General features: G+C 37.1%; 2 protein-coding genes across 2 annotated transcripts; both read left to right on the forward strand.

Annotated features, from left to right (window-relative positions):
• The first annotated feature begins 5,686 nt into the window (after positions 1 to 5,686).
• On the forward strand, positions 5,687 to 69,464 carry LOC144371256 (uncharacterized). Its single transcript, XM_078033664.1, has 4 exons — positions 5,687 to 5,691; positions 17,104 to 18,560; positions 19,594 to 19,601; positions 69,114 to 69,464. The coding sequence occupies exons 1-4, from the start codon at positions 5,687 to 5,689 to the stop codon at positions 69,462 to 69,464; spliced, it is 1,821 nt and encodes a 606-aa protein (XP_077889790.1).
• Positions 69,465 to 78,064: 8,600 nt separating this feature from the next.
• LOC144371257 (uncharacterized) lies at positions 78,065 to 113,483 on the forward strand. Its single transcript, XM_078033665.1, has 2 exons — positions 78,065 to 78,124; positions 112,002 to 113,483. The coding sequence occupies exons 1-2, from the start codon at positions 78,065 to 78,067 to the stop codon at positions 113,481 to 113,483; spliced, it is 1,542 nt and encodes a 513-aa protein (XP_077889791.1).
• Positions 113,484 to 133,040: the final 19,557 nt, after the last annotated feature.

Genomic DNA, 133,040 nt, shown 5'->3' on the forward strand with positions numbered 1-133,040 from the left:
TCTTTATAACGAGGAGTCCTATCATCTATACCCAGGATGTGTAATTCAGTCTGTTATGTGCTGATCTGTATTTGTATTTTTTCAAATTCTGCAGATGTACTATTTAAGTATGATTATATGTGAAATGTGACATTTATGTGACAGCTATATAAAACTGACATGGTGTTCTAGTATTTGTCAAACTGTATGCAATATGGCAAACAAAATGTGGCTGATTGCCAGAAATGGTTATTTTCCATAGTTTATTATTTATCTATTACCAAATGCACATCCTATGTCACCAGGCCCTGGGTCTTGGCTCTGGAGGAGCATGCTGTGTCCCCCTATGGACAGGTGCTGTAGTGTCTACATCTGTTTCTGTGGACCTTCATGATAACCCACATGTTCTTCAACACTGTCTCAATTTGTGTGTACAGTGTGACTTTATGGTGCAGTCCCTCCTTTCTTAAGACGTTGATTGCTTTGTGATGAAGGGACATTTAGATACCTGCTATTTGAAGGGGCTGTTCATGGCTCTTGCCTGTGTTTCTCTCACAATCTCTGTTCTCCTTTCTTAGAAGAGTTTGGTTAAAGGTGAGGCTATTGGTTTCTTTCATCTGTCACTACTCCTTGTTCTTTTTAATGGAGTCATTTGAGAAATAGAATTTTTGTTTTCATATATACAATGTATAAATTTAAAAATATTTTTTCTGTAACTTTGAAAAGGACTTTTTTTCATTCTTTTTTTCCTTTTGTGAAACTGGGGATTGGAAGCAGGGTGCCCTGTTACTGAACACTATCCTCAGTCCTTTTAAAATTTTTTATTTAAAAAATTTAATTTTTTCTTAATTTTTAAAAATTACTACTGCCTATTTATTTTTAAATTTAGGCAGGGTTTCACTCAGTTGCTAGGGTAAGCTTCACAATTGTGATCCCCCTGCCTCAGCCTCCAGACCACTGGGTATATCAGGTGTGTAGCAACAAATGCATCCTGTCTCAGTCAGTTTCTTTCTTTCTTTCTTTCTTTCTTTCTTTCTTTCTTTCTTTCTTTCTTTCTTTCTTTCTTTCTTTCTTTCTTTCTTTCCTCTTTCTTTCTTTTTTTAGATGTTTTTTAGATCATGATTTTTTATGGTTTTTATTATTTTTTAAATACATGACAACAGTGGAATGCATTACAATTCTTATTTCACATAGTGCACAATTTTTCATATTTGAAATTTTCATGAACTTTGTATAAAGATGTCCATCACATTCCATCATCCTTGCTAATCCCCTGTGCCTTCCCTTTCCCTTCCACCCCTCTGCTCTATTTAGAATTCATCTAATCCTCCCATGCTCCCCCTCCCTAACCCACTATGATTCAGCCTCCTTATATCAGAGAAAATGTTCGGCATTTTTTTGGGGGGAGACTGGCTGACTTCACTTAGCATTATCTTCTCCAACTCCATCCATTTACATGCAAGTGCCATGATTTTGTTCTTTTTTAATGATGAGTAATATTCCATTGTGTATATAAGCCACATTTTATTTTATCCATTCATCCACTGAAGGGCATCTAGGTTGACTCCATAGTTTAGCTATTGTGAATTGTGGTGCTATAAACATTGACCTGGCTGTGTCCCTGTAGTGTGCTCTTTTTGTTTCTTGGTATAGTCTGAGAAGAGAAATAGTTGGGTCAAATGGTGGTTCCATTCCCAGATTTCCAAGGAATCTCCATACTGATTTCCAAATTGGCTGCACCAATTTGCAGTCCCACCAGCAGTGTATGAGTGTGCCTTTCCCCCACATCCTCACCAACACTTGTTGTTGTTTGTCTTCATAATATCTGCCCTTCTGACTGGAGTGAGATGGTATCTTAGAGTGGTTTTAATTTGAATTTCTCTGATTGCTAGAGATGATGAACATTTTTTTATATGATTGTTGATTGATTGTATATCCTCTTCTCAGAAGTGTGTTTTCAGGTTCTTGGCCCATTTATTGACTGGATTATTTTTTTGGTGTTAAGACGTTTGAGTTCTTTATATACCCTAGATATTAGTGCTCTATCTGATGTATGAGGGGTAAAAAATTGCTCCCAGAAAGTAGGCTCTCTATTCTATTGGGGTTTTTTTGATAAAAATCTTTAGTTTCAATCCATCCCATGTGTCGATTCTTGGTTTTAATTCCTGTGCTATAGGAGTGCTCTTAAGGAAGTTGTAGCCTAATCCCACATGATGGAGATAAGGCCTATTTTATCTTCTATTTGGAGAGTCTCTGGTTTAATTCCTAGATCCTTGATCCATGTTGAGATAACTTTCACGCATGGTGAGAGAGAGAAATTCAATTTTATTTTGCTGCATATGGATTTCCAGTTTTCCCAGCACTATTTGTTGAAGATGCTCTCTTTTTTTTCCAGTGCATATTTGTAGCACCTTTGTCTAATATAAGATAATTGTGGTTTAGTGGGTTGGTCTGTGTGTCCTGTACTCTGGGATATTGGTCTGCCAGCCTGTTTTGATGCCAGAACCATGCTGTTTTTGTTACTGTGGCTCTGTAGTATAGTTTAAGGTCTGGTATAGCAATGCCACCTGCCTCCCTTTTCCTGCTAAGGATTGCTTTAGCTCTTCTGGGTCTCTTGTTTTTCCAGATAAATTTCATGATTGCTTTTCTATTTCTATGAGGAATGCCATTGGGATTTTGATGAGAATTTCACTAAATCTGTAGAGTGCTTTTGGTAGTAGGGCCATTTTGATAATATTAATTCTGCCTATTCAAGATCAAGTTAAATCTTTCCATCTTCTAAGGTCTTTGATTTCTGTTTAGGGTTTCATAGTTTTCATTGTATAGATCCTTCACCTCTTGTTGATTTCCAAGTATCTTTTTTTATTGAGGATATTGTGAATGGGGTAGTTTTCCTCATTTCTCTCTCAGAGGATTTGTCACTGATATACAGAAATGCGTTTGATTTACGGGTGTTGATTTTCTATCCTGCTACTTTGCTGAATTCCAGTTCTAGAAGTTTTCTAGTCGAGTTTTTGAGTCGTCTAGGTACAGAATCATCATCAGCAAATACTGCTAGGTTAGGTTCATCTTTGCCTATACTTATTCTTTAATTTCTTTCATCTGTCTAATTGCTCTGGCCAGTTTTTCAAGAACTATATTGAATAGAAGGGGTGAGAGAGGGCATCCCTGTCTTGTTTAAATTTTAGAGAAAATGTCTTCAGTTTTTCTCCATTTAGAATGATGTTGGCCTGAGGCGTGGCATAGATAGCCTTTTAAATGTTGAGGGAAGTTCCTGTTATCCTTTGTTTTCTAGTGTTTTGAACATGAAGGGGTGCTGTATTTTTTCAAATACTTTTTCTTCATTTGTTGAGATGGTCATAAGTTTCTTATCTTTAAATCTACTGATGTGATGAATTACATTTATTGATATCTCTACGTTGAACCAACCTTGCATCCCTGGGATGAATAGCACTTCATCATGATGAACCATCCTTTTGATATGTTTTTGTATTTGATTTGCCAGAATTTTATTCAGAATTCTTGCTTCTGCTTTTTATAGATACTGATCTGAAGTACACTTTCTTTTCAGTGTTTGTCTGATTTTAGCATCAAGGAGATATTGGCCTTATAAAGTGAGTTTGGAAGTGCTTCCTCTTTTTATATTTTATGGAATAATTTGAGGAGTGTTGGTGTTGGTTCTTTTTTGAAGTCTTGTATCCATTGAGTCCTGGGCTTTATTTATTTATTTATTTTTTGGTGGGTAGGCTTGTAATGGTATCTTCAGTTTCATTGCTTGAAAATGATCTGTTTAACTTACTCAGTTTGGGTAAGTCACATGATTCTAGACATTTGTTGATGACTTCTATATATTCTGTTTTATTGCACTACAAATTTTCAAAATAATTTCTAATTATCTTCTGTATTTCTCTAGTGATCATGGTGATATTTCCTTTTTCATCATGGATTTTAGTAATTGGAGTATTTCTCTCCTTCTCTACAGTAGCATGGATAAGGCTTTATCAAATGTATTTGTTTCTCAAAGAGCCAACTTTTCATTTTGAAAATTTTAAAATATATGTCAGCAGAATATGTTACAATTCTTATTACACATATACAGTACAATTTTTAGTATCTCTGTATATAAAGTATGTTGACATCAATTCGTGTGTTCATATGTGTATTTTGGATAATGATCTCTATTATATTCCACCATCATTGCTAATCCCTTTCCCCTCCCTATTCCTCCCACCACACTGCCCAAAATAGAATTCATCTATTCCTCCCATGCTCCCCCTCTCTACCCCACTATGAGTCAGCCTCGTTATATCAGAGAAAACATTCAGCATTTGTTATTTCAGGGTTGGCTAACTTCACTTAGCATTGTCTTCTCCAATGCCATCCATTTACCTGCAAATGCCATTATTTTATTTTCTTTTATTGCTGAGTAATATTCCATTGTGTACAAATGCCATGTTTTCTTTATCCATTCATCCACTGAAGGGCATCTATGTTGGCTCCACAGTTTAACTCTTGTGAATTGTGCTGCTAAAAACATTATGGCTGTGTCCCTGTAGTATGCTGTTTTTAAGTCCTTTAGGTATAGACCAGGGAGTGGGATAGCTGGATCAAATGTTGGTACCATTCCCAGTCACTTTGTCAATTTTTATTTGCTTCTTTTGTTCCAATTTCATTGATCTCAGCTCTGATTTTAATTCTTTTCTGTCCTTTACTGCTTTTGGTATTGATTAATTGTTTTTCCTTGGGCTTTGAGATGTAATTTTAGGTCATTTATTTGACTTTTTCTTTGTTTAAGGAATAAACTACATGCAATGAACTTTCCTCTTAGTAATGCCTTCATAGTGTCCCAGATATTTGGATATGTTGTATCTGTGTCCTCATTCACCTCTAAGAAGTTTTAAATCTCCTCTTTGATGTTTTTTGCAACCCATTGTTCATTCACTAGCATATTATTTAGTCTCCAGGTATAGGAGTAGCTTCTATTTTTATCATTGATTTCTAATTTCATTCCATTATGATCTGATAGAATGCAGGGTAGTATCCTTACTTTTCTGTATTGCTTAGAGTTGCTTTTTGGCATGACATATGGTCTATTTTAGAGAAAGATCCATTTGCTGCTGATAAGAAAGTGTCTTCGCCTGTTGAAGGATGAAATAGTCTATGTATGTCAGTTAAATCTAAGTTATTGATTGTATTATTGAGTTCTATAGTTTCTGTCTGGATATTGTTTGGAAGATCAATCCAGTGGTAAAAGAGGTGTGTTAAAGTCACCCAGAATTATTGTCTTGTGGTCTACTTGGCCCTTAAACTTGACAAGAGTCTGTTTGAACATAGATGCTCCATTGTTTGGGGGGGGTGTATATTTACAATTGTTCTGTCTTGTTGGTGTATGGTTCCTTTAAGCAGTATGTAGTGTCCTTCTTTATCCCTTTTGATTAACTTTCAGTCGATGTCCACATTATTTGATATAAGAATGAAAACCCCTGCTTGCCTCCACAGTCCATGTGAGTGGTATGAGTTTTAATATTTATTTTTTGTATATGATCACAATACCTTTATTATTTAGTTTTATGTGGTGGTGAGGATCGAATACAGGGCCTCACATGTGCTAGGAGAGTGCTCTACCAATGAGCCCCTGTCCTAGCCCCAGCCTGAGTGATATACTTTTCTCCAACCTGTCACCTTCAGTGTGTGGGTGTCTTTTCCGATGAGGTGAGTCTCTTGTAGACAGCATATTTTTGGTCTTTTTAAAATCCAATCTGCCTGTCTTTTGATTGCTAAGTTGGAACTAAACTTTCAGGGTTATTATTGAGACAACATTTGTATTCCCAGTTATTTTTGTTTATTTTTGGTATTTAACTAAGTCAGTTTCTCTTTGATAGGTTTTTACCTTTAGAGTGATACTACCCTTTTCTGATTTTTTTATTGTTGTTCATTTCCTCTTGATGGAATATTTTGCCAAGGATGTTCTGTAGTGCAGGTTTTTCGTAAATTCTTTTAATTTTGTGTATGATGGAAGGTTTTTATTTTGTCATAAAATAACATCTGAATAGAAATCTAATTGCTAATCAAAATTTAATTTTGCTGGGTATGCTTCTTGATTGGCATCCACTTCTTTCAGAGCTTGGTTTATACTGTTGGAGGATCTTGTAGATTTCAGCGTCTCAGTTCAGAAATCAGAGATCCTGATTGGTTTTCCCCATATGTAATTTGATTCCTTTCTCTTGTGGCTTTTGAAATGCTCTGCTTCTCCTGTATCCTAGGTGTTTTCATTATGATGTGCGTTGGTGTAGACCTGTAGTTGTCTTGTTCATTTGGTGTCCTATACGATCCTTGTATTTGATTTCCCAAATCACTCTACGTGTTTGGAAATTTTTCCGGTATTATTTCATTGAATAGATTGTCCATTACTGTAGTTTAGACCTCTAAGCCTTCATCTATCCCAATAGTTGTTAAATTTGGTCTTTTCATATTATCTCACAATTCTTGAATCTTCTGCTCATGGTTTCTTACCATCTTCACTGGGGTCAACTTTATTTTTTCAAGATTATATATTTTGCCTTCATGTCAGACGTTCTGTCTTCCAAGTGATCTATTCTGTTAGAGATGCTTCCTATTGAGTTTTTAATTTGGTTTACTGTTTCCTTCATTTCAAGGATCTCTGGTTTTTTTTTTCAAAATCTCTATCTCCTTATTGAAGGAATCTTTTGCTTTCTGTTTTTGCTTATGTAAGTATTTATCAAAATGATCCTTTGCTGCCTGTATTTGCTCTCATATAATCCTTTAATTCACAGAAAATTATGTACCTTCTCCCATTTATCCTGCTATTCTGATCATGGATTCTAATAATGTAGCATCTTTGTTTGGGGTACATTCTTTCTTGGTTTCTCATGTTGTTCATGCATCTTCCCTTCCAGCTCTGTGTTTTTAAGTTATATAGCCATGTAGGCTTATTTTTTACCCAATGGGTTTCAATACCATTCTTTTTTAAAAATTTATTTTTTTAAATACACGACAACAGTGGAATGCATTACAATTCTTATCACACACATAGAGCTCAATTTTTCATATCTCTGTACAGAAAGTATATTCATGCTAATTTATGCCATTATATATGTACTCATTTCATTCTGCAATACAACTCTTAATACCCATGTATATCTCAATTTTTCATATCTCTGGTTCTATATAAGTTATGTTGGCACCAACTTGGGTCTTCATACATGTACTTTGGATAATGGTGTCATCACATTCCACAATCACCGCTAATCCCCTGCCTCTTCCCCTCCCCTCCAACCCCCCTGCCCTTTGTAAAATTAATCTATAACTCCTATGCTCCCCCTACCTACCTCACTATAGTCAGCCTCCTTATATCAGAGAAACCATTCAACATTTATTTTTTGGGTTTGCCTAACTTCACTTCTCCAATACCATCCATTTACTTGCAATTAACATGATTTTATTATTGCTGAGTAAAATTGTATTGTGTATATATGCCCCATATTTTTATCCATTCATCCACTGAAGGGCATCTGGGTTGGCTCCACAGTTTTCTATTCTTCATTGTGGTGCTATAAACATTGACATGGCTATGACCCTATAGTATGCTGTTTTTAAGTCCTTTGAGAATAGTGCGAGAAGAGGAATAGCTGGGTAAAATTGTTTTTTCAATCCCAGATTTCTTTTTTTTTTTAAAGAGAGAGTGAGAGAGGAGAGAGAGAGAGAGAATTTTTAATATTTATTTTTTAGTTCTCGGCAGACACAACATCTTTATTGGTATGTGGTGCTGAGGATCGAACCCGGGCCGCACGCATGCCAGGCGAGCACGCTACCGCTTGAGCCACATCCCCAGCCCCTCATTCCCAGATTTCTAAGGAATCTCTATACAGTTTTCCATGTTGTTTTCACCAATTTGTAGTCCCATCAGCAGTGTATGAGTGTGCCTTTTCCCCCACATCCTTGCCAACACTTGTTGTTTGTCTTTATGATAGCTGCCATTCTGACTGGAGTGAGATGATATCTTAGAGTGGTTTTGATTTGCATTTCTCTAATTGCAAGAGATGATGAACACTTTTTTAAATATTTGTTGATTGATTTTACATCCTTTCTGAGAAGTGTCTGTTCAGGTCCTTGGCCAATTTGTTGATTGGATTATTGGGTGTTTTGGTGCTTAGCATTTTGAGTTCTTTATATACTAGATATTAGTTCTCTATCTGGTGTGTGAGGGGTAAAAATCCACTCCCAGGATGTAGGCTCTCTGTTCACCTCAGATTTTTTCTGAGAAGAAACTTTTAATTTGAATCCATTCAATTTGTTGATTCTTGGTTTTAATTCTTGTACTATAGGCATTTTATTAAGGAAGTTGGGGTGGCCTAGCCCCATGTGATGAAGATTATGGCCTACTTTTTCATCTATTAGATGCAGAGTCTCTGTTTTAAATTGTAGGTCCTTGATCCCCTTTGAGTTGAGTTTTGTGCATTGTGAGAGATATTGTTTCAGTTTCATTTTTTTGAAAATGGATTTCCAGTTTTCGCAGTACTGTTTGTTGAAGAGGCTATCTTTTCTCCAATGCATGTTCTTGGCACCTTTGTCTAATACAAGATAATTGTTATTTTGTGAGTTAGTCTATGTGTCCTCTGTTCTGTACCATTGGTCTACCAGCCTGTTTTAGTGCCAATACCATGCTGTTTTTGTTACTATTGCTCTGTAGTATAGTTTAAGGTCTGGTATAGTCATACCACCTGCTTTGCTCTTCCTGCTTATAATTGCTTTAGCTATTCTGGGCTTCTTATTTTTCCAGATGAATTTCATGATTGCTTTTTCTATTTCTATGAGAAATGTCATTGGTATTTTGTTCATAATTGCATTCAATCAGTATAGTGCTTTTGGTTGTATGGTCGTTTTGATAATATTTATTCTGCCTATGCAAGAGTAAGGTAGATCTTTCCATCTTCTAAGGTCTTCTTTGATTTCTTTCTTTAGGGTTCTGTAGGTTTCCTTGTATAGATCTTTCACCTCTTTCTTAAGTTGATTCCTGAGTATCTAATGTTTTCTAATGTTTTCTTTTTTTGAAGTTACTGTAAATGGGGTAGGTTTTCTTATTTCTTTCTTGAGGCTTTGTCACTGATATACAGAAATGCCTTTTTTAATGTGTGTTAATTTTATATCCTGCTGCTTTGCTGAATTCATTTTTAGTTCTAGAAGTTTCTGGTGGTGCTTTTGGGGTCTTCTAGGTATAGAATTGTATTGTCCGCAAATAGTGCTAATTTGAGTTCTTTTCCTGTAGTTATTCCTTTAATTTCTTTCATCTGTCTAATTGCTCTGGCCAGTGTTTCAAGAAATATGATGAATAGAAATGGTGAGGGAGAGCACTCCTGTCTTGTTCCAGTTTTTAGAGGGAATGCCTTTAGTTTTTCTCCCTTTAGAATGATGTTGTCCTGAGGCTTAGTGTAGAGAGCCAGTATGATGTTGAGGTATGTTCCTGTTATCTCAAGTTTTTCTAATTTTTTGAACATGAAAGGGTGCTGTATTTTGCCAAATGGCTTTTCTGTGTCTCTTGAGATGATCATATGATTCTTATTTTTAAGTCTATTGATGTCATGAATTACCATTATTGATTTCTATATATTGAACCAACTCTATATTCCTGGACAAACCCCACTTGATCTTCGTGCACGACCTTTTTAATATGTTTTTGTGTTTAATTTGGCAGAATTTTATTCAGACTTTTTGCATCTATGTTCATTCGAGATATTGGCCTGAAGTTTTCTTTCTTTCATTTGTCCCTGCCTGGTTTGAGGATCAGGGTGATATTGGCCTCATTGAATGAGTTTGGAAGTGCTGCTTCTTTCTGTATTTTCTGAAATAAATTGAAGAATATTGGTATTTTGAATTTCTTCTTTAAAGGTCTTGTTTAACTCGGCAGTGTATCCATCTGGGCCTGGGCTTTTCTTTGTTGATAAGCTTCTGATGGCTCTTGTATTTCATCATTTAATATTTGTCTGTTTAAATTGTGTATGTCTTCCTGGTTCAATCTGGGCACGTCAAATGACTTAAGAAATTTGTTGATGCCTTCAATGTCTTCTATTTTATTGGGGTATACATTTTCAAGATAATTTCTAAATATCCTCTTTATTTCTCTAGTGTCTGTTGGGATATTGCCATGTTCATCATGTATGCTGGTACTTTGAATTTTCTCTCTCCTTCTCTTCATTAGCATAGCTAGGGGTCTGTCAGAGAACCAACTTTTTGTCAAGGTTTAATTGTTTTTTTTTTAATTCAACTTCAGTTCTAATTTTAATTATTTATTGCCTTCTACTGCTTGTGCTGTTGATTTCTTCTTCTAGGGCTTTGAGATGAAGTATGAGATCATTATTGACTTTTTCTTCTTTTAAGGAATGAACTCCATGCAACGAAGTTTCCTCCTAGTACTGCTTTCATGGTGTCCAAGAGATTTTGATATGTTGTGTCTATGTTCTTGTTTACCTCTAAGAATTTTTTAATCTCCACCTTGAAGTCTTCTGTGACCCATTGTTCATTCTATTGTACCAAATTGATTCATTCGTTGAACTGCTTATAGAACTTGAAATATTTCAAGTTTGTCTTTTCACGAGGTAGAAGTGTCACTTTACCTGTCTCCAAACATTAATATTTTATGAATATTTTACACATTGGGAATGTTTCATGGATGATACTTGAAACTAATTGTATTGGGGAGCTCAATCTATCTTATGGATAGAAAGCAGAGAGAATAGGAACCAGACTGTTTTCAAAAGCTTTTTTACCATTCTTTTTGTCTCCCTTGTACACAATCACCTTATGAGAATATGTTTGAGAAGTCTGATTTGCATCTGAAATGTCCGCCAAATTTCACATTCACTGATGACAGAAAAGTTAGGAGTTGGGCTTTTATTCAGTGCTTGGGTTATGGTATATATCCTTCACATCACTCTGATCTGGTATATATATACTGTATTTGGACTCATGTATTTTCTTCTGAATTAGGTAATGGAAAGTATCTTATTACATAATTAAAGTCACTCTCCTACATGACAGTCAGTTCTACAAACTCTTAATTCAAATTAAAAACTGAATAGTGGTTTGGTCCATGTTCTATTGATCTAACAATTTTTATTTCAGGAGCCATTGACATTCGGGGATGTCGCTATTGATTTCTCTAAGGAGAAATGGGAATGCCTGGATCCTGCCCAGCAGAATTTATATAGAGAAGTGATGTTGGAGAACTACAGCAACCTAGTCTTTGTGGGTGAGCATAACTTTCCTTCAAAATTCCTAATTATCATTATTTAATTTTCTTCCCTCGAAGTAGATCTTTTGGGAACTTCTCCACAAGAATGTGTTGCAGATTTATGCTTTCAATAAAGAAGATGGGGTAGTTCTTGGTGCTGACAAGAAAATGTTAATGATGTTTATTTTCACCATTAATGTTTTCTTTTGGTGGCAAGATATATATATATCTTTCACTTGACATATGGTTGACTTAGAGGAATGCAGTGATGTCAAATCCTGTGGCCCACATATAGCAGAGGACATAGTTGAGGTAGGGGAGGAAGCCTACAATCAAAAATGTTCATTGAGACATTATCCAGCAGAAAATATTTTTGAGAAGCTTTGAATTCTTTCTCTTGTTATCAGAAAAACCTGTCCTGTGTTTTGTGCTTTAAAATTATGTAGTATCCTGCTTTTCCTCCATACATTCAAATTAACAACAAAACACTCCCTTTACCTTGTGAGTGTCAATATTATCTGACAGCTCTTCCATAATTTAAAAAATATTTTTAGTTGTTAATGAATTTCCTATTTATCCATATATGGTGCTGAGAATTGAACCCAGGGCCTCACACATGCTAGGCAAGCTCTCTAACATGACTCTACAACTCCAGCCCTTCTTCCATTATTTGCAGGAAAGTTTTGCACATTTCTGGAGACCTCTAGGTTCACCCATTGTAATACATTACTATCATCAGTCAGTTTCTCTAATCTTATTTGTACATTTTTTCACTAAAATTTCCTTATCAGTGTTTTTTCTGATGTGTGTAATGGATTTTCTGTGAAATTATCTGCCATGGAATGAATGTCAAGTTGGACAAAGACTGCTGTTTGGAGAGATGGTGTAAGTTTTATTTGAGTTAGAGGATTTGTAAAATAATACATTGGTAGATATTTAAAAATTGCTTGTTTTTTTTCTTTTTTTAATTGTATACAGTAGGTTCCCTGTTAAGGATTGTGTTTTCTCATATTAGTTAAATGCTTCACAAACTAAGATATGTATGATTCATGTTTTTATTGCCAATAATATTATATGTGCTTTTGCTTGTATAAATATTAAGCCTCTTTTGTCCATGACTTTTGTATTTTATCTTCATTGGCTTTTGATTCTGCCCATGTACGTAGAAATTGAAGTTTTCTATGCATAAATGTAATGGGGATTGATGGCAGTGATACTCTCATGCTGAACTACACCCCAAGCTCCTTTTCACTCATATTTGGAGAGAGGTTCTCACTAAGTTATTGAGGATGTCTTGAATTTGCAATTCACTTGCCTCAGACTTCCTAGTAGCTGAGATTACATGCATGCTCATCATTTGTATATGGATGAGCTTGTTCTTATTTATAGGATAAAGACCACATTATTTGAAATGTAGCTTTGAGAAATGTTGCAATTCTCTTTATCTTTTAATTTTCATTGTAACGAAAACCACAAAATAAAACTGTCTCCAACATTTTAAATATACATTTCAGTAAAATTAATTTAAATTTTTATTAATAGATCTCTACAAAGTTAACATCTCAAAAAAAAAAAAAAAAGAAAGAATGCCTAGAAAGCAAGGGCTCATTTCTGTCATCTCATCACAAAACTATTCTCTTTTGTTCAGAAAGCTGCTTCTTTAGTTTACAGATGTTTTCACGTTCTAGAATTCTGCAGTATTCTCTCTGTGACATATCAGTTAACCTAGTATACATACATTTTGTAAAATTTATAATTAGAATAAATTCTTTGACTTCAAAGTTCTATAGTTTCTATATTCCAATATTGCTCATCATTCTTCTCAAGGGATATTTGGTTTGTGTCCCCCATGATGGCTCTGTTGAATAACAATGTAACAACACTAGTGTGCAATGTTTTTAATTTGCTATTGATATGAGGGCTTATTGCCACACTCACTAAGAACTCCGTTTACCTGACTCTGTGTTTGCATTTACAATTGAATGCTGTAACTTTTAGTATATTTTTTAGCAGGGAAATAGTCTTATTTATACAATTTAAAGAATAGATTTCTCTGCAAAAAATTTTTTTAACAATAGGAGGTTGACGAATACTACATGGAGCCTCTAGTTAACTTTAAGTCATATAAACATCTTTAAATTTAATTTTTCAATTTTGAACAACAGCATGCCCAAGAGTGTTCAATCAACTGACACATATTTAGGGATTTTTGAAAATCCCTACCACTTTTGATTCCAAATATTTATTCCATGTTGGTTACAAAATAACTATCACGTAAATATTTATTAACCTTTGTTTTAATATATAAAATTGATCTAACCAGCATAATATCCCACTTGTGATTATGAACACAGATTCTATAAGTCTATAGTAGTTTCAAAATATTTTCAAAGTCTTATGCTTTGTGATTACCATTTTGCTTCACTGTATTTCCCTTTTCAGTAAGTGGGGATTGATGTCTCTTAGTATGTCATTTAATATTATTCATTTTCCTTCTCTTTTGAAAGGTAGTAGCTGTGAATATAATTTGTTTTCACTCAACCCTCTCGGTGTTTTCTTTGTGTGTTTGGGAAGTATGAAGTACGTAGCAAATGTATTTACTCTTAATTCAGAACCTAGGGAAAGGGTCGTTTTCTCTCTTTTGCCTCTTTTCAAAATTATTTTTAATTTAAAATGTCTTCTATGTCCTATAACTGTCTTAAACTATGTTTTGTGTACTATAATTTAGACAGCCCAGGTTCTGTTTGATCACTTTTGTATGTGTTATTATTATATCCCTTTGTTTTCATTATGTGTGTGTTCTTAGATTTAGAGTATCCTGTAGACTATGTACAGTTGCAATATTTAGAGTTAATTCAGATATCCAAGTTTTGTTTTAATCAGAATTTTGTAATCTTGCATTTGCCAACAAAAAACTCTAAAAATGAAGAATTTCGTACTCATACTTTGTATGAGTAACAACTTGACTTCACTTTATTAAAAAACTGAACATATTTATGTCCTTTTAAAATCATATTTTTGTTACAGGTATATATGCCTATTAACAGTATTGTTGGTATGCTTTTTTCTTTCAAATTCTATTGCAAAATTACATGTTTGGAGGCCTGTCATTACAATAAAATAGAATTATTTTTGCCAAGAAATATTTAAAATTTTATATGACTTATGATGGTGTGCACTTACATTTTATTATGAAGGACTACTTTTTGGAGAACAGATCCAGTGTTGATGAATAGTGTGTATATTTTTATATGTTTAAAGTCTTCATTTTCCTTCTCTTTTGAAAGGTAGTAGCTGTGAATATAATGTCTTGGTTGATAATTTTATTCTTTCATCCCTTGAATATTGATAGACTTGAATTCCTTCCTGTGTTGTGAAGATTCGACTAAGGATTTCACAATTATATGATTACACATTTCTAGGTGACCCATCTTTTTCTCTTGGATGCTCTCAGTATCCTGAGTTTTTAAACTTGGATTAAAACCTACTTTGAGTCTTTACAACTTGGAGAAAACTGAGCTGCTTGGATGTTTCATATTTTCTATTTTCTGAGATGTGTTTATTAGTACTGGAAAGAGAAATAAAGGGCGATTTAGCACTTTGCATTTTTTACTTTGGCCTTCAAATTTTGATGCTCTAGCTCAACCTCCTATGTTGCTATGTACAACCACCCCTGACTCTTTCAGACGTTTTCTAAAGAAAGTCTTTCAACCTACATTTTCTGATTATTACTATTAACAATTCTTGACTAATTTTATTCTGTTTTTTTGTGTGTTGGTTTAGTTCAGTAAACTTATTTTAAATGATAATTGACTATTCCCTTTGAGTGATTCATAACTTTGCTTACAGTTGATTTAGCCATGTTATTTTTTTTCTGTTGGTAAGCAGGAACCCCTTTTTGAACAGTCCCCAAATATTCACATATTTTATGTTTTTATATTTAAATGAAATGGAAGAAAGTTGATAGATTTTTAAAATATATTCTAAAGGAGGAAAATCTTTGTGTAACACAATGTATTTTTCTCTACTATATTACTCTCCATAATAATGTACTCATCTTGGATACTGTGAACACAAAGATGATTAGGAAAATCTTCAAAATAATTTTCTGTTTGTATTTTTATTTGATTTGTATATTTCTACAATAATGATGGAGTTGGATTTAATAATCGACTCCCCTGCTGATGGTATTTTTTGCTGTAATTTCTTAGGTTTTCAAAATATACTCAGCCCAGTACAGTAAGTAAACATGTTTTTTATTTTTATTTATTACAGCCATGACTTCTCATCATCCTCGACAAATTTTACCAGAGCAGGGAATAAAAGAGAGAGAGGGAAGATATGGAAAGTGTGACTTTGACAATATACAACCAAGAAAACAATGGGAAAATATAGGTGAGAGTAAAGTTCAAAAATTGTATTATAATAGACAAAATCAATCAGTAGTCCCTATTTATGATAAAAATTTTATGGTCAAAAGGTACCAGAGACAATTAATATCTGAAACAAAAATTCAATGTATTCCAATTATTTTGAGGAGATTTATATATCTTTAAGAATAAATCCACAGCCATTTTGAACTAAAAGGGAAAGTGGAAAATTTGAAATCTAGTCCATGCATTAATTTTCAACTTGGGCAATTATAAAAGTAGCACTGATTTAAAATTCCACTCAAACATTTGCACAGAAAAGTTGTTTCTAAAAGTGATCCTTTTGGTAGTTTCTTTATAGAATGTCCATTTTTCTGAAACAAAAGTTGAATTTCTCCTTGTGCCCAAATGGATAATATTAAGAATTGTAGAAAAGTTTCTACTTCCCCACTACTGCTCAATGACAATTCTGATACAGATTTGTGGAAAGTGCACTATATAGATAATGCTATAAGTAACACAAAAAGCCATGTCTCTACCCTTAGTAATGACCAGTATATTTATATTGGTGATAAAAATTATGAATGTAGAGAAATCCTAGTCCTTGTCGAAAGGAAATTTACCAAGATGAAAAATGTAGGAAAGTCTTGCTTTAGTGATCAAAAACTATTATTCATGAAAATATTCATAGCCAAGTCAAAACTGCAAGTGTAAGATATGTGAAAGGGCTCTTAACCACAGTGCAGAGCTTGCTTAATACAAGAAAATTTATAGAGAAAGAGAGCCCTATAAGTATAGAAGATATTGAGCAAGCAAATTCTTTGATATATTTTTTAAACACAGCAGATAGTATGACAGTGATAAATTCTACAAATTTAAAGAATGTGAAAAAACTTTTAGTGATAAGTTACAACTTGTTAAGTATCAGAGGATTTAGACTGAAGGAGAGACCTGTAAATGTAAAAAGTGTGGGAAAGCCTTAAAAAGTTTTTCAACCCTTACTCAACACCAAAAAATTTATTCTGCAGAGAAAACCTACCAATGTGAAGAATGCAATGCACTCAAGAACTTTACTCAACATCACAGTGTTCATAGAGAAGATATGCCATGCAAATCCAAAGAATGTGACAAAACTTCTAATAAAAGCTCAAATCTTATTTGTCACCAGTGGACAAACCCTGGAATGATGCCCCACATATGTAAACTATTTTGCCAAGGTTTCAGTCAACACCCAAGCCTTAAAAATTACCAGAGAATTCATACCGGAGAGAAGCCCTACAAATGTAAAGTGTGTGGCATGAGCTTTAATAGAAACTCAAATCTTGATCGCCACAACAGGATTCATACTGGAGAGAAACCCTACAAATCTAATGTGTGTGGCAAGAGTTTTAGTGAAAAATCATCATTTACTCAGCACCAGCGAATCCACACTGGAGAGAAGCCCTACAAATGTAAAGAGTGTACCAAAGCTTTCAATACCATCTCACAGTGTAATTGTCACAAAAGGATTCATACTGGAGAGAAGCCCTACAAATGTAAAGTGTGTGGCAAGAGTTTTAGTGAAAAATCATCACTTACTAAGCACCAGCGAATCCACACTGGAGAGAAGCCCTACAAATGTAAAGAATGTGGCAAAAGTTTTAATCAAAAAATAGATCTTATTCGGCACCTGAGAATGCACACTGGAGAGAAGCCCTACATGTGTACAGTGTGTGGCAAAATTTTCCGTCACAAATCATCACTTATTCGGCACCAGCGAATCCACACTGGAGAGAAGCCCTACAAATGTAAAGAATGTGGCAAAGCTTTTAATACCATCTCACAGCTTAATTGTCACAGAAGGATTCATATTGGAGAGAAGCCCTACAAATGTAAAGTGTGTGGCATGAGCTTTAATAGAAACTCAAAACTTGATCGCCACAACAGGATTCATACTGGAGAGAAGCCCTACAAATGTAATGTGTGTGGCAAGAGTTTTAGTGAAAAATCATCACTTACTAAGCACCAGCGAATCCACACTGGAGAGAAGCCCTACAAATGTAAAGAGTGTGGCAAAGCTTTTAATAGCATCTCACAGCATAATTGTCACAAAAGGATTCATACTGGAGAGAAGCCCTACAAATGTAAAGAGTGTGGCAAGAGTTTTAATACAAACTCAAAGCTTGATTGCCACAACAGGATTCATACTGGAGAGAAACCCTACAAATGTAAAGTGTGTGGCAAGAGTTTTAGTGAAAAATCATCACTTACTAAGCACCAGCGAATCCACACTGGAGAGAAGCCCTACAAATGTAAAGAATGTGGCAAAAGTTTTAATCAAAAAATAGATCTTATTCGGCACCTGAGAATGCACACTGGAGAGAAGCCCTACATGTGTACAGTGTGTGGCAAAATTTTCCGTCACAAATCATCACTTATTCGGCACCAGCGAATCCACACTGGAGAGAAGCCCTACAAATGTAAAGAATGTGGCAAAGCTTTTAATACCATCTCACAGCTTAATTGTCACAAAAGGATTCATATTGGAGAGAAGCCCTACAAATGTAAAGTGTGTGGCATGAGCTTTAATAGAAACTCAAATCTTGATCGCCACAACAGGATTCATACTGGAGAGAAGCCCTACAAATGTAATGTGTGTGGCAAGAGTTTTAGTGAAAAATCATCACTTACTAAGCACCAGCGAATCCACACTGGAGAGAAGCCCTACAAATGTAAAGAGTGTGGCAAAGCTTTTAATAGCATCTCACAGCATAATTGTCACAAAAGGATTCATACTGGAGAGAAGCCCTACAAATATAAAGAGTGTGGCAAGAGTTTTAATACAAACTCAAAGCTTGATTGCCACAACAGGATTCATACTGGAGAGAAACCCTACAAATGTAATGTATGTGGCAAGAGTTTTAGTGAAAAATCATCACTTACTAAGCACCAGCGAATCCACACTGGAGAGAAGCCCTACAAATGTAAAGAATGTGGCAAAAGTTTTAATCAAAAAATAGATCTTATTCGGCACCTGAGAATGCACACAGGAGAGAAGCCCTACATGTGTACAGTGTGTGGCAAAATTTTCCGTCACAAATCATCACTTACTCGGCACCAGCGAAACCACACTGGAGAGAAGCCCTAGAAATGTAAAGAATGTGGCAAAGCTTTTAATATCATCTCACAGCTTAATTGTCACAAAAGGATTCATACTGGAGAGAAGCCCTACAAATGTAAATTGTGTGGCAAGAGTTTCAATCAAAAATCATCATTTACTCAGCAACAGCAAATCCACACTGGAGAGAAGCCCTACAAATGTAAAGAATGTGGCAAAAGTTTTAATCAAAAAATAGATCTTATTCGGCACCTGAGAATGCACACAGGAGAGAAGCCCTACATGTGTACAGTGTGTGGCAAAATTTTCCGTCACAAATCATCACTTACTCAGCACCAGCGAAACCACACTGGAGAGAAGCCCTAGAAATGTAAAGAATGTGGCAAAGCTTTTAATATCATCTCACAGCTTAATTGTCACAAAAGGATTCATACTGGAGAGAAGCCCTACAAATGTAAATTGTGTGGCAAGAGTTTCAATCAAAAATCATCATTTACTCAGCAACAGCAAATCCACACTGGAGAGAAGCCCTACAAATGTAAAGAATGTGGCAATAGTTTTAATCAAAAAATAGTACTTACTCGGCACCTGAGAATTCACACTGGAGAGATGCCCTACAAATGTAGAGAATGTGGCAAAGATTTTAATCAACAATCATCACTTACTCGACACCAGAGAACCCATATTAGAGAGAAGTCCTATAAATGTGAAGAATGGCAAAGCTTTTAATATTGAAGATCACATCTTACTAAACATTATAGATTTTATACTGGAGAGAAGTTTTACAATGAAAACATTGCATCAGTGTCTTAAGGATGAATCAACCCTATTTCACAGTAGTTCAACCCTATTTCACACCAGAGATATGATAGGACAGAAATCATATAAATATAAAATAGGTGACACAGTCTCCAATAGTTGTTCACATCCTACTCAGCACCTCAGAATTCATATGAGTGAGAAGATGTACGGAAAAATTTTTGCAAAGCTTTTGGCCATTGATCCATCATTTTTAAAACACTGGAGGATTTATAGCATATGGAAACCCAAAGAATGTGTCCAAGACTGTATTCAAATTTCCGACATTTTTAAATTACTGACCTCATATCTGTAGCAAATGTGGAGTAGCATCTGTTCAAAGTGTGTACCTTAGATAACAGCAAAATATTTACAAAAACACCTTGACAAATATAAAGATGGTAGTAAGTTTCATATCTATAGCCCATCCCTTGTAGTATTTGGGACCTAGGAGAGAAAAAATCATTTAAATATAGAAAATGGGTAATCACTTTGGACATTTGCTGAAATTTTTCTTAACATCTTTAGGTGATATGATAGAAATAAGAAAATACAAGTATAGAATTGTGCATCCCTAAAAGGATATAATTTTAGTATAAATCAACAATTACTAAAGAGTCTCATTTTTCACAACTGGAGTTGATTATTTCAGAGTCTCTTAAGATTTATATGAAATTTAAAATTTAAAATTTTCAGAGCTCCTTAAAGTTAGGGGCACTTAATCAGTAAACTACATCCTCAGATTTTTTTTCTTTTTTATTTAGAGATAGGGTTTGCTAAGTTGCATGCGTCCTCACTAAGTTATGGAGCCTGACTTTGAACTTGCAAAGCTTCTCACATCCCTAGGGTCAAAGCATGGTCCACCATGCAAGTTTTACAGAGCGTTTTTACTTATATTTCATAACAGATGTATATTGTTGCTAAATAAAGTGTAAATTTCTTAATGTTAACCTTGTCATACATTTAATGATGTTATTAGGTCACACATCTCCCACTGTTCACTTTGCTAATGGATCGATGCAATAGTAAACCATTCTGTTGGGTAAATAATACTATAACATCTCCATTAATTATTTCATATGTTTAATCAAGTATTATTTGGAGAATATTATTTATGTAAATTATATACTCTCTTGTTTGTAATTATGGGAAAATGAAGAGAGTTATAGGAAGGACCTAGGGATACTAAAATAATGCCCAGATATCCCTAGTTTGAATCATGAGTTCAACATTTCACCTTATAGATTAGCAGTACACCCTAAGGGATCTAGAACTCCGGAGAGTTATACAAGCTCCCAATCAGGGAGAGGAGAAAGACCCAAGAGACTAGGAGCCAAGGTGCGTATTCAGGCAATAAAGGAGGGTTGCTGAAGGGGGAAATAGTCTTAATGTCCTGGGGAATCCACATGGTCCATAAGCCCATGCTGACTCTTGGACTGAAGAAACCATGCAGTTCCTCATGAATTCTATGACCTTCATCACTGAGGTGACTATACACGCCTCTAGTGTAGGAAAAACATCACAATTTGGTACCACCTCTTTAGTTTTGCATACCCAGTAAAAAAGTGTAGCTAGAAACATGTAAAATGATGACTGTAAAAAGAAAAAGACATACTGTAGGAGCATTTATGTCCCCACATTTTTTATTTCATTATATATTTTGATTTTGTAGACCCTTTGGTTCTACTTAATAATTCAGAATATAATGTTTGTTATACTTATTGAATTATATGGTAGATAGCATGTGTCATGGTCTCTCAGAACCCTCTGCAACCCAGTAATTATAAGATACTATAAACTAACCATGTCCCTCCTCAGATCTTATAGCTCCAAGAGCCCATGACACCACAGAGAGAGAAACACAATTTTGATTGAAATAAACCTTAGACTCTCATCTACAAGTCCTGTTCAAAAAGTAAAAACACAATATTCTCTGCATATGTGAGCCTTTTGGGTCAACAAAACACCACCCACCAACATTTCATTTAACTTTATTTGGGAAAATAACTCTTGAAATATAATGATAAGTTTTAGGTGAATAATATTCACACCATTCTTTATTCCAAAGGGTAAATATCTAGGTTTCATGCTTATGTTTACATTATTTTATGCAGAAAACTGGCTTCATTTTACATATGAGAGTTTAAACTCTTTATAAGGCCAGGAGGGAAGATTCAGTCCTAGAGGTCTAAGGAAAATACTAAAGATCTTCCCTTTTCTTGTTTGAATAATGTCTGAAGTCCTTGATGAAACAGATAAAGAATGCTGGTTTTTCAATGCACCTGGCTGGGTGGCTCACTCATTGGAATCCCAATTTATTTAGTCATCTCAAGGCTATCACTCGCTCCTCTAGGGTCTGACCTGCTCTTGGGAGGACTTGGTGTTCTTCAGGGGATCACCAGGTCATGCAAGATGATGGAATGAAATTTTCTTTGTTCTAACTTGTGTTTATTTGACCTCACTTTCAATACAAGTTAGAACAAGACTTCAGACTCTCACCTGTGGAGAGGAAGCTCTGCCCAGCACTTCCCAGTCAGAACCCTGAAAAGCTCTTTGGGACTCCCCAGTACATAGGTTCAGTGTCGGGGTTTTCCTAGTCTGGCAATAGAGTTGCCTTTGTCTTTTACTTTTGCTTTCTCTCTTGCTTTCATAGTATTACTCAAGGAAACACTGTCTTGTGTGATGACTGTGTCTTCCTTATCTATTGAATCTGACTTGCCAAGTTGAGCAGCTGCCCACATACTGAATGTCACAAACACATGTATGTGTCATCTAATCCGTAACTAGTGTGTCTTTCAACTGCATGACTTTTTATTGCACGGGGGAGGAAGTTGAGAATGCTTTCTTTGAGTGCACACAACACTATAGTATTCATAACACTGCTATGTAATGCTTCCTCTCTGCTCAACTTGTAAGTATTGTTCTTGTGCTGCTTTATAAAACAAATAGAAAGGAGTTGCAAACCAAAAAATTTGTGATAAATGATAGTTGTACAGAATGACTTGGGCAACTCTATTTACCATTGTTGTTTTGTAGGGGCTCAAGGTACTCTTTTATACGTTTATTTCACCTTAATGACATTAGCATTCATTGAAGAGTTTTTTACGCACAAACCTTCTCAGTATACAAATTATCCCTTATCATTTCTAAAATTTCTTACTCTTTTTAGGTATACATGATAGTAGAGCAAATTTTGACATATTATACATGGTGTAAAACTCATTTTAGTTAGCATTCCATTATTGAGGTGTACGTGGTGTGGACCTTCCCTGGTGGTGTATTTATATATAACCATTGAAAAGTTGTGTCTGATTCATTCTACTGTCATTTGTACGCCTATTTCCCTTTTCTTTTCTTCAATCCAACTTTGTCTAATCCACTGAATTTCTATTCTCTCCCCCTCCCTTGTTGAGTGCTTTAGCATCTCTATATATTATGTACTATATGTAATGTCTGTTTCATTCTACTATCATTTCTATCCCCATATTCCCTCGCCTCCCTGCAATTCTCTACTTAATCTAAATATCTATTCTTTCCCACCCCCATTGTGAATTAGCATACACTTATTGGAGGGAATATTTGGCCTTTGTGTTTGAGTGTGTGTGGGAGGGCGGCTTATTTCACTTAGCATGCTATTCTTCAACTCTATCCTTTTACCACCAAATGGCATTGTTTCATTCATTTTTAAAGCTAAGTAATATTCCATTGGTGGGGGAAATTATATATATAATCTCACATTTTATTTATCCATTCATCTGTTGAAGGAAACATAGGTTGGTTCTATTGTTTATCTATTGTGAATTGTGCTGCTATAAACATTGGTGCAGCTGTTTCCCTGTAGTATGCTGTTTTTAAGTCCTTTAGGTATAGTCTGAAGAGAGGGATAGCTGGGTCAAATGATCTTTCCATTCTGGTTTTTCAAGGCGTCTCCATACTGCTTTCCATGGTGGTTGCACCAATTTGGAGTCGATCTCATGAGCAATGTGTGAGTGTTCCTTTTTCCCCCCAACCTCACCAACATTTATTGTTGCCTGTATTATTAATGATTGCCATTCTGACTGAAGTGAGATAAAATCTTAAAGTAATTTTGATTTACATTTTCCTAATTGCTAGATAGGTGGAATATTTTTTCATATATTTGTTGATGGCTTATATTTCTTCTGTGAAGTTGTCTGTTCAGTTAGTGAGTCAATTTGTTAATTGGTTTTTGTTGTTGTTGTTTGTGTTAATTTTGAGTTCTTTTTTTATTGGTTGTAAATTTTGAGTTCTTTATATTCCCTAGACCTTAGTGCTTTTTCTGAATTATGTGTAGTAAATATTTGTATAAAATCTGTAGATTCTTTCTTCATTATTGTTTCTTTTCCTGAGAAGCAGCTTTTTAGTTTGAATCTATCCCCTTTATTCTTGATTTTTAATATTTGTGCTGTAGGGGTCTTGTTATGGAAGTCAGATTGTGAACCAACATTCACCTCAGATTTTTAAATGGTATCTCAAGTTCATTAATGTTTCAGTTTTATTGTTTCTCTCACTATCTTGCCTTATAGATCTACATGTTCTAAAGAATCATGAAATGAGCTAGCTTCACATACATGATTTTCTGATGACTATTATTTTTCAATATGTAGCTGTAGATGGTTTAAAATATATGTCTACTATTTCAGACTTTAACTAACGCAAATACATGCCTTCTGTAGAAAATATTCCATCAGTAGATCAACATCAAATCTATAATATATATAAATATACATAAAATCCTGGATTCAAATGCATGCACATCCACCCCAGAGCTTGGCCCATAACACTTATTCTATACTAGTTCTACATTTTAGATCTCCATGAAAGTTGTTATAAATCAAAAGCCTGAGACTCACTCCCCAGACATTCTCTTTTAGGGGGGTATGATGACGAAGATTGAATTCAGGGGCACTCAACCCCTGGGCCACTACCCTATCCCTATTTTATGTACAGACAGGATCTCACTGATCTGCTTAGTAAATTTTTTTTCACTGAGGCTGGCTCTGAACTCATGATCCTCCTTCCTCAGCCTTCCAAGCTGCTGAGATTAGAGTTAAATACCACCATGCCCAGCTCCACAGAGAGCCTTCTTTAACTGGTAGGAACCCACTTATTCAGTATGTTTTGGCCTAATCCTCACAATTAGCGATGAAATTATTTTCCTCTCTATGAAAAATCAGGGCTACAAAGAGATTGGACTCAACCACATCTAATTACACAGCATGTCCACATTACAACAAAGGTGTGGTCTGCAATTCTCCACCTCTCCAATGAGCTCTTCTTGGCTCCACAAAGTTGGGAGTACTGGCCAACTCTCTGCCATGGCTCATTCAGAAGCCTCCCAGGAGGTGAGTGTGTATGAGGGACAGAATTCCAGGTGGCACCTTGGTGATTAATGGGCTATGCCAGGGAGTAAGGCAGAGTTCAATTCACCAAAGGCACAAAACTTTCATGTGGCTGGTCCAGCATGGGGGCTGCATGAGGGGATACTTTTCCTCCACCCCTGATGTGTCTTTCCTAACTGTTCATATGCTGAAATACTTGTTCAATGACTTGCACCATTTTCCTGTTTTATGTTTCCCTCTCATGTGGCTTTGGAGGTCTCATGCTTTGGCAATTGTTGTGACTTTATTCTTCAGTTTTCCAACCTCCCTCATCCCATCCATGTGAAATTTCTGTCTGTAGATATAAGTTTTCATTTTATATATTTCCATTTAGTCCAAGTTTACAATTTCCTCTAGAAAAAATGAATGTTTCATTCATTATCATGCCTGTACTAACCGTTCACATGTTGATAATGGCAGTGTTCAAGAACTATCTTCTGATTTCTACAACTGGAACATAAGTGGGTCTGCTTGAAATGACTGTTCTTTCTTTTGACTCCAGATAATGGGGATCCTTTTTTAATATAGCATGTTAATGCTTCTATGTATATTTTTATACAGTACCCAGGAGACGGAGCCTGCTTTTTACATGGTTTTCTCTCAGAGAAGGTGGAGTTGATCCTGTAGTTTTATTAGAGTGGACTCCAGCTTGGACTCTGCCTCGGCTCTCACTAGATTCCATCTGCCTGTGATTTCTACAACATGTGACCTATAGCTCTTTCTCTTCTTTTCTTAATTTTATTATTTCACTTAGAGCTTGAGCCACGGGACTGTCACTTTTTAAAGATGACTTACCAAACCATCACTACCCCCAAGAAGGTGTGCTCCATGTACAAACTAGGAAAGAGGAGCCCATCACACACTTCAGGGCTTCAGGGAAATTATGGGGGTTCCAGGAGTCCCTCACATCAAAGTAGAGGCATTATAAGTTGTGGGACAGGGTTGGACTAATTTGATTTTAGGACCAGAATTAGAGTAATTTAAGTTTCCTTATCAACATGAGAAAATGATCTCAATCAAGATCCTTTTCCAGATGTGTCCAGGAAACTTGAAGAGTTTAAGCCCAGATCTCTTGGATTGCTGTTATCCATCAGAGAAGACAATAAAATTGAGAGAGATGACATGTCCCACTGGGGAAGCCACAGTTCTGTGTTCTCCAGTGGGAACTTCTTGCTTTTCTACAGACATTAAAATTACAAATCTGCAGAGACAGAACTTAAACACATCCTTTCCATAAAACTTACAAGTGTTTGTGCTCTGCTCAGCTTATTCAGGTGACAAAGTACCTCTGTGTCGTCAGATGCAGAGTTAGTGTGGATTCTAAAAAGGGCATTGGAGGAGGAAATTCAATCTACTAGTGAGCTTTCCCAGTAGCTTCTTTGCTTTTCAAAGAAGCAAACATCTTTAGAAGACAATATCCTCATTGGAGGATACTAAACATGGTCCTTTGGGCTAATTAGAACTGTTGGAGCCCAGAGGACCATGTTCTGTATGGTGTAATGAGGATGTTGTCTTCTAAAGATGTTTGCTTCTTTGAGATCCTGCTAAAATGAGTCAATTTTTCTTATAGGGAATGTCAGTTTTACTTCTTCATTTTTCAATTTAATAACTTCATGGGACATAACTTACATATGGTATGTCATGTAGAGATTTTAACACTAATTTGTACAGTTATTACAAGGGAATTAATAAGTTTTAATATTTTGATTAATAATCTTGCTTTGGTCATCTTCATAACTCATACAACAATTATGGTTTGAGTAATTGTACATTTTGAAATCTTTTGATGGAAATGAGGTTCTATGTTAAAATCCTCATTTTATAGAATGGAATCTCACATGGTTAAGAACTTTCAGTTGGTAAATGTGAAACAAGGGACCATGATCAGAAGGAAGTACATTAAATATTTTAGAAAATTAAATAAATGTGCTGGTAAGTTCCAATTCATGGTGCCAAATTATAGGCTTGTGAATATAATTCACAAGAATTTGGAAGAATATTTTTATGTATTAGTCCATTCTGTTTTAATCACTAAAAACCTTTTGTAATATCTAATAATGGAAATGTGTAAATTCAATTTTGCTTAGAAAAACAATCAGGACACTTGAAATCCATCCTGTCCCGGTCACTTTCAGATTTTTTTCCAAAATTCAATTTTTCATGTCATTACCATGCACAGATAAATGTTACCCTAAGACCCACAGAACAAGATAAAGCAGGAAAGCTGAAAGCTGAAATTGACTCTTCCATCGCAACATCAGTCAGGGGAAAAAGATCCTCCTGCAGGATCGTGTAGGTTTCCCAGAATGAGAGCTTGGGGTCTGCAGAGAAGTGCTTGGGCTCTCTCATCCCTGAGGAGGTCCACAGAACAGAGTAGAGGAGAGTGTGGCTGTAGGGTCTCTAATCAAGATCTTCAGAGACCAATCAGGAAGCAGGCCTGATTTTATTGTGCAGTGACCATGTATATGTACTCAGGCAGTGCCTAAGCAAAATATAGACAGCCACCAATGCAATGTCTGCTAACTGTCCTTGAAGTGAAAAATCAAAGAGTGGGTGTGCAACACATGGCCTCGTGCCCAGAGTTGTGCTGATGGGGTAAGCAGTTTGCCACTCACACGCCTAGCATGGGGAGTGGCCTGCCACCCAGACGCCCTTAACCTGTGCCCTATATGCAATACTCCATGCACTTGTCCCCACAGAGAAGCACCTCTGAGGCTTCTTCTTTCTTGACTTTAAAGAACAATTTCTCTTTTAGTGGCTTTTCTGAGGAGAAATTTAAAATAATAGTAATATAAATATCATAGCTGTAAGTGTGAACCCTGAGCTGTATTTTCAAACCCTGACAATTTACAAAAGCAACCCATGGTTCTCATATCTACTTCTCACAAAGAGCTGCCATTCATTCAGTCAAGTCTTGCCCAGGGTTTGCTCGTCGTGTTACTGGAGGGTGTGTTTTGCAGCAGAGGGGCTGGGTGATGGTGTCGCCCTCTCTGAGATGTCAGTCATTTCTCCCTAGTACTATTTATGAATTCCCAGTACACAAAGAGCCACAAGTAAGAGGTTTCTGCAGAGGCTGACATCAGTCCCAAGCCCACTTGCTTGAAGCAAGACCAGTCTCAATTCTCCATCTCCCTTTTGTCTGTTAGTTTATACAAAGAGGACATGGGGAGGGTTGGCAGTCGTGGTGAAGCTGAGCTGGGTGATGAGGACAACACCAAGCTGTAAGTCTGCACATGTGTTGTTAGGGGTGACAGATCCTATGTCCTCTCCGGTATGAACAGGATGGTGCTCACACTGCATATGGGAGAAGAGATGTTTCTTTCTCTCACTTTCACCCTGGAATGTGCCCACCCAGAGGGCCCAATTAACCCTGACTTGCAGCGGGGTGTCCTTCTCCTGTAATTCTCTCTACTTCTGTCCTGACCACCAGCTCGTGTCCACTGCCTGAGCAGTCCTCACTAGATGGTGGCAACACAGATGATGCTGCATGTATCACACAGCCTCCCCTGACATTAGTGACAGCACCATATCTAACATGACTCTTTCCTGGATCCAGGTACTAGAGGGAGTCTTTACTATCAGCTCTAACAAACAAAACTTGTGATGTTTTTTGAAAATTTCTTTTTCATGTGTGATCTGTTTTTTCTCATCTCCTCACTTGGCCTTTCCTTCTTCTTACCATATGTGAATTCTTCAAATGTAACCTATTTCAGAAATCTGTGCTAGATTCCCTGTGATTTACATATCCTTCCACACAGAATGCCCACTCTATGGGGCAGCTTGATTTCTCCAGTGCATAAAGGACATGAGTGCCCAGTACAATAGGGCATCCATGGACCAAGCTGGAAGTATCACTCTGTAGACCCTTGTTTGAGGGGTGTTTCTCAGATTACCTCCTTGATGTCAGAGAGCTTGTGTTATGTCTCATGATCTCCAGGACTATAATGTGCACAGCTGGGAAGGTACATGGCTCAGGATTTCAGTCCTCTATGAATTATTCCCATTTTCCAGGATGCTTCCTAACAACAATGGAGCCTCAAAAGGGACATTACTATAGATATTTCTTCACAACACTACCATGGTACATTTACACAATTTTAATCATACTTGATGCACATCATTTAGTGATGATTATGGTTCAAAACTGGAGCTAGCAGAATGACCAGACTGCTTTCTCCTAGCCACTACCTGTATGAAGATTAGTTTTCCTCATTATTGCATGAAATTGTGTCCCTTTCTTTGAAGCATACTATCAGGAAAGGGTCTACGTTTTTCCCAATATTAGTATAGAAGTTGATCATCAGAAAAACAATTTTCCAACAGTTTCAAGGCAATAAACACCCCGTCCATGAGTTCTTGACTATTACTGCAAATTCACGGCACCTGCACACTCCAGTTTGTATGACTGCAGATTCCTCAGCTACACTGATCTTAAATTCATCCAATGGCCTGGAGACACACGTGACTAAAACATGTCATTTATTGAGTGTTAGAAAACTTAGATTGTGTAAGATTCAAATGTTTAAAATGAATTGAAGCAGATTCTGTGTGTCACAGAAAAGTGATGGAATGCAGTTTTTGGTTTTAAATTTCACATGTCTTTTTGTTGTTGAGACAAGGCAATTTTAAAACCCTCCTCCTTTCCTTTGTACCCCAGATTGAACCCAGGGCATTTAGTCATTAAACTATCTCACAAGCCATTTTTTATATTGGGAGAAAATCTTGCCTAGTTACTGAGCTTTGGCCTTGTAATCCTCTGACTCCTGAGCCGATGGGATTGCAGGCATTCAGCCTCACCTAAAAGCATTTTTAAGTTATTTTTTACATGCTAATATAGATCAATTTAAGATTATAGTATAAAAATATTTATATTATATTTGACTTACATAAAATAAATTCATAAGTATTGGCATATGCCATTTATATATAGATCTCACCAAAAAATAACTAAGGCCTAGTGATTAAACGTGAACCCTAATATATTTGGGGGGTACCACGGATTAAACTCATGGGAACTCAACCAGTGAGCCACATCTCCACTATTATTTTGTATTTTATTTAGAGACAGCATCTCACCAAGTTGCTCAGGGTCTTGCTGTTGCTGGATTTGAACTCACCATCCTCCTGTCTTAGCCTTACAAAGCACTGGGATTATAGTTTACAGTTTTTAAATTTATATTCTTTTTTCTATATTTACCATGGGAGACTGTCTTTTTCTAGTGATTTTTCTTATTTCACAAATCCTGTATGTTTGCACTCATATATTGAAGCTGAAAAAGTTGATCACAAAGAACCACAAATGAGAAAAGCTTTTTTATCTGTTTTAAGAGACAGATGGCAAGGAGTGCCAAAAAGCCGTTAAGAGGGAAAAGTAACTCTTAGGTTTTATAGCCCATAGTTGGAATTGGACAAGTAATTATTAGACTGTAGACATTCTAAAAAGAGTTCACAGGTTTCAAACACCAAAATGATATGTTAGAAGGTAGAAATTGCACATATTTGATCACTACACATATTCAATTAAAATGCTGGGTCCTATATGTAGATACCAATTAAAAATTAAACAATAATTAACATTCAAGTCAAGTAGCAAAAATAAATAAGGATGGCTGGAAATACAAACCATGTCTCAATAGTAACCTTAAATGCTAGTGGATTAACACACCAATCAAAAGACATAGGCTAGAAGCCTGGATTTTAAAAAATCCAACAATATTCTGCCTCCAGGAGACTCAGGAAAAGACAGACTTAAGGTGAAAGATTGGGAAAAAACATACCCCTCACATGAACCTTGAAAGCAAGCAGAGGTCTCCATACTTATATTAAATAAAGTAGACTTCAAGCCAAAGTTAATCAAAATAGATAAATAAGAACATCTCATACTGCTCAAGGGAACCATACACCAACAAGACATAACAATCATAAATATATATGCCCCAAACAATGGCGCACCTATGTTCAAACAAACTCTTCTCAAGTTCAAGAATCAAATTGACCAAAACGTGATCTGGGGTGACTTTAACAACACACCTCTCTCACCATTGGATAGATCTTCTAACCAAAAGTCGAATAAAGAAACTATAGAGCTCAATAACACAATTAATAATATATATATATATAATACATATCAGATTGGAGGAGGAAGCCTGGCCCCATGCCACGCGCTAATCTGGAGGAAGCCTATCAACCCTTAAAACCCAAACTGAAACTTTCAATTATTGAATATTAACAGTTATCCCATTTTTTCCATGATCTTTTTTGCATTTTAATTTCACCTTAATTTTTTACTTTGCAGTGAAAAATTCTTTTGTTAATACTTTCATTTATATTGTTTTCCCTATATTTGTGAATGGATTGTGCCTCAATTTTAACACTGCTCATTGCTACTGTATATAATTTAAGTGATTTAATGTTGAGCATTCAACCCATGACATTATTCAAGTAATTCTTATGTTTCATTAGTTCATGGAAATTGCTTGGAAACTTTATAGAAATAATAGTATCATCTGCATATGCTATTTGATTTTTGATGTATAAAATATCATTTAATATTCTGAAACAATATTTATAAGTTAGAAAAGCATACATTTTTTTTCTTTTCCTAAAAATAAATTGATAAATACTTTAGTTCACACCATTAAGTATGAAAACAGTTCATAGCTGCCGTTAAGTGGATTGAAAAAGAATTTTCCTCTGGTCATAATTGGCCATAGGTTTTACAATAATTTAATAAGTGATTTGCCAGAGTTTTGCTCTATCAAAATGATTTTTGGAAACTTCCCATATGACAATGTCCCTCTTGATCATGAAGTCCAATCATTCTTTTTGTTGTTGTTCTCAGTTTGGTAATGGTTTTTAATATCTGCGTCAACATCTATAAAAAGATGGTCTGCAATTTCCATTCTTATGCTGAGTTAGCTGGTATTTCTGGCCTTACAGAAAGAATTAGTCAATTTTCTTCTTCTACATTTAGACATGATCATGAATTATTGTTACTGATCCTAATTACATGTTTCATAGAAATCACCCGTGAAGGCTCCTTTTTAAAAATGTGATTACTGTTTGGTTTTTATGTGAGTCAATTTTTAGAGCTAGGTTTTTGCCACTTTGGCCTCAAATTCCTTAGCCTAAATCCTCATCCTTCTGTGGCCTCAAGGTAGTCAAGACTAGTGGCATGTGCTCCCATATCAGCATAATGGCATGTATTTTTGAGCAGCTATAAAGTTAAATGTTGATTTGTAGGTCTATTTCACATTTCTTCAAATCTGGGTCTACTAATGTATTCTATTGATTTCTGTAGTAATTTTCAAAGTTGATGATTATCTAGCAATTTATCTATATTTTGTTGTTTTCCAGGCTCGAGATTTTCTTGGCAATTAAGATGGAATAATGAGGAAGCATAATGTGGGAAACTGAGAACCTGGCATTTTGCTAATTGATCTCAAGATGCCCCGTGAAGGATGGAGAGTGTGTACCATAATCCTGTGAGACAAATAAAGCAGGAAAAGCTAAATTATCATTTTATGTAGCCTAATATGTGATCTTGAGTAACTTTCATAAGTCTTTACACACTTGTTTAATTTTTAGGGCAGAATCTAAGTATTTTACCATATTTAAATTAGGTTATGAGGGATTTATATTAAATTTTGGTGAGTTGTGTAAGTTTCTTATATTTTGGATGTCAAGCTTTTTCAGACATGGGGCTAGAACCGGTTTTCTTTAACCCAGTCTACTTTACATTTCATTGATTGATTCCTTTGCTGTATAGAAGCATTTTTAGTTTTATATAGTGTCAGCTGTTTTTCCTTGCACAGTCTCTGCATATTCTATCTAAAACCATTACCAACACCAATGGCAAAAAAATTCTCATTTTCTTCTGGAATTTTTATTCTTTCAGGTTATATCACAATGAGATATAACCACACGCTTGTGGCTCAATCCTCAAAATGTTGGTAGGTAACACATACTGCAGAGGATATGCTGAAAAGGAACCATTTGGACATCCTTGCCAGGAATAAAAATTTGAATAGGCATTAAAAATACTATAAGGGTTTTTTTCCAAAAATTAGAACTAGAGATGCCATATGACCCAGACATTGAGAATATGGCTGTATTTTTAAGATTCTTCAGAAAAGTAGAATACACGAAAAATATACATGTGTATACAGAAGGGAGCTTATTATATTCACTCACATAATCATGGGAGTAATAGTCACCAAATTTTTGCCTGCAGGATGGCAACACTGGGAAACTGGTAACAGCTCAGTCCAAGAAGCTGGAAGCTTCACAATATGAGGAAGCAAATGAAGCAGCTGTGGTCCAAAACAGAGGACTTAAATAATCCTGGTAGATAAAAAAACAAATAACCTGATCAAAGTGTGCTAAAGACCTGAACAGATACTTGTCAGGATAGGATATACAATCAATAAATATATGAAAAAATTCTCATCATCTCTAGGAATCAGAGAAATGCAAATCAAAACTACTCTAAGATATCATCTCACTCCAGTCAGAATGGCAGCTATTATAAAGACAAACAAAAATAAGTCTTGGTGAGGATGTGGGGAAAAGGTACACTTATACACTACTGGTGGGACTGCAAATTGATGCATCCCATTTGGAAAGTAGTATGGAGATTCCTTGGAATTATGGGACTTGAACCTCCATTTGACCAACCTGTCCCTCTTCTCAGTCTAAGCATAAAGGTTTAAAAACATCATACTACAGGGACACAGCCAGATCAATGTTTATGGCACCATAACTCACAATAGCTAAACTATGGAGCCAACATAGATGCCCTTCAGTGGATGAATAGATAAAATGTGGCATATATACACAATGGAATTTTACTCAGCAATAAAAGAATAAAATCGTGCCATTTGCATGTCAATATATGGACTTGGAGAAGATAATGATAAGTGAAGTTAGCCAATGCCACTCCCCCTCCAAAAACTTAAAACAAATGTCGAATATTTCCCTGACATAAGGGGGCTGACTCATAGAGGAGTATGCAGGGAGAGCGTAGGAGGAATAGATGAATTCTAGATAGGGCGGAGGGGTGGGAGAAAAAGGGAGGGAAACGGGGATTAGCAAGGATAGTAGAATGTAGTGGACAACATCATCCAAAGTACATGTATGAAGACTTGAATTGGGTGTCAACATAACGTTACATTAAAAAGATAAAAAAACTGTGGTATATATGTGTATTAAGAATTGTAATGCAAAAGAAAAAGATTATCATTAACTTACATTAAGTAGAGGAAAATGAAAGGTTGGGAAGGCAGGGGATGTGGGAATAAGAAAGAGAATGATACAGACATGATTGCTTTATGTATGTATGTATGTGACTGTATGACCCATGTGATTCTACAATATAGATACTCAGAAAAATGAGAAATTATATCCCATCTATGTATGATATATCAAAGTATATAAATGCATTCTACTGTCATGGATAACTAATTTAAACAAATAAAAATTTTTAAAAAGGCCCAGGTAGAGCCAATGGTGCAAGTCCCCAAAGGGGACTTCAAGAAGCTTGGAGCATAAGTCAGTGACTGCTTCTCTTGCTTTTTTCCAAATCAAACCTATTGAACACCAATACATATGTTCATTACAGGCATTCCCCATGCTTTCTGACTCAGCCTTCTGGAAGCACACTCACAGACCCTTCAGAGATCTTCCACACCAATTCTCTGGGTATCTCAATCCACTCAAATGCACAGCTGACATTAACCACTTCAACAATTGAAGGAAATAAAATCCATCTTTAGGAATATCTACCCTCCCAAGGTAACTGCAGTAATATCCACAACCTAAATTTCCAAAGAGTAACTCAGGAAGAAGAACCTATGGTATATAAGAGATAATAGAGAAAGAGAGATTTATCATTGTGTTTACACACAAATGTATCAACATACATATATAATCTTTTCAGTTTTTAAAAAATTATTTTGAGACAAGGACTTTTAAGGTGCAGTGGGTGTCACCAAGATGCGAGGCTGGCTCCAAGATAGTGATTCTCCTCCCTCAGCCTATCGAGTCCCTAGCATGACAAAAGAAATGTGCCTCCACACCTCACTTATTACTCAAATTTAAAATAAGGATGATGTATATGGCAGTGTTGCCAAAATTTGAAGGCCAGCCTTAGTAGTTTGGTAACTTTCTGTCTTAAAACTGAAAAAGAAAATGATGGTGGATCTCTGTCACTGGTAAGGCAACCCTGGGTCCAGACCCCAGAAACAAAAGAATATTCTCCAATAACACAGACAAGCTGGAGGACTTTAGGCTAAGTGAGATGATCCAGATGCAGAAATACATTGTATACTCTATGTTCAGAGCCTGGAATAAAATAGAATGAATGTGTAGGGAGAGCCTGGTGGTTATCACGGAGCTTCATCAATAATATTGCATCATATAATGGAAATTCCAAAAGACAGCATGATTGTGTTCTTAGTGCAGAATTGGATAATTATGAGAGATGATGTGTTTTATCATCACATAGCAATTGCAAATACTTATGGGATTCAGTGTGATGTTTATATATATATGCATATACATGTATTCATAATATCCTAACATCCTCTTCTGCCCTTGATGCCCCCACACACTCCTCAGCCATACTAATCACTATTGTACTTGCACATGATATTAGTTAACATATGAGATGTGACACTATTGTGTATTTCTTCACTTAGCATGACATCATCCAATTTCATCTACTTTGCGGACCGTTAGAGGAGTTTGTATTGATGGCTGAGTAATACACTATGGTGAATATATAATCTACTTTCTGGTGGATATGTTCAATTGCTTACCTACATCACTGGCTTTTCTCTATGTCTGTATTGTTAAACATACTGTTATTCACCTTGAATTTATGTAACAAAAGAAAGCAACGACTACAAAAGAATGGAGAAACTGGGAGTGGGGGCAAATCCCTGCAATCCCAATGGCTTGGGAGGCTGAGGCAGGAAATTCACGAGTTTAAAGACAGACTCAGCAAATTAATAGGGACCTAAACAACTCAGTGACACCCTGTTTCTAAAAAAAAAAAAATTAAAATGACTGGGGCAGTGGCTTTGTGGTTGAGTGATACTGAAACCGATCCCTAGTATACATCCCCCTTCCAAAAAAAAAAGAATAAAGAAACTAGAAAACTATGTCCTAGCCTGATTATATCATGAAAAAAAGAAAAAGCATAAGAAAAATCATATTCTTTAAGTTTGTTAATATAAAGTTAATAAGCTCTCTCTTTGAATCTTTCACAAAGTGCCATATTTTGAGAGCATTCAGTAGGTTATATTACACGAAAAACTGCTCTTGTGCAAAAAATGAAATAAAACCTTAGCCAGGTGTGGTGGTGCATGACTGTAATCCCAGTGTCGCTGGAGACTGATACAAACCCAGCCTCAACAACTTAGGAAAGGACTAAGCAAGTCAGTGAAACCCTGTCTCTAACTAAGTTACGAAAAAAGATCAGGAATGTTGCTGAGAGGTTGAGTGCCCCTGGGCTCAATCCACAGCATTAAAAAACAAAAACAAAGTTAAAAAAAGAAATAAGACATTAGTCTGCTGAACATTTATATTTTCAGTGTTCCAAATATTTGGCCCAATACTCCCAATTTCACTTCATCCATCAATTTATAATTGAAATCTCTAGTTATTTGTTTGTGACAGAAAAGAGACAGAGATGTTCCTGAACTCTGCCATTCCTTTGCTAGTTTCTGCCATAAGCTAGGCAAAGAAGTGCCCATTGAGATCCCCAGGGTACTGTGGCTCAGTCCTTTCTCTTCATGCAAGGATGCAACTTGAGGAGTGGATGTTGACTTGACTGCTAAAGTGGGGAAGAGGTAAAAGGGAAGTAATGTGTGTGGGCGTGTGGGTGGGGTGTGATAATGATGACTTCTGACCAAGTCCTACCCATGATCATCTTCTTAAAATGTACCCAGTAAATGGTTTATTTTCTTCTATATCTTCTGGGATCCTACAGTTAAATGTGAGGGACCCTATTCTCCATACCCAGCTACCTTAGCATTGTATTTCTCAGTCTGATGCCTCAGAATTTGAAATACTTATCCCCCCTTCCTCAGAGCCTTGACCTCATGTCTCTTTTGCTTATATTTTTAATATCTGGAAAATTCTCAAATACTAAGTTGCAGGTGAACCCACAGTTGATGTTCCTCTTCCAAGGATAAGGATAGACATTTTCTCTCATTGTGGCCTCTACCTTTTACTCACAAAATGGGGACATTATTCACGTTTGCAAACCTAGATATTATCCTGAGCCAAACTGTAATATGAAAGTCAAGAATTTAATCCCTGGGGTTGGGGCTCAGGGTGAGAGCACCTGCCTAGCACATGTGAGGCACTGGGTTCAATCCTCAGCACCACATAAAAATAAATATATAAAATAAGTTACTGAGTCCACTACAACTAAAGAAAACAAAAAAGGCTAATCCCTCCCAGGGTTGTGATGGCACATGCATGTAACCCCAGCTGCCCTGGAAGTCGAGCCTTGAGTGTCACAACTTTGAGTCTAGACTCACTAACTTTGCAAGACCATATCTCAAAGAAAAATAAGAATGGGATGATGATAGAGCTCACTGGTAGACCATACCTAAGTCCTGTCCTCAGGATCACAGGGGAAACTTTTAATTCCCATCTTTTTTCTGAGTTAAGATCACCACAAAAAAGAAGGTGGCTTAGGGATAATGGTATATTTTCTAAAAACAAGCCATGTTAAATGTACAAGTGTTCACATTTCTTGAAAAAATTCCCAAGTATTTTGCTTTTGATATTATGGTCATTAGAACTGTCTTTAATTTTATGTCTGCTACTTACTTTCTTATGCACATAAATAACTGATGATACTAAATTTTATTACTGTTCTGAGCTCATCTGTTGCTTCTAATAGTAATTAGTGAACCCCTACATTAAAATTATCCACTTAAAATCCACTTCTACCTCATACCTCATATTGGAAAACCACAAAAGTTAGATAGCAAGAAACACAAGTAAGTTGCGATAACCATTTGACAAAGACAAAGATACTGGTGAGAATCTCAGAAAAACTCTATTCCCTAAAAGTCAGAAACCAAAAGTCAGAAACCAAGAGAACAAGAATATAATCTCCCACACACACATGATTTTATTCTTTTATTGCTGAATAAAATTCCATTGTGTATAAATAATGCATAATTTTTTTATCCATTCATCCACTGAAGGGCCTCTAGGTTGGCTCCACAGGACAGCTGTGTAAAATGGTGGTTCCATTCTCAGATTTCCAAGGAATCTCCATAGTGCTTTCCATATTGGCTGCACCAATTTGTAGTCCCACCAGCAGTGTATGAGTGTACCATTTTCCCCACATCCTCGCCAACACTTGTTGTTGATTGTCTTCATAATAGCTGCCATAATAAAATTTTATTATAGTAAAATTCACCAAGACACACACACACACACACACACACACACACACACACACACACTCGGGTTTTGCTGTGGTGTCTCTGGACAAGACCATGTGGAGTAGGAACCTACAAATACGATGTCATCCTACTGCCAGTTCAGAGTAGGAATCGGTCCATGGGCAGAATTCTGGAATCACCCACAACATCTCCCATAAACTTCAGGATCAAAGGGGTGTGAGTCCTAGAGATATCAGAGAAGACTCACTGTTTTCCTCCCTGCTTCTTGATATTGATTTCTAGGTCAATGAGCTTTGCTCTACTTTGATTACATTTTATGTATTATCTAAAATCCTGTCTTGCAAGAACACAAGAGCCAAGAAACACAACACAACCTTTGTATCTCTGAGATCCCAACCAGCTACAGTGTCAGATCTATTATTGCTTTACTTATTTACTCACTTCATTTGATCTATTTATTAATACAGGTGGACACCAGCAACTGCTCTAGGTCCTGTTGGAAGGTAACAGTCACACACCTACACACAGCATCCTAAGGAAAGACTTTTGAAACAGGAACTCTGACCCTTCATTGTTCATGAAGACTCACCCAGTGTCAGAACTTTGAATATTTTATTTTGAGGCAGGGTCTTGCTAAGAGGCCAACTGTGCCCTCTGACTTGAGATCCTCCTGAAGCAGCCTCCCAAATGCCTGGCCTTACAGACATGTGCTACGAAACCTTGTCCTTTGCTTATTAAACAAATGCATGGCTGCTGGTTACCTCCCTCCAGTGATATATGTGACATCACACCCCAAATAATAAAAAAAAAACCACAAAATTCCAAAGCTCAAGTCTGACTCTGGCTGTGAGAGGTTGTGTAATGGGAAGGGATTTCAGGGAGAGAGAGGGGCATCAGCTCAGAAAAAGTAGGTTCCTTGGTTTTCAAAGCAGAAAACAACTTCATCATTGTCAGGTGCCTGAACAGACCTATTTAGAAAACAGATGCACATTCAGGGAAGAACGTGAGGGGCCAGGGATACAGTGAGGTCAGTAGTGTGCTTGCCCTGCATGCACAAGGTCCTAGGTTCAATCCCCAGCACCACAAGAAGAAAGAAAGGAAAAATGTGAGAAAACCCTAAAGAGAGAGACAGCAAATACGTGGTCTGAGGTGTTGCTATTTGGAGAGGGACATTTATGTGGGGCTGGACTTGAGATGGGGCCAGAGCAGAGTTCTGCAATTTCTCACCCATTTTTCTAAGCTTGCTCACATCATGCTAGTATTTGGGGGTCCAGGAAGCTGGTCTAGGAGAAATGCTGCATTGCAGGGAGTTGCTTTTTCATAAATCTCATCTTTATTTTGAAAAATAGTTTTTAGTTGGACAGGATACCTTTATTTTACATATTTCTCTTTAATGTGGTGCTGAGGATTGAACCCAGTGCCTCACAGGTGCTAGGCAGGTGCTCTGTCACTGAGCCCCAACCCCAGTACCTTGTTTTTAATTTCAAATATTTTGTAGGCATTCCTGCATTCTGGTGATGTATGAATCTTTTCCTTTGAGGTTCAGAGTAACTTTCTTTTTGGTGTCTCAACATTTCTGCCCCAACCAGACGTGTTCCACAGTTCTTTATGGACCTCAAGTGTTGCTAGAGGAATGATTAAATGGTGATTTAGTTATCAAAGCACATAGGGCAGTGTTTTCAGGAGAGAAGTTTTAAGAAAATGCTCATTATTAGGTTTCTATTTTTACTTATGTATTTAGCCATGGACTCATATGGATTTGCAGTGATCCACAAACCAGCAGATTTCAGAAACTTTTCATGTTGACAACTCTTTTCAAATGGTTTCATTCGGATTGAGGCACATTTGACTGAGGGTAAACATTAAGATGCGTTTAAAGTGCTCATGAATTTTCCTGGCTAGAACATTGCAGAGTGTTTTGCCAGTGTTCTCGCCACTCTGCTTATCTCATTGGTGTTGAAAAACCTCCCAGATGCAAGGAATGTACCCAGAGGCAAGCCCCTGCAGCTGGCCACCCACAGACCCCCACACCCACTGATCCATTCTCCGTCCCCCATTAATTGGGTGTCAGGTGCTGTTGGATTGTTAAGTATTGGGTAAAACCTAGTGTTTTGTCTCCAAGGAGCCCAAGGTCTAGCTTGTTGGTTATTGGAACCACCAGTGGTTATTCCCTTTTCCTTGCCTCTCAAGACAAATCTGAGCTCCATCCAGGACCCTAAATTTAGTGGAACCGGTAGTTTAGGAAAATTTCACATTTTGGTGAAGAAAAGTAACAGCAATGATAATGAATCATTTCTCTCATGGGGGAAGAAGGGGTTCTTCTCAGCCACATAATCTTCTTTTCATCCTGGGCAAGACAACTGTGTACTGCTCATCCCTGGAATCCTGGGCATGTGGCTTGACCTTCTCAGTCTTCCTTCAAGAGAAATGTTCCCATTTCATAAATGCAGCAAAACTGGTCCCCCAAATACCTGGGCTGCTGTTACTGAGAAGCAAATGTAAGAAATACTGAAAATGAGGGCTGGGGCTGAGGCTTGGCTGTAGAGTGCTTGCCTAGCACGTGCGAGTCCCTGGGTTTCATCTTCAACACCACAGAAAAAGAAATGGATAGAATAAAGAAATTGGGTCCGACTTGAATAGAAAATAAATATTTTAAAAAATAAATACTGAAAAGGCAACATATCTAGCAATCAGGGAAATGCAAATTAAAACTGCACTGAGCTTCTCTTTCTCTCCAGTTACAATAGCAATTATCAAGAATACAGTAAGAATAAATTGGTGAGGATGTTGGGGACAGGAAATGCTCACACCTTGTTGGAGGCACTGCACATTGGTGCAACCCCTCTGGAAAGCAGGATGGAGATTCCTCAAGAAACTAGGACTGGAAACACCATTTGACTCAGTTATCACACTCCTCAGCATAAATTAGAGGATTTAAAATCTTCATACTACAGGGACACAGCCACATCCATGTTCATGATAGCACAACTCACAATAGCTAAGCTACAGAACCAGCCTAAATGCCCATTTACAGATGAATACATAAAGAAATTGTGGTGTGTATACATGGTGGAATATTACTCAGCTTTAAAAAAGGATGACTTCATAACACTGGCCAGTAAATGAATGGAACTGGAGATTATCATGCTAAAGTCAAATAAGGCAATCCCCCCAAACGAAAAGTCACATGTTTTCCCTGACATGCGTTATCTACATCACAAGGAAGGTGGGGGGCAAGAAGAGAAGTTCAGTAAATTAGACAAAGGGGCACAACAGGAAGGAAGAGGAGATAAGAACAGGAAAGACAGTAGCATGAGTCCACCATAATCTTCCTATTTAAATCCATGAAAATACCTAAGTGAATCCACCTATTATGCCACCCACACGAATGGGGTCCTAAGGAGAATAAGGTATATTTTATGTTTGGATAATTTTACCAAAATAAACTCTATGGTCATGTATAACTAAAAAGAATGAATCAAACAGAAAAAGATAAAAAGTACTTAAAAGGATCATGGGTCCAACTTGATAGAATCATAGCCAGATAAGGAAATGTCTTTAGGTACATTCCAGAATTTTCTAAACCACTCCCCCATTGGATGCTGCCAAAGGTGTTGGAGCCTGTGGGAAGGTGGAGGTTCAGGGCACTTCATGGAGAAGATAGGACCCCCCCTTATTCATCTGCAGGTGTAGGGGTTCCAGGGGGCAGGTAACCTCGAGGCCTCTACAGTTAACAAAGGCAGAGAGGAGCAGGGTGCTTTGGAGTCTATGGAGTTATTTACCAAATTAGGAAAACCTGGAGTTGTCTTTCCTGGACTCCCAATCAAATGCAAATTGTTATTTCTTAAAGAGAGAGACCCTTGAGCCCCTCTTAATGAGAAGTCTTTTCTGTATTATGTGACTTTTTGCACCACTGAATTGGGGGGACAAGACCAGAGCTCTCTTTGGAAACACATTGACTTTGTTTGCATCAAGACAAGCAGGTAGGGTCTGCCTTTTTTTGTTGTTTCTTTTTTCTTGTCAAGTGCAGAGTATTCAGCTGATACTAAGGATGCACACCTGGGCAGGGGGTCGTTGGTTTTAGGAGGAGGCAGGATCCCATTGCCTGGGATCCAGGGGACTGTCAGGAACCAGGGTGGCCTTGATCTGTGCAAGGCTGTTATCCTGTGGCCACCGCAGCCTCAGCAAAAGCAAGGTGTTAAGCAACTCAGTGAGACCCTGTCTCTAAATAAAATTCAAACTAGGGCTGGGGACGGGGCTCAGAGGTCGAGGCCTCTGAATTCAACCCCCAGTGGCCAGAGAGCGAGGGAGCCCTGGTGCAGCTGCGGTTTACCCAGGTCTGCACTCTTGGTTCTCTTCTGTGCTGATTTCCTTACTCTGCCTCCAGCCTCAATGTGGGCTCCAATAGATTCAACTCAGCTGGAGGAACATCAGCTTGATGTTCAGGCTGCCAACTGGGTGGTAGACTCCTCCAGGGTGCCTGTCAGGTCTCCGTGAGCCTCCACTATGGGGCGAAAGGCCAGTTCTGCTTGGAGAATTTTGCACAGATGAACAGAGGACAAGTCAGCCTTTCGAAGACGCTCTGGGTGGTCTTATTATAGGAGGAGGTCCAGGTGATGAAACTTTCAAGAATTGACTTCAATTTCCTAACATCAAAACCCAACAGAACTTAGAATTCTGGTCATCCTAACCCTGACCCAATGCCCAGACCTCAAAAGGAAAAGAAAAAAGTTGCACCCAAACCCTGCCAATCTTGTTTCCTCCTTTCCTGGAGCAGATATCACCCCCTGTCACTCAAAAAAAAAAAAGCTCCCTGGGCTCAGACTTGGGACAGCGGGGACTGACTGATTACCTGTCCAATCAGAAGCCCCCGTGCTGAGCGCTGTCCAATCCTGAGCGTAGCCAACAGCAGGGGGCGGGCCTCCGCGCTCGGAATGTGATTTATTTCTCCGCTGTCTGCGGTTCCACTCAGATTTCTGCAGTTGGACTCCGGCTTCACTAGTGCCCAGGATCCCGGGTGGCCCTTCCATGCAGGGGTCGAAGCTCCCCAGGGCAGGATTGGCTGCTGGGCACCAGGAGATGGTGAGTGTGCAGTGGCACCTGGTGCCTGGACAGGGAGGCTAAGGAGGGAGGCGGGGCAGGGAGTCCATCTGGCTGGACCGGCTGTGTGGGGAACCCGAGTTGGCTGACCCTGACTCCGGGGGCTCTCTGCAACCACAGGCCTGAGCCCATTGGGGACAGTGCCACTCTGTCCCCCTGGCCAGCCGGGTGGAGAGCGTGACAGTGGCGGAGACTCCTGGCAGCCTCCCATCCCCTGGGGCAGCCTCAGCCCCTGCTCAAGTCCTATCTCTCTGGCAGGTAAGGGAGGCAGCCTGGCGACTTCCCGGGCTGTGGTGATTGACAGTTGGCAGCACTAGAAGAATCCAATTCCAAGCCAGACAATGGGGCACACCTGTCATTCCCAGCGGCTGAGGGTGGGGGCTGATGCAGGAGGATTGAGAGGTCAAGGCCAGCCTCCACAAGTGGGTGAGGCACTTAGAGACTCAGGGAGACCCTGCCTCGAAAAAAATAGGGCTGGGGATAGGGCTCAGTGGTGGAGTGCCCCTGAGTTCAATGCCCAGCACCCCCCTCCCCCCCAAAAAATCAATTTTTCAAACACCATTTTCCTGCAGGAGGGAAGCTGCGGTGAACAGGGACCTTGCCTATTCCTAAACTAGTTTTGTGTAGTTTATTTATTTATTATTATTATTATTTCTTTTGGTGGTTGTTGTGTTTTGGTAGTTAACAGAAGGGTGCTTTACCACTGAGCTCTCTCCCTGGTAGTTTTTAGTGTTCATTCTGCCTGCTGGTCTAGCTAAGTTGCTAAGATTGGCCTGGTTAGGGTTGCATTGATAATGACTTTTCTGTTGCAATTAAGTGCATGATTTTTACAACCACGTGGCTTCGTGGGTGGACTCTGTTGACGTCGTGATTCCTTGATGACAATTGTAACAGAACAGCTTCACAATGCACGCGTTAGGTAATAACTTCTTATTATTTTTTTCTCTTATAATTTTTTGCTCTTATACTTCAAAAGTTTCTTGGTTAAGTTTACATATATTTAACTTTGTGGATGAATTTTAGGACTTGGTGCTTCCATTAAGAGTAAAGCATGCTGGATTGTTTATTAGTGCATCAGAGTTACACATAATACCACTTGCATATGGCACCCGTGTAAAACTGACCCATGGTATTTAACACTATTTTTAAGCTGAATATCCCATGTCTATTAATGTATTATCCTGGTCCTATGAAGTGATTGCAGCAAGTCCCTGTGGACTGCATTTCCTAGGGGTCTCGTGCCCTCTGTGATATTTTTCTGGTCTTGCTTTGGCTCTGCCTGACACAGGGATCCCACACCTGGCTCATCTGAGGTCTCCTGAGCGTCTGGTACATATCAGCCACATGTGGACCTATGAGCAGGTGCATTTAGGGAAAGAAGTTTCTCAGGGGAGCAGGTGACTGCCCTGCGGCTGGGAGAAGTCTCCTTATCCAGAAGCCACTTCAGATGTTCCCTCGTCCTGGCTCCTGTGGATCCTGGAACAGCGATGGGCATGCAGCCATTTATGAACACACTAGTTCAAGTTCCTTTGGAAATGCATCCAGAGTGGTTGTTAGCTTTTAAAGAACTCCATTCTATTTTTTAAAATGGCTGCACTAAACTGATATTCTAGCCCCATGTGAGGGGGTGTCTTTCTCCTTACCCACGTCGTTGGAGGACTAGTTCCTTTACCTATTTGATAGGAGCCTTTCCCACAGCTGGAGTCAAGCTGCAGAAGGTCTCCCACTTGGCTGGTGACTGAATTCCTGATGCAATTTGTTAGAAGCCAGGCTTCCTGTGCTCACTGCAGGAAGGTGTTGTGAGCCTGTTCTAGAAAGAAACAGGGTTTTGACCCCTTTTGCTGCACTCCTGGTGTGGATTGTAGCACAGGGAAATACTCAGACACCAATGTGAAGCCCCTTCTTTGTGATCCAGGGAGATATGCACATGTGCAGTTGCCACTGCTCCCAGAGCTTGGTGGGTGAGGATGGAGTCCATGAGATGGGGAAAATGTTGGGATCCTGAGTCCCTGGACATATTCCTTCCAGAAAGAACTGGTCAGGCCTGGAGTTATTACTGAGGTAGGGGGGAGAGGGCTCAGGCTGGCTGCTGGGTGGACTGCATTTGTCCTGTCTACCCTCAGGGACTGGCTAGAGAGAAGCTCAACTGTTAGCAACCACAGTTTGCAGATCGTGCTGCAAATCCCTTCTAGGGATAAACTGGGACCCTTGATCTCAGTCCCCCTCTGCCCTGGTCCCATGGATAAAGCTCATGACCCTCCACAGCCATAGAAAAGCACTCCATTTTCTCTCGTCCTGGTACTTGTGTATATCCAGCTCTTTCTTCTATGAGCACCAGACAAATTGCTTTTCCAGCTACAAGTCATTTCATGTCCCATGTGCTCCATTTCTTACCCCAATTCAGTTTTCCTCTACTCTGGGTGCCACTGGATGGGGGTATTCTGTCTGAATTATGTGGCGCATTGCTCAAGGCAGGACTAATGCCCACGTGTCCCCCAACTTTGCCTGCCCTTTGGATGGTAGAGATTTTCTGAGTGGTCCAATGCATAGGTCTCTCCGTCCATTATAACTTTATTTAAGAGGGACTCAAAACAGAAATAGGTGTTTATTTGCTCTATCCATGTGTGAATGGAATCCAGGAGCCTCCTATTCTGGTATAATGTTGAAACATAATCCTACTCAATATGTGCTTCCTTGGGGTGCTGGAGTGTAATCCAGTACCACGCACGTCCTGCCCCCAAGCCCTACCAGTGCTCTGCGCCTCCAGTTCCCACACCTCCCTTCACGTTGGGTTGTCTGTTCATTCACATGAAACCCTCTGCCAGAGATGGTTGCATTTATCTAGGCCTTTTCAATGCACTTCATAATAAAAATGACATTTACATACATATGGAGTCATCTATGAAATTTCTGCATTGTGATTTTTTTTGGTCCTCAAATTACTGCAATATGATAATTTTATAACATGCATTAGTGCCTGGTAATGATAGCTCCTGCTTTTGCTCTTAGAGTTCAGAATTCTTGGCTCATTTCATATCAATTCAACCTTCCAGGAGAATTTTCACACTGTTTTCTTTGGTCCCTTCTTCAATGGAAAGGAAACCATGGTGAAATTCTGATGGGGTGTTGTCATAGATGAAGCTGAGGGAAGCCGTCCTCTTTATAATGAGGAGTCCTATCATCTATACCCAGGGTGTGTGATTCAGTCTTTTATGTGCTGATCTGAATTTGTATTTTTTTTTCAAATTCTGCAGATGCACTATTTAAGTATGCTTATATGTGAAATGTGACATTTATGTGACAGCTATATAAAACTGACATGGTGTTCTAGTATTTGTCAAACTGTATGCAATATGGCAAACAAAATGTGGCTAACTTCCATAAATGGTTATTTTCAATGGTTTATTATTTGTCTATTACCAAATGGACATCCTCTGTCACCAGGCTCTGGAGGAGCGTGCTGTGTCCCCATATGGACAGGTGTCCACATCTGTTTCTGTGGACCTTCGTGATAACCCACATGTTCTTCAACACTGTCTCAATTTTTGTTCAATGTGACTTTATGGTGCAGTCCCTCCTTTCTAAAGACGTTGATTGCTTTGTGATGAAGGGACATTTAGATACCTGCTCTTTGAAGGGGCTGTTCATGGCTCTTGCCTGCGTTTCTCTTGTAGTCTCTGTTCTCCTTTCTTAGAAGAGTTTGGTTAAAGGTGAGGCAATTTGTTCCTTTCATCTGTCACTTCTCCTTGTTCTCTTTAATGGAGTCATTTGAGGAATAGAATTTTTGTTTTCATATATACAATGTATAAATTTAAAAATTTTTTTTTCTTTAACTTTGAAAAGGACTATTTTTCATTCATTTTTTCCTTTTGTGAAACTGGGGATTGGAACCAGGGTGCCCTGTTACTGAACACTATCCTCAGTCCTTTAAAAATTTTTATTGAAAAAAATTTAATTTTTTTCTTAATTTTTTAAAATTGCTACTGCCTATTTATTTTTAAATTTAGGCAGGGTTTCACTCAGTTGCTAGGGTAAGCTTCACAATTGTGATCCCCCTGCCTCAGCCTCCAGACCACTGGGTACATCAGGTGTGTAGCACCAAATGCATCCTATCTCAGTCAGTTTCTTTCTTTCTTTCTTTTTCCATTCTTTTTTTCTCTTTCTTTCTTTTTTCTAGATGTTTTTAGATCATGATTTTTTAGGATTTTTATTATTTTTTTAAATACATGACAACAGTGGAATGCATTACAATCCTTACTTCACATAGAGCACAATTTTTCATGTTTCAAATTTTCATGAACTTTGTATAAAGATGTCCATCACATTCCATCATCCTTGCTAATCCCCTGTGCCCTTCCTTTCCCCTCTGCCCTATTTAGAATTCATCTCTTCCTCCCATGCTCCCCCTCCCTACCCCACTATGATTCAGCCTCCTTATATCAGAGAAAGCGTTCGGCATTTTTTTTTGGGGGGGATTGGCTGACTTCACTTAGCATTATCTTCTCCAACTTTATCCATTTACATGCAAGTGCCATGATTTTGTTCTTTTTTAATGATGAGTAATATTCCATTCTGTATATAAGCTACATTTTATTTTATCCAGTCATCCACTGAAGGGCATCTAGGTTGACTCATAGTTTAGCTATTGTGAATTGTGCTGCTATAAACATTGACCTGGCTGTGTCCCTGTAGTGTGTCTTTTTGTTTCTTGGTATAGTCCGAGAAGAGAAATAGATGGGTCAAATGGTGGTTCCATTCCCAGATTTCCAAGGAATCTCCATACTGATTTCCAAATTGGCTGCACCAGTTTGCAGTCCCACCAGCAGTGTATGAGTGTACCTTTCCCTCACATCCTCACCAACACCTATTGTTGTTTGTCTTCATAATAGCTGCCCTTCTGACTGGAGTGAGATGGTACCTTAGGGTGGTTTTAATTTGAATTTCTCTGATTGCTACAGATGATGAACTTTTTTTATATAATTGTTGATTGATTGTATATCCTCTTCTCAGAAGTGTGTTTTCAGGTTCTTGGCCCATTTATTGATTGGATTATTTTTGGTGTTAAGACGTTTGAGTTCTTCATATACCCTAGAGATTAGTGCTCTATCTGATGTATGAGGGGTAAAAAATTGCTCCCAGAAAGTAGGCTCTCTATTCTATTGGTTTTTTTTTTTGATAAACATCTTTAGTTTCAATCCATCCCATGTGTCAATTCTTGGTTTTAATTCCTGTGCTATAGGAGTGCTCTTAAGGAAGTTGTAGCCTAATCCCACATGATGGAGATTAGGGCCTACTTTATCTTCTATTTGGAGAGTCTCTGGTTTAATTCCTAGATCATTGATCCATTTTGAGTTAACTTTTATGCATGGTGAGAGAGAGGGATTCAATTTTATTTTGCTGCATATGGATTTCCAGTTTTCCCAGCACCATTTGTTGAAGATGCTCTTTTTTCCAGTGCATATTTTTAGTACCTTTGTCTAATATAAGATAATTGTGGTTTTGTGGTTTGGTCTGTGTGTCCTCTACTCTGGGCTATTGGTCTACCAGCCTGTTTTGATGCCAGAACCGTGCTGTTTTTGTTACTGTGGCTCTGTAGTATAGTTTAAGGTCTGGTATAGCAATGCCACCTGCCTCCCTTTTCCTTCTAAGGATTGCTTTAGCTCTTCTGGGTCTCTTATTTTTCCAGATGTATTTCATGATTGCTTTTCTATTTCTACGAGGAATGCCATTGGGATTTTGATCAGAATTGCATTAAATCTGTAGAGTGATTTTGGTAGTAGGGCCATTTTGATAATATTAATTCTGCCTATTCAAGATCAAGTTAAATCTTTCCATCTTCTAAGGTCTTTGATTTCTCTTTAGTGTTTCATAGTTTTCATTGTATAGATCCTTCACCTCTTGTTGATTCCCAAGTTTCTTTTTTTTTATTGAGGATATTGTGAATGGGGTAGTTTTCCTCATTTGTCTCTCAGAGGATTTGTCACTGATATACAGAAATGTCTTTCATTTACGGGTGTTGATTTTATATCCCTCTACTTTGCTGAATTCTAGTTCTAGAAGATTTCTAGTGGCCTTTTATGAGTCTTCTAGGTACAGAATCATATCATCAGCAAATACTGCTCGGTTCGGTTCATCTTTTCCTATACTTATTCTTTAATTTCTTTCATCTGTCTAATTGCTCTGGCCAGTGTTTCAAGAACTATATTGAATAGAAGGGGTGAGAGAGGGCATCTCTGTCTTGTTTCCAATTTTAGAGGGAATGCCTTAAGTTTTTCTCCATTTAGAATGATGTTGGCCTGAGGCGTGGCATAGATAGTCTTTAAAATGTTGAGATAAGTTCCTGTTATCCCTAGTTTTTCTAGTGTTTTGAACATGAAAGGGTGCTGTATTTTGTCAAATGCTTTTTCTGCATTTGTTGAGATGATCATAAGGTTCTTATCTTTAAATCTACTGATGTGATGAATTACATTTATTGATATCTGTATGTTGAACCAACCTTGCATCCCTGGGATGAATCCCACTTCATCATGATGAACCATCTTTTTGATATGTTTTTGTATTTGATTTGCCAGAATTTTACTCAGAATTTTTGCTTCTGCTTTTTAGAGGTATTGGTCTGAAGTACACTTTCTTTTCAGTGTTTGTCTGATTTATAGAATGAAGGAGATATTGGCCTTATAGAGTGAGTTTGGAAGTGCTCCCTCTTTTTATATTTCATGGAATAATTTGAGGAGTATAGGCGTTAGTTCTTCTTTGAAAGTCTTGTATCCATTGAGTCCTGGGCTTTATTTATTTATTTTTTTGGTTGATAGGCTTTTGATGGTGTCTTCTATTTCATTGCTTGAAAATGATCTGTTTAACTTACTCAGTTTGTGTAAGTCACATGATTCTAGACATTTGTTGATGACTTCAATATTTTCTGTTTTATTGCACTACAAATTTTCAAAATAATTTCTAGTTATCTTCTGTATTTCTCTAGTGATCATGGTGATATTTCCTTTTTCGTCATGGATTTTAGTAATTGGAGTATTTCTCTCCTTCTCTACAGTAGCGTGGATAAGGCTTTATCAAATGTATTTGTTTTTCAAAGAGCCAACTTTTCATTTCGAAAATTTTTTAAAAAATTAAAAATATATGGCCACAGAATATATTACAATTCTTATTACACAAATACAGCACAATTTTTTGTATCTCTCTATATAAAGTAGATTGACATCAATTTGTGTGTTCATACATGTACTTTGGAAAATGATGTCTATTGTATTCCACCATCCTTGCTAATCCCTTTCCCCTCCCTATTCCTCCCAGCACTCTGCCCAAAATAGAATTCATCTATTCCTCCCATGCTCCCCCTCCCTTCCCCACTATGAGTCAGCCTCCTTATATTAGAGAAAACATTCAGCATTTATTACTTTGGGTTTGGCTAACTTCACTTAGCATTGTCTTCTCCAATGTCATCCATTTACCTGCAAATGCCATGATTTTATTTTCTTTTATTGCTGAGTAATAATCCATTGTGTACAAATGCCACGTTTTCTTTATCCATTCATTCATCCACTGAAGGGCATCTATGTTGGATCCACAGTTTAACTCTTGGAATTGTGCTGCTAAAAACATTGTGACTGTGTCCCTGTAGAATGCTGTTTTTAAGTCCTTTAGGTATAGACCAGGGAGTGGGATAGCTGGATCAAATGTTGGTACCATTCCCAGTCAATTTATCAATTTTTATTTGCTTCTTTTGTTCCAATTTCATTGATCTCAGCTCTGATTTTAATTATTTTCTGTCCTTTACTGCTTTTGGTGTTTATTAATTGTTTTTCCTTGGGCTTTGAGATGTAATTTTAGGTCATTTATTTGACTTTTTCTTTTTTTAAGGAATGAACTCCATGCAATGAACTTTCCTCTTAGTAATGCCTTCATAGTGTCCCAGAGATATTGATATGTTGTATCTGTGTCCTCATTCACCTCTAAGAATTTTTAAATCTCCTCTTTGATGTTTTCTGCAATCCATTGTTCATTCACTAGCATATTATTTAGTCTCCAGGTGTTGGAGTAGCTTATATTTTTATCATTGATTTCTAATTTCATTCCATTAGTATCTGGTAGAATGCAGGGTAGTATTTTTACTTTTCTGAATTGCTTAGAGTTCCTTTTTTGGCATGACATATGGTCTATTTTAGAGAAGAATCCATTTGCTGCTGAGAAGAAAGTGTCTTCGCCTGTTGAAGGATGAAATAGTCTATGTATGTCAGTTAAATCTAAGTTGTTGATTGTATTATGAGTTCTATAGTTTCTGTCTGGATATTGTTCGGAATATGTATCCAGTGGTAAAAGAGGTGTGTTAATGTCACCCAGAATTATTGTTTGTGGTCTGCTTGGCCCTTAAACTTGATAAGCGTCTGTTTGAACATAGATGCTCCATTGTGTTGGGGGTGTGTATATTTATAATTGTTCTGTCTTGTTGGTGTATGGTTCCTTTAAGCAGAATGTAGTGTCCTTCTTTATTCCTTTTGATTAACTTTCAGTTGAAGTCCACATTATTTGATATAAGAATGAAAACCCCTGCTTGCCTCCACAGTCCATGTGAGTGGTATGCGTTTTAATATTTATTTTTGTATATGATCACAATACGTTTATTATTTAGTTTTATGTGGTGGTGAGGATCGAATACAGGGCCTCACATGTGCTAGGTGAGTGCTCTACCACTGAGCCCCGTCCCAGCACCAGCCTGAGTGATATACTTTTCTCCAACCTGTCACCTTCAGTCTGTAGGTGTCTTTTCCTATGAGGTGAGTCTCTTGGAGGCAGCATATTGTTGGTGTTTTTTTTAATCCAATCTGCCTGTCTTTTGATTGCTGAGTTGGAACTAAAATTTCAGGGTTATTATTGAGACAACATTTGTATTCCCAGTTATTTTTGTTTATTTTTGGTATTTAACTAAGTCAGTTTCTCTTTGATAGGTTTTTACCTTTAGAGTGATACTACCCTTTTCTGTTTTTTTTATTGTTGTCCATTTCCTCCTGATGGAATATTTTGCCAAGGATATTCTGTAGTGCAGGTTTTTCGTAAATTCTTTTAATTTTGTGTATGATGGAAGGTTTTTATTTTGTCATAAAATAACATCTGAATAGAAATCTAATTGTTAATCAAAATTTAATTTTGCTGGGCATGCTTCTTGATTGGCATCCATTTCTTTCAGAGCTTGGTTTATACTGTTGCAGGATCTTGTAGATTTCAGGGTCTCAGTTCAGAAACCAGAGATCATGATTGGTTTTTCTCCACATGTAATTTGATTTCTTTCTCTTTGGCTTTTGAAATGCTCTGCTCCTCCTCTATGCTAGGTGTTCTCTTTATGATGTGCGTTGGTGTAGACCTGTAGTGATCTTGTTCATTTGGTGTCCTATATGGTCCTTGTATTTGATTTCCCAATTCACTCTACATGTTTGGAAATTTTTCTGGTATTATTTCATTGAATAAATTGTCCATTACTGTAGTTTAGACCTCTAAGCCTTCATCTATCCCAATAGTTGGTAAATTTGGTCTTTTCATATTATCTCACAATTCTTGAATCTTCTGCTCATGGTTTCTTACCATCTTTACTGGGGTCAACTTTATTTTTTTAAGATTATATATTTTTCCTTCAGTGTCAGAGGTTCTGTCTTCCAAGTGATCTATTCTGTTGGAGATGCTTCCTATTGAGTTCTTAATTTGGTTTACTGTTTCCTTCATTTCAAGGATCTCTGTTTTGTGGTGTTTTTTTTTCAAAATCTCTATCTCCTTATTGAAGGAATCTTTTGCTTTCTGTATTTGCTTATGTAGCTCTTTATCAAAATGATCCTTTGCTGCCTGTATTTGCTCTCATATCATCCTTTAATTCACAGAAAATTATGTACCTTCTCCCATTTATCCTGCTATTCTGACCATGGATTCTAAGAATGTAGCATCTTTGTTTGCTGTACATTCTTTTTTGGTTTCTCCTGTTGTTCATGCATTTTCCCTTCCAGCTCTGTGTTTTTAAGATATATAGCCAAGTAGGCTCATCGTTTCCCCAATGGGTTTCAATACCTTTCTTTTTAAAAAATTTATTTTTTTAAATACATGACAAGAGTTGAATGCATTACAACTCTTATCACACACATAGAGCTCAATTTTTCGTATCTCTGTACAGAAAGTATATTCATGCTAATTTATGCCATTATATATGTACTCATTTCTTTCTGAAATACAACTCTTAATACCCATATATATGACAGTTTTTCATATCTCTGGTTCTATATAAGGTATGTTGGCACCAATTTGGGTCTTCATACATGTACTTTGGATAATGGTGTCATCACATTCCACAATCACTGTTAATCCCCTGCCTCTTCCCCTCCCCTCCAATCCCTCTGCCCTATGTAGAATTCATCTATTCCTCCTATGCTCCTCCTCCCTACCCCAGTATAGTCCGCCTTCTTATATCAGAGAAACCATTCAACATTTATTTTTTGGGTTTGCCTCACTTCACTTCTCCAATACCATGCATTTACTTGCAAATGCCATGAATTTATTATTGCTGAGTAAAATTGCATTGTGTATATATGCCCCATATTTTTATCCATTCATCCACTGAAGGGCATCTGGGTTGGCTCCACAGTTTGCTATTCTTCATTGTGGTGCTATAAACATTGACATGGCTATGACCCTATAGTATGCTGTTTTCAAGTCCTTTGAGAATAGTGCAGGAAGAGGAATAGCTGGGTGAAATGGTGTTTTCATTCCCAGATTTCGAAGGAATCTCTATACAGTTTTCCATGTTGTTTGCACCAATTTGTAGTCCCATCAGCAGTGTATGAGTGTGCGTTTTCCCCCACATTCTTGCCAACACTTGTTGTTTGTCTTTATGATACCTGCCATTCTGACTGGAGTGAGATGATATCTTAGAGTGTTTTGATTTGCATTTCTCTACTTGCAAGAGATGATGAACATTTTTTTAAATATTTGTTGATTGATTCTACATCCTTTCTGAGAAGTGTCTGTTCCGGTCCTTGGCCAATTTGTTGATTGGATTATTGGGTTTTTGGTGCTTAGCATTTTGAGTTCTTTATATACTAGATATTAGTTCTCTATCTGGTGTGTGAGGGGTAAAAATCCACTCCTAGGATGTAGGCTCTCTGTTCACCTCAGATTTTTTTCTGAGAAGAAACTTTTAATTTGAATCCATTCCATTTGTTGATTCTTGGTTTTAATTCTTGTGCTATAGGCATTTTATTAAGGAATTTAGGGTGGCCTAGCCCCATGTGATGAAGATTATGGCCTACTTTTTCATCTATTAGATGCAGAGTCTGTGGTTTAAATTGTAGGTCCTTGATCCCCTTTGAGTTGTGTTTTGTGCATTGTGAGAGATATTGTTTTAATTTCATTTTTTTGAAAATGGATTTCCAGTTTTTGCAGTACCGTTTGTTGAAGAGGCTATCTTTTCTCCAATGCATGTTCTTGGCACCTATGTCTAATATAAGATAATTGTTATTTTGTGAGTTAGTCTATGTGTCCTCTGTTCTGTACAATTGGTCTACTGGCCTGTTTTAGTGCCAATACCATGCTGTTTTTGTTACTATTGCTCTGTAGTATAAGGTCTGGTATAGCGATACCACCTGCTTTGCTCTTGCTGCTTATAATTGCTTTAGCTATTCTGGGCTTCTTATTTTTCCAGATGAATTTCATGATTGCTTTTTCTATTTCTATGAGAAATGTCATTGGGATTTCGTTCATAATTGCATTCAATCATTATAGTGCTTTTGGTTGTATGGTTGTTTTGATAGTATTTATTCTGCCTATGCAAGGGTAAGGTAGATCTTTCCATCTTCTAAGGTCTTCTTTGATTTCTTTCTTTAGGGTTCTGTAGGTTTCCCTGTATAGATCTTTTACCTCTTTCATTAAGTTGATTCCCAAGTATCTTATGTTTTCTTTTCTTGAAGTTACTGTAAATGGGGTAGGTTTTCTTATTTCCTTCTTGAGGCGTTGTCACTGAAATACAGAAATGCCTTTTTTAATGTGTGTTAATTTTATATCCTGCTGCTTTGCTGAATTCATTTTTAGTTCTAGAAGTTTTCTGGTGGTGCTTTTGGGGTCTTCTAGGTATCGAATCATATTTTCAGCAAATAGTGCTAATTTAAGTTCTTTTTCTGTAGTTATTTCTTTAATTTCTTTCATCTGTCTAATTGCTCTGGCCAGAGTTTCAAGAAATATGTTGAATAGAAGTGGTGAGAGAGAGCACCCCTGTCTTGTTCCAGTTTTTAGAGGGAATGCCTTTAGTTTTTCTTTCTTTAGAATGATATTGGCCTTAGGCTTAATGTAGAGAGCCAGTATGATGTTGAGGTATGTTCCTGTTATCTCAAGTTTTTCTAATTTTTTGAACATGAAAGGGTGCTGTATTTTTCGAAAGGTTTTTATGTGTCTCTTGAGGTGATCATATGATTCTTATTTTTAAGTCTATTGATGTGATGAATTAACTTTATTGATTTCTATATGTTGAACCAACCTTATATTCCTGGACAAACCCCACTAGATCTTGGTGCACGACCTTTTAAAAATGTTTTTGTCTTTTGTTTATTGTGGAAGGTTTTAATTTCATCTTCCATCCTGAAGCTTAATTTCGCCGGATACACGATTCTTGGTTGGATCCCATTTTTGTTTAGTGTTTGAAATATGTTATTCCAGGATCTTCTAGCTTTCAGAGTCTGTGTTGAGAGATCAGCTGTTATCCTGATTGGTTTACCCCTAAATGTAATCTGCTTCCTTTCTTTTTTAACTTTTAAAATTCTCTCCTTATTCTGTATGTTGGACATCTTCATTGTAATGTGTCTAGGTGTGGATCTCTTATGATTTTGCACATTCGGCATCCTGTAGGCTTCTAGGATTTGGGATTCTGTCTCATTCTTCAAGTCTGGGAAGTTTTCTCGTATTATTTTACTGAATAGATTGTTTATTCCTTTGGTTTGGAGCTCTGTGCCTTCCTGTATCCCAATGACTCTTAAATTTGGTCTTTTGATATTATCCCATAATTCTTGGATGTTCTGCTCATGGTTTCTTAGCAGACTTGTTAAGCTGTCTATGTTCTTTTCAAGTTGAAATACTTTGTCTTCATTGTCTGATGTTCTATCTTCTAAGTGATCTACTCTGCTGTTAGTATTCTCAATTGAGTTTTTAATTTGGTTTATTGCTTCCTGCATTTCTAGGATTTCTATTTGTTTGTTTTTTATTACCTCTATCTCCCTGTGAAATTGATCTTTTACTTCCTGGATTTGTTTATGTAGTTCCTTGTCAATGTGATCTTTCATTGTCTGATTTTGCTGTCTCATATCTTCCTTGAGACTCCATATCATCTGAAGCATGTATATCCTGAACTCTTTATCTGACATTCCATCTGTGGCTGGCTATTACCTCGTCTAAAGTTGAATTGACCTGCATTGCTTGTGGTCCTTTCTTACCTTGTCTTTTCATACTGCTCGCATTTTTTTCTGCCTGGTGAAACTGTTGTGTTTTTGAAATTTACCCCTTATTTATTTATATTGCTCTTGTATAGTTGGGAAGTCTCCCTTGCAGGGTGGGTAGTGGCTGTGCTCCTCCTCTAATTAGGGTGGTCTGTCTACCACGCTGTTCGGTCGCAGATCTGCCCCCCCTGCGGGCGCGGGTGGTGGCTCTGCTCTGCCCACACTCCAATTGTGGTGATGTAACTACCACGCCCTCGGGTCGTTGGTCCTGATCCGGATGTGGGCGGTGGCTCTGCTCGGTCCCCACTCCAATTGGTGTGAATTCGCAGCTAGAAAACCTAGAAAACCATCTCTTCAAAAAATCCTTGGCAAAACTTTACAGGAAGTGGAAATGGAAAATAACATTGAAAACCAACAGTCGGAGGTAGGACAGTAAAGGGGGGAAAGTAATCAAAGAGGAAAACAAATCAGGTTTAGTAACATTAATATACAAATATGGCTGGAAGAACAAACCATATCTCAATAATAACCCTAAATGTTAATGGCTTAAACTCACCAATTAAGAGACACAGGCTAGTTGAATGGATCACAAAACAAGACCCAACAATATGCTGCCTACAGGAGATGCATCTGATAGGTAAAGATATACATAGACTGAAGGTGAAAGGTTGGGAAAAATCATACCACTCATATGGACTGCGGAAACAAGCAGGAGTGTCCATACTCATATCTAATAAAATAGATTTCAAGCCAAAGTTAATCAAAAGGGATAAAGAAGGACACTTCATACTGCTCAAGGGAACCATACACCAACAAGACATAACAATCATAAATATATATGCCCCAAATAATGGTGCAGCTGTGTTCGTCAAGCAAGCTCTTCTCAAGTTCAAGAGTCTAATAGACCACCATACAATAATCATGGGAGACTTCAACACACCTCTCTCACCACTGGACAGATCTTCCAAACAAAAGTTAAATAAGGAAACTATAGAACTCAATAACACAATTAACAACCTAGACTTAATTGACATATATACACTATACCACCCAACATCAAGTAGTTACACTTTTTTCTCAGCAGCACATGGAACCTTCTCAAAAATAGACCATATATTATGTCACAGGGCAACTCTTAGACAATATAAAGGAGTAGAGATAATACCATGCATCTTATCTGATCATAATGGAATGAAACTGAAAATCAATGATAAAAGAAGGAAGGAAAAATGATGCATCACTTGGAGAATGAACAAAAGGTTCCTGAATGATCAATGGGTTTTAGAAGACATCAAGGAAGAAATTAAAAACTTCTTAGAGTTTAATGAAAACACAGACACAACATATCGGAATCTATGGGACACATTGAAAGCAGTTCTAAGAGGAAAATTCATTGCTTGGAGTTCATTCCTTAAAAAAAGAAAAAACGAACAAATAAATTATCTCATTTCATCTCAAAATCCTAGAAAAAGAAGAGCAAAACAACAGCAAAAGAAGTAGAAGGCAAGAAATAATTAAAATCAGAGCTGAAATTAATGAAATCGAAACAAAAGGAACAATTGAAAAAATTGACAAAATTAATATTTGGTTCTTTGAAAAAATAAATAAAATCGACAGACCCTTAGCCATGCTAACGAAGAGAAGAGAGAACCCAAATTACTAGCATACGGTGTGAAAAAGGCAATATCACAACGGACACTTCAGAAATACAGAAGATAATCAGAAATTATTTTGAATCCTTATACTCCAATAAAATAGAAGATAGTGAAGGCATATATAAATTTCTTAAGTCTTATGATCTGCCCAGATTGAGTCAGGAGGATATAGACAACTTAAACAGACCAATAACAATAGAGGAAATAGAAGAAACCATCAAAAGATTACCATCTAAGTAAAGCCCAGGACCAGATGAGTATACAGCAGAGTTTTACAAAACCTTTAAAGAGGAACTAATACCAATACTTTTCAAGCTATTTCAGGAAATAGAAAAAGAGGGAGAACTTCAAAATATATTCTATGAGGCCAACGTCACCGTGATGCCTAAACCGGACAAAGACACTTCAAAGAAAGAAAACTACAGACCAATATCTCTAATGAACCTAGATGCAAAAATCTTCAATAAAATTCTGGCAAATCGGATTCAAAAACATATCAAAAAAATTATACACCATGATCAAGTAGGATTCATCCCTGTGATGCAAGGCTGGTTCAATATACAGAAATCAATAAATGTTATTCACCACATCAATAGACTTAAAATAAGAACCATATGATCATCTCGATGCAGAAAAAGCATTCCACAAAGTACAGCATCCCTTTATGTTCAAAACTCTAGAAAAATTAGGGATAACAGGATCATACCTCAACATTGTAAAAGCAATCTATGATAAGCCACAGGCCAGCATCATTCTGAATGGAGAAAAATTGAAGGCATTCTCTCTAAGATCTGGTACAAGACAGGGATGCCCTCTCTCACCACTTCTGTTCAACATAGTCCTCAAAACACTGGCCAGAGCAATTAGATGAAAGAAATTAAAGGCATGAAAATAGGAAAAGAAGAACTTAAATTATCACTATTTGCAGTTGACCTAGCAGACCAAAAAGGGTCTACAAAGAAACTATTAGAGCTAATAAATGAATTCAGCAAAGTGGCAGGATATAAGATCAACACGCATAAATCAAATGCATTCCTGTATATCAGCGACAAATCCTCTGAAACGGAAATGAGGACAACTACTCCATTCACAATATCCCCCCCAAAAATAAAATATTTGGGAATCAACCTAACAAAAGAGGTGAAAGATTTATACAATGAAAACTACAGAACCCTAAAGAGAGATATAGAAGAAGACCTTAGAAGATGGAAAAATATACCCTGTTCATGGATAGGCAGAACTAACATCATCAAAATGGCGATATTACCAAAAATTCTCTATAAGTAAAATGCAATGCCAATCAAAATCCCAACATCATTTCTTGTAGAAATAGATAAAACAATCATGAAATTCATATGGAATAATAAAAGACCCAGAATAGCAAAAACAATGCTAAGCAGGAAGTGTGAATCAGGCGGTATAGCGATACCAGACTTCAAACTATACTACAGAGCAATAGTAACAAAAACAGCATGGTACTGGTACCAAAACAGGCAGGTGGCCCAATGGTACAGAATAGAGGATACAGTAACCAATCCACAAAACTACAACTATCTTATATTGGATAAAGGGGCTATAAGCATGCAATGGAGGAAGGATAGCATCTTCAACAAATGGTGCTGGGAAAACTGGAAATCCATTTGCATCGAAATGAATCTGAATCCCTTTCTCTCGCCATGCACAAAAGTTAACTCAAAATGGATCAAGGTGCTTGATATTAAATCAGAGACATGGCATCTGATAGAAGAAAAAGTTGGCTATGATCTACATACTGTGGGATCGGGCTCCAAATTCCTCAATAGGACACCCATAGCGCAAGAGTTAACAACTAGAATCAACAAATGGGACTTACTCAAACTAAAGTTTTTTCTCAGCAAAAGAATCAATAAGAGAGATAAACAGGGAGCCTACATCCTGGGAACAAATCTTTACTCCTCACACTTCAGATAGAGCCCTAATATCCAGAGTATATAAAGAACTCAAAAAATTAGACAATAAGATAACAAATAACCCAATAAACAAATGGGCCAAGGACCTGAACAGACACTTCTCAGAGGAGGACATACAATCAATCAATAAGTACATGAAAAAATGCTCACCATCGCTAGCAGTCAGAGAAATGCAAATCAAAACCACCCTAAGATACCATCTCACTCCAGTAAGATTGGCAGCCATCATGAAGTCCAACAACAACAAGTGCTGGAGAGGATGTGGGGAAAAGGGTACACTTGTTCATTGTTGGTGGGACTGCAAATTGGTGCAGCCAACTTGGAAAGCAGTATGGAGATTTCTTGGAAAGCTGGGAATGGAACCACCATTTGACCCAGCTATTCCCCTTCTCGGTCTATTCCCTAAGGACCTAATAAGAGCATGCTATAGGGACACTGCTACATCAATGTTCATAGCAGCACAATTCACGATAGCAAGATTGTGGAACCAACCTAGATGCCCTTCAATAGATGAATGGATAAAAAAATGTGGCATTTATACACAATGGAGTATTACTCTGCATTAAAAAAATGACAAAATCATAGAAATGGATGGCATTAGAGCTGATTATGCTAAATGAAGCTAGCCAATCTAAAAAACAAATGCCAAATGACTCCTTTGATATAAGGGGAGTAACCAAGGACAGGGTAGAGACGAAGAACTTGAGAAGAAGATTAACATTAAACAGGGATGAGAGGTGGGAGGGAAAGGGAGTGAGAAGGGAAATCGCATGGAAATGGAAGATGATCCTTAGGGTTATAAAAAATTACATATAAGAGGAAAGGAGGGGTAAGACAAGATAATACAAGTGGAAGAAATGACTTACAGTAGAAGGGGTAGAGAGAGAAAAGGGGAGGGGAGGGGAGGGGAGGGGGGGATAGTAGAGACTAGGATAGACAGCAGAATACATCAGACACTAGAAAGGCAATATGTAAATCAATGGAAGGGTAACTGATGTGATACAGCAATCTGTATACGAGGTAAAATTGGGAGTTCATAACCCACTTGAATCAAACTGTGAAATATGATATATTAAGAACTATGTAATGTTTTGAACCACCAACAATAAAAAAATGTTTTTGTATTTAATTTGGCAGAATTTTATTCAGAATTTTTGCATCTATGTTCATTCGAGATATTGGCCTGAAGTTTTCTTTCTTTCATTTGTCCCTGCCTGGTTTGGGGATCACGGTGATATTGGCCTCATTGAATGAGTTTCGAAGTGCTGCTTCTTTCTGTATTTTCTGAAATAAATTGAAGAATATTGGTATTTTGAATTTCTTCTTTAAAGGTCTTGTTTAACTCGGCAGTGTATCCATCTGGGCCTGGGCTTTTCTTGGTTGATAAGCTTCTGATGGCATCTTGTATTTCATCATTTAATATTGGTCTGTTTAAATTGTGTATGTCTTCCTGATTCAATCTGGGCATATCATATGACTTAAGAAATTTGTTGATGCCTTCAGTGTCTTCTGTTTTATTGGGGTATACATTTTCCAGATAATTTCTAAATATCCTGTCTATTTTGTAGTGTCTGTTGGGATATTGCCTTTTTCATCATGTAAGCTGGTAATTTGAATTTTCTCTCTCTTTGTCTTCATTAGCATAGGGTCTGTCAGAGAACCAACTTTTTGTCAAGGTTTAATTGTTTCTTTTAATTCAATTTAAGTTCTAATTTCAAGTATTTCTTGCCTTCTACTGCGTTTGCTGTTGATTTGTTCTTCTAGGGCTTTGAAATGAAGTATGAGATCAATTATTGACTTTTTATTCTTTTAAAGAATGAACTCCATGCAATGAAGTTTCCTACTAGTACTGCTTTCATAGTGTCCAAGAGATTTTGATATGTTGTGTCTGTGTTCTTGTTTACCCCTTAGAATTTTTTAATCTCTTTCTTGAAGTCTTCTGTAACCCATTGTTTATTCTATTGTACCAAATTGATTCATTCGTTGAACTGCTTATAGAACTTGAAATATTTCAAGTTTGTCTTTTCATGAGGTGGAAGTGTCACTTTACCTGTCTCCAAACATTAATATTTTATGAATAATTTGCACATTGGGAATTTTTCATGGATGATACTTGAAACTAATTGTATTGGGGATCTCAATATATCTGATGGATAGAAAGCAGAGAGAATAGGAACAAGACTGTTTTCCAAAGCTATTTAACCAGTGTTTTTTCTCCCTTGTACACAATCACCTTATGAGAATATATTTGAGAAGTCTGATTTGCATCTGGAATGTCTGCCAAATTTCACATTCACTGATGACACAAAAGTTAGGAGTTGGGCTTTTATTCAGTGCTTGGGTTATGGTATAGATCCTTCACATCACTCTGATATGGTATATATATACTGTATTTGGACTCATGTATTTTCCTCTGAATTAGATAATGGAAAGTATCTTATTACATAATTAAAGTCACTCTCCTACATGACAGTCAGTTCTACAAACTCTTAATTCAAATTAAAAACTGAATAGTGGTTTGGTCCATGTTCTATTGATCTAACAATTTTTATTTCAGGAGCCATTGACATTCGGGGATGTCGCTATTGATTTCTCTAAGGAGGAATGGGAATGCCTGGATCCTGCCCAGCAGAATTTATATAGAGAAGTGATGTTGGAGAACTACAGCAACCTAGTCTTTGTGGGTGAGCATAACTTTCCTTCAAAATTCCTAATTATCATTACTTAATTTTCTTCCCTTGAAGTATATCTTTTGGGAACTTCTTCACAAGAATGTGTTGCAGATTTATGCTTTCAATAAAAAAGATGGGGTAGTTCTTGGTGCTGACAAGAAAATGTTAATGATGTTTATTTTCACCATTAATGTTTTCTTTTGGTGGCAAGATATATATCTTTCACTTGAAATATTGTTGACTTAGAGGAATGCAGTGATGTCAAATCCTGTGGCTCGCATATAGCAGAGGACATAGTTGAGGTAGGGGAGGAAGCCTACAATAAATGTTCATTGAGACATTATCCAGCAGAAAATATTTTTGAGAAGCTTTTAATACTTTCTCTTGTTATCAGAAAAACTTGTCCTGTGTTTTGTGCTTTAAAATTATGTAGTATCCTGCTTTTCCTCCATACATTCAAATTAACAACAAAACACTCCCCTTGCCTTGTGAGTGTCAATATTATCTGACAGCTCTTCCATAATTTTAAAAATATTTTTAGTTGTTAATGAATTTCCTATTTATCCATATATGGTGCTGAGAATTGAACCCAGGGTCTCACACATGCTAGGCAAGCTCTCTAACACGACTCTACACCTCCAGCCCTTCTTCCATTATTTGCAGGAAAGTTTTGCACATTTCTGGAGACCTCTAGGTTCACCCATTGTAATACATTACTATCATAAGTCAGTTTCTCTAATCTTAATTATACATTTTTTCACTAAAATTTCCTTATCAGCGTTTTTTCTGATGTGTGTAATGGATTTTCTGTGAAATTATCTGCCATGGAATGAATGTCAAGTTGGACAAAGACTGCTGTTTGGAGAGATGGTGTAAGTTTTATTTGAGTTAGAGGATTTGTAAAATAATACATTGGTAGATATTTACAAATTGCTTGTTTTTTTTTCTTTTTTTAATTGTATACTGTAGGTTCCCTGTTAAGGACTGGGTTTCCTCATATCAGTTAATTGCTTTACAAACTAAGATATGTATGATTCATGTTTGTATTGCCAATAATATTATATGTGCTTTTGCTTGTATAAATATTAAGCCTCTTTTGTCCATGACTTTTGTATTTTATCTTGATTGGCTTTTCATTCTGCTCATGTACGTAGAAATTGAAGTTTTCTATGCATAAGTGTAATGGGGATTGATGGCAGTGATACTCTCATGCTGAACTACACCCCAAGCTCCTTTTCACTCATATTTGGAGAGAGGTTCTCACTAAGTTATTGAGGATGTCTTGAATTTGCAATTCACTTGCCTCAGACTTCCTAGTAGCTGAGATTACATGCATGCTCATCATTTGTATATGGATGAGCTTGTTCTTATTTATAGGATAAAGACCACATTATTTGAAATGTAGCTTTGAGAAATGTTGCAATTCTCTTTATCTTTTAATTTTCATTGTAACAAAAACCGGAAAATAGAACATACTGTCTCCAAAATTTTAAATATACATTTCAGTAAAATTAATTTAAATTTTTATTAATAGATCTCTACAAAGTTTACATCTCAAAAAAAAATAAAGAATGCCTAGAAAGCAAGGGCTCATTTCTGTCATCTCATCACAAAACTATTCTCTTTTGTTCAGAAAGCTGCTTCTTTAGTTGACAGATGTTTTCACGTTCTAGAATTCTGCAGTATTCTCTCTGTGACATATCAGTTAACCTAGTATGCATACATTTTGTAAAATATATAATTAGAATAAATTCTTTGACTTCAAAGTTCTATAGTTTCTATATTCCAATATGGCTCATCATTCTTCTCAAGGGATATTTGGTTTGTGTCCCCCATGATGGCTCTGTTGAATAACAATATAACAACACTGGTGTGCGATGTTTTTAATTTGCTATTGATGTGAGGGCTTATTGCCATACTCACTAACAACACCATCTACCTGACTCCATGTTTGCATTTACAATTGAATGCTGTAAATTTTAGTATAATTTTAGCAGGGAAATAATCTTATTTGTATTTTGGGAGATATTCATACAATTTAAAGGATATATTTCTCTGCAAAAAAATTGTTTAACAATGGGAGGTTGATGAATACTACATGGAGCCTCTAGTTAAATTTAAGTAGTATAAACATCTTTAAATTTAATCTTTCAATTTTGAACAACAGCATGCCCAAGAGTGTTCAATCAACTGACACATATTTAGGGATTTTTGAAAATCCCTACCACTTTTGATTCCAAATATTTATTCCATGTTGGTTACAAAATAACTATCACTTAAATATTTATTAACCTTTGTTTTAATATATAAAATTGATCTAACCAGCATAATATCCCACTTGTGATTATGAACACAGATTCTATAATTCTATAGTACTTTCAAAATATTTTCAAAGTCTTATGCTTTGCAATTACCACTTTGCTTCTCTGTATTTCTTTTTTCAGTAAGTGGGGATTGATGTCTCTTAGTATGACAGTGATTCTTTGTTTTCATTCAACCCTCTCAGTGTTGTTTTTTGTGTGTTTTGGAAGTATGAAGTACGTAGCGAATGTATTTATTCCTAATTCAGAAGCTAAGGGAAAGGGTATTTTCACTCTTTTGCCTTTTTTAAAGTTTTTTTTTTAATTTAAAATGCTTTCTATGTCCTATAACTGTCTTAAACTATGTTTTGTGTACTATAATTTAGACAGTCCTGGTTTTGTTCGATCACTTTTGTATGTGTCATTATTATATCCTTTTGTTTTCAGTGTGTGTGTGTGCTTAGATTTAGAGTATCCTGTAGACAACCAACAGTTGCAATATTTAGAGTTAATTGAGATATCCAAGTTTTGTTTAGATCAGAATTTTGTAATCTTGCATTTGCCAACAAAAAGTCTAAAACTGAAGAGTCTCCTATTCATACTTTGTATGAGTATCAACTTGACTTCACTTTATTAAAAAATTGAATATATTTATGTGTCCTTTTAAAATTATATTATTGTTACAGGTATATATGCCTATAAACAGTATTGTTGTTATGCTTTTTTTCTTTCAAATTCTATTGCAAAATTACATGTTTTATGACCCATCATTACAATAAAATAGAATTGTTTTTGCCAAGAAATGTTTAAAATTTCATATAACTTATGATGCTGTGCACTTACATTTTATTATGAAAGATTACATTTAGTACTTTTTGGAGAACAGATCCAGTGTTGATGAATAGTGTGTGTATTTTTATATGTTTAAAGTCTTCATTTTCCTTCTCTTTTGAAAGGTAGTAGCTGTGAATATAATGTCTTGGTTGATAATTTTATTCTTTCATCCCTTAAATATAGATAGACTCGAATTTCTTCCTGTGTTGTGAAGATTGGATTTCACAATGATATAGTTACACATTTCTAGGTGACCCATCTTTTTCTCTTGGATGCTCTCAGTATTCTGAGTTTTAAAACATGGATTAAAACCTACTTTAAGTCTTTACAACATGGAGAAAACTGAGCTGTTTGGATGTTCATTTTTTCTATTTTTCGAGATGTGTTTATTAGTACTGGAAAGAGAACTAAAGGGTAATTTAGCACTTTGCATTTTTTACTTTGTCTGGCCTTCAAATTTTGATGCTCTAGCTCAACCTCCTATGTTGCTATGTACAACCACTCCTGACTCTTTCCGACATTTTCTACAGAAAGTCTTTCAACATACATTTTCTGCTTATTACTATTAACAATTTTTGACTAATTTTATTCTGTTTTTTGTGTGTTGGTTTAGTTCAGTAAACTTCTTTTAAATAATAATTGACTATTCCCTTTGAGTGATTCATAACTTTGCTTACAGTTGATTTAGCCATGTTTTTTTCTGTTGGTAAGCAGGAACCCCTTTTTGAACAGTCCCCAAATATTCATATGTTTCATATTTTTATCTTTAATGAAACAGAAGAAAGTTGGTAGATTTTGAAAATATATTCTGAAGGAGGAAAATCTTTGTGTAACACAATGTATTTTTCTCTACTATATTACTCTCCATAGTAATGTACTCATCTTGGATACTGTGAACACAAAGATGATTAGGACAATCTTCAAAGTAATTTTCTGTGTGTATTTTTATTTGATTTATATATTTCTACAGTACTGATGGACTTGTATTTAATAATCCACTCCCCTGCTGATGTTATTATTTGCTGTAATTTCTTAGGTTTCCAAAATATACTCAGCCCAGTACAGTAAATAAACATGTTTGTTATTTTTATTTATTTCAGCCATGACTTCTCATCATCCTCGACAAATTTTACCAGAGCAGGGAATAAATGAGAGAGATGGAAGATATGGAAAGTGTGACTTTGACTATCTACAACCAAGAAAGCAATGGGAAAATATAGGTGAGAGTAAAGTTCAAATATTTGAAAATCAATCAATAGTCACTATTTATGATAAAAATTTTTTGGTTAAAAGACACCAGAGACAATTAATATCTGAAACAAAAATTCAATGTATTCAAATTATTTTGAGGAGTTTTATATGTCTTTAAGAATAAATCCACAGCCATTTTTGAACTGAAAGGCAATGTGGAAAATTTGAAATCTAGTCCATGCATCAGTTTTTAACTTGGCCAATTATAAAAGTAGCACTGAGCTAAAATTGAAGTCAAACATTTGTACAGATAAGATATTTCTAAAAGTGATCCTTTGGGAGTTTATTTTATAAAATGTCCATTTTTCTGAAACAAAAGATTAATTTCTCCTTGTGCCCAAATGGACAATATTAAGAATTGTAAAAAAGTTTCTACTTCCCAATATTGCTCAATGACAATTCTAATACAGATTTCTGGAAAGTGCACTATATAGATAATGCTCTAAGTAACACAAAAAGCCATGTCTCTACCCTGAGTAATGACCAGTATATTTATATTGGTGATAAAATTTATGAATGTAGAGAAATCCTAGTCCTTGTCTGAAGGAAATTTACCAAGATGAAAAATGTAGGAAAGTCTTGCTTCAGTGATCAAAAACTATTATTCATGAAAATATTCATAGCCAAGTCAAAACCTGCAAGTGTAAGATATGTGAAAGGGCTCTTAACCACAGTGCAGAGCTTGCTTAATACAAGAAAATTTATAGAGAAAGAGAGCCCTATAAGTATAGAAGATATTGAGAGAGCAAATTCTTTGCTATATTTTTTAAACACAGCAGATAGTATGACAGTGATAAATTCTACAAATTTAAAGAATGTGAAAAAACTTTTAGTGAAAAGTTACAACTTGTTAAGTATCAGAGGATTTAGACTGAAGGAGAGACCTGAAAATGTAAAAAGTGTGGGAAAGCCTTAAAAAGTTTTTCAACCCTTACTCAACACCAAAAAATTTATTCTGCAGAGAAGACCTACCAATGTGAAGAATGCAATGCACTCAAGAACTTTACTCAACATCACAGTGTTCATACAGGAGATATGCCATGCAAATGCAAAGAATGTGACAAAACTACTAATAAAAGCTGCAATCTTATTTGTCACCAGTGGACACACCCTGGAGAGATGCCCCACATGTGTAAACAATTTGGCAAAGGTTTCAGTCAAAAACCAAGCCTTAAAAATTACCAGAGAATTCATACGGGAGAGAAGGCCTACAAATGTACAGTGTGTGGCAAGAGTTTCAGTAAAAATCATCAGTTACTCAGCACCAGCGAACCCACACTGGAGAGAAGCCCTACAAATGTAAAGTGTGTGGCATGAGTTTTAATAGAAACTCAAATCTTGATCGCCACAACAGGATTCATACTGGAGAGAAGCCCTACAAATGTAAAGCGTGTGGCAAGAGTTTTAGTGAAAAATCATCACTTACTCAGCACCAGCGAATCCACACAGGAGAGAAGCCCTACAGATGTAAAGAGTGTGGCAAAGCTTTTAGTAGAATCTCACAGCGTAATTGTCAGAAAAGGAGTCATACTGGAGAGAAGCCCTACAAATGTAAAGAGTGTGGCAAGAGTTTTAGTGAAAAATCATCACTTACTCACCACCAGCGAATTCACACTGGAGAGAAGCCCTACAGCTGTGAAGAATGTGGCAAAGCTTTTAATGGCATCTCACAGCGTAATTGGCACAAAAGTATTCATACTGGAGAGAAGCCCTACAAATGTACAGTGTGTGGCAAAAGTTTCAGTCAAAAATCATCATTTACTTATCACCTGCGAATCCACAGTGGAGAGAAGCCCTACAAATGTAGAGAATGTGGCAAAGCTTTTAATCAACAATCATCACTTACTCGACACCAGAGAACCCATACTAGAGAGAGGTCCTGTAAATGTGAAGAATGGCAAAGCTTTTAATATTGAAGATCACATCTTACTAAACATTATAGATTTTATACTGGAGAGAAGTTTTACATTGAAAACATTGCATCAATGTCTTTAAGGATGAATCAACCCTATTTCACAGTAATTCAACACTATTTCACACCAGAGATATGATAGCACAGAAATCATATAAATATAAAATAGGTGACAGAGTCTCCAATAATTGTTCACATCCTACTCAGCACCTCAGAATTCATACTAGAGAGAGGATGTACGGAAAAATTTTTGCAAAGCTTTTGGCCATTGATCCATCATTTTTAAAACACTGGAGGATTTATAGCATATGGAAACCCAAAGAATGTATCCAAGACTGTATTCAAATTTCCGACATTTTTAAATTACTGACCTCATATCTGTAGCAAATGTGGAGTAGCATCTGTTCAAAGTGTGTACCTTAGATAACAGCAAAATATTTACAAAAACACCTTGACAAATATAAAGATGGTAGTAAGTTTCATATCTATAGCCCATCCCTTGAAGTATTTGGGACCTAGGAGAGAAAAAATCATTTAAATATAGAAAATGGGTAATCACTTTGGACATTTGCTGAAATTTTTCTTAACATCTTTAGGTGATATGATAGAAATAAGAAAATACAAGTATAGAATTGTGCATCCCTAAAAGGATATAATTTTAGTATAAATCAACAATTACTAAAGAGTCTCATTTTTCACAACTGGAGTTGATTATTTCAGAGTCTCTTAAGATTTATATGAAATTTAAAATTTAAAATTTTCAGAGCTCTTTAAAGTTAGGGGCACTTAATCAGTAAACTACATCCTCAGATTTTTTTCTTTTTTATTTAGAGATAGGGTTTGCTAAGTTGCATAGGTCCTCACTAAGTTATGGAGCCTGACTTTGAACTTGCAAAGCTTCTCACATCCCTAGGGTCAAAGCATGGTCCACCATGCCAGTTTTACAGAGCGTTTTTACTTATATTTCATAACAGATGTAATTTGTTGCTAAATAAAGTGTGAATTTCTTAATGTTAACCTTGTCATGCATTTAATGATGTTATTAGGTCACACATCTCCCACTATTCACTTTGCTAATGGATCGATGCAATAGTAAAACATTCTATTGGGTAAATAATGGTATAACGTCTCCATTAATTATTTCATATGTTTAATCAAGTTTTATTTGGAGAATATTATTTATGTAAATTATATACTCTCTTGTTTGTAATTATGGGAAAATTAAGAGAGTTATAGGAAGGACCTAGGGATACTAAAATAATGCCCAGATATCCCTAGTGTGAATTATGAGTTTAACATTTCACCTTATAGAGTAGCAGTACTCTCTAAGGGATCTACAACTCTGGAGAGTTATACAAGCTCCCAATCAGGGAGAGGAGAAAGACCCAAGAGACTAGGAGCCAACGTGCGTATTCAGGCAATAAAGTAGTGTTGCTGAAGGGGGAAATAGTCTTAATGTTTCCTGGGGAATCCACATGGTCCATAGGCCCATCCTGACTCTTGGACTGAAGAAACCATGCAGTTCCTCATGAATTCTATGACCTTCATCACTGAGGTGACTATACTAGCCTCTAGTGTAGGAAAAACATCACAATTTGGGACCACCTCTTTAGTTTTGCATACCCAGTAAAAAAGTGTAACTAGAAACATGTAACATGATGACTGTAAAAAGAAAAAGACATACTATAGGAGCAGTTATGTCCCCACATTTTTTATCATTATATATTTTGATTTTGTAGACCCTTTGGTTCTACTTAATAATTTACAATATAATGTTTGTTATACTTATTGGATTATATGAGAGATAGCATATGTCATGGTCTCCCAGAACCCTCTGCAACCCAGTAATTATAAGTTACTATAAACTAACCCTGTCCCTCCTCAGATCTTATAGCTCCAAGACCCCATGACACCACAGAGAGAGAGAGAGAACACATTTTTGATTGAAATAAACCCCTAGACTCTCATCTACAAGTCCTGTTCAAAAAGTAAAAACACAATATTCTCTTCATGTGTGAGCCCTTTGGGTCAACAAAACACCACCCACCAACATTTCATTTAACTTTATTTGGGAAAATAAATATTAAAATATAATGATAAGTTCTAGGAGAATAATATTCACACCATTCGTTATTCCAAAGGGTAAATCTCTAGGGTTCATGCTTATCTCCACATTATTTTATGCAGAAAACTGGCTTCATTTTACATATGAGAGTTTAAACTGTTTATAAGCCCAGGAGGGAAGATTTAGTCCTAGAGGTCTAAGGAAAATACTAAAGATCTTCCCTTTTCTTGGTTGAATGATGTCTGCAATCTTGGATGAAACAGATAAAGAATGCTGATTTCTGAATGCATCTGGCTCGGTGGCTCACTCATTGGAATCCCAATTTATTTAGTCATCTCAAGGCTGACTCGCTCCTCTAGGATCTAACCTGTTCTTGGGAGGACGTGGTGTCCTTCAGGGGATCACCAGGTCATGCAAGATGTTAGAATGAAGTTTTCTTTGTTCTAACTTGTATTTATTTGGCCTCACTTTAAATACAAGTTAGAACAAGACTTCAGACTCTCACCTGTGGAGAGGATGCTCTGCCCAGCACTTCTCAGTCAGGACCCTGAAAAGCTGTTTGGGACTCCCCAGTACACAGGTTCAGTGTTGGGGTTTTCCTAGTCTTGCAATACAGTTGCCTGTGTCTTTCCCTTTTTCTTTCTCTCTTGCTTTCATAGTATTACTCAAGGAAACACTGTCTTGGGTGAAGAGAGTGTCTTCCTTATCTATTGGACCTGACCTGCAAAGTTGAGTAGCTGCCCACATACTGAATGTCACAAACACATGTATGTGTTATCTAATCAGTAACTAGTGTGTCTTCAACTGCATGGTTTTTTTATTGCATGGGGGAGGAAATTGAGGATGCTTTGAGTGCACACAGCACTATTCATAGTATTTATACACTGCTCTGTAATGTTTCCTCTCTACTCAACTTGTAAGTATTGTTCTTGTGCTGGTTTGTAAAACAAATAGAAAAGAGTTGTAAACCAAAAATTTTGTGATTATAGCTAGTTGTGCAGACTGGCTTGGGCAACTCTATTTACTATTGTTGTTTTCTATGGGCTCAAGGTACTCTTTTATACTTCTATTTAACCTTAATGACATTACGATTCATTGAAGTGTTTTTAACTGACAAACCTTCTCGGTATACAAATTTTCCCTTGTCATTTTTAAAATTTCTTACTCTTTTTAGGTATACATGATAGTAGAGCAAATTTTGACATATTATACATGGAGTAAAACTCATTTTAGTTAGCATTCCATTCTTGAGGTGTACATGGTGTGGACCTTCCCTGGTGGTGTATTTATATATAAACATTGAAAAGTTGTGTCTGATTCATTCTACTGTCATTTGTACTCCTATTCCCTTTTCTTCCTTTCAATCCAAGTTTGTCTAATCCACTGAATTTCTATTCTTCCCCCCCCACTTGTTCAGTGTTTTAGCATCTATATATATTAAGTATTATATGTAATGTCTGTTTCATTCTACTATCATTTCTATCCCCATATGCCCTCCCCTCCCTGCAATCATCTCTACTTAATCTAAATAACTATTTTTCCCAACCCCCATTGTGATTTAGCATACACTTATTGGAGGGAACATTTGGCCTTTGTGTTTCTGTGTGTGTGGGGGGGTTGGGGCTTGTTTCACTTAGCATGATATTCTTCAACTCTATCCTTTTACCACCAAATGGCATAGTTTCATTCATTTTTACAGCTAAGTAATATTCCATTGGTGGGGAAAGTTATATATATAATCACATTTTACTTATCCATTCATCTGTTGAAGGAAACATAGGTTGGTTCTATGGTTTATCTATTGTGAATTGTGCTGCTGTAAACATTGGTGCAGCTGTTTCCCCTCTAGTATGCTGCTTTTAAGTCCTTTGGGTATAGTCCAAAGAGAGGGATAGCTAAGTCAAATGATGTTTCCATTCTGATTTTTCAAGGCATCTCCATACTGCTTTCCATGGTGGTTGCACCAATTTGGCGTCAATCTCATGAGCAATGTGTGAGTGTTCCTTTTTCCCCACAACCTCACCAACATTTATTGTTGCCTGTATTATTAATGATTGCCATTCTGACTGAAGTGAGATAAAATCTTAATTTTGATTTTCATTTTCCTAATTGCTAGATAGGTGGGATGTTTTTTCATATATTTGCTAATGGCTTATATTTCTTCTGTCAAGTTGTCTGTTCAGTTACAGAGTCCATTTGTTAATTGGTTTTTGTTGTTATTGTTTGTTTTAATTTTGAGCTCTTTATATACTCTAGACATTAGTGCTTTTTCTGAATTACATGTGGTAAAGATTTGTATAAAATCCGTAGTTTCTTTCTTCACATTGTTTCTTTTGCTGAGAAGCAGCTTTTTTAGTTTGAATCTATCCCCTTTATTTATTCTTGATTTTTAATATTTGTGCTGTAGGGGTCTTGTTATGGAAGTCAGATTGTGGACCAACATTCACCTCAGATTTTTAAATGGTATCCCAAGTTCATGAATGTTTCAGTTTTATTGTTTCTCTCACTATCTTGCTTTATAGATCTACATGTTCTAAAGGGTCATGTAATAATCTAGCTTCACATGCATGATTTTCTGATGACTGTTATTTTTCAATATGTAGTTGCAGATTATTTAAAATATATGTATCTACTATTTCATACTTTAACTAAAGCAAATAATTGCCTTAAGTAGGAAATATTACATCAGTAGATCAACATCAAATCTATTATATATAACATATATAAATGCCTGGATTCAAATGTATGCACATCCACCCCAGAGCTTGGCCCATAACACTTATTCTATACTAGATCTACACTTTAGAACCTCCATTAAAGCTGTTATAAATCCAAAGCCTGAGACTCACTCCTCAGAAATTCTTCTTTTTTGGAAGGGAACGATGATGAAGATTGAACTCGAGGGCACTCAATCCCTGATCCACATCCCTACTTTTATTTTATGTGGAGACAAGATCTCACTGATCTGCTTAGTAAATATTTTTCACTGAGGCTGGCTCTGAACTCATGACCCTCCTTCCTCAGCCTTCCAAGCTGCTGAGATTACAGGCAAATACCACCATGCCCAACTCCCCAGAGAGCCTTCTTTAACTGGTTGGAACCCACTTGTTCAGTATGTTTTGGCCTATTCCTCACAATTAGCGATTAAATTATTTTCCTCTCTATGAAAAATCATGGCTACAAAGAGATTGGACTCAACAACACCTAATTACACAGCATGTCCACATTACAACAAAGGTGTGTTCTGCAATTCTCCACCTCTCCAAAGAGCTTTTATTGGCTCCACAAAGTTGGGAGTACTGGCCAACCCTCTGCCATGGTTCATTCAGAAGCCTCCAAGGATGTGAGTGTATATGAGGGACAGTATTCCAGGTGGCACCTTGGTGATTAATGGGCTATGCCAGGGAGTAAGGCAGAGCCCAATTCACCAAAGGCACAAAACTTTCATGTGGCTGGTCCAGGATAGGGGCTGCATGAGGGGATACTTTTCCTCCACCCTTGATGTGTCTTTCCTAAGTGTTCATATGCTGAAATACTTGTTCAATGACTTGCACCCTTTTCCTGTTTTATGTTTCCTTCTCATGTGGCTTTGGAGGTCCCATGCTTTGGCAATTATTGTGACTTTCTTCTTCAGTTTTCCAACCTCCCTCATCCCATCCATGTGGAATTTCTGTCAGTGGATATTAGTTTTCATTTTATACATTTCCATTTAGTCCAAGTTTCCATTACCTCTAGGAAAAACAAATCTTTAATTCATTATCATGCTTGTACTTATCCTTCACATGTTGATAATGGCAGTGTTGAAGAACTATCTTCTGATTTCTACAACTGGGATATAATGGGTCTGCTTGAAATGACTGTCCTTTCTTTTGACTCCAGATAATGGGGATATTTTTTAATATAGCATGTTAATGCTTTTATGTATATTTATATACAGTACCCAGGAGACTGAGCCTGCTTTTTACATGGTTTCTCTCAGAGAAGGTGGAGTTGATCATGTAGGTTTCTTAGAGTGGACTGCAGTTCGGACTCTGCCTCGACTCTGACTAGATTCAATCTGCCTGTGATTTCTACAACATGTGACCTATAGGTCTTCCTCTTCTTTTCTTAATTTTAATATTTCACTTAGAACTTGAGCCACAGAACTGTCACTTTGGAAAAGATGACTCACCAAACCATCACTAACCCCAAGAAAGTGTGCTCCATGTGCAAACTAGGAAAGAGGGGCCCATCACACACTTCAGGGCTTCAGGGAAATTATGGGGGTGCCAGGAGTCCCTCACATCAAAGTAGAGGCAATATAGGTTGTGGGACAGGTTTGGACTAATTTGATTAAGGACCAGAATTAGAGTAATTTAAGTTTCCTTATCAACATGAGAAAATAATCTCAATCAAGATCCTTTTCCAGATCTGTACAGGAAACTTTAAGGGTTTGAAGCCCAGATCTCTTGGATTGCTGCTATCCATCAGAGAAGACAATAAAATTGAGAGAGATGACATGTCCCACTGGGGAAGCCACAGTTCTGTATTCTCCTGTGGGAACTTCTTGCTTTTCTACAGACATTAAAATTACAAATCTGCAGAGACAGAACTAAAACACATCCTTTCCATAAAACTTACAAATGTTTGTGCTCTGCTCAGCTTATTCAGGTGACAAAGTACCTCTGTGTTCTCAGATTCAGAGTTAGTGTGGATTCTGAAAAGGGCATTGGAGGAGGAAATTCGGTCTACTAGTGAGCTTTCCCAGTAGCTTCTTTGCTTATTAAAGTAGTAAATATCTATAGAAGACAATATCCTCATTGCACCATACACAACATGGTCCTCAGACCTCATTAGAACAGTTGGAGCCCAGAGGACCATGTTCTGTATGGTGTAATGAGGATATTGTCCTCTAAAGATGTTTGCTTCTTTGAGATCCTGCTAAAATGAGTCAATTTTTCTTATAGGGAATGTCAGTTTTAATTCTTCATTTTTCAATTTAATAACTTCATGGGACATAACTTACATATGGTATGTCATGTAGAGATTTTAAACACTGCTAATTTGTATACTTATTACCATGGAATTAATAAGTTTTAATATTTTGATTGATAATCTTGCTTTGGTCATCTTCATAACTCATAGAACCATTATGGTTTGAGTAATTGTACATTTTGAAATCTTTAGAGGGAAATGAGGTTCTATGTTCAAAACCTCATTTTATAGAATGGAATCGCACATGGTTAACAACTTTCAGTTGGTAAATGTCAACAAGGGACCGTGATCAGAAGGAAGTACATTAAATATTTTAGAAAATCAAATAAATGTGCTGGTAAGTTCCAATTCATGGTGCCAAATTATAGGCTTAGGAATATAATTCACAAGAATTTGGAAGAATATTTTTATGTATTAGTCCATTCTGTTTTTAATCACTAAAAACCTTTTGAAATATCTAATAATGGAAATGTGTAAATTCAATTTTGCTTAGATGAACATTCAGGACACTTGAAACCCATCCTGCCCTGGTCACTTTCAGATTTTTTTCCAAAATTCAATTTTTCATGTCATTAGCATGCACAGATAAATGTGACCCTAAGACACACAAAGCAAGATAAAGCTGAAAGCTGAACTTGACTCTTCCATCGCAACATCAGTCAGGGGAAAAAGACCCTCCTGCAGGATCATGTAGGTTTCCCAGAATGAGAGCTTGGGGTCTGCAGAGAAGTGCATGGGCTCTCTCATCCCTGAGGAGGTCCACAGAACAGGGTAGAGAAGAGTGTGGCTGTGGGGTCTCTAATCAAGTCCTCCAGAGACCAATCGGGAAGCAGGCCTGATTTTATTGTGCAGTTACCATGTATATGTACTCAGGCAGTGCCTATGAAAATGTAGACAGCCACCAATGTAATGTCTGCTAACTGTCTTTGCAGTGAACAATCAAAGAGTGGGACTAAAACACATGGCCTCGTGCCCAGAGCTGTGCCGATGCAGTAAGCAGTTTACCACTCACGTGCCTAGCAAAGGAGGTGGCCTGCCACTCAGACGCCCTGAACCTATGCCCTGTATGCAGGACTCCATGCACTTGTCCCCACAGAGAAGCACCTCTGAGGCCTCTTCTTTCTTGACTTTAAAGAACAATTTCACTTCTAGTGGCTTTTCTCATGAGAAATTTCAAATAATAGTAATATAAATACTATAGATGTAACTGTGAAACCTGAGCTGTATTTTCAAACCCTGACAATTTACCAAAGCAACCCATGGTTCTCATTTCTACTTCTCACAAAGAACTGCCATTCATTCAGTCAAGTCTTGCCCAGGGTTTGCTCGTTGTGTTACTGGAGGGTGTGTTTTGCAGCAGAGGCGCTGGGTGATGGTGTCGCCCTCTCTCAGGTGTCAGTCATTTCTCCCTAGTGCTCTTCATAGATTCCCAGCACAGAAAGAGCCACATGTAAGAGATTTCTGCATAGGCTGACATCAGTCCCAAGCCCACTTGCTTGAAGCAAGACCAGTCTCAATTCTCCATCTCCCTTTTGTCTGTTAGTTTATACAAAGAGGACATGGGGAGGGTTGGCAGTAGTGATGAAGCTGAACTTCACTGTAGAAATGAACCCCAAGCTGTAAGTCTGCACATGTGTTGTTAGGGGTGACAGATCCTACTTCCTCTCCTGTTCTGAACAGGATGGTGCTCACACTGCATATGGGAGAAGAGATGCTTCTTCCTCTCACTTTCACCCTGGAATGTGCCCACCCAGAGGGTCCAGATAACCCTAACTTGCAGTGGGGTGTCCTTCTCCTGTAATTCTCTCTACTTCTGTCCTGACCACCAGCTCGTGTCCCCTGCCTGAGCAGTCCTCACTAGATGGTGGCAACACAGATGATGGTGCATGTATCACACAGCCTCCCCTGACTTTAGTGACAGCACCATATCTACCATGACTCATTCCTGAATCCAGATACTAGAGGGAGTCTTTACTATCAGCTATAACAAACAAAACTTGTAATTTTTTTTGAAAATTTTTTTTATGTGTGATCTGTTTTTTCTAATCTCCTCACTTGGCCTTTCCTTCTTCTTACCATATGTGAATTCTTCAAATGTAACCTATTTCAGAAATCTGTGTTAGATTCCCTGTGATTTACATATCCTTCCACACAGAATGCCCACTCTAGGGGGCAGCTTGATTTCTCCAGTGCATAAAGGACATGAGTCCCCAGTACAATAGGGCATCCATGGACCAAGCTGGAAGTATCATTCTGTAGACCCTTGTTTGAGGGGTGTTTCTCAGATTACCTCTTTGATGTCAGAGAGCTTGTGTTACGTCTCATGATCTCCTGGACTATGTTGTGCCAGGCATAATGTGCACAGCTGGGAAGGTACATAGCTCAGGATTTCAGTCCTCTATGAATCATTCCCATTCTCCAGGATGCTTCCTAACAACAATGGAGCCTCAGCAGGGACATTACTATAGATATTTCTTCACAACACTACCATGGTACATTTACACAATTTTAATCATACTTGATGCACATCATTTAGTGATGATTATGGTTCAAAACTGGAGCTAGCAGAATGACCAGACTGTGCTTTCTCCTAGCCACTACCTGTATGAAGATTAGTTTTCCTCATTATTGCATGAATTTGTGTCCCTTTCTTTGAAGCATACTATCAGGAAAGGGTCTAAGTTTTTCCCAATATTAGTATAGAAGTTGATCATCAGAAAACAATTTTCCAACAGTTTCAAGGCAATAAACAACCCATTTATGAGTTCTTCACTATTACTGCAAATTCATGGCACCTGCACACTCCAGTTTGTATGACTGCATTTTCCTCAGCTACACTAATCTTAAATTCATCTAATGGCCTGGAGACACACGTGATTAAAACATGTCATTTATTGAGAGTTAGAAAACTTGGATGGTGTAGGATTCAAATGTTTAAAATGAATTAAAGCAGATTCTGTTTGTCACAGAAAAGTGATAGAATGCAGTTGTTGGTTTTAAATTTCACATTTGTTTTTGTTGTTGAGACAAGGCGATTTTAAAACCCTCCTCCTTTCCTTTGTACCACAGATTTAACCCAGGGCACTTAGTCATTAAACTATCTCACCAGCCATTTTCTATATTGGGGAAAAATATTGCTAAGTTACTGAACTTTGGCCTTGCCATCCTCTGACTCCTGAGCCAATGAAATTACAGGCATTCAGCTACATCTAAAACAATTTTTAAGTTATTTTTACATGATAATATAGATCAATTTAAGCCTATACTGTAAAAATATTTATATAATACTTGACTTACATAAAATAAATGCATAAGAATTGGCATATGCCATTTATATATAGATCTCACTAAAAAATAACTAAGGCTTAGTGATTAAACATGAACCCTAAAATATTTGGGGAGTACCAGGGATTAAACTCATGGGCACTCAACCAATGAGCCACATCCTCACTCCTATTTTGTATTTTATTTAGAGACAGCATCTCACCAAGTTGCTCAGGGTCTTGCTGTTGCTGGATTTGAACTCAACATCTTCCTGTCTTAGCCTCCCAAGGTACTGGGATTATAGTCTACAATTTTTAAATTTATATTCTTTTTTTCCAGATTTACCATGGGAGACTGTCTTTTTCTAGTGATTTTTCATATTTCACAAATCCTGTATGTTTGCACTCGTATATTGAAGCTGAGAAAGTTGATCACAAAGAACCACAAAAGAGAAAAGTTTTTTATATCTATTATAAGAGACAGTTGGCAAGGAGTGCCAAAAAGCAGTTAAGAGGGAAAAGTAACTCTTAGGTTTTATAGCACATAGTTTGAAATGTATAAGTAATTATTAGACTGTGGACATTCTAAAAAGAGTTCACACATTTCAAACATCAAAATGATATTCTAGAAGGTAGAAATTGCACTAATTTGAACACTACACATATTCAATTAAAATGTTGGATTTTATATGTAGATACCAATTAAAAATTAAACAATAATTAACACTTCAAGTCAAGTAGCAAAAATAAACAAGGACGGCTGGAAATACAAACCATGTCTCAATAGTAAACTTAAATGTTAGTAGATTAACACATCAATCAAAAGACATAGGCTAGTAGCCTGGCTTTAAAAAAATCCAACCATATTCTGCCTCCAGGAGACTCTGGAAAAGACAAACTGAAGGTGAAAGATTGGGAAAAAACATGCCACTGACATGAACCTTGAAAGCAAGCAGGGGGTCTCCATACTTATATTTAATAAAGTGGACTTTAAGCCAAAGTTAATCAAAATAGATAAAGAAGAACATCTCATACTGCTCAAGGGACCCACACACAAACAGGAAATAACAATCATAAATGTATATGCCCCAAACAATGGGGCACCTATGTTCAAACAAACTCTTCTCAAGTTCAAGAATCAAATTGACCAAAACGTGATCTGGGGTGACTTTAACACACCTCTCTCACCACTGGATAGATCTTCCAAACAAAAGTTGAATAAAGAAACTATAGAGCTCAATAATACAATTAATAACTTAACTGACATATATAGAGTATATATCAGACCGGAGGAGGAAGCTCTGCACCATGCCAGGCCAGAGGGAGGAGGAAGTCCGGCTCCACCCCGTGCCTTAGTCTGGAGGAAGCCCATCAACCCTTAAAACCCAAAATCAAACTTTTCATCATTGAATATTAACATTTTTCCCATTTCATTTCCATGATCTTTTTTGCATCTTACTTTCACCTTTACTTTTTACTTTGCAGTGAACAATTCTTTTGTTAATACTTTCATTCAGATTATTTTTCCTATATTTGTCATTTTAACACTGCTCATTGCTACTGTATATAATTTAAATGATTTAATGTTGACCATTTTACCCATGACATTATTGAACTTATGTTTCATTAGTTCATGGATATTGCTTAGAAACATTATAGAAATAATAGTATCATCTGCATATGCTATTTGATTTTTGATGTATAAAATCCCATTTAATATTCTCAAACAATATTTAGAAGTTAGAAAAGCATACATTTTTTCTTTTTCTCAAAATAAATTGATAAATACTTCAGTTCGCACCATTAAGTATGAAAACATGTCATAGCTTTCCTTAAGTGGATTTAAAAAGAATTTTCCCCTGGTTGTAATTGGCCATAGGTTTTACAGTAATTTGGTAAGTGATTTGCCAAAAGCTTTTCTCTATCAAAATGATTTTTGGAAACTTACCATATGACAATGTCCCTCTTGGTCATGAAGTCCAATAATACTTTTTGTTGTTGTTCTTAGTTTGCTAGGGGTTTTGAATATCTGCGTCAACATCTATTGGAAGATGGTCTGCAATTTCTATTCTTATGCTTTGTTATCTGGTAATTCTGGTCTTACAGAATTAGTCAGTTTTCTTCTTCTACATTTAGACGTGATCATGAATTATGGTTACTGATTCCTTATTACATGTTTCATAGAAATCAACCGTGAAGGCTCCTTTTTAAAAATGTGATTACTGTTTGGTTTTTTGGTGGGTCAATTTCTAGAGCTAGGTTTTTGCCACTTTTGCCTCAAATTCCTTAGCCTAAATCCTCCTCCTGTGGCCTCAAGGTAGTGAAGACTAGTGGCATATGCTCCCATATCAGCATAACTGCAAGTATTTTTCGAGAAGTTGTAAAGTTAAATGTCGATTTGTAGGTCTATATTATATTTCATCACATCTGGGTCTACTAATGTATTCATTGATTTCTGAAATAATTTTCAAAGTTGATGATTATCTAGCAATTTATCTACATTTTGTTGTTTTCCAGAATCGAGATTTTCTTGGCAATTAAGATGGAATAATGAGGAAGCATAATGTGGGAAACTGAGAACCTGGCATTTTGCTAATTGATCTCAAGATGCCCCATGAAGGATGGAGAGTGTGCACCATAATCCTGTGAGACAAATAAAGCAGAAAAGCTAAATTATCATTTTATGTAGCTTAATACGTGATCTTGAGTAACTTTCATAAGTCTTTACACACTTGTTTAATTTTTAGGGAAGAATCTAAGTATTTTACCATATTTAAATTAGGTTTCGAGGGGTTTATATTAAATTTTGGTGAGTTGTGTAAGTTTCTTATATTTTGGATGTCAAGCTTTTTCAGACATGGTGCTAGAATCGGTTTTCTTTAACCCAGTCTACTTTACATTTCATTGATTGATTCCTTTGCTGTATAGAAGCGTTTTTAGCTTTATATAGTCTCAGCTGTTTTTCCTTGACCAGTCTCTGCATATTCTATCTAAAACCATTACCAACACCAATGGAAAAAAAAATTTTCATTTTCTTCTGGAATTTTTATGCTTTTAGGTTATATCACAATGAGATATAACCACATGCTTGTGGGCTCAATCCTCAAAATGTTGGTAGGTAACACATACTTCAGAGGATATGCAGAAAAGGAGACACTTTGACATTTTTGCCAGGAATATAAATTTGAATAGACATTTAAATAACTATAAGGGTTTTTTCAAAAAATTATAACTAGAGATGCCATATGACCCAGACATTGAGAATATGCCTGTAGTTTTAGGATTCTTTGGAAAAATAGAATACATAAAAATGTACATGTGTATACAGAAGGGAGCTTATTATGTTTACTCACATAATCATGAGAGGAATAGTCACCAAGTGTTTGCCTACAGGATGGCAACACTGGGAAACTGGGAACAGCTCAGTCCAAGAAGCTGGAAGCTTCACAATATGAGGAAGCAAATGAAGCAGCTGTGGTCCAGGACAGAGGACTTAAATGATCCTGGTAGATGAAAAAATGAATAACCTGGTCAAAGTGGGCTAAGGACCTGAACAGATACTTCTCAGGAGAGGATATACAATCAATAAATATATTAAAAATGCTCATCATCTCTAGGAATCAGAGAAATGCAAATCAAAACTACTCTAAGATATCATCTCACTCCAGACAGAATGGCAGCTATTATGAATAGAAACAACAGTAAGTGTTGGTGAGGATGTGGGGGAAAGGTACACTCATACAGTGCTGGTGGGACTGCAAATTGATGCAGCCAATTTAAGAAGTAGTATGGAGATTCTTTGGAAATATGGGAATCGAACCTCCATTTGACCCACCTATCCCTCTCCTCAGTCTAAGCACAAAGATTTAAAAACATCATACTACAGGGACACAGCCACATCAATGTTTATGACACCAGAATTCACAATAGATAAACTATGGAGCCAACATAGATGCCCTTCAGTGGATGAATGGATAAAAAATTGTGGCATATATACACAATGGAATTTTACTCAGCAATACAAGAATAAAATTCTGGCATTTGCATGTAAATGGATGGAGTTGGAGAAGATAATGATCAGTGAAATTAGCCAATGACCCCCCCTCTAAAACAACAAAAAAAATGCCGAATATTTCCTTGACATAAGGGGGCTGACTCATAATGGAGTATGCAGGGGGAGCATAGGAGGAATAGATGAATCCTAGATAGGGCAGAGGGGTGGGAGGAAAAGAGAGGGGGACAGGAATTAGCAAGGATGGTGGAATGTGTCATACATTCAAAATACATGTATGGAGAATGAATTGAATGTCAACATATGTTACATAAAAAAGACAAAAATTGTGGAATATATGTGTATGAAGAATTGTAATGGAAAAGAAAAAAAGAATCGCATTAACTTACATTAGGTAGAGGAAAGTGAAAGGAAGGGAAGGCAGGGGATGTGGGAATAAGAAAGAGAATGAAACAGACATTATTACTTTATGTATGTATGTGACTGTATGACCCATGTGATTCTACAATATGTACACTCAGAAAAATGAGAAATTGTATCTCATCTATGTATGATATATCAAAGTATATAAAGGCATTCTACTGTCATGGATAACTAATTAAAACAAATAAAAAATTTTAAACAGACCCAGATAGAGCCAATGGTGCAAGTCCCCAAAGGGGACTTCAAGAAGCTTGGAGCATAAGTTAGTGACTGCTTCTCTTGCTTTTTTCATAATCAAATCTATTGAACATCAATATATATGTTCATTAAAGGTATTCCCATGCTTTCTGACTCAGCCTCCTAGAAGCACACTCAGAGACACCTGCAGAGATCTTCCATACCAATTCTCTGGGTATCTCAATCCACTCAAATGCACAGCTGACATTAACCACTTCAACAATTGAAGGAAATAAAATCCATCTTTAGGAATATCTACCCTCCCATGTTAACCACCATACTATCCACAACCTAAATTTCTTCCTAAGTAACTCAGGAAGAAGAACCTATGGTATATTACAGATAACAGCGAAAGAGAGATTTATCATTGTGTTTACACACAAATGTACCAACATTCATATATAACCTTTTCAATTTTTTAAAAATTATTTTGAGACAAGGTCTTTTAAGGTGCAGTGGGTGTCACCAAGATGTGAAGCTGGCTCCAAGATCATGATTCTCCTCCCTCAGCCTATCGAGTCCCTAGCATGACAAAAGAAGTGTGCCTCCACACCTCACTTATTGCTCAACTGTAAAATAAGGATGGTGTATATGGCAGTGTTGCCAAAATGTGAAGGCTAGCCTTAGTAGTTTGGTACCATTCTGTCTTAAAACTGAAAAGGAAAATGATGGTGGATCTCTGTCACAGTTAAGGCAACCCTGGGTCCAGACCCCAGAAACAAAAGAATATTCTCCAATAACACAGACAAGCTGGAGGACTTTAGGCTAAGTGAGATGATCCAGATGCAGAAATACATTGTATACTCTATGTTCAGAGCCTGGAAAAAAGTAGAATGGATGTGAAGGGAGAGCCAGGTGGTTATCAAGGAGCATCATCAATAATATCGCACCATATACTGCAAATTCCAAAAGACAGCAGGATTGTGTTCTTAGTTCAGAATTGGATAATTATGAGAGATGGTGGTTTTATCATCACATAGCAATTGCACATACTCATTGGATTCAGTGTGATGTTTATATATATGCAGATACATGTATTCATAATATCCAAACATCCTCTTCTGCCCTTGATGCCCCCACACACTCCTCAGCCATACTAATCACTATTGTACTTGCACATGATATTATATCAGTTAACATATGACATGTGACACTATTATGTATGTCTTCACTTAGCATGACATCATCCAATTTTATATATTTTGCTGACCATTAGAGGAGTTTGTATTGATGGCTGAGTAATACCCATATTGAATATACAATGTACCCTCTGGTGGATATGTTCAATTGCTTACCTACCTCACTGGCTGTTCTCTATATCTGTATTGTTAAACATACTGTTATTCCACTTGAATTTATGTAACAAAAGAAAGCAACAACTACAAAAGAATGAAGAACCTGGGAGTGGGGGCACATACCTGCAATCCCAATGGCTTGGGAGGCTGAGGCAGGAAATTCACGAGTTCAAAGACAGACTCAGCAAATTAATAGGGACCTATACAACTCAGTGAGACCCTGTTTATAAAAAAAAATTAAACATGACTGGGGAAGTGGCTTTGTGGTTGAGTGATACTGGGACCTATCCCTAGTATACCCCCCCAAAAAATAAAGAAACTAGAAAACTATTTCCTAACCTGATTTTATCAAGTGAAAAGAAACCAAGGCATAAGAAAAATCACATTCTTTAAGTTTGTTAATATAAAGTTAATAAGCTATCTCTGAATCTTTCACAAAGTGCAATAATTTGAGAGCATTCAGTAGGTTATATTACATGAAAAACTGCTCTTGTGCATATAATGAAATAAAACCTTAGCCAGGTGTGGTGGTGCATGACTGTAATCCCAGTGTCTCTGGAGGCTGATACAAACCCAGCCTCTACAACTTAGGAAAGGGCTAAGCAATTCAGTGAAACCCTGTCTCTAACTAAATTACAAAAAAAAGATCAGGAATGTTGCTGAGAGGTTGAGTGCCCCTGGGCTCAATCCACAGCATTAAAAACAAAAACAAAGATAAAAAAGAAATAAGACATTAGGCTGGTGAACATTTATATTTTCAGTGTTCCAAATATTTGGCCCAATACTCCCAAGTTCACTTCATCCATCAATTTATAATTGAAATCTCTAGTTATTTGTTTGTGAGAGAAAGGAGACAGAGATGTTCCTGAACTCTGCCATTCCTATGCTAGTTTCTGCCATAAGCTAGGCAAAGATGTGCCCATTGTGATCCCCAGGGTACTGTGGCTCAGTCCTCTCTCTTCATGCAAGGATGCACCTTGAGGAGTGGATGTTGACTGCTAAAGTGGGGAAGAGGTAAAAGGGAAGTAATGTGTGTGGGCGTGTGGGTGGGGTGTGATAATGATGACTTCTGACCAAGTCCTACCCATGATCATCTTTTTAAAATGTACCCTGTAATGGTTTGTTTTCTTATATATCTTCTGGGACCCTGATCCTACAGTTAAATCTGAGGGAAACTGTTCTCCATACCCAGCTACCTTACCATTGTATTTCTCAGTCTGATGCCTCACAATTTGAAATACCTAGTCCCCCTTCCTCAGAGCCTTGATCTCATGTCTCTTTTGCTTATATTTTGAATATCTGGGAAATCCTCAAATACTAAGTTGCAGGGGAATCCACAGTTGATGTTCCTCTTCCAACGATAAGAATAGACATTTTCTCTCATTGTGGCCTCTACCTTCTACTCACAAAATGGGGACATTATTCACGTTTGCAAACCTAGATATTATCCTGATCTAACCTGTAACATGAAAGTCAAGAATTTAATCCCTGGGGCTGGGGTCAGGGTTAGAGCGCCTGCCTAACACATGTGAGGCACTGGGTTCCATCCTCAGCATCATATAAAAATAAATATATAAAATAAGTTAATGTGTCCACTACATCTAAAAAAAAAAGACTAATCCCTACCAGGGTTGTGATGGCTCATGCATGTAACCCCAGCTGCCCTGGAAGCTGAGCCTTGAGGGTCACAACTTTGATTCTAGCCTCACTAACTTGGTAAGACCATATCTCAAAGAAAAATAAGAATGGGATGATGGTAGACCTCACTGGTGGACCATACCTAAGTCCTGTCCTCAGGATCACAGGGGAAAGTTTTCAATTCCTATCTTTTTTCTATGAATTAAGGTCACAAAAAAAAGAAGGTGGCTTAGGGATAATGTTATATTTTCTAAAAGCAAGCCATGTTAAATGTGTAAGTGTTCACATTTCTTGAAAAAATTCCCAAGTATTTTGCTTTTGATATTATGGTCATTAGAACTGTCTTTAATTTTATGTTTGCTACTTACTTTCTTATGCACATAAATAACTGATGATACTAAATTTTATTACTGTTCTGAGCTCATCTGATGCTTCTAATAGTAATTAGTGCACTCCTACATTAAAAATATCCACTTAAAATCTACTTCTACCTCCTACCTCATATTGGAAAACCACAAAAGTTAGACAGCAAGAAACAGAAGTCAGTTGCAACACACCTTGACAAAGGCACAGATACTGGTGAGAATCTCAGAAAAACTCTATTCCCTCAAAGTCAGTAACCAAGAGAACAAGACCATAATCTCCCACACACACATGATTTTATTCTTTTATTGCTGAATAAAATTCCATTGTGTATAAATAATGCATACTTTTTTATGCATTCATCCACTGAAGGGCCTCTAGGTTGGCTCCACAGGATATCTGGTAAAATGGTGGTTCCATTCTCAGATTTCCAAGGAATCTCCATACTGCTTTCCATATTGGCTGCACCAATTTGCAGTCCCACCAGCAGTGTATGAGTGCACAATTTTCCCCACATCCTCGTCAACACTTGTTGTTGTTTGTCTTCATAATAGATGCCATAATAAAATTTTATTATAGTAAAATTCACAAAGACACACACACACACACACACACACACACACACACTTGGGTTTTCCTTTGGTGCCTCTGGGCAAGACCATGTGGAGTAGGAACCTACAAACACAGTGTCATCCTACTGCCAGTTAAGAGTAGGAATCGGTCCATGGGCAGAATTCTGGAATCACCCACAGCATCTCCCATAAACTTCAGGATCAAAGGGGTGTGAGGCCTAGAGATTTCAGAGAAGACTCACTGTTTTCCTCCCCATTTCCTGATAGTGATTTCTGGGCCAATGAGCTTTGCTCTACTTTGATTACATTATCTAAAATCCTCTCTTGCAAGAACACAAGAGCCAAGAAACACAACATAACATCCATATCCCTGGGGTCACCACCAGCTACAGTGTCAGATCTTTTATTGCTTTAGTTATTTCCTCACTTCATTTGATCTATTTATTAATACAGGTGGACCTCAGCAACTGCTCTAGGTCCTGTTGGAAGGTCACAGTCACACACCCACACACAGCATCCTAAGGGGAGACTGTGGAAACAGGAATTCTGAACCTTCATTGTTTATGAAGACTCACCCAATATCAGAACTTTGAATATTTTATTTTGAGGCAGGGTCTTGCTAACAGGCCAACTGTGCCCTCTGGCTTGATATCCTCCTGAAGCAGCCTCCCAAATGCCTGGCCTTGCAGACATGGGCTACCAAACCTTGTCCTTTGCTTATTAAAAAAATGCATAGCTGCTGGTTACCTCCCTCCAGTGATGTGTGTGACATCACACCCCAAATAATAAAAAAACCCTTACAATTGCGAAGCTCAAGTCTGACTCTGGCTGGGTGAGGTTATGTAATGGGAAGCGACTCCAGGGAGAGAGAGACATCAGCTCAGAAAAAGTAGGTTCCTTGGTTTTCATGGCAGAAAAGAACTTCATTTGTCAGGCGCATGGATACATCTATTTAGAAAAGCAGATCCACATTCAGGAAAGAACATGAGGGGCCGGGGATTCAGTGAGGTCGGTAGTGTGCTTGCCCTGCATGCACAAGGTCCTAGGTTCAATCCCCAGCACCACAAGAAGAAAGAAAGGAAAAAAATGTGAGAAAGCCCTAAAGAGAGAGACAGCAAATAAGTGGTCTGAGGTGCTGCTATTTGGAGAGGGACATTTAAGTGGAGCTGGACTAGAGATGGGGCCAGAGCAGAGTTCTGTACTTTCTCATCCATTTTTCTTACCTTGCTCATATCATGCTCATATTTGGAGGTAGAGGAAGCTGGTCTAGGAGAAATGCTGCATTGCAGGGAGTTGCTTTTTCATAAATCTCATCTTTATTTTTAAAAATAGTTTTTAGTTGGACAGGATACCTTTATTTTATATATTTCTCTTTAATGTGGTGCTGAGTATCAAACCCAGTGCCTCACAGGTGCTAGGCAGGTGCTCTGTCACTGAGCTCCAACCCTAGTCCCTTGTTTTAAATTTCAAATATTTTGTGGGCATTCCTGCATTCTGGTGATGTATGAATCTTTTCCTTTGAGGTTCAGAGTAACTTCCTTTTTGGTATCTCAACATTTCTGCCCCAAACAGACGTGTTCCACAGTTCTTTATGGACCTCAAGTGTTGCTAGAGGAATGATTAAATGGTGATTTAGTTATCAAAGCACATAGGGCAGTGTTTTCAGGAGAGAAGTTTTAAGAAAATGCTCATTATTAGATTTCTATTTTTACTTATGTATTTAGCCATAAACTCATATGGATTTGCAGTGATCCACAAACCAGCAGATTTCAGAAAATTTTCATGGTGACAACTCTTTTCAAATGGTTTCATTCGGATTGAGGCACATTTGACTGAGGGTAAACATGAAGATGCGTTTAAAGTGGTCATGAATTTTCCAGGCTAGAATATTGCAGAGGGTTTTGCCAGTGTTCCACCACTTTGTTTATCTCATTAATGTTGAAAAACTTCCCAGATGCAAGGAATGCACCCAGAGGCAAGCTCCTGCAGCTGGCCACCCACAGACCCCACACCCACTGATCCAATTCTCCATCCCCCATTAATTGGGTGCTGGGTGCTGTTAGGTTGTTAATTATTGGGTAAAACCTAGTGTTTTGTCTCCAAGGAGCCCAAGGTCTAGCTTGTTGGTTATTGGAACCACTGAGTTGGTTATTCCCTTTTCCTTGCCTCTCAAGACAAATCTGAGCTCCATCCAGGAACCTAAATTTAGTGGAACCGGTAGTTTAGGAAAATTTCACATTTTGGTGAAGAAAAGTAACAGCAGTAATAATGAATCATTTCCCTCATGGGGGAAGAAGGGGTTCTGGCCCCAGGGGGTCCCTGGCTCTTTCCCTCTTCTCAGCCACATAATCTTCTCCTCATCCTGGGCAAGACAACTGTGTACTGCTCATCCCTGGAATCCTGGGCATGTGCCTTGACCTTCTCAGTTTTCCTTCAAGAGAAATATTCCCATTTCATAAATGCAGCAAAACTGGTCCCCCAAATACCTGGGCTGCTGTTACTGAGAAGCAAATGTAAGAAATACTGAAAATGAGGGCTGGGGCTGAGGCTCGGCTGTAGAGTGCTAGCCTAGCACTTGCGAGTCCCTGGGTTTCATCTTCAGCACCACAGAAAAAGAAATGGATAGAATAAAGAAATTGGGTCCGACTTGAATAGAAAATAAATATTTTGAAAAATAAATACTGAAAAGGCAACATATCTAGCAATCAGGGAAATGCAAATTAAAACTGCACTGAGCTTCTCTTTCTCTCCAGTTACAATAGCAATTATCAAGAATACAGTAAGAATAAATCAGTTGAGGATGTTGGGGACAGGAAATGCTCACACCTTGTTGGAGGCACTGCACATTGGTGCAACCCCTCTGGAAAGCAGGGTGGAGAATCCTCAAGAAACTAGGACTGGAACCACTATTTGACTCAGTTATCCCACTCCTCAGCATAAATTAAAATTAAAATTAAATTTAAAATCTTCATACTACAGGGACACAGCCACATCAATGTTCATGATAGCACAACTCACAATAACTAAGCTAAAGAACCAGCCTAAATGCCCATGAACAGATGAATACATAAAGAAATTGTGGTGTGTATACATGGTGGAATATTACTCAGCGTTTAAAAATGATGACTTCATAACACTGGCCAGTAAATGAATGGAACTGGAGATTATCATGCTAAAGTAAAATAAGGCAATCCCCCCAAACCAAAAGTCACATGTTTTCCTTGACATGTGTTATCTACATCACAAGGAAGGTGGGCGGCACAAAGAGAAGTTCAGTAAATTAGACAAAGGGGCACAACAGGAAGTAAGAGGAGATAAGAACAGGAAAGACAGTAGCATGAGTCGACCATAATCTTCCTATTTAAATCTATGAAAATACCTAAGTGAATCCACCTATCATGCCACCCACACGAATGGGGTCCTAAGGAGAATAAGGTATATTTTATGTTTGGATAATTTTACCAAAATAAACTCTATGGTCATGTATAACTAAAAAGAATGAATAAAACAGAAAAAGATAAAAAATACTTAAAAGGATCATGGGTCCAACTTGATAGAATAATAGCCGGATAAGGAAATGTCTTTAGGTACATTCCAGAATTTTCTAAACCGCTCCCTCATTGGATGCTGCCAAAGGTGTTGGAGCCTGTGGGAAGGTGGAGGTTCAGGGCACTTCATGGAGAAGATAGGACCCCCCCTTATTCATCTGCAGGTGTAGGGGTCCCAGGGGGCAGGTAACCTCGAGGCCTGTACAGTTAACAAAGGCAGAGTGGAGCAGGGTGCATTGGACTCTATGGAGTTATTTACCAAATTAGGAAAACCTGAAATTGGCTTTCCTGGACTCCCAATCAAATGCAAATTGTTATTTCTTAAAGAGAGAGACCCTTGAGCCCGTCTTAAGGAGAAGTCTTCTCTGTATTATGTGACTTTTTGCACCACTGAATTGGGGGGACAAGACCAGAGCTCTCTTTGGAAACACATTGACTTTGTTTGCATCAAGACAAGCAGGAAGGGTCTGTCTTTTTTGTTGTTTCTTTTTTCTTGTCAAGTGCAGAGTCTTCAGCTGATACTAAGGATGCGCACCTGGGCAGGGGGTCTTTGGTTTTAGGAGGAGGCAGGATCCCATTGCCTGGGATCCAGGGGACTGTCAGGAAGCAGGGTGGCCTTGATCTGTGCAAGGCTGTTATCCTGTGGCCATCGCAGCCTCAGCCAAAGCAAGGTGTTAAGCAACTCAGTGAGACCCTGTCTCTAAATAAAATTCAAACTAGGGCTGGGGAAGGGGCTCAGAGGTCGAGGCCTCTGAATTCAACCCCCAGTGGCCAGAGAGCGAGGGAGCCCTGGTGCAGCTGCGGTTTACCCAGGTCTGCACTCTCGGTTCTCTTCTGTGCTGATTTCCTTACTCTGCCTCCAGCCTCAATGTGGGCTCCAATAGATTCAACTCAGCTGGAGGAACATCAGCTTGATGTTCAGGCTGCCAACTGGGTGGTAGACTCCTCCAGGGTGCCTGTCAGGTCCCCGTGAGCCTCCACTATGGGGTGAAAGGCCAGTTCTGCTTGGAGAATTTTGCACAGATGAACAGAGGACAAGTCAGCACCCAAAGACGCTCTGGGTGGTCTTATTATAGGAGGAGGCCCAGGTGATGAAACTTTCAAGAATTGACTTCAATTTCCTAACATCAAAACCCAACAGAACTTAGAATTCTGGTCACTCTAACCCTGACCCAATGCCGAGACCTCAAAAGGAAAAGAAAAAAGTTGCACCCAAACCCTGCCATTCTTGTTTCCTCCTTTCCTGGAGCGGATTTCACCCCCTGTCACTCAAAAAAAAAAAAAAAGCTCGCTGGGCTCAGACTCGGGACAGCGGGGACTGACTGATTCCCTGTCCAATCAGAAGCCCCCGTGCTGAGCGCTGTCCAATCCTGAGCGTAGCTAGCAGCAGGGGGCGGGCCTCCGCGCTTGGAATGGGATTTATTTCTCCGCTTTCTGAGGTTCCACTCAGATTCCTGCAGTTGGACTCCGGCTTCACTAGTGCCCAGGATCCCGGGTGGCTCTGCCATGCAGGGGTCGAAGCTCCCCAGGGCAGGCTTGGCTGCTGGGCACCAGGAGATGGTGAGTGTGCAGTGGCACCTGGTGCCTGGACAGGGAGGCTCAGGAGGGAGGCGGGGCAGGGAGTCCATCTGGCTGGACCGGCTGTGGGGGGAACCCGAGTTGGCTGACCCTGACTCCAGGGGCTCTCTGCAACCACAGGCCTGAGCCCATTGGGGACAGTGCCACTCTGTCCCCCTGCCAGCCGGGCGGAATTCGTGACAGTGGCGGAGACTCCTGGTAGCCTCCCCATCTCCTGGGGCAGCCTCAGCCCCTGCTCAAGTCCTATCTCTCTGGCAGGTGAGGGAGGCAGCCTGGCATCTTCCCGGGCTGTGGTGATTGACAGGTGGCAGCACTAGAAGAATCCAATTCCAAGCCAGGCAATGGCGCACACCTGTCATTCCCAGTGGCTGGGGGTGGGGGCTGATGCAGGAGGATTGCGAGGTCAAGGCCAGTCTCCACAAGTGGGTGAGGCACTTAGAGACTCAGGAAGACCCTGCCTCTAAAAAAATAGGGCTGGGGATGGGGCTCAGTGGTGGAGTGCCCCTGAGTTCAATGCCCGGCACCCCCCTCCCCCCCAAAAAAATCAAATTTCCAAACACCATTTTCCTGCAGGAGGGAAGCTGCGGTGAACAGGGACCTTGCCTATTCCTAAACTAGTTTTGTGTAGTTTATTTATTTATTATTATTATTATTTCTTTTGGTGGTTGTTGTGTTTTGGTAGTTAACAGAAGGGTGCTTTACCACTGAGCTCTCTCCCTGGTAGTTTTTAGTGTTCATTCTGCCTGCTGGTCTAGCTAAGTTGCTAAGATTGGCCTGGTTAGGGTTGCATTGATAATGACTTTTCTGTTGCAATTAAGTGCATGATTTTTACAACCACGTGGCTTCGTGGGTGGACTCTGTTGACGTCGTGATTCCTTGATGACAATTGTAACAGAACAGCTTCACAATGCACGCGTTAGGTAATAACTTCTTATTATTTTTTTCTCTTATAATTTTTTGCTCTTATACTTCAAAAGTTTCTTGGTTAAGTTTACATATATTTAACTTTGTGGATGAATTTTAGGATTGGGTGCTTCCATTAAGAGTAAAGCATGCTGGATTGTTTATTAGTGCATCAGAGTTACACATAACACCACCTGCATATGGCATCCGTGTAAAACTGACCCATGGTATTTAACACTATTTTTAAGCTGAATATTTCATGACTATTAATGTATTATCCTGGTCCTATGAACTGATTGCAGCAAGTCCCTGTGGACTGCATTTCCTAGGGGTCTCATGCCCTCTGTGATATTTTTCTGGTCTTGGTTTGGCTCTGCCTGACACAGGGATCCCACACCTGGCTCATCTGAGTCTCCTGAGCGTCTGGTACATATGAGCCACATGTGGGCCTATGAGCAGGTGCATTTAGGGAAAGAAGTTTCTCAGGGGAGCAGGTGACTGCCCTGCGGCTGGGAGGAGTCTCCTTATCCAGAAGCCACTTCAGAAGTTCCCTGTCCTGACTCCTGTGGATACTCGAATATCATTGGGCATGCAGCCATTTATGAACACACTGGTTCAAGTTCCTTTGGAAATACATCCAGAGTGGTTGTTAGCTTTTAAATAACTCCATGCTATTTTTAAAACATGGCTGCACTAAACTGATATTCTAGCCCCATGTGAGGGGGTGTCTTTCTCCATACCCACGTCGTTGGAGGACTAGTTCCTTTACCTATTTGATAGGAGCCTTTCCCACAGCTGGAGTCAAGCTGCAGAAGGTCTCCTACTTGGCCGGTGACTGAATTCCTGATGCAATTTGTTAGAAGCCAGGCTTCCGTGCTCACTGCAGGAAGGTGGTGTGAGCCTGTTCTAGAAAGAAACAGGGTTTTGGCCCCTTTTGCTGCACTCCTGGTGTGGATTGCAGCACAGGGAATACTCAGACATCAATGTGACGCCCCCTCCTTTGTGATCCAGGGAGATATGCACATGTGCAGTTGCCATTGCTCACAAAGCTTCGTGGGTTAGGACAGAGTCCATGAGATGGGGAAAAATGTTGGGACCCTGAGTGCCTGGAGATCCTTTTTCCAGAAAAAACTGGCTAGACCTGGAGTTATTACTGAGGTAGGGGGGAGAGGGCTCAGGCAGGGCTGCTGGGTGGACTGCATTTGTCCTGTCTACCCTTGGGGACTGGCTGGGGAGGAGCTCAGCTGTTAGCAGCCACAGTTTGCAGATCATGCTGCAAATCCCTTCTAGGGATAAACTGGGACCCTTGTCCTCACTCCCCTTCTGCCATTGTCCCATGGATAAAGATCATGACCCTCCACAGCCATTGAAAATCACCCCCTTTCTTTCATCCTGATACTTGTGGATATCCAGCTCTTTCTTCTATGAGCACCAGACAAATTCTGTTTCCAGCTACAAGTCATTTCGTGTCCCATGTGCTCCATTTGTGGCCCCAATCAGTCTTCCTCTACTCTGGGTGCCACTGGATGGGCGTATTCTGTCCCAATTATGTGTCACTTTGCTCAAGGCAGGACTAATGCCCACGTGTCCCCCAACTTTGCCTGCCCTTTGGATGGTAGAGATTTTCTGAGTGGTCCAATGCATAGGTCTCTCCGTGTTTATTTAAAAGGGACTCAAAACAGAAGTATGTGCTTATTGGGTGTATCCATGTGTGAAGGGAATCCAGGAGCCTCCTATTCTGGTATAATTTTGAAACCTAATCCTACTCAATATGTGCTTCTTTGGGATGTTGGAGTGTGATTCAGTACCACGCACGTCCTGCCACCGATTTCTACCAGTGCTCTGCGCCTCCAGTTCCCACACCTCCCTTCACGTTGGGTTGTCTGTTCATTCACATCAAATCCTCTGCTGGAGATGGTGGAATTTATCTAGGCCTTTTCATTGCACTTCATAATAAAAATGACATTTACATACATATGGAGTCATCTATGAAATTTCTGCTTTGTAATTTTTTTAGTCCTCAAATTACTGCAATATGATAATTTTATAACATGCATTAGTGCCTGGTAATGATAGCTCCTGCTTTTGCTCTTAGAGTTCAGAATTCTTGGCTAATTTCATATGGATGTAATCTTCCAAGAGAATTTTCAAACTGTTTGCTTTGGTCCCTTCTTCAATGGAAAGGAAACCATGGTGAAATTCTGATGGGTGTTGTCATAGATGAACCTGAGGGAAGCCGTTCTCTTTATAATGAGGAGTCCTATCATCTATTCCCAGGATGTTCAATTCAGTCTTTTGCTGATCTGAATTTGTATTTTTTTTCAAATTCTGCAGATGTACTATTTAAGTATGCTTATATGTGAAATGTGACATTTATGTGACAGCTATATAAAACTGACATGGTGTTTCATAGTATTGGTCAAACTGTATGCAATATGGCAAACAAAATGTGGCTAACTTCCATAAATGGTTATTTTCAATGGTTTATTATTTGTCTATTACCAAATGGACATCCTCTGTCACCAGGCTCTGGAGGAGTGTGCTGTGTCCCCATATGGACAGGTGTCCACATCTGTTTCTGTGGACCTTCATGATAACCCCACATGTTGTTCAACACTGTCTCAATTTGTGTTCAATGTGACTTTATGGTGCAGTCCCTCCTTTCTAAAGACGTTGATTGCTTTGTGATGAAGGGACATTTAGATACCTGCCATTTGAAGGGGCTGTTCACGGCTCTTGCCTGCGTTTCTCTTGTAGTCTCTGTTCTCCTTTCTTAGAAGAGTTGGGTTAAAGGTGAGGCAATTGGTTTCTTTCATCTGTCACTTCTCCTTGTTCTCTTTAATGGAGTCATTTGAGGAATAGAATTTTTTTTCACATATACAATGTATAAATTTAAAAATATTTTTTTCTGTAACTTTGGAAAGGACTTTTTTTCATTCTTTTTTTTCCTTTTGTGAAACTGGGGATTGGAAGCAGGGTGCCCTATTAATGAACACTATTCTCAGTCCTTTTAAAATTTTTATTTAAAAAAATTTAATTTTTTCTTAATTTTTAAAAATTATTACTGCCTATTTATTTTTAAATTTAGGCAGGGTTTCACTCGGTTGCTAGGGTAAGCTTTACAATTGTGATCCCCCTGCCTCAGCCTCCAGACCACTGGATATATCAGGTGTGTAGCACCAAATGCATCCTATCTCAGTTAGTTAGTTAGTTAGTTTGTTTGTTTGTTTTCTTTTTTCCTAGATTTTTTTAGATCATGATTTTTTAATGTTTTTTATTATTTTTTTAAATACACGACAACAGTGGAATGCATTATAATCCTTATTTCACATAGAGCACAATTTTTCATATTTCTGTATATAATGTATGTTCACATCAATTTATGCCATTCTACATGGAGTTTTTTGCATTACAACTCTTAATACACATATATATCACAATTTTTCATCTCTCTTTGTATATAAGGTATATTGACACTCAATTCAAGTCTTCATGCATGAACTTTGTATAAAGATGTCCATTACATTCCATCATCCTTGCTAATCCCCTGTGTCCTCCCTTTCCCCTCTGCCCTATTTAGAATTCATCTATTCTTCCCATGCTCGCCCTCCCTAACCCACTATGAGTCAGCCTCCTTATATCAGAGAAAATATTCAACATTTTTTTGGGGGGTGATTGGCTGACTTCACCTAGATTTATCTTCTCCAACTCCATCCATTTACATGCAAGTGGCATGATTTTGTTCTTTTTTAATGATGAGTAATATTGCATTGTGTATATGAGCCACATTTTTTTTATCCGGTATAGTGCTTTTGGTAGTATGGTCATTTTGATAATATTAATGCTGCCTATTCAAGATCAAGTTAAATCTTTCCATCTTCTAAGGTCTTTGATTACTCTTTAGTATTTCATAGTTTTCAGTGTATAGATCCTTCACCTCTTGTTGATTCCCAAGTATCCTTTTTAATTGAGGATATTGTGAATGGGGTAGGTTTTCTCTTTTCTCTCTCAGAGGATTTGTCACTGATATACAGAAATGCCTTTGATTTATGGGTGTTGATTTTATATCCTGCTACTTTGCTGAATTCTAGTTCTAGAAGTTTTCTAGTGGAGCTTTTTGAGTCTTCTAGGTACAGAATCATATCATCAGCATTGTTTTAAGAACTATATTGAATAGAAGTGTGAGAGAGGGCATCCCTGTCTTGTTTCCAATTGTAGAGGATAATGCCTTCAGTTTTTCTCTATTTAGAATGATGTTGGCTGAGTCTTGGCATAGAGAGCCTTAAAATGTTGAGGGAAGTTCCTGTTATCTCTAGTTTTTCTAGTGTTTTGAACATGAAGGGGTGCTGTATTTTGTCAAATGCTTTTTCTGCATTTGTTGAGATGATCATAAGGTTCTTATCTTTAAATCTACTGATGTGATGAATTACATTTATTGATATCTGTATGTTGAACCAACCTTGCATCCCAGGGATGAATCCCACTTCATCATGATGAACCATCTTTTTGATATGTTTTTGTATTTGATTTGCCAGAATTTTATTCAGAATTTTTGCTTCTGCTTTTTAGAGGTATTGGTCTGAAGTACACTTTCTTTTCTGTGTTTGTCTGATTTTAGAATGAAGGAGATATTGGCCTTATAGAGTGAGTTTGGAAGTGCTCCCTCTTTTTATATTTCATAGAATAATTTGAGGAGTGTTGGTGTTAGTTCTTCTTTGAAGTCTTGTATCCATTGAGTCCTGGAATTTATTTGTTTATTTTTTTGGTTGGTAGGCTTTTGATGGTGTCTTCTATTTCATTGCTTGAAAATGATCTGTTTAACTTATTCAGTTTTGGTAAGTCACATGATTCTAGACATTTGTTGATGACTTCAATATATTGTGTTTTATTGCCATACAAATTTTCAAAATAATTTCTACTTATCTTCTGTATTTCTCTAATGTTCATGGTGATATTTCCTTTTTCATCATGGATTTTTAGTAATTGAAGTATTTCTCTCCTTCTCTACGGTAGCATGGATAAGGTTTTATCAAATGTATTTGTTTTTCAAAGAGCCAACTTTTCATTTTGAAAATTTAAAAAAAAATTTAAAATATATGGCAGCACAATATATTACAATTCTTATTACACATATACAGCACAATTTTCATATCTCTGTATATAAAGTATGTTGATATCAATTCATGTGTTCATACGTGTACTTTGGATAAGGATGTCTATTATATTCCCCCATCCTTGCTAATCTCTTCACCCTCCCTATTCCTCCCACGACTCTGCCCAAAATAGAATTCATCTCTTCCTCCCATGCCCCCCTCCCTACCCCACTATGAGTCAGCCTCCTTATATCAGAGAAAACATTCAGCATTTTTTATTTTGGGTTTGGCTAACTTAGCATTATCTTCCCCAATGTCACCCATTTACCTACAAATGCCATGATTTTATTTTCTTTTATTGCTGAGTAATATTCCATTGTGTACAAATGCCATGTTTTCTTTATCCATTCATCCACTGAAGGACATCTATGTTGGCTCCACAGTTTAACTCTTGTGAATTGTGCTGCTAAAAACATTGTGACTGTGTCCCTGTAGTATGCTGTTTTTAAGTCCTTTAGGTATAGACCAGGGAGTGGGATAGCTGGGTCAAATGGTGGTACCATTACCAGTCACTTTGTCAATTTTTATTTGCTTCTTTTGTTCCAATTTCATTGATCTCACCTCTGATTTTAATTATTTTCTGTTCTTTACTGCTTTTGGGGTTGATTAATTATTTTTCCTATGGCTTTGAAATATACTTTTAGGTCATTTATTTGACTTTTTCTTTTTTTAAGGAATGAACTCCATGCAATAAACTTTCCTCTTAGTAATGCCTTCATAGTGTCCCAGAGATTTTGATATATTGTATCTGTGTCCTCATTCACCTCTAAGAATTTTAAAATCTCCTCTTTGATGTTTTCTGCAACCCATTGTTCCTTCACTAGCATATTGTTTAGTCTCCAGGTGTTGGAGTAGCTTCTATTTTTATTATTGATTTCTAATGTCATTCCATTAGGATCTGATAGAATGCAGGGTAGTTTCTTTACTTTTCTCTATTGCTTAGAGTTGCTTTTTGCATGACATATGGTCTATTTACTGCTGAGAAGAAAGTGTCTTCACCTGTTGAAGGATGAAAGAGTCTATATATGTCAGTTAAATCTAAGTTGTTGATTGTATTATTGAGTTCTATAGTTTCTGTCTGGATATTGTTTGGAAGATCAATCCAGTGGTAAAAGAGGTGTGTTAAAGTCACCCAGAATTATTGTCTTTTGGTCTACTTGGCCCTTAAACTTGAGAAGAGTCTGTTTGAACATAGATGCTCCATTGTTTTGGGGGTGTGTATATTTATAATTGTTCTGTCTTGTTGGTGTATGGTTCCTTTAAGCAGTATGTAGTGTCCTCCTTTATCCCTTTTGATTAACTTTAACTTGAAGTCCACATTATGTGATATAAGAATGGAAACCCCTGCTTACCGCCACAGTCCATGTGAGTGGTATGTGCTTTAATATTTATTTTTTGTATATGAACACAATACCTTTATTATTTAGATTTATGTGGTGCTGAGGATCCAATACAGGGCCTCACATGTGCTAGGTGAGTGCTCTACCCCTGAGCCCCAGTCCCAGCCCCAGCCTGAGTGATATATTTTATTTTTAACCTGTCACCTTCAGCCTGTGTGTGTCTTTTCCTATGAGATGAGTCTCTTGGAGGCAGCATATTGTTGGTCTTTTTTATCCAAATTGCCTGTCTTTTGATTGCTGAGTTGGAACTAAACTTTCAGGGTTATTATTGAGACAAGATTTGTATTCCCATTTATTTTTGTTTATTTTTGGTATTTAACTAAGTCAGTTTCTCTTTGATAGCTTTTTCCTTTAGAGTGATACTACCCTTTTCTGATTTTTTATTGTTGTTCATTTCCTCCTCATGGAATATTTTGCCAAGGATGTTCTATAGTGCAGGTTTCTCATTGTAATTTTTTTAAATTTTGTGTATGATGGAAGGTTTTGATTTTCTCATAAAATAACATCTGAATCAATATCTAATTGCTAATCAAAATTTAATTTTGCTGGGTATGCTTCTTGGTTGGCATCCATTTCTTTCAGAGCTTGGTTTATATTGTTGCAGGATCTTGTAGATTTCAGCGTCTCAGTTCAGAAATCAGAGATCCTGATTGGTTTTCCCCATATGTAATTTGATTCCTTTCTCTTGTGGCTTTTGAAATGCTCTGCTTCTCCTGTATCCTAGGTGTTTTCATTATGATTTGTGTGGGTGTAGACCTGTAGTGATCTTGTTCATTTGGTGTCCTATATGATCCTTGTATTTGATTTCCCAATTCACTCTACGTGTTTGGAAATTTTTCTGGTATTATTTCATTGAATAGATTGTCCATTACTGTAGTTTAGACCTCTCTGCCTTCATCTATACCAATAGTTGGTAAATTTGGTCTTTTCATATTATCTCACAATTCTTGAATCTTCTGCTCATGGTTTCTTACCTCTTCACTATGGTCAACTTTATTTTTTCAAGATTATATATTTTGCCTTCAATGTCAGAGGTTCTGTCTTCCAAGTGATATATCCTGTTGGAGATTCTTCCTATTGAGTTCTTAATTTGGTTTACTATTTCCTTCATTTCAAGGATCTCTGTTTTTTTTCAAAATCTCTATGTGCATATTGAAGGAATCTTTTGCTTTCTGTATTTGCTTATGTAAGTATTTATCAAAATAATCCTTTGTTGCCTGTATTTGCTCTCATATAATCCTTTAATTCACAGAAAATTATGTACCTTCTCCCATTTATCCTGCTATTCTGATCATGGATTCTAATAATGTAGCATCTTTGTTTGGGGCACATTCTTTCTTGGTTTCTCATGTTGTTCATGCATCTTCCCTTCCAGCTCTGTGTTTTTAAGTTATATAGCCATGTAGGCTTATCGTTTCCCCAATTGGTTTCAATACCATTCTTTTTTAAAAATTTATTTTTTTAAATACATGACAACAGTGGAATGCATTACAATTCTTACCACACACATAGAGCTCAATTTTTCATATCCCTGTACAGAAAGTATATTCGTGCTAATTTATGCCATTATATATGTACTCGTTTCTTTCTGCAATACAAATCTGAATACCCATATATATGACAGTTTTTCATATCTCTGGTTCTATATAAGGTATGTTGGCACCAATTTGGGTCTTCATACATGTACTTTGGATAATGGTGTCATCACATTCCACAATCACTGCTAATCCCCTGCCTCTTCTCCTCCCCTCCAACCTCTCTGCCCTATGTAGAATTCATCTATTCCTCCTAACCTCCCCCTCCCTACCCCACTATAGTCCGCCTTCTTATATCAGAGAAACCATTCAACATTTATTTTTTGGGTTTGCCTAACTTCACTTCTCCAATACCATCCATTTACTTGCAATTGCCATGAATTTATTATTGCTGAGTAAAATTGCATTGTGTATATATGCCCCATATTTTTATCCATTCATCCACTGAAGGGCATCTGGGTTGGCTCCACAGTTTGCTATTCTGCATTGTGCTGCCATAAGAATTGACATGGCTATGACCCTATAGTATGCTGTTTTCAAGTCCTTTGAGAATAGTCCGAGAAGAGGAATAGCTGGGTGAAATTGTTTTTTCATTCCCAGATTTCTAAGGAATCTCTATACAGTTTTCCATGTTGTTTGCACCAATTTGCAGTCCCACCAGCAGTGTATGAGTGTGCTGTTTTCCCCACATCCTTGCCAACACTTGTTGTTTGTCTTTATGATAGCTGCCATTCTGACTGGAGTGAGATGATATCTTAGAGTGGTTTTGATTTGCATTTCTCTACTTGCAAGAGATGATGAACATTTTTTAAAATATTTGTTGATTGATTCTGCATCTTTTTGTGAGAAGTGTCTGTTCAGGTCCTTGGCCAATTTGTTGGTTGGATTATTGGTTTTTTTTTTGGTGCTTAGCATTTGAGTTCTTTATATACTAGATATTAGTTCTCTATCTGGTGTGTGAGGGGTAAAAATCTACTCCCAGGATGTAGGCTCTCTGTTCACCTCAGATTTTTTTCTGAGAAGACACTTTTTAATTTGAATCCATCCCATTTGTTGATTCTTGGTTTCAATTCTTGTGCTATAGGCATTTTATTAAGGAAGTTGGGGCCGCCTAGCCCCATGTGATGAAGATTATGGCCTATTTTTCTTCTATTAGATGCAGAGTCTCTGGTTTAAATTGTAAGTCCTTGATCCCCTTTGAGTTGAGTTTTGTGCATTGTGAGAGATGGGGTTTTAATTTCAGTTTTTTGAAAATGGATTTCCAGTTTTCGCAGCACCATTTGTTGAAGAGGCTATCTTTTCTCCAATGCATGTTCTTGGCACCTTTGTCTAATATAAGATAATTGTAATTTTGTGAGTTAGTCTATGTGTCCTCTATTCTGTACCATTGGTCTACTGGCCTGTTTTAGTGCCAATACCATGCTGTTTTTGTTACTATTGCTCTGTAGTATAGTTTGAGGTCTGGTATAGTCATACCACCTGCTTTGCTCTTCCTGCTTATAATTGCTTTAGCTATTCTGGGCTTCTTATTTTTCCAGATGAATTTCATGATTGCTTTTTCTATTTCTATGAGAAATGTCATTGGGATTTTGATCAGAATTGCATTAAATCTGTACAGTGCTTTTGGTTGTATGGTCATTTTGATAATATTTATTCTGCCTATGCAAGAGTAAGGTAGATCTTTCCATCTTGTAAGGTCTTCTTTGATTTCTTTCTTTAGGGTTCTGTAGGTTTCCTTGTATAGATCTTTCACCTCTTTCTTAAGTTGATTCCCAAGTATCTAATGTTTTCTTTTTTTGAAGTTACTGCAAATGGGGTAGGTTTTCTTATTTCTTTCTTGAGGCTTTGTCACTGATATACAGAAATGCCTTTTTTAATGTGTGTTAATTTTATATCCTGCTACTTTGCTGAATTCATTTTTAGTTCTAGAAGTTTCTGGTGATGCTTTTGGGGTCTTCTAGGTATAGAATTGTATTGTCCGCAAATAGTGCTAATTTGAGTTCTTTTCCTGTAGTTATTCCTTTAATTTCTTTCATCTGTCTAATTGCTCTGGCCAGTGTTTCAAGAAATATGATTAATAGAAATGGTGAGGGAGAGCTCTCCTGTCTTGTGCCAGTTTTTAGAGGGAATGCCTTTAGTTTTTCTCATTAGAATGATGTTGTCCTGAGGCTTAGTGTAGAGAGCCAGTATGTTGTTGAGGTATGTTCCTGTTATCTCAAGTTTTTCTAATTTTTTGAACATGAAAGGGTGCTGTATTTTGTCAAATGGCTTTTCTGTGTCTCTTGAGGTGATCATATGATTCTTATTTTTAAGTCTATTGATGTCATGAATTACCTTTATTGATTTCTATATATTGAACCAACCCTATATTCCTGGACAAACCCCACTTGATCTTCGTGCACGACCTTTTTAATATGTTTTTGTGTTTAATTTGGCAGAATTTTATTCAGACTTTTTGCATCTATGTTCATTCGAGATATTGGCCTGAAGTTTTCTTTCTTTCATTTGTCCCTGCCTGGTTTGAGGATCAGGGTGATATTGGCCTCATTGAATGTGTTTGGAAGTGCTGCTTCTTTCTGTATTTTCTGAAATAAATTGAAGAATATTGGTATTTTTAATTTTTTCTTTAAAGGTCTTGTTTAACTCGGCATTGTGTCCTTCTGGGCCTGGGCTTTTCTTGGTGGATAAGCTTCTGATGGCTCTTGTATATAATCATTTAATGTTTGTCTGTTTAAATTGTGTATGTCTTCCTGGTTCAATTTGGGCACGTCAAATGACTTAAGAAATTTGTTCATGCCTTCAATGTCTTCTATTTTACTGGGATATTCATTTTCAAGATAATTTCTAAATATCCTCTTTATTTCTGAGGTGTCTGTTGGGATACTGCCTTTTTCATCATGGATGCTGGTAATTTGAATTTTCTCTCTCCTTCTCTTCATTAGCATAGCTAGGGGTCTGTCAGAGAACCAACTTTTTGTCAAGGTTTAATTGTTTCTTTTAATTCAACTTCAGTTCTAATTTTAATTATTTTTTGCCTTCTACTGCTTGTGCTGTTGATTTCTTCTTCTAGGGCTTTTAGATGAAGTATGAGATTAATGATTGTCTTTTTCTTCTTTTAAGGAATGAACTCCATGCAACGAAGTTTCCTCCTAGTACTGCTTTCATGGTGTCCAAGAGATTTTGATATGTTGTGTCTATGTTCTTGTTTACCTCTAAGAATTTTTTAATCTCCACCTTGAAGTCTTCTGTGACCCATTGTTCATTCTATTCTACCAAACTGATTCATTCGTTGAACTGCTTATAGAACTTGAAATATTTCAAGTTTGTCTTTTCACGAGGTAGAAGTGTCACTTTACCTGTCTCCAAACATTAATATTTTATGAATATTTTACACATTGGGAATGTTTCATGGATGATACTTGAAACTAATTGTATTGGGGAGCTCAATCTATCTCATGGATAGAAAGCAGAGAGAATAGGAACAAGACTGTTTTCCAAAGCTATTTAACCAGTCTTTTTTCTCCCTTGTACACAATCACCTTATGAGAATATGTTTGAGAAGTCTGATTTGCATCTGAAATGTCCGCCAAATTTCACATTCACTGATGACACAAAAGTTAGGAGTTGGGCTTTTATTCAGTGCTTGGGTTATGGTATATATCCTTCACATCACTCTGATATGGTATATATATATACTGTATTTGGACTCATGTATTTTCTTCTGAATTAGGTAATGGAAAGTATCTTATTACATAATTAAAGTCACTCTCCTACATGACAGTCAGTTCTACAAACTCTTAATTCAAATTAAAAACTGAATAGAGGTTTGGTCCATGTTCTATTGATCTAACAATTTTTATTTCAGGAGCCATTGACATTCGGGGATGTCGCTATTGATTTCTCTAAGGAGGAATGGGAATGCCTGGATCCTGCCCAGCAGAATTTATATAGAGAAGTGATGTTGGAGAACTACAGCAACCTAGTCTTCGTGGGTGAGCATAACTTTCCTTCAAAATTCCTAATTATCATTATTTAATTTTCTTCCCTTGAAGTAGATCTTTTGGGAAGTTCTCCAAAAGAATGTGTTGCAGATTTATGCTTTCAATAAAGAAGATGGGGTAGTTCTTGGTGCTGACAAGAAATGTTAATGATGTTTCTTTTCACCATTAATGTTTTCTTTTGGTGGCAAGATATATATATCTTTCACTTGACATATGGTTGACTTAGAGGAATGCAGTGATGTCAAATCCTGTAGCCCGCATATAGCAGAGGACATAGTTGAGGTAGGGGAGGAAGCCTATAATCAAAAATGTTCATTGAGACGTTATCCAGCAGAAAATATTTTTGAGAAGCTTTGAATTCTTTCTCTTGTTATCAGAAAAACCTGTCCTGTGTTTTGTGCTTTAAAATTATGTAGTATCCTGCTTTTCCTCCATACATTCAAATTAACAACAAAACATTCCCCTTGCCTTGTGAGTATCAATATTATCTGACAGCTCTTCAGATTCTTTTAAAAATATTTTTAGTTGTTAATGAATTTCCTATTTATACATATATGGTGCTGAGAATTGAACCCAGGGCCTCACACATGCTAGGCAAGCTCTCTAACACGACTCTACACCTCTAGCCCTTCTTCCATTATTTGCATAAAAGTTTTGCACATTTCTGGAGACCTCTAGGTCCACCCATTGCAATACATTACTATCATAAGGCAGTTTCTCTAATCTTATTTGTACATTTTTTCACTAAAATTTCCTTATCAGTGTTTTTTCTGATGTGTGTAATGGATTTTCTGTGAAATTATCTGCCATGGAATGAATGTCAATTTGGACAAAGACTGCTGTTTTGAGAGACAGTGTAAGTTTTATTTGAGTTAGACGATTTGTAAAATAATACATTGGTAGATATTTACAAATTGCTTGTTTTTTTTCTGTTTTTTAATTGTATACAGTAGGTTCCCTGTTAAGGATTGGGTTTCCTCATATTAGTTAAATGCTTCACAAACTAAGATGTGTATGATTCATGTTTTTATTGCCAATAATATTATATGTGCTTTTGCTTGTATAAATATTAAGCCTCTTTTGTCCATGACTTTTGTATTTTATCTTGATTGGCTTTTGATTCTGCACATGTATGTAGAAATTGAAGTTTTCTATGCATAAATGTAATGGGGATTGATGGCAGTGATACTCTCATGCTGAACTATACCCAAAGTCCTTTTACCTCATATTTGGAGAGAGGTTCTCACTAAGTTATTGAGGATGTCTTGAATTTGCAATTCACTTGCCTCAGACTTCCTAGTAGCTGAGATTACATGCATGCCCATCATTTGTATATGGATGAGCTTGTTCTTATTTATAGGATAAAGACCACATTATTTGAAATATAGCTTTGAGAAATGTTGCAATTCTCTTTATCTTTTAATTTTCATTGTAATGAAAACCGCAAAATAAAACTTACTGTCTCCAACATTTTAAATACACATTTCAGTAACATTAATTTAAATTTTTATTAATAGATCTCTACAAAGTTTACATCTCAAAAAAAAAAGAAAGAAAGAAAGAATGCCTAGAAAGCAAGGACTCATTTCTGTCATCTCATCACAATACTATTCTCTTTTGTTCAGAAAGCTGCTTCTTTAGTTTACAGATGTTTTCACGTTCTATAATTCTGCAGTATTCTTTCAGTGACATTTCAGTTAACCTAGTATACATACATTTTGTAAAATTTATAATTAGAATAAATTCTTTGACTTCAAAGTTCTATAGTTTCTATATTCCAATATGGCTCATCATTCTTCTCAAGGGATATTTGGTTTGCGTCCCCCATGATGGCTCTGTTGAATAACAATCTAACAACACTGGTGTGCGATGTTTTTAATTTGCTATTGATGTGAGGGCTTATTGCCACACTCACTAAGAACTCCATTTACCTGACTCCATGTTTGCATTTACAATTGGATGCTGTAACTTTTAATATATTTTTTTTTAGCAGGGAAATAGTCTTATTTGTATTTTGGGGGATATTTATACAATTTAAAGAATAGATTTCTCTGCAAAAATTTTTATTTAACAATAGGAGGTTGACAAATACTACATGGAGCCTCTAGTTAACTTTAAGTCATATAAACATCTATAAATTTAATCTTTCAATTTTGAACATAAGTATGCCCAAGAGTGTTCAATCAACTGACACATATTTAGGGATTTTTGAAAATCCCTACCACTTTTGACTTCAAATATTTATTCCATGTTGGTTACAAAATAACTATCACTTAAATATTTATTAACCTTTAAGATATAAAATTGATCTAGCCAGCATAATATCCCACTTGTGATTAAGAACAGGGATTCTATAATTCTACAGTAGTTTCAAAATATTTTCAAAGTCTTATGCTTTGTGATTACCATTTTGCTTCACTGTATTTCCCTTTTCAGTAAGTGGGGATTGATGTCTCTTAGTATGTCAGTGATTCTTTGTTTTCATTCAACCCTCTCGGTGTTTTCTTTGTGTTTTGGGGAAGTATGAAGTACATAGCGAATGTATTTACTCTTAATTCAGAACCTAGGGATAGGATCCTTTTCTCTCTTTGCCTCTTTTCAAAGTTATTTTTAATTTAAAGTGCCTTCTATGTTTTATAACTGTCTTAAACTATGCTTTATGTACTATAATTTAGACAGCCCAGGTTTTGTTTGATCACTTTTGTATGTGTCATTATTATTTCCCTTTGCTTTCATTATGTGTGTGTTCTTGGATTTAGAGTATCCTGTAGACTATGTACAATTGCAATATTTAGAGTTAATTCAGATATCCAAGTTTTGTTTTGATCAGAATTTTGTAATCTGCATTTGCCAACAAAAAACTCTAAAAATGAAGAATTTCGTACTCATACTTTGTATGAGTATTAACTAACTTCACTTTATTAAAAAACTGAATATATTTATGTGTCCTATTAAAATAATATTTTTGTTACAGGTATATATGCCTATTAACAGTATTGTTGTATGCTTTTTTCTTTCAAATTCTATTGCAAAATTACATGTTTGGAGACCTGTCATTACAATAAAATAGAATTATTTTTGCCAAGAAATGTTTAAAATTTTATATGACTTATGATGGTGTGCACTTACATTTTATTATGAAGGATTACCTTTAGTACATTTTGGAGAACAGATCCAGTGTTGATGAATAGTGTGTATATTTTTATATGTTTAAAGTCTTCATTTTCCTTCTCTTTTGAAAGATAGTAGCTGTGAATATAATGTCTTGGTTGATAATTTTATTCTTTCATCCCTTGAATATAGATAGACTCAAATTTCTTCCTGTGTTGTGAAGATTTGATTTCACAATTATATAGTTACACATTTCTAGGTGACCCATCTTTTTCTCTTGGATGCTCTCAGTATTCTGAGTTTTAAAAGTTGGATTAAAACCTACTTTAAGTCTTTACAACAGAGAAAACTGAGCTGTTTGAATGTTCATTTTTTCTATTTTTCGAGATGTGTTTATTAGTACTGGAAAGAGAACTAAAGGGTAATTTAGCACTTTGCATTTTTTACTTTGTCTGGCCTTCAAATTTTGATGCTCTAGCTCAACCTCCTATGTTGCTATGTACAACCACTCCTGACTCTTTCCGACGTTTTCTACAGAAAGTTTTTAAACATACATTTTCTGCTTATTACTATTAACAATTCTTGACTAATTTTTATTCTGTTTTTTGTGTGTTGGTTTAGTTCAGTAAACTTCTTTTAAGTGATAATTGACTATTCCCTTTGAGTGATTCATAACTTTGCTTACAGTCGATTTAGCCATGTTTTTTTTCTGTTGGTAAGCAGGAACCCCTTTTTGAACACTCACCAAATATTCACATATTTTATGTTTTTATATTTTAATGAAAGAGAAGAAAGTTGGTAGATTTTTAAAATATATTCTAAAGGAGGAAAATCTTTGTGTAACACAATGTATTTTTCTCTACTATATTACTCTCCATAATAATGTACTCATCTTGGATACTGTGAACACAAAGATGATTAGGAAAATCTTCAAAATAATTTTCTGTGTGTATTTTGATTTGATTTATATATTTCTACAGTACTGATGGACTTGGATTTAATAATAAATACCCCTCCCCTGCTGATGGTATTTTTTGCTGTAATTTCTTAGGTTTGCAAAATATACTCAGCCCAGTACAGTAAGTAAACATGTTTGTTATTTTTATTTATTACATCCATGACTTCTCATCATCCTCGACAAATTTTCCCAGAGCAGGGAATAAAAGAGAGAGAGGGAAGATATGGAAAGTGTGACTTTGACTGTATACAACCGAGAAAACAATGGGAAAATATAGGTGAGAGTAAAGTTCAAAAATTGTATTATAATAGACAAAATCAATCAGTAGTCCCTATTTATGATAAAAATTTTATGGTCAAAAGACACCAGAGACAATTAATATCTGAAACAAAAATTCAATGTATTCCAATGATTTTGAGGAGATTTATATGTCTTTAAGAATAAATCCACAGCCATTTTTGAACTGAAAGGAAAAGTGGAAAATTTGAAATCTAGTCCATGCATCAGTTTTCAACTTGGCCAATTATAAAAGTAGCACTGATTTAAAATTCCACTCAAACATTTGCACAGAAAAGTTGTTTCTAAAAGTGATCCGTTTGGGAGTTTCTTTATAAAATGTCCATTTTTCTGAAACAAAAGTTGAATTTCTCCTTGTGCCCAAATGGATAATATTAAGAATTGTAGAAATGTTTCTACTTCCCCACTATTGCTCAATGACAATTCTGATACAGATTTTTGGAAAGTGCACTATATAGATAATGCTATAAGTAACACAAAGAGCCATGTTTCTACCCTGAGTAATGACCAATATATTTATATTGGTGATAAAAATTATGAATATAGAGAAATCCTAATCCTTTTCTGAAGGAAATTTACCAAGATGAAAAATGTAGGAAAGTCTTGCTTCAGTGATCAAAAACTAGTATTCATTAAAATATTCATAGCCAAGAGAAAACCTGCAAGTGTAAGATATGTGAAAGGGCTCTTAACCACAGTGCAGAGCTTGCTTAATACCAGAAAATATATACAGAAAGAGAGCCCTCTATGTATAGAAGATATTGAGCAAGCAAATGCTTTGCTATATTTTTTAAACACAGCAGATACTATGACAGTGATAAATTCTACAAATTTAAAGAATGTGAAAAAACTTTTAGTGAAAAGTTACAACTTGTTAAGTATCAGAGGATTTAGACTGAAGGAGAGACCTGTAAATGTAAAAAGTGTGGGAAAGCCTTAAAAAGTTTTTCAACCCTTACTCAACACCAAAAAATTTATTCTGCAGAGAAAACCTACCAATGTGAAGAATGCAAAGCACTCAAGAACTTTACTCAACAACGCAGAGTTCATACAGGAGATATGCCATGCAAATGCAAAGAATGTGACAAAACTTCTAATAAAAGCTCAAATCTTATTTGTCACCAGTGGACACACCCTGGAACGATGCCCCACATATGTAAACTATTTTGACAAGGTTTCAGTCAACACCCAAGCCTTAAAAATTACCAGAGATTTCATACCGGAGAGAAGCCCTACAAATGTAAAGTGTGTGGCATGAGCTTTAATAGAAACTCAAATCTTGATCGCCACAACAGGATTCATACTGGAGAGAAACCCTACAAATGTAATGTGTGTGGCAAGAGTTTTAGTGAAAAATCATCACTTACTAAGCACCAGCGAATCCACACTGGAGAGAAGCCCTACAAATGTAAAGAATGTGGCAAAAGTTTTAATCAAAAAATAGATCTTATTCGGCACCTGAGAATGCACACTGGAGAGAAGCCCTACATGTGTACAGTGTGTGGCAAAATTTTCCGTCAAAAATCATCACTTACTCGGCACCAGCGAATCCACACTGGAGAGAAGCCCTACAAATGTAAAGAATGTGGCAAAGCTTTTAATACCATCTCACAGCTTAATTGTCACAAAAGGATTCATACAGGAGAGAAGCCCTACAAATGTAAAGTGTGTGGCATGAGCTTTAATAGAAACTCAAATCTTGATCGCCACAACAGGATTCATACTGGAGAGAAGCTCTATAAATGTAAAGTGTGTGGCAAGAGTTTTAATACAAACTCAAATCTTGATTGCCACAACAGTATTCATACTGGAGAGAAACCCTACAAATGTACTGTGTGTGGCAAGAGTTTTAGTGAAAAATCATCACTTACTCAGCACAAGCGAATCCACACTGGAGAGAAGCCCTACAAATGTAAAGAGTGTTGCAAAGCTTTTAATAGCATCTCACAGCGTAATTGTCACAAAAGGATTCATACTGGAGAGAAGCCCTACAAATGTAAAGTGTGTGGCAAGAGTTTTAATAAAAACTCAAATCTTGATTGCCACAACAGGATTCATACTGGAGAGAAACCCTACAAATGTAATGTATGTGGCAAGAGTTTTAGTGAAAAATCATCACTTACTAAGCACCAGCGAATCCACACTGGAGAGAAGCCCTACAAATGTAAAGAATGTGGCAAAAGTTTTAATCAAAAAATAGATCTTATTCGGCACCTGAGAATGCACACTGGAGAGAAGCCCTACATGTGTACAGTGTGTGGCAAAATTTTTCGTCACAAATCATCACTTACCCAGCACCAGCGAATCCACACTGGAGAGAAGCCCTACAAATGTAAAGAATGTGGCAAAGCTTTTAATAGCATCTCACAGCTTAATTGTCACAAAAGGATTCATACTGCAGAGAAGCCCTACAAATGTAAATTGTGTGGCAAGAGTTTCAATCAAAAATCATCACATACTCAACACCAGCAAATCCACACTGGAGAGAAGCCCTACAGATGTAAAGAATGTGGCAATAGTTTTAATCAAAAAATAGTACTTACTCGGCACCTGAGAATCCACACTGGAGAGAAGCCCTACAAATGTAGAGAATGTGGCAAAGATTTTAATCAACAATCATCACTTACTCGACACCAGAGAACCCATATTAGAGAGAAGTCCTATAAATGTGAAGAATGGCAAAGCTTTTAATATTGAAGATCACATCTTACTAAACATTATAGATTTTATACTGGAGAGAAGTTTTACAATGAAAACATTGCATCAGTGTCTTTAAGGATGAATCAACCCTATTTCAAAGTAGTCAACACTATTTCACACCAGAGATATGATAGTACAGAAATCATATAAATATAAAATAGGTGACAGAGTCTCCAATAGTTGTTCACACCCTACTCAGAACCTCAGAATTCATATGAGTGAGAAGATGTACGGAAAAATTTTTGCAAATCTTTTGGCCATTGATCCATCTTTTTTAAAACACTGGAGGATTTATAGCATATGGAAACCCAAAGAATGTGTCCAAGACTGTATTCAAATTTCCGACATTTTTTAATTACTGACCTCATATCTGTAGCAAATGTGGAGTAGCATCTGTTCAAAGTGTGTACCTTAGATAACAGCAAAATATTTACAAAACACCTTGACAAATATAAAGATGGTGGTAAGTTTCATATCTATAGCCTATCCCTTGAAGTATTTGGGATTTAGGAGGGAAAAAATCATTAAATGTAGAAAATGGGTATTCGCTTTGGACATTTGTTGAAATTTTTCTTAACGTCTTTAGGTGATATGATAGAAATAAAAAAATACAAGTATAGAATTGTGCATCCCTAAAAGGATATAATTTTAGTATAAATCAACAATTACTAAAGAGTCTCATTTTTCACAACTGGAGTTGATTATTTCAGAGTCTCTTAAGATTTATATGAAATTTAAAATTTAAAATTTTCAGAGCTCCTTAAAGTTACGGGCACTTAATCAGTAAACTACATCCACAGATTTTTTTTCTTTTTTATTTAGAGATAGGGTTTGCTAAGTTGCATGCGTCCTCACTAAGTTATGGAGCCTGACTTTGAACTTGCAAAGCTTCTCACATCCCTAGGGTCAAAGCATGGTCCACCATGCAAGTTTTACAGAGCATTTTTACTTATATTTCATAACAGATGTATATTGTTGCTAAATAAAGTGTAAATTTCTTAATGTTAACCTTGTCATGCATTTAATGATGTTATTAGGTCACACATCTCCCACTATTCATTTTGCTAATGGATCGATGCAATAGTAAACCATTCTGTTGGGTAAATAATGCTATAACGTCTTCATTAATTATTTCATATGTTTAATCAAGTATTATTTGGAGAATATTATTTATGTAAATTATATACTCTCTTGTTTGTAATTATGGGATAATTAAGACAGTTAAAAGAAGGACCTAAGGATACTAAAATAATGCCCAGATATCCCTAGTTTGAATTATGAGTTTAACATTTCACCTTATAGAGTAGCAGTACTCCCTAAGGGATCTACAACTCCGGAGAGTTATACAAGCTCCCAATCAGGGAGAGAAGAAAGACCCAAGAGACTAGGAGCCAACATGCGTATTCAGGCAATAAAGCAGGGATGCTGAAGGGGGAAATAGTCTTAATGTTTCCTGGGGAATCCACATGGTCCATAGGCCCATCCTGACTCTTGGACTGAAGAAACCATGCAGTTCCTCGTGAATTCTATGACGTTCATCACTGAGGTGACTATAGTCACCTCTAGTGTAGGAAAGACATCACAATTTGGGACCACCTCTTTAGTTTAGCATACCCAGTAAAAATGTTTAGCTAGAAACATGTAACATGATGAGTGTAAAAAGAAAAAGACATACCATAGGAGCATTTATGCCCCCACATTTTTTATTTCGTTATATATTTTGATTTTGTAGACCCTTTGTTTCTACTTAATAATTTACAATATAATGTTTGTTATACTTATTGAATTATATGGTAGATAGCATGTGTCATGGTCTCCCAGAACCCTCTGCAACCCAGTAATTATAAGATACTATAAACTAACCATGTCCCTCCTCAGATCTTATAGCTCCAAGAGCCCATGACACCACAGAGAGAGAAACACAATTTTGATTGAAATAAACCTTAGACTCTCATCTACAAGTCAGGTTCAAGAAGTAAAAACACAATATTCTCTTCATATGTGAGCCTTTTAAGCCAACAAAACACCACCCACCAACATTTCATATAACTTTATTTGGGAAAATAAATATTGAAATATAATGATAAGTTCTAGGAGAATAATATTCACACCATTCTTTATTCCAAAGGGTAAATCTCTAGGTTTCATGCTTATGTCCACATTATTTTATGCAGAAAACTGGCTTCATTTTACATATGAGAGTTTAAACTTTTTATAAGTCCAGGAGGGAAGATTCAGTCCTAGAGGTCTAAGGAAAATACTAAAGATCTTCCCTTTTCTTGATTGAATGATGTCTGCAATCTTGGATGAAACAGCTAAAGAATGCTGATTTCTCAATGCATCTGGCTGGGTGGCTCACTCATTGGAATCCTAATTTATTTAGTCATCTCAAGGCTCTCACTCCCTCCTCTAGGATCTGACCTGTTCTTGGGAGGACTTGGTGTTCTTCAGGGGATCACCAGGTCATGCAAGATGTTGGAATGAAGTTTTCTTTGTTCTAACTTGTATTTTTGGCCTCACTTTCAATACAAGTTAGAACAAGACTTCAGACTCTCACCTGTGGAGAGGATGCTCTGCCCAGCACTTCCCAGTCAGGACCCTGAAAAGCTCTTTGGGACTCCCCAGTACATAGGTTCAGTGTTGGGGTTTTCCTAGTCTGGCAATAGAGTTGCCTGTGTCTTTCAATTTTGCTTTCTCTCTTGTTTTCATAGTATTACTCAAGGAAACACTGTCTTGGGTGAAGAGAGTGTCTTCTTATCTATTGGATCTGACCTGCAAAGTTGAGCAGCTGCCCACAAACTGAATGTCACAAACACATGTATGTGTCATCTAATCAGTAACTAGTGTATCTTTCAACTGCATGGTTTTTTATTGCATGGGGGAGGAAATTGAGAATGCTTTGAGTGCCCACAGCACTATTCATAGTATAACACTGCTATGTAATGCTTCCTCTCTGCTCAACTTGTAAGTATTGTTCTTGTGCTGCTTTGTAAAACAAATAGAAAAGAGTTGTAAACCTAAAGTTTTTTGATTATAGCTAGTTGTACAGACTGACTTGGGCAACTCTATTTACCATTGTTGTTTTGTAGGGGCTCAAGGTACTCTTTTATACTTTTATTTCACCTTAATGACATTACCATTCATTGAAGAGTTTTTAACTCACAAATCTTCTCGGTATACAAATTTTCCCTTGTCATTTTGAAATTTCTTACTCTTTTTAGGTATACATGATAGTAGAGCAAATTTTGACATATTATACATGGAGTAAAACTCATTTTAGTTAGCATTCCATTCTTGAGCTGTACATGGTGTGGACCTTCCCTGGTGGTGTATTTATATATAAACATTGAAAAGTTGTTTCTGATTCATTCTACTGTCATTTGTACTCCTATTTCCGTTTTCTTCCCTTCAATCCAACTTTGTCTAATCCACTGAATTTCTATTTTTCCCCCCCCTTGTTCAGTGTTTTAGCATCTCTATATATTATGCATTATGTGTAATGTCTGTTTCATTCTACTATCAATTCTATCCCCGTATTCCCTCCCCTCCCTGCACTCCTCTCTACTTAATCTAAATAACTATACTTCCCCACCCCCATTGGGAATTAGCATACACTTATTGGAGGGAACATTTGGCCTTTGTGTTTGTGTGTGGGGGGGGCTTATTTCACTTAGCATGATATTCTTCAACTGTATCCTTTTACCACCAAATGGCATTGTTTCATTCATTTTTAAAGCTAAGTAATATTCCATTGGTGGGGGAAATTATATATATAATCACATTTTATTTATCCATTCATCTGTTGAAGGAAACATAGGTTGGTTCTATGGTTTATCTATTGTGAATTGTGCTGCTATAAACATTGGTGCAGCTGTTTCCCTGTAGTATGCTGTTTTTAATTCCTTTAGGTATAGTCCAAAGAGAGGGATAGCTGGGTCAAATTATGTTTCCATTCTGTATTTTCAAGGCGTCTCCATACTGCTTTCCATGGTGGTTGCACCAATTTGGAGTCAATCTCATGAGCAATGTGTGAGTGTTCCTTTTCCCCCACAATCTCACCAAGATTTATTGTTGCCTGTATTATTAATGATTGCCATTCTGACTGAAGTGAGATAAAATCTTAAAGTAATTTTGATTTACATTTTCCTAATTGCTAGATAGGTGGAATGTTTTTTCATATATTTGTTGATGGCTTATATTTCTTCTGTGAAGTTGTCTGTTCAGTTAGTGAGTCAATTTGTTAATTGGTTTTTGTTGTTGTTGTTTGTGTTAATTTTGAGTTCTTTTTTTTATTGGTTGTAAATTTTGAGTTCTTTATATTCCCTAGACATTAGTGCTTTTTTCTGAAATATGTGTAGTAAAGATTTGTATAAAATCTGTAGATTCTTTCTTCAATTATTGTTTCTTTTGCTGAGAAGCAGCTTTGTAGTTTGAATCTATCCCCTTTATTTATTCTTGATTTTTAATATTTGTGCTGTAGGAGTCTTGTTATGGAAGTCAGATTGTGAGCCAACATTCACCTCAGATTTTTAAATGGTATCCCAAGTTCATGAATGTTTCAGTTCTATTGTTTCTCTTACTATCTTGCCTTATAGATCTACATGTTCTAAAGAGTCATGAAATGATCTAGCTTCACATACATAATTTTCTGATGACTATTTTTTTTAATATATAGCTGCAGATTATCTAAAATATAAATCTACTATTTCAGACTTTAACTAAAGCACATACATGCCTTGCATAGGAAATATTCCATCAATAGATCAACATCAAATCTATAATATATATAAATATATATAAAAGCCTGGATTCAAATGCATGCACATCCACCCCAGAGCTTCGCCCATAAAACTTATTCTATACTAGTTCTACACTTTAGAACCTCCATGAAAGCTCTTATAAATCCAAAGCCTGAGACTCGCTCCCCAGACATTCTTCTTTTTTGGGGGGGTATGATGACGAAGGTTGAACTCAGGGGCACTCAACCCCTGAGCCACATCCCTATCCTTATTTTATGTAGAGACAGGATTTCACTGATCTGCTTAGTAAATTTTTTTCACTGAGGCTGGCTCTGAACTCATGACCCTTTTTTCTCAGCCTTCCAAGCTGCTGAGATTACAGGCAAATACCACCATGCCCAGCTCCCCAGAGAGCCTTCTTGAACTGGTTGGAACCCACTTGTTCAGTATGTTTTGGCCTAATCCTCACAATTAGAGATGAAATTATTTTCCTTTCTATGAAAGATCATGGCTACAAAGAGATTGAACTCTACAACACCTAATTAGACAGCATGTCCACATTACAACAAAGGTGTGGTCTGCAATTCTCCACCTCTCCAAAGAGCTCTTCTTGGCTCCACAAAGTTGGGAATACTGGCCAACCCTCTGCCATGGCTCATTCAGAAGCCTCCCAGGAGGTGAGTTTGTATGAGGGACAGTATTCCAGGTGGCACATTGGTGATTAATGGGCTATGCCAGGGAGTAAGGCAGAGCCCAATTCACCAAAGGCACAAAACTTTCATGTGGCGGGTCCAGGATGGGGGCTGCAGGAGGGGATACTTTTCCTCCACCCTTGATGTTTCTTTCCTAAGTGTTCATATGCTGAAATACTTGTTCAATGACTTGCACCCTTTTCCTGTTTTATGTTTCCTTCTCATGTGGCTTTGGAGGTCTCATGCTTTGGCAATTATTGTGACTTTTTTCTTCAGTTTTCCAACCTCCCTCATCCCATCCATGTGGAATTTCTGTCTGTGGATATAAGTTTTCATTTTATATATTTCCATTTAGTCCACGTTTCCAGCTATCTCTAGAAAAAACAAATGTCTCATTTATTATCATGCTTGTACTAACCCTTCACATGTTGATAATGGCAGTGTTCAAGAACTGTCTTCTGATTTCTACAATTGGGACATAAGTGGGTCTGCTTGAAATGACTGTCCTTTCTTTTGACTCCAAATAATGGGGATCCTTTTTAATATAGCACTTTAATGCTTTTATGTATATTTATATACAGTACCCAGGAGACTGAACCTACTTTTTACATGGTTTTCTCTCAGAGAAGGTGGAGTTGATCATGTAGGTTTCTAAGAGTGGACTCCAGCTAGGACTCTGCCTCGACTCTGACTAGATTCCATCTGCCTGTGATTTCTATAACATGTGACCTATAGCTCTTCCTCTTCTTTTCTTAATTTTAATATTTCACTTAGAGCTCGAGCCACAGGACTGTCACTTTGGAAAGGATGACATACCAAACCATCACTAACCCCAAGAAGGTGTGCTTCATGTGCAAACTAGGAAAGAGGGGCCCATCACACACTTCAGGGCTTCAGGGAAATTATGGGGGTGCCAGGAGTCCCTCACATCAAAGTAGAGGCATTATAGGTTGTGGGACAGGGTTTGGACTAATTTGATTTTTGGACCAGAATTAGAGTAATTTAAGTTTCCTTATCAACCTGAGAAAATGATCTCAATCAAGATCCTTTTCCAGATGTGTCCAGGAAACTTTAAGAGTTTGAAGCCCAGATCTCTTGGATTGCTGTTATCCATCAGAGAAGACAATAAAATTGAGAGAGATGACAAGTGCCACTGGGGAAGCCACAGTTCCTTGTTCTCCTGTGGGAACTTCTTGCTTTTCTACAGACATTAAAATTACAAATCTGCAGAGACAGAACTTAAACACATCCTTTCCATAAAACTTAAAAGTGTTTGTGCTCTGCTCAGCTTTTTCAGGTGACAAAGTACCTCTGTGTCGTCAGATGCAGAGTTAGTGTGGATTCTAAAAAGGGCATTGGAGGAGGGAATTCAATCTACTAGTGAGCTTTTCCAGTAGCTTCATTGGATCTCAAAAAAGTAAACATCTTTAGAAGACAATATCCTCATTGCACCACACAGAACATGGTCCTCTAGAGGATATTGTCTTCTGAAGATGTTTGCTTTTTTTGAGATCCTGCTAAAATGAGTCAATTTTTCTTTTTCTTTTCTTTTTTTTTAGGCTTGGTATATTTATTTATTTATTTATTTTAATTTTTAATTTTTTTATTGGTTGTTCACAACATTACAAAGCTCTTGACATATCATATTTCATACATTAGATTGAAGTGGGTTATGAACTCCCAATTTTACAACAATTACTAATTGGGCATTATGTAAAATTGTGGATGTATAACCGACGTGATTCTGCAATCTGCATTTGGGGTAAAATTGGGAGTATGAGTCAATTTTTCTTATACAAAATGTCAGTTTTAATTCTTCATTTTTCAATTTAATAACTTCATGGGACATAACTTACCTATGGTATGTCATGTAGAGATTTTAAACACTACAAATTTGTATACTTAATACCAGGGAATTAATAAGTTTTAATATTTTGATTAATAATCTTGCTTTGGTCATCTTCATAACTCATAGAACAATTATGGTTTGAGTAATTGTATATTTTGAAATCATTGGAGGGAAATGAGGTTCTATGTTCAAAACCTCATTTTATAGAATGGAATCTCACATGGTTAAGAATTTTCAGTTGGTAAGTGTCAAACAAGGGACCATGATCAGAAGGAAGTACATTAAATATTTTAGAAAATCAAATAACTGTGCTGGTAAGTTCCAATTCATGGTGCCAAATTATAGGCTTGTGAATATAATTAACAAGAATATGGAAGAATATTTTTATGTATTAGTCCATTCGGTTTTAATCACTAAAAACCTTTTGTAATATCTAATAATGGAAATATGTAAATTGAATTTTGCTTAGTTGAACATTCAGGACACTTGAAATCCATCCTATCCTTGTCACTTTCAGATTTTTTTCCAAAATTCAATTTTTTATGTCATTAGCATGCACAGATAAATGTGACCCTAAGACCCACAGAACAAGATAAAGCAGGAAAGATGAAAGCAGATCTTGACTCTTCCATTGCAATATCAGTCAGGGAAAATGGACCCTCCTGCAGGATCATGTTTGTTTCCCAGTAATGGGAGCTTGGGGTCTGCAGAGAAGTGCTTGGGCTCTCTCAACCCTGAGGAGGTCCACAGAACAGAGTGTGGATATGGAGTCTCTAATCAAGACCTCCAGAGACCAAGCAGGAAGCAGTCCTGATTTTATTGTGCAGTTACCATGTATATGTACTCAGGCAGTGCCTAAGCAAAATATAGACAGCCACCAATGTAATGTCTGCTAACTGTCCTTGCAGTGAACAATTAAAGAGTGGGACTGCAACACATGGCCTCCTGCCCAGAGCTGTGCCGATGTGGTAAGCAGTTTGCCACTCACACGCCTAGCATGGGGAGAGCCCTGCCACGCAGATGGCCTGAACCTATGCCCTGCATGCAGTACTTCATGCACTTGTCCCCAAAGAGAAGCACCTCTGGGGCTTCTTCTTTCTTTACTTTAAAGAACAATTTCTCTTCTAGTTGCTTTTCTCAGGAGAAATCTAAAATGATAGTAATATAAATACTATAGATGTAAGTGTGAAACCTGAGCTGTATTTTAAAACCCTGACAATTTATAAAAGCAAGCCATGGTTCTCATATCTACTTCTCACAAAGAGCTGCCATTCATTCAGTCAAGTCTTGCCCAGGGTTTGCTCATCGTGTTACTGGAGGGTGTGTTTTGCAGCAGAGAAGCTGGGTGATGGTGTCACCCTCTCTCAGGTGTCAGTCATTTCTCCCTGGTGCTCTTCATAGATTCCCAGCACACAAAGAGCCACAGGTCAGAGGTTTCTGCCAAGGCTGACATCAGTCCCAAGCCCTCTTGCTTGAAGCAAGACCAGTCTCAATTCTCCATCTCCCTTTTGTCTGTTTTTACGTTAGTGAACACCAAGAGGACATGGGGAGGGTTGGCAGTAGTGGTGAAGCTGAGCTGGGTAATGAGGACAACCCCAAGCTTTAAGTCTGCGTATGTGTTGTTAGGAGTGACAGATCCTATTTCCTCTCCCGTTGTGAACAGGATGGTGCTCACACTGCATATCGGAGAAGAGATGTTTCTTCCTCACTTTCACCATGGAATGTGCCCACCCAGAGGGTCCAGATAACCCTAACTTGCAGTGGGGTGTCCTTCTCCTGTAATTCTCTCTACTTCTGTCCTGAACACCAGCTCGTGTCTTCTGCCTTCGCAGTCCTCACTAGATGGTTGCAACACAGATGATGGTGCATGTGTCACACAGCCTCCCCTGACTTTAGTGACAGCACCATATCTAACATGACTCCTTCCTGGATCCAGATACTAGAGGGAGTCTTTAATATCAGCTCTAACAAACAAAACTTGTGATTTTTTTTTTGAAAATTTCTTTTTCATGTGTGATCTGTTTTTTCTCATCTCCTCACTTGGCCTTTCCTTCTTCTTACCATATGTGAATTCTTCAAATGTAACCTATTTCAGAAATCTATGTTAGATTCCCTGTGATTTACATATCCTTCCACACAGAATGCCCACTCTAGGGGGAAGCTTGATTTCTCCAGTGCATAAAGGACATGAGTGCCCAGTATGATAGGGCATCCGTGGACCAAGCTAGAAGTATCACTCTGTAGACCCTTGTTTGAGGGGTGTTTCTCAGATTACCTCCTTGATGTCAGAGAGCTTGTGTTATGTCTCATGATCTCCTGGACTATGTTGTGCCAAGTATAATGTGCACAGCTGGGAAGGTACACAGCTCAGGGTTTCAGTCATCTATGAATCATTCCCATTCCCCAGGATGCTTCCTAACAACAATGGAGCCTCAGCAGGGACATTACTATAGATATCTCTTCACAACACTACCATGGTACATTTACACAATTTTAATCATACTTGATGCACATCATTTAGTGGTGATTGTGGTTCAAAACTGGAGCTAGCAGAATGACCAGACTGTGCTTTCCCCTGGCCACTACCTGTATGAAGATTAGTTCTCCTCATTATTTCATGAAATTGTGTCTCTTTCTTTGAAGCATAGTATCAGGAAAGGGTCTAAGTTCTTCCCAATACTGATACAGAAATTTACTATCAGAAAACAATTTTCCAACAGTTTCAAGGCAATGAACAACTCATCCATGAGTTCTTTACTATTACTGCAAATTCACGGCACCTGCACACTCCAGTTTGTATGACTGCATTTTCCTCAGCTACACTGATCTTAAATTCATCCAATGGCTTGGAGACACACGTGACTAAAACATGTCATTTCTTGAGTGTTAGAAAACTTAGATTGTGTAAGATTCAAATATTTAAAATGAATTGAAGCAGATTCTGTGTGTCACAGAAAAGTGATAGAATGCCGGTTTTGGTTTTAAATTTCACATGTCTTTTTGTTTTTGAGACAAGGTAATTTTAAAACCCTCCTCCTTTCCTTTGTACCCCAGATTGAACCCTGGGCAGTTAGTCATTAATCTATCTCACCAGCCATTTTTTATATTGGGAGAAAATCTTGCTAAGTTACTGAGCTTTGGCCTTGTAATCCTCTGACTCCTGAGCCGATGGGATTGCAGGCATTCAGCCTCACCTAAAAGCATTTTTAAGTTATTTTTTTACATGCTAATATAGATCAATTTAAGCTTATACTATAAAAATATTCATATAATATTTGACTTACATAAAAAATTCATAAGAATTGGCATATGCCATTCATATATAGATCTCACCAAAAAATAACTAAGGCCTAGTGATTAAACATGAACCCTAATATATTTTTGGGGGGGTTACCAGGGATTAAACTCATGGGCACTCAACTAGTGAGCCACATCCCTACTCCAATTTTGTATTTTAGTTAGAGACAGCATCTCACCAAGATGCTCAGGGTCTTGCTGTTGCTGGATTTGAACTCACCATCCTCCTGTCTTAGCCTCCCAAGGCACTAGGACTATAGTCTACAATTTTTAAATTTATATTATTTTTTCTGGATTTACCATGGGAGACTGTCTTTTTCTAGTGATTTTTCATATTTCACAAATCCTGTGTTTGCACTCATATGTTGAAGCTGAAAAAGTTGATCACAAAGAACCACAAACGAGAAAAGCTTTTTATGTCTGTTTTAAGAGACAGATGGCAAGAAGTGTCAAAAAGCAGTTAAGAGGGAAAAGTAACTCTTAGGTTTTATGGCCCAGAGTTTGAATCAGATAAGTAATTATTAGACTGTGGACATTCTAAAAAGAGTTCACAGGTTTCAAACATCAAAATGATATTTTAGAAGGTAGAAATTGCACAGATTTGATCACTGCACATGTTCAATTAAAATGCTGGATCCTATATGTAGATACCAATTAAAAATTAAACAATAATTAACACTTCAAGTCAAATAGAAAAAAATAAACAAGGATGGCTGGAAATACAAACCATGTCTCAATAGTAACCTTAAATGTTACTGGCTTAACCACACCAATCAAAAGATATATCAAAAGATATAGGCTATTAGCCTGGATTTTAAAAAAATCCATCCATATTCTGCCTCCAGGAGACTCTGGAAAAGACAGACTGAAGGTGAAAGATTGGGAAAAAACATACCACTCACATGAACCTTGAAAGCAAGTAGAGGTCTCCATACTTATATTAAATAAAGTAGACTTCAAGCCAAAGTTAATCAAAATAGATAAAGAAGAACATCTCATACAGCTCAAGGGAACCATATGCCAACAAGACATAACAATCAAAAATATATATGCCCCAAACAATGGCGCACCTATGTTCAAACAAACTCTTCTCAAGTTCAAGAGTCAAATTGACCACAACGTGATCTGGGGTGTCTTTAACACACCTCTCTCACCACTGGATAGATCTTCCAAGCAAAAGTTGAATAAAGAAACTATAGAGCTCAATAACACAATTAATAACTTACCTCATATATATATAGAATACATATCAGATTGGAGGAGGAAGCCTGGCCCCACCCCACGTGCTAATCTGGAGGAAGCCTATCAACCCTTAAAACCCAAAATCAGACTTTTAATTATTGAATATTAACAGTTTTCCCATTTTGTTGTCATTATCTTTTTTGCATTTTACTTTCACCTTAATTTTTTACTTTGCAGTGAACAATTTTTTTGTTAATATTTTTAGATTGTTTTCCCTATATTTGTGAATGGATTGTGCTTCAATTTTAACACTGCTCATTGCTACTGTATATAATTTAAATGATTTAATGTTGACCATTTAACCAATGACATTATTGAACTAATTTTTATGTTTCATTAGTTCATAGATATTGCTTAGAAACATTATAAAAATAATAGTATCATCTGCATATGCTATTTGATTTTTGATGTATAAAATCCAGTTTAATATTCTCAAACAATATTTAGAAGTTAGAAAAGCATACATTTTTTCCTAAAAATAAATTGATAAACACTTCAGTTCACACCATTAAGTATGAAAACAGATCATAGCTGCTTTTAAGTGGATTGAAAAAGAATTTTCCTCTGGTAATAATTGGTCATAAGTTTTACAGTAATTTGGTAAGTGATTTGCCAAAAGCTTTGCTCTATCAAAATGATTTTTGGAAACTTCCCATATGACAATGTCCCTCTTGGTCATGAAGTCCAATAATACTTTTTGTTGTTGTTTTCAGTTTTCTAGGGGTTTTGAATGTCTGCATTAACATCTATAAAAAGATGGTCTGCAATTTCCATTCTTATGCTGTGTTAGCTGGTATTTCTGTCCTTACAGAAAGAATTAGTCAATTTTCTTCTTCTACATTTAGACGTGATTATGAATTATTGTTACTGATCCTAATTACATGTTTCATAGAAATCACCCATGAAGGCTCCTTTTTAAAAATGTGATTACTGTTTGGTTTTTTGGTGGGTCAATTTTTAGAGCTGGGTTTTTGCCAGGTTAGCCTCAAATTCCTTAGCCTAAATCTTCCTCCTGCTGTGGCCTCAAGGTAGTGAAGACTAGTGGGATGTGCTCCCATATCAGCATAACTGCATGTATTTTTTGAGCAGCTGTAAAGTTAAATGTTGATTTGTAGGTCTGTATTATATTTCTTCACATCTGGGTCTACTAATGTATTCTATTGATTTCTGTAGTAATTTTCAAAGTTGATGATTATCTAGCAATTTATCTATATTTTTTTGTTTTCCAGGCTCGAGATTTTCTTGGCAATTTGATGGAATAATGAGGAAGCATAATGTGGGCAAATGAGAACCTGGCATTTTGCTAATTGATCTCAAATGCCCCGTGAAGGATGGAGAGTGTGCACCCATAATCCTCTGAGATAAATAAAGCAGAAAAGCTAAATTATCATTTTATGTAGCCTAATACGTGATCTTGAGTAACTTTCATAAGTCTTTACACACTTGTTTAATGTTTAGGGCAGAATCTAAGTAGTTTACCACATTTAAATTAGGTTATGAGGGGTTTATATTTAATTTTGGTGAGTTGTGTAAGGTTCTTATATTTTGGATGTTGAGCTTTTTAAGAAATGCAGCTAGAATCGGTTTTCTTTAACCAAGTCTACTTTTACATTTCATTGATTGATTCCTTTTCTGTATAGAAGCATTTTTAGTTTTATATAGTCTCAGCTGTTTTTCCTTGCACAGTCTCTGCATATTCTATCTAAAACCATTACCAACACCAATGGCAAAAAAATTCTCATTTTCTTCTGGAATTTTTATTCTTTCATGTTATATCACAATGAGATATAACCACACGCTTGTGGGCTCAATCCTCAAAATGTAGGTAGGTAACACATACTTCAGAGGATATGCAGAAAAGGAGACACTTGGACATCCTTGCCAGGAATATAAATTTGAATAGACATTTAAAAACCTATAAGGGTTTTTTCAAAAAATTATAACTAGAGATGCAATATGACCCAGACATTGAGAATATGCCTGTATTTTTAGGATTCTTTGGAAAAATAGAATACATAAAAATGTACATGTGTATACAGAAGGGAGATTATTATATTTACTCACATAATCATGAGAGAAATAGTCACCAAATGTTTGCCTACAGGATGGCAACACTGGGAAACTGGTAACAGCTCAGTCCAAGAAGCTGGAAGCTTCACAATATGAGGAAGCAAATGAAGAAGCTGTGGTCGAGGATAGAGGACTTAAATAATCCTGGTAGATGAAAAAACAAATAACCTGATCAACAAGTGGGCTAAGGACTGAACAGATATTTCTAAGGAGAGGATATATAATCAATAAATATATGAAAAAATACTCATCATCTCTAGGAATTAGAGAAATGCAAATCAAAACTATTCTAAGATACCACCTCACTCCAGTCAGAATGGCAGCTATTATGAAGACAAACAACAGTAAGTGTTGACAAGGATGTGGGGAAAAGGTACACTCATACACTGCTGGTGGGACTGCAAATTGGTGGAGCCAATTTGGAAAGTATTATGGAGATTCCTTGGATATATGGGAATGGAACCTACATTTGACCCACCTATCCCTCTTTTCAGTCTAAGCACAAAGGTTTAAAAACATCATACTACAGGGACACAGCCAGATCAATGTTTATGGCACCACAATTCACAATAGCTAAACTATGGAGCCAACACAGATGCATTTCAGTGGATGAATAGATTAAAAATGTGGCATATATACACAATGGAATTTTACTCAGCAAGAAAAGAATAAAATCATGGCATTTGCATGTAAATGGGTGGAGTTGGAGAAGATAATGATAAGTGAAGCTACCAATGACCGCCCTCTAAAAACAAATGCTGAATATTTACCTGACATAAGGGGTCTGACTTATAGTGGAGTATGCAGGGGAACCATAGGAGGAATAGATGAAATCTAGATAGGGCAGAGGGGTGGGAGGAAAACAGAGAAAGACAGGGATTAGCAAGGATGGTGGAATGTGTCATACATCTAAAATACATGTATGAAGACTTGAACTGGGTGTCAACATACCTTGCATAAAAAAGATACAAAAATTGTGGTATATATGTGTGTTAAAAATTGTAATGCAAAAGAAAAAAAAGAATTACATTAACTTACATTAGGTAGAGGAAAGTGAAAGAAGGGGAAGGCAGGGGATATGGGGATAAGAAAGAGAAAGAAACAGACATTAGTCCTTTATGTATGTATGTGACTGTGTGACCCATGTGATTCTACAATATGTATACTCAGAAAAATGAGAAATTACATCCCATCTATGTATGATATATCAAAGTATATAAATGCATTCTACTGTCATGGATAACTAATTTAAACAAATAAAAAATTTTAAAAAGACCCAGGTAGAGCCAATTGTGCAAGTCCCCAAAGGGGACTTCAAGAAGCTTGGAACATAAATGAGTGACTGCTTCTCTTGCTCTTTTCCAAATCAAACCTATTGAACATCAATATATATGTTCATTACAGGTATTCCCCAGGCTTTCTGACTCAGCCTTCTGGAAGCACACTCAGAGACACCTGCAGAGATCGTCCACACCAATTCTCTGGGTATCTCAATCCACTTAAATGGACAGCTGACATTAACAACTTCAACACCTGAAGGAAATAAAATCCATCTTTAGGAATATCTACCCTCCCAAGTTAACCGCCATACTATCCACATCCTAAATTTCCAAAGAGTAACTCAGGAAGAAGAACCTATGGTATATTACAGATAATAGAGAAAGAGAGATTTATCACTGTGTTTACACACAAATGTATCAACATTCATATATAACCTTTTCAATTTTTAAAAAATTATTTTGAGACAAGGTCTTTTAAGGTGCAGTGGGTGTCACCAAGATGTGAAGCTGGCTCCAAGATCATGATTCTTCTCCCTCAGCCTATCGAGTCCCTAGCATGACAAAAGAAATATGCCTCCACACCTCACTTATTACTCAACTGTAAAATAAGGATGGTGTATATGGCAGTGTTGCCAAAATTTGAAGGCCAGCCTTAGTAGTTTGGTACCATTCTGTCTTAAAACTGAAAAAGATAATGATGGTGGATCTCTGTCACAGGTAAAGCAACCCTGGGTCCAAACCCCAGAAAGAAAAGAATATTCTCCAATAACACAGACAAACTGGAGGACTTTAGGCCAAGTGAGATGATTCAGATGCAGAAATACATTGTATACTCTATGTTCAGAGCCTGGAAGAAAATAGAATGGATGTGTAGGAAGAGCCTGGTTGTTATCAGGGAGCATCATCAATAATATCACATCATATACTGGAAATTCCAAAAGACGGTAGGATTGTGGTCTTAGTGTAGAATTTGATAATTATGAGAGATGATGGTTTTATTATCACATAGCAATTGCAAATATTTATGGGATTCAGTGTGATGTTTATATATATGCAGATACATGCATTCATAATATCCAAACACCCTCTTCTGCCCTTGATGCCCCCACACACTCCTCAGCCATACTAATCACTATTGTACTTGCACATGATATTATATTAGTTAACGTATGAGATGTGACACTATTGTGTATTTCTTCACTTAGCATGACATCATCCAATTCCACCTGTTTTGCTGACCATTAGAGGAGTTTGTATTGATGGCTGAGTAATACACCATGGTGACTATACAATGTACTTTCTGGTGGATATGTTCAATTGCTCACCTACATCACTGGCTTTTCTCTCTATCTGAATTGTTAAACATACTGTTATTCAACTTGAATTTATGTAACAAAAGAAAGCAACGACTACAAAAGAATGGAGAACCTGGGAGTGGGGGCACATCCCTGCAATCCCAATGGCTTCGGAGGCTGAGACAGGAGATTCACGAGTTGAAAGACAGACTCAGCAAATTAATAGGGACCTATACAACTCAGTGAGACCCTGTTTCTAAAACAAAACTAAACATGACTGGGGAAGTGGCTTTGTGGTTGAGTGATACTGGGACCTATCCCTAGTATACCCCCCACCCCCCAAAAAAAGAGAATAAAGAAACTAGAAAACTATGTCGTAACCTGATTTTATCAAGTGAAAAGAAGCCAAGGCATAAGAAAAATCACATTCTTTAAGTTTGTTAATATAAAGGTAATAAGCTATCTCTGAATCTTTCACAAAGTGCAATATTTTGAGAGCATTCAGTAATATTACATGAAAAACTGCTCTTGTGCAAATAATAAAAATAAAACCTTAGCCAGGTGTGGTGGTGCATGACTGTATTCCCAGTGTCTCTGGAGGCAGATACAAAGCCAGCTTCTACAACGTAGAAAAGGACTAAGCAATTCAGTGAAACCCTGTCTCTAACTAAGTTACAAAAAAAGATTAGGAATTTTGCTGAGAGGTTGAGTGCCCCTGGGCTCAATCCACAGCATTAAAAAACAAAAACAAAGTTAAAAAAAGAAATAAGACATTAGGCTGCTGAACATTTATATTTTCAGTGTTCCAAATATTTGGCCCAATACTCCCAAGTTCACTTCATCCATCAATTTATAATTAAAGTCTCTAGTTATTTGTTTGTGAGAGAAAGGAGACAGAGATGTTCCTGAACTCTGCCATTCCTTTGCTAGTTTCTGCCATAAGCTAGGCAAAGATGTGCCCATTGTGATCCCCACGGTACTGTGGCTCAGTCCTTTCTCTTCATGCAAGGATGCACCTTGAGGAGTGGATGTTGACTGCTAAAGTGGGGAAGAGGTAAAAGGGAAGTAATGTGTGTGGGTGTGTGGGTGGGGTGTGATAATGATGGCTTCTGACCAAGTCCTATCCATGATCATCTTTTTAAAATGTACCCTGTAATGGTTTATTTTCTTCTATATCTTCTGTGATCCTACAGTTAAATGTGAGGGACACTATTCTCCATACCCAGCTACCTTAGCATTGCATTTCTCAATCTGATGCCTCACAATTTGAAATACCTAGTCCCCCTCCCTCAGAGCCTTGACCTCATGTCTCTTTTGCTTATATTTTTAATATCTGGAAAATTCTCAAATACTAAGTTGCAGGTGAATCCACAGTTGATGTTCCTCTTCCAAGGATAAGGATAGACATTTTCTCTCATTGTGGCCTCTAACTTCTACTCACAAAATGGGGACATTATTCTCCTTTGCAAACCTAAATATTTTCCTGAGCCAATCTGTAATATGAAAGTCAAGAATTTAATCCCTGGGGTTGGGGCTCAGGGTGAGAGCAGCTGCCTAGCACATGTGAGGCACTGGGTTCAATCCTCAGCACCACATAAAAATAAATATATAAAATAAAGGTATTCTGTCCACTACAACTAAAGAAAACAAAAAAGACTAATCCCTTCCAGGGTTGTAATGGCACATGCATGTAACCCCAGCTGCCCTGGAAGCCGAGCCTTGAGGGTCACAACTTTGAGTCTAGCCTCACTAACTTGGCAAGACCATATCTCAAAGAAAAATAAGAATGGGATGATGATAGAGCTTACTGGTAGACCATACCTAAGTCCTCTCCTCAGGATCACAGGGGAAAGTTTTAATTCCTATCTTTTTTCTATGAGTTAAGGTCACCACAAAAAAAGAAGGTGGCTTAGGGATAATGGTATATTTTCTAAAAACAAGCCATGTTAAATGTTCAAGTCTTCACATTTCTTGAAAAATTCCCAAGTATTTTCTTTTGATATTATGGTCAGTAGAACTGTCTTTATTTTTATGTTTGCTACTTATTTTCTTATGCAAATAAATAACTGATGATATTAAATTTTATTACTGTACTGATCTCATCTGTTGCTTCTAATAGTAATTAGTGAACCCCTCCATTAAAAATATCCACTTAAAATCCACTTCTACCTCATATCTCATATTGGAAAACCACAAAAGATAGACAGAAGAAACAGATGTAAGTTGCAATGCCCCTTTGACAAAGGCAAAGATACTGGTGAGAATCTCAGAAAAACTCTATTTCCCAAAAGTCAGAAACCAAGAGAAAAATACCATAATCTCCCCCACACACATGATTTTATTCTGTTATTGCTGAACAAAATTCCATTGCGTATATATAACACATATTTTTATCCATTCATCCACTGAAGGGCCTCTAGGTTGGCTCCACAGGATATCTGGGTAAAATGGTGGTTCCATTCTCAGATTTCCAATGAATATTCATACTGCTTTCCATATTGGCTGCACCAATTTGCAGTCCCACCAGCAGTGTATGAGTGCACAATTTTCCCCACATCCTCGCCAAAACTTGTTGTTGTTTGTCTTCATAACAGCTGCCATAGTAAAATTTTATTATAGTAAAATTCACAAAGACACACACACACACACACACACACACACACAGACACTCTTGGGTTTTCCTTTGGTGCCTCTGGACAAGACCATGTGGAGTAGGAACCTACAAACACAGTGTCATCCCACTGCCAGTTAAGAGTAGGAATTGGTCCATGGGCAGAATTTTGGAATCACCCACAGCATCTCCCATAAACTTCAGGATCAAAGGGGTGTAAGGCCTAGAGATGTCAGAGAAGACTCACTGTTTTCCTCCCCATTTCCTGATAGTGATTTCTGGGCCAATGAGCTTTGCTCTACTTTGATTACATTTTATGTATTATCTAAAATCCACTCTTGCAAGAACACAAGAGCCAAGAAACACAACCTAACCTCCATATTCCTGGGATCTCAACCAGCTACAGTGTCAGATCTTTTATTGCTTTACTTATTTACTCACTTCATTTGATCTATTTATTAATACAGGTGGGC

This window comes from Ictidomys tridecemlineatus, chromosome 16, assembly GCF_052094955.1.
Source record: "Ictidomys tridecemlineatus isolate mIctTri1 chromosome 16, mIctTri1.hap1, whole genome shotgun sequence".
Taxonomy (NCBI): domain Eukaryota; kingdom Metazoa; phylum Chordata; class Mammalia; order Rodentia; family Sciuridae; genus Ictidomys; species Ictidomys tridecemlineatus.

Bases quoted from the DNA above. Each gene is read 5' to 3' on its own strand.
- LOC144371257 (XM_078033665.1), top strand. From the start codon at position 78,065: ATGGGGAGGGTTGGCAGTAGTGATGAAGCTGAACTTCACTGTAGAAAT. The intron at 78,125-112,001 runs GTAAGTCTGCAC...AAAAATTACCAG, and splicing joins GTAGAAATGAACCCCAAGCT to AGATTTCATACCGGAGAGAA.